Source organism: Callospermophilus lateralis, chromosome 15 (assembly GCF_048772815.1).
Source record: "Callospermophilus lateralis isolate mCalLat2 chromosome 15, mCalLat2.hap1, whole genome shotgun sequence".
Lineage (NCBI taxonomy): Eukaryota > Metazoa > Chordata > Mammalia > Rodentia > Sciuridae > Callospermophilus > Callospermophilus lateralis.
Window position 1 is genome coordinate 86,754,425 of NC_135319.1, and position 141,866 is coordinate 86,896,290.

A 141,866-nucleotide genomic window follows, 5' to 3' on the forward strand; every position below is an offset into this window, starting at 1 on the left:
TGAAGCTAAAAGAGAAATGTCACTCTCATCTGCTGCCCTGACCTACACCTTTGGTGTGGAGCCTCTTCCCACAGCCAAGATTCAAACTTTAAAGTGAAGTTCAAATTGAGTGCTTTAAGCCACAGGCAGCTGTGGCTACTCTGCAGGCCAGCACAGGTGGGGACATACCCATTATCTCAAGAAGTCCAGCTGGACAGCCCTGCTACAGGCTGGCTCAGGGAACAAGAGGTGCTGTCTGTCTCCCCGTACCTGTTCCAACCCCAGTACCTTCCTGGCAGGCAGGGGATTCTCTCTGAAGTGTAACTCAGCTCAGATCACACCTGTCTTCAACTCTCCCTTGGCCTGTTCTGGTGACCAGAAAAACTCAGCTTCCTTAGGACCCCATGATCAGCCAACATTCAGCCAATATCTGTTGAACACAAATCAGGACCCAGAAAATGTGAGCAGAAGTCACAACCAGGGAGCCTAGAGCCCAGATCTCTGCCTCTGAGGAGCTGTGTGTGGTTGGTGGCATGGAGACCCTGATAACTAAATGAATCTACAGAAGGCAGCAGAGGAGGGCAAGGGGATTGAGAATGCTCAGGGAGGGGAATGGGTGGCCTCACTGCCTGGTGACAGGCAAGACCTTCATGGAGGCCTTGGCTGGCAGCCTGGGTATTTGAGGAGTCATGGGGCCAGGAAGAAGGCCAAGGAGGGAGGGTAGGCCATGCAGGCTTTGAAGGGCCACCAGAAGGACTTGGACTTTCGTCTGAGCCGGTGAGGGTCATGGTGGGCTCCGGCAGAGTGTAACCCCATTCATGTTTGCAAGGCTCCCTTGGGCAGCTGGCAGGGCAGGGACTGCTACAGAGGCCCATGACCTGGTCATCAGAGAAGGGCAATGGCCCTGTGGATTTTCATCACAGCAGGGGAGGTAAGAGGGGGTCAGTGGATCCCAGAGGGATGGGGTGGAGTGGGAGGGGAACAGAGTCCAGGCTGGCTCTGTGCTGGGCCTCCCTGAGTGGGGAGAGGCAGCCCGAGGCAGGAGAGTGGTAGGCCTACAGTGGGTGCCAGATGCAATGCCCAGCACTCCCTAGATGGCCAGCTCAGGGCAAACAAGCAGACGCTAGAGCCCACGGTGCTGCCTGGCACCTGTCCTGGAGTGCTGGCCACATAGTGCCACATAGGTAGGCCTGCTGGTCCCCCCTCTCCCTTCCGCATCCTTCAATCTGGAGCTCACACCTTCTTTCCCCCAGAAACGCCCAAGCAGCCCCTGCCCCAGCTCCTGTCTTATGCCCAGTGCCCTCAGCACCCCAGAAAAGACCTTGGCCGCTTATATGCTGCTGTCCAGCATCTGCAAGACGGGCATCCCCAGTGCTGGACAGGGCCTGACCTTCAGGCAATCAGGATCTATCCTGGCCTCCTTTGGTCCCCTAGGCATTCCACACAGGTGACCATGTGGTGCCTGACAGGGAGGCCAGGGACCCACACGACCCTGGGGAAGAGGAGTCCCCTTCCTTCACCCACAGGACCCAGCCCACACAAGACTACCACCCACATCCACACATGACACACTGTCACAAACACAACTCCACACAGCAACACGACTTGCACACTTGCACACTCGCACAGGACACGCCACACTCCACACTCACGGGCTGGACCCTCTTCCTTCCCTCCGCCCTGCCCACTCCTGCAGGAGGCCTGGAGCCCGCCCGGTGCTCCCGACGTGCCCTGGCAGAGCGCAGTGTGGGAAGTACTGATGGCGAGTTTGGTTTATTTGGGAACGGCTTTGAAACTTCTCTCTTGAGTCAACCCCCTGCAGCTCTCAACTGCAGCAAAACTGAGAAATGCAGATGTGTGACAGCAAGAGCAGAAAGGGTCATGAACTTGTCACCCAGCCTGCCTCCCTGGAGCCCGAGGGAGGAGAAGGGGAGGCACCCTGCAGGAGGCTCTGTGCTCTGGGCCATGCCAGGACCCCTGTCTGCGCAGTGTCCCCCAAGCCTGCTGCCTCTGGGGCTGACTGCATGGGGTGGAGGCCTCCTCCTCTCCTCAGCTGGAGGGAATGGTCAGTTTATTTGTATGCTAATTTAAAAAAAAAAAAAAAAAAAAAAACACTAATAAGTGCCCTCTGATTCCCAGCCAGGAAGCAGTACCCTAGAGGTGGGGTCACTGTGCCCATCCCCCCCGCCCCCCACTGGACACACTGGAGCCACCCTGCTGAGGACCAGGCCTCAAAGAACCCAACTAGCCTCCACAAGTCCACACGCCCAAGCCAGCAGTTGTGCAGTTCTCCACCATCTGCAGCAACTGAGGAGGTGCCTGCTCACAGACACACCACTTCCTGCCGTTCTGTATTACTAGAAGGTTCCATAAAGTTCTCCTCCCTCTGAATACACTCAGAGCCAGATAGACTTAAGTCCGGGTGTGAGGAGGAGAGGTGGCGGGCAACAGGACAGGGAGCGCTCACTCTCTCCTGCAGGCCACCTAACCAGGGGCACCTGCCAGACCTCTGCAGTGGCCCGTGGTCCTAGCATCCAGAATCCACAGCTCAGGCAACTGGTCCTCAGCAGAGGCAGGACAGGAGGGGTGGCCACGGCTCCCATATGTGGCCTGCAACTGGGTGACCCTGACTGAGGCTCTGTGGTCCCCCTAAGGCCAGCCAACCCATCCTCCGGGGTGGAAGCAGTCAACTACTGTATTAGCCCTCAGACGGTGTGACTCCTCAGGGGAGGATCCCTTCACTCTTTCCTTCTCTGAAGATTCCAAGACCATTTATCTTGTTCACTCTTTGTGTGTCTGTATTTGGATTTGGCATGCTCTGCTGGGGCAGGAATTAGCTTTGGATCCTTATAAGCCCAGAGTTGCTTATAAATTCCTAATTTGGGAGCAGCACTGCTCCGATTCGGCAGCTGGCACCAGCCCACCCAGCTCCTGGAAAGGCGAGATTCTGCAGAGTCTGGGGACAAGGAGGCCTGGCGCCCTCCTCCTTCGCTCCTTCCAGTCTGTCTCATCTCTCATGGGTGCTTTTTGTTTCCTGTGTTCTTGGCCCTTTGCTGTGCTCCTGTGGAGTCACAGCCCCAGTCCTCTGAGCCCTGCCGTTCCCGGTCCTTCTTCCACCCCTCGCCAGAGGACAGTTCCTGACCTTGTGGGCTCACCTGAGTCGGGGAGGGACGTTGACTGTTGATGAAGGGAAAACTGCATCTCTTCCAGAATCCTTGCTTATTTCTGGACCGAGGCTCTTGAAGTTAAAAACTAGGAATTTCCCTCCTTTATTTGTGGCTCCCGCGGGGGGCAATGTGGTCTCCTAACTCACAACTCAAAGGGCTCTGCAGAGTTAGGAGCCCATCACCCATTTCCCCATCCAGTGCTGGGCTGGGTGCAGCCAGGCTGCCTGGGGCCCTGGCTGGCTCGCACGTCCTCTCTGCCCTGGGAATAGACTGGACACATCACGCCTGCTCCCCACCTCCCCACGCCCACACCCACCCATGAGACACTCTGCCCCATCCCTTGACCCCCACGTGACTCGCTGTGGGAGGGGATGGCGGCAGACACAGCAGAAGCTCGAGAAAGCACTTGCGTCTCCCCTGTCTCCGGCTCCGAGCCCTCCGCCACTGAGCTGCGTGTGTTAGCTTGTCACCGTGACCAAGTTACCCGACAAGAACAACTTAGAGGAGGGAAAGCTTATTTTGGTTCACGGTTTTGGAGGTTCAGTCAGTGGTGGGCTGACTTTTGCTGCTCTGGGCCCAAGATGAGGCAGAACATCATGGTGGAAGGGGATGGAGGAGGAGCCCTGCGCCACTCAGGGTGCCCGGAAGCAGCCAGGAAGCAGCAGAAGGGGCCACAGGGAAGATGAACCCTTTTAGGGCACACACCTAGTGACCTACCTCCTCCAGCCACGCTCCAGCTGCCTAGAGTTACCACCCAGCCCATTCAAATTAAGATGGGCTGATCAGGTGACAGCGTCATAGTCTGGTCATTTCACCTCCGGACATCCCTGCATTAACACGGGAGTTTTGGGGGGAAACCTCATATCCCACTGGAACACGGGGACAAGCCATGTGCTACCCATTAACTGGGGCAGTTAACCAGGCTATCTGTTAATTGTGAACAACTGAGTCTAATCTACATCATCCAGCCTATGGCTACCAGCAGACATGCGCACGATCCCAGACAAGACCAGGAGAACTTCCTGACAAAGCGGCTTGAGTCTGTGACCCACCTACTCGTGGTTCAGGGTCGTATTGCAATGCTGAGGTTTTGCAGCTATTTGATAGACAGCCTTACTGTGGCAACTGACGACAGATTCACTTGATCACCACCCAGCTGTCAGAGGGAACTTCAGGTTCTCTGTTGTCCCAGGACCCAGCCCAGTGCTGGGTGCAGCTGGAAGCAAAAGATGACAATGGAAAGAACCTGGTGCAGATGGACCCAAGTGGACCAGGTCTGCTGCCCATAGCAATGTGACCTTGGGCAAGCTGGCTAACTCCTCTTACCTCTGACATGAGCTTATAGGTGTTACTGTAAGTAATAAGTGTAATAGTTGCCATTTATTGAGCAAGTGTGTCTAAAACAATGTTAAGAAAGTATAAATCAATTATTAGATTGATACATACCACAGCCCTGCAAAACAGGCATCCATTTATAGAGAGAACTGAGGTATAGGGAGGTTCATACAACACAGGGAACATGCTAAATTATTTTATTTTGTGTGTGCTTTTCTTTGAATAGCATGTGGAACTGACCATATGACATGATCTCAATGAAGCCAAATGTGTAGAAATGAAACTGGAAGAAAACGATGATATATGAATAACACTTTCCTCTATTTACTGGATGTTGGAATTTTTTTCTTTATATTAACTTAAATTTTTATAAGTGTGTATTTTTGCAATAAGATGCAGCTCAGTGGTGGAGATCTTGCCTAAAGGTCCAGTGCCCTGGGTTCAATCTCCAGCATGGAAAAAAAAAAAAAAAAGCAACATTTTAAAAAATTCCTCTTGATCCAGTATCTGATGGAGCCCTTTATCTGTGGGTGATGACAACGTCCTGCCTCCACCTTTGTAACTGTGGTCTGTGAAAGGCCTCCACGGCCTGGAGGGCTGGTCACAGTGGACCGCTCCTAGAGGAACATTGAAGTGCTACGTGATAGTCAGTGAGGCCCTGCTAGGTTGAGGCCACAGACCTGAAACCAGTGTGGCTCAAACACAGAAAGGGACTGCGTTTCTCATGGCTTGCTGAGGATCAGTCGTTTGACCCAAAACAGCCCCAAGGCATGTGTTTGCCAGTATCAGAGAGCAGCTGAGGCCCCTGGCTGGGAAGACCAGGATTCCTAAGAGGGCTGAGGCAGGAGAGTGCTCCTTTCCCCGGGGAATCCTGGACAGGGGCCCTTGAGCTGCTTGAGGGAGGAGGGAAACCAGCCAAGGCCTCAGGGGGCTTCTAGGTCTGGAAACACCAGATTCTTGGGGGTGGGGAGCCAGAATCCAATCAGATGGGACCGAGAACTGAGCCCCAACTCTCAGCCAGTTTTCAAGATATTCAAAGATTTCTGGAGTTGCACAAAGGGGAAGGTAGGAAGGTTAACACGGACCCCGAGTGAGGTTCTCTAGAGTTGTGCTGAAGGCACAGGAACCAGAGGTCAGAACGCATCATGGGGCAAGGGCCCTTGTGAACACCCCAGCCTCTCCCCAGGGAACCCCAAATCTATGCTCCTGGAGCAGCGTGAGTGGGGAGCAGAGACACCAGGGTGAGGTCTCTCAGTCCTGACTGACCCCACAACATGTCCATCTACCAGAGCAAAGGATGAACACTGTCCAGCAGGCAATGGGCATCTGCACGCCTCCAGGAGACGGGACCAAACAGTTAAACACAGGGAAGTCAGACAGCAGAAAGGGGCCCAGGTGCTTCCCACAGCTGACCAGGGCCTGGGAGACACAGGGGCAAGATGATAAAGACCATAGAGGAGGGCTGGTCACTGTGGACCCTCCTAGAGGGGAGAAGAAACAGAGATTCATCTGAGACTGAAAAACTATGAAAGGAATCAAGTGGAAAATCTGAAAGCTAAAAAGTGAAAAAAACAGATCAAGAATTCAGTCGATAGATTGAACGCTAATATGTTCTTATCAATAATCTACTAACGATAGATTGAAACTAGCAACAAGGAGGATTAGTGAAGAGGAAGTAAATCAATACAAAAAAATGCAGACTGAAACACAGAGAAAAATAGGAAATCAGAAAGAGCATAAAGGTCATGGTGAGGAACAAGGTGCAAAGACCTGATCTATATGTGACTCAGGCCAGAGAAGGATTCTCAAAGAACGAAGAGCTGACAGTTTTCCAAAACCAAGGAAAGACATCAATCCACAGATTAAAATCACTACATGCTTCCAGCAAGATAAACACAGAGTGAGTCGTACCTCACTGTAGATGAACTGCTGAAACACCAAAGACAAAAAGAAAATCTTGAAAACAGCCAGAGAGAAAAGAAGCATTTCCTTCCACAGAGCGAACAGACTAAGTTTGTCTTTCTAATGGAAACGGCATGTGTTAAGTGCTGGAGGAAGGGATGCTACCCTGGAACTCTGCACCCAATGGAAACACTTCAAAGATGAAGCCGAAACGCTGGTATTTAAAGAAGGCAAAACAGACTTTGTCACTAGCAGACCCCGTCTAAAACAAGTCAGAGGAAAGGAACCCAGAGGAAAACCTGAACCACATGAAGCAATTAAGAGCTTCAGAAAGAGGGATTATGTAATTATAAATGAATATGATGATACCATACACCAAAAATTATATCTTGGGACTGTGATTGTGGCTCAGTGGTAGAGCGCCTGCTTAGTACGTGTGAGGCACAGGGTTTAATCCTCAGCACCACACAAAAATAAATAAATAAAGAGTTATTTTAAAATTATGTGTTGTGAGATTTAAAAATATGTGTAGAATTAAAATGCGTGACAAGCATAAAAAGAAAAGAGTAGGGGCAATAAAGTGTTTTAAAACTTTGTATGGAAAAAATAATAACAGTCCTAAGTTATATTAGACAGTAGTAATCATAATGCAGTAATATTCAAGGTAATTACAAAAATAAAAATAAAAGAATATATGAATGCCAACTTTGCACAGGGAAACGGAAGAATAAAGCTGTCAGGAGGCTAAGAGCCAAAGTCACGTAAAAGCAACATGGAACAGGCGCAGCCTGTGGTAAAATGTCAGCTGTGAATCCAAATAGTTTGATGATTATTCTCAGTAAAATTGGGCTGAATACTCCCAAGACCCAGATTGTCGGACAGACTTTGGTTTCTTTTGTTTCTTTGTTGTTGTTGTCAGGGCTCAAAACCAGGGCCTCATGCACGCGGCCAGGTGCTCTACCACTGGGCTGCACCCCAGCCCACACAGACTTTTTTAAAACCAAAATGATATGTAGGTTACAAGAGGCCTGCATTTAAAACAAGTTTAAAAAAAGATGGAAGTAAAAGTTGGGGAAAAGAATTATCCCAGATAAAAGAAAACTTGTGTCACTTACGACGCTAGTATCAAAGTAGACTTTGGGCAAAAAAGCGTTTTTAGAGATAAAGGAGATGCTTTATTGTGAGAGCAGTGTCTGTCCACCCAGGCTACAAAATAGAGTCAGTGACAGGTCCGCAGCAGCAGGAGCAGCACTCACGCTGTCTCTCAAGGACGAGGAAGCAGGAAGGACGCAGGTAGGCCAGGAAGTCAGCCTGACCTGCTGGGCACCCAATCCAGCCATAAGGGAACACACATTCTTCTCTTTTTTATTATTATTATCTAAATTTATTTTTCAGTGTTGGGGCTGGAACCCAGGGGCCTGGCGCCTGTCAGGCAGCGCCCTACGAGGGAACACACATTCCTAACCGCACACATAACAGGGAGTCAAAGGAGCCAGATGCTGACCATAAAGCAAGCCTTAAATTCCAAGGGATTTAAATCATTCAGAGGTAATCCTTGGGCCACCGTGAAATTAATCTAGGAATTAATAATGAGAAGTTAATTAGAAAATCTCCTTCCCACCCTGCCAGCCAGCTCTGCCCCAAACACCTGCCAATCCCTCCGTGATTTATGGGAGACTTTGAAGGAAGGAAAGGTACAGGAACTGCAGCCAGGGTGGGGAGTAGGAAGCAGAGCTACGGGGGTCACCAGCCAGCAACAGCCCGGGGAGAGGGAGCTGGACCTTAGTGCCCAGAGGAGAAAGAAAACGGCTTTGGCCACAGGGGGCAGAAGTGAGGGCTGGAGAAGGCTGGCCACCTAGAGGACCGCCAGAAAGAAGACCAGAGGAGCCCAGAGAAGTGCCCAGAACAAAGCCTGACCCAGAAAGTACAGGGAAAGTCTCCCATCAGAAACGGAGCCCCAAATTCACCCCACCCTAACAGGAGGTAAAGTTTTAATTTTACCCACAGCAAAAAGTAAGGAAACTCCAGACCCCCCTGCCCCCCCCAAAAAATTGGTTTTTTATAGTAAAATCTCATTTTGTCAGGGAAAATCCTTAGCTGCATGGCTACAGCAAAGACGAGTCCTCTTTGAGGGATGCCACTGTCCTGGCCCCGAGGGACTCCTATGGCAAAATTGGCAAAACCACCAAGAAACGTAAAAGAGTTTTACAGTCGTGTTTAAAGCCCCTCACCCCTAAGTGTGAGGAACTCAAGTGTAGAATCCTACGGAAGGCAATCTTACCTTAGTCCATCTCATCGCCCTTTGGGCCTCATTGTCATTGACACATGTCATCCACTTTGGGGGAGATATTAGAGCTCTAGCCTCCCCATCCTGCCTAGAATGGGCTGGCACCTCCCTTCCCGAATCCAGGGCTTCTCATGGGTTAAGCCAATTTTGAGAGAGGAACCCTTGGCTGGACCAGTGGCGGGAATCCTGCTTCAGGTTCTGAGCATTAACGGAGCCCGTGCTCTGTTCAGGGCAAAGCAGTCAGGCCCAGGAGAACAGGCCACAGCTGGGCAAGCATGTGACAGCAGCGACCCGCACCGACCTCCGTCTACCCCACAGCACCCTTCCCCTTAGGATCTTGTCCACTGGCCTCATGCTTCTCCCAGAGTGGAACCGTTTTCTGGAAAGATCCAGAGCCGGGGGAAAGCAGGGGTTTCCTGTGGATGCAGATTGTTTGAGACATGTTACTTGGAACTAAAGGACTCCTGTGAGAGACTCTGCCTTAGCCTCTTCAGGGGTCTTTAGAAAATAAGGTGTGTGGGGGCCAGGATCAGGGGTCAGGGAAAGAGACCTTAGGACTTGAGACCCACTGGCACCGGGAGGTGAAGAGGACCCAATGTGGACTGCCGTGATTTCTATGACACCCTACATTCTGTCCAGCAGGACCTCAAACAACTGAGAGTGACCTAGGAGCACCAGAGGTGTGTCCTGGTTCAGCTGTTGTAGACTCCTGGGACTGGGGGCCAGACAGGGCACCTCCTGCCCGCCATACCACAAACTGAGGTGCCTGAATGTCCCGTGGGCTGTTGGCTGTGGCCAGTAACCCGTGCTCACCTGGATTCACATCATCTCGTCCACTGGCCCCAAATGTCTGACCACATAAGAGGAAAAGGATGAAACAACCTTCGCCCCGCCACACACAGCACCACCCAGCAGCAGCTGGAAGATCCAGGTGTGGTCTTCCTTTGCTCAGGATAGAGCAGGACCTTTAGCTAAGCTGCTAAGCTTCATAATAATCCCTCCGCATTATTGAGTCCTTTTTATGTTTTATGCATTAGAGAGGATGTGCATTCTCTGTTTTCATCAACATATCAAGTGTCCCAAAGATCATTAGAGCTAAATATTCATTGGTTTTACGTGGTGAGAGATGAGTTTAGAAAATGCTGATGGTCTAAACGGTGATGTAAATGATAATTCTCCAAGAAAGGAGTCCACGTGGTAGAATTTTCCAACCTCACTTAGTCATAAAGCAACTTGAGGTAGCTGGATATTTTAAGGATGGCAAAATTGAAGCTTGAGCGGATGGCATAGGATTGCATCAAGAGAAATATGGTGTCCTGTGAGGAGTGGTCTAAGAGGCATTTGGAAATAGGTCGAGTTTAAGCCATCATGGGGGTACTCATGCCAGTGTCCTTGAAAGTAGACGCTCGTCATGTACTCAGGATGGCCACTGACTCCTTGGGGGAGCTTGGTTTATCCTTAGAAGAGAGGCATCTCCTTTACGACTCTCCAAAGAAGGCTTCGATGATTTCCCTGCATCTCACTCCAGGCACATGTGCAAGGTAAAAAGATGCTTTCCCCAAGGTTTAAGGCTTAGCTTTGTAACACAAGGGGGCAGGTTTTATGCAGAACGCATTTGCATGTGGTTCTCTGCCCCAACCACACACACATGAAACAATGTATATTTTTTTCTATCTGAGTAAAACAGTATTTCATGGATAGGATTAAAATAGGTCAAATGAGTGGAAATATTTAGACACAAATGTTTCAGTATATCATAATAAGGTACTAATATGCTGTCAGACAACAGAAATGTCCGGTTACAATTTATTATATGTGTCAGGCACTGCGCTAGGCACTTTAGGTCCAGAAAGGAAACCTAAAATCTAGTGGCTGCTGAAATGGGGACACTTGCTGCTTCTCTTCTCTGCTGAGGCCTCTGTGGTTCTCTTTTGATAAAAGGGCTCAGAGGCCAGTGTTCCAGAGGGGGAAGGCAGGCAGAGGGGGCTAGGGCTGCCCTGAGGGCAGGCGATGGGTCCTCAGCCTGGGGGGCCGGGACAAGGAGCTAAGAAACTGAGGGTCACACACAGCACTTTTCAAAAACGTCTTTCAGGAGTGACCAGTCTATTGGGGATTTTCTCTGACTGTGGGACAGTGTTTCTTTGAGACTGTTTTGGGTGCCTGGCACGGGGATTTATCTGGGGCAGCTCAGGGAGTCTGCAGACACTCCTGGGCCTCTCTGTAAGCAGCGTCTCCGGGTCCTCTGCCCCTCACGGCTAGAGGGGAGAGCAGGCGGATGGGAGGGAAAAGGAGAGACAGGTGAGCCAAGCGGCTCCAAGCTGCAGGGGACAGCAACATTGGATCTGCCCTGTTAGACTAGCACCAAGCAGGCTGACTCCCAGGTGCCCAGGTGGCAGTCCTGCAGCAGGCCTGAAATAGGCTGGACGGGCGCTCAGGTGACACAGGCAGAATGGCAAAGGGTAGGCGTGGAGTCCCGCAGCCCCGCTGCCTGCTGAGTTCCTCCCTCCCACCAGGAACAGCTGCATCTGGGCACTGAGGTAGACAGAGCCTGCCTGCACTGGACCAAGAGGCCGCACAAGCAAGTCAAGGATGTGCCTGGAGACCACGGCCATTCTGCAGGAGGGAAAAGGAGACGCCAGGGCAGAGAGGGTGCTGGGAGGGCGCCTAGAGGGCGGAGCTTGGATGGGAGGGAGAGGTGGGTGCCTTTCTGGGCCGCAGTGGAACCTGGCCCTGGCCCCAGGCCCTCCCGTTCCACCCCCACAGGGTGGGTGACAGTTCCCTCAGCAACCCTCCTCAGCCATCCACCGTCCTGGGAGGGTGCCTGAAGCCACAGCATGACTGACCCAAGACTCAGTGTTCTGGGGAGACAGCGGGAAGGGGAGGGCCCAAGGGAGGGAGGGGGAGGCTGGAGGTCTGACCACTGCCAAGGACACCAAAGGGTCTCGGCTCAGTCCATTTGTAGCTGTGCTTTGGGGCCTGAGATGGACGGTGCTGGACCTCAGAGTCTGGCCAGTCTCCTGAAGACCCTCTCCCAGCCTCCCTTTGCTATGGGCACTGTGGTTGGTTTGCCTGGCCCATAGGGCTGCTGGGCACTTCTGCTAAGAGGTCATGTGGAGCGGCTCAAGACCAAGATCCATGTGGGGCCACTGCTGTGGGGTGGCCACAATAGCCCCTTCCCCTTCTCACATCTGGGCAGCTCAGAACCACACCCCTCATGAATGGAGACCTTAGTCCTTGCACCCTCAGACACCTTCTCGCTGAGGTCATTCTTAGCCCAGGTCAGAGGTGACTCAGAAATCAGTGGTGGCTCCTGCGTGCAGTCAGATGCTGGACGAGCCTTGGTGCCCCATCCTGGCCCCAAACCAAACACCAAAGGCTTCCTGGGTGCAGTTTCTGAATCCGCCACAAGAGGACAGCACAGGGCTGCCTTTCCGTGCCTCCCAGTCACTGGGAGGTAGTTTGCAGAAGCCCAGATGGCAGGAGGGGGCTGCTCCTCTCCACACACTCTCTCTGAAAAACATGCTGGGAATTTAAGTGAACTGGGGAAATGGCTAGTTTCCAAAAGGCAGTAAAGAGGCAGATCTGAAGGGGCCTCTTGAACACCTCCATGTTTTCACTCCATCAGAAACGGGGGAAACTGAGGCTCAGAGAGGTTAAATCCCTCGCCTGAGGTCGTTCAGCCCTTTCCCTGGCCCCCAGCTTAGTTCTCGCTCTGAGCACCCGCTGTTCCCTCTTAGGAACAGTGTGCACTGCGGGGTGTCAGGGTGTGGATGGGGCAAACCCACACAGCCCACACAGAAGGCGGTGGCCTCGACCTTGGCCTTGGGGTGCAGCAGGAAGCTGACTCCCTTGAACAGGGTGGAGTGGGCGCTGCGGTGGAGTAACAGCTTGGGCAGAGGCAGAGAGGGTAAGGGTGGGCGTGCCGGATCCCTGCAGGCTGCCTGGTCTCTGCCTTCAGAACCATACTGGCTCACTTGCGAATTTTCCTGAATTCCACTTTATTGAAAGTGCAGAGTATGGCAGGAGTCTCTGGATTATCTCATGTGGAGGTGGAAGTAAGCAAGTGGTCACCATGGCCACCGTGCAGTCCAACTGCCCCTTTGCAGGCTGGAGGCCAACTCTGGGGAGGAAAGCAGCCTCACCCCATTCCTGTGGCAGCCAGAGCCGCTGACCTCAGGGGCTAGAGATGACCTCAGGACTGTCTGTCCTCTGGCCGCCTGGGATTCCTCCAAGATGGCCTCATCTGGAGGTATGGGAACCACAGAGCAGCCAGTCCCACACACTCAGGGGCTCCTACCCGGGTCAGCAGCACACAGCTCAGCCTCCTGATGTCTGGGTGGAAGTGGGACATGGGAAGGACTTGAAAGAGATGGTGGAGGACAGAGTGGACTTTCCCTGGCACACAGTGGGGCGAGGGATGAGCGAGGCCCGGCTGCTGCAGTCAGTTCTGAAGGTGCCGCCCAGCCTGACCTCAGTGTCCACTGCCTGCATGGGCCTCGCTCACTCTGGCCAGCCCAGTCTGGAAGCCTCCACCTGTCTCCCTGGGAACTTTCCATAGACTCAGATCTGAGAAGCCAAGGTCGGGACTCGAGCCCTGGAGAACAACAAACCTACGCTCAAGGCCCAGCTCAGCCTCTCCCTAGCTCGGGCCTGGGCCACCGAGTCTCAGTTCTCCCACCTTTTAACCTCATCCTGGGACCACAGAGAAGGTCAATGAAAGATGTGCAAGTGTCCTTTGACGGTCACTTGGTCGACGATAGCTGGCACCGTAGTGACCATCTTCCTCCTTTTTATGGTAGACAGCCCCAGATCTGGCCTCCCTGAGTGACAGACATTTTCACATCCCCTAAAAATTCTGGCTGATGCTTGGAGCATCCTCAGCTATCCTGGTTTGGGGCCATTCTGCAAAATGCCCTCCAGTCGATTTCGCATTTCCTGAAGTCAATTATGTCTGTCCCCAAGGCTTTCTTAATGCCCCTTGTTCTTAATATTACAAATGCACTATTTAATTAAACACCACACAAATCAGCAGTTTTCAAACCGTTTGGCCCCAAGGCTCCTTTACATCCTGAGCCATACTGAAGATGCCAAGGAGTTTTTGTATACCAGGTCACATCTGTGGATAGTCACCGTATCAGGGCTGAAGCAGAGAGAATGTCAAGCAGAGCTGGACACTGCCCAGTAGTCATCAGAGCAGACCGGGGCTTCTGAAACACTTCGCTTGTACATTCATGGGAAACGTAAGGGCAATGACATCTTAGAATGATCTTGAAAATAATCTGAACTTGCAGATTCTCCTCGAGGATCTCAAGGGTCCCCAGGACCTAGGAGAACCACTGGAGAACTATCAGCAGAAGATCGGGGAAGGCCCCGCACAGCTGGGGAGACAGCCACACAAACCAGGAAGGGCTCTGCCTCCAGATTGCTGAGCTGGTCTTCCGGTTCAGATGCTCCTTTAGAGAATTGGAAACCGGAAACCAGTGCTGATTCAATGTGATGTGGTTTCTGACAAAGTTCACCCAAAAATCCTGTCTGTAGACCCACGCTCAGAGAAAAGGCTTTGGCAATATACCAACAGACAGACAAAACAAATGTACTTTAAAGATCTTAAGTAAAGACAGAACAGGAAACGTGGCTGTGGTTAAGCAGGTTAGGCCCCCCCTGCCCAGTGCACTCAACTCAGGGCATCCCCAGATGCTGCAGGGTGACAGTCCATTCCACCCTCAGACTGGACACCAGCCTAATCCCTGTGTTTCATCATTTTAACTTTGACCTTGCCTTTGGCCTCCTTCGAGGCTTGCTATATTCTTCACTTACTCGCGAGCACGGAACTGGAAGTGGGACTTGCTGGGTTCCCACACTGGTTTTCTAGCTGTGTAATCTTGAAGAAGTCCCCTAACCTCTCTGAGCCCCAGCTTCTTTCCCTGTAAGATGGGAAATTACAGGTAGGCACTCATGCGTCCTGGCTCTAAGGCCAGCCACCTGTGCAGTTGTGGCCAGTGATGAGGGTCTTTGCATTCCATCCTAAATGAGCGGGAGTTTGGTCAGGGTTTCAGAGGAAAGAGTGACATGGTTGGGGGGATCCCAGGGGGAGAATGGCATTGGGGGCACGAGGGAGGCCCAGGGGAGCTCTGGCCCTGCGGCTGGGAGGGGTGTCGGGATATTCTGCGGGTGAGCGAGGCCAGCAGTGGGGGAGACTCGTGGCTCTGAGCAGCAGGTCTGTTACCCCCAATCCACCACAGCATGGGGCCTACTGCAGCACATGGGGCCACACGGGGCCACACAGAAGCTCAGGGAGGGCCAGAGGCAGAGGCGGCGGTGGCCCCCAACAGGCTCCTGGGTTGTCATTCTGGGAGAAGCAGCGGGCGAGCCGGGGAGTCACTGAGGGTGAAGACGGGCTGGTGCCCTATTTACCAGGCTCCAGGGTGCAGGACCCAGTGGTCTGGCACCAGGCCCTGAGGGGCGAGGGAGGGCCCCACGAGCTCCACAGAGACGGTGGGACCTGGCTTCACTCTGGCTGCCTTGTATGTGACCCATTCACTGGGGTCCCAGCCAGCTCTGGGAGGGACGTCCCTCAGGGGCCCACAGTTCCCCAAGACATCAAAGTTCATCAATATGAACAAGGACCAGGGTTAACTTGGGGCGATGGTCGGGATCAGGGGGCAGCAGAATGGGAGGCTCTCAGGTGGGAGGAGAGGAGCCTGGGAGAGTGGCAGGGTCAGCGTGGTCAGGCGGGTGGACACTGGAGCACGAGGCGGGAGGGAAGCGGGTGGGCTGCAGCTCAGAGTGGGGGAGCAGCTCAGGACTTGGACTGCACCTATTGCCTGTGGGGGCTGAGGTGGCCCACGGGTGGCCAGGGGACAGGGACAGACACTGGTTCTGTCACTCCAGCTGGAGAAGCTGCCCCTCACTGCAGGGGAGAACAGCGTGGAGTCCCCAGCCAGAGGCAGCAGAGGCTTGGGAGTGCAGGAGACCCTCCGTGGACAGGCGTTCCTGCAAGAAAGCCACGGGCACCTTGACCTTGCAGGTGTAGAAAGAAGAGGAGGCCACCGAGGAGGCTGGAGGACAAGTCACATCCTGAGAGGCTCAGATGTAGGGGGGGGGCATCCACTGGAGTCCCCAGGGACAAGAGGCTGTGCTAAGCATGGCATCTGCAGTGACACTGCCCTCTGACCAGGTGCACTACTGACCCCAAGTGGAAACCCCCTCGGGGGAATTCCCGTCTTCTTGGGAGCAGACCTATAACCAACCACTGTGCTCCATTATCATACTTTGAATTTTCTCAGTGACTCTGAGGACATTTCTTGTCCCTGCTGTTAAATTAGTACCTAAGAGCGTCTAGTCGGACCCACCGTCTGGCCCTTCAGGGGAAACCCTCGACCATCTCAAGCCAGGAGAGGGTGATGGAGGCTGAGGGTGGATGAGGGGCCATGAGGTCCAAGGACACAAAACAACAGCATGGTGACTTCCCTGAGGACCACAGCGTGGGGGACTCAGGGGGGCCTAAAGCTGGGGTCAGCCTTGCCCTGCCTGGGGATGGTTGGGCCACAAGCTGCAGCCCTGGCCCTCCTTGGGCTTGGTCCCTGAGGCAGACGGACAGGCAGACTCCAGTGCCTTGTGCACAGTAGGTGTTCAGGAAATGTTTGATGAGAAAATAAACATTAGTTGTTCGTATGACTCCCAGCTGGGCTGTGTGCCCCGGTGCCTTTGAGGCTGCTGGGCAGGGCTGAGCCCAGAGGGTGGGGCAGTCTGCTTCTGCTGCAACTCGGGTCTCAGGGGACTCAGAAGCAAGAAGCAGCCTGCTGCACAGGAGGCTGAGGCCCAGGGCAGGAACGGCACCTCTGCCACCTGGATCTCAGCAGGGAGCCTTGGAAGAGCAGAGTCATGTTCATTTCCGCCTCAGCTGCCTCTAGAAGCCCTGGTCACCCCTGGACCCCTGAACGGGCAGAAAGCTTTGGCCCAGTAGAACACTGGGCATTGAAATGGGGGCTGGGGGTGGGGAGGGAGTCTTGACATTCAAGATGCTGTCAGGCCACTGAGGATGGGGCCCCAGGGTGCAGAGGGTGCACGGTGTATGGAACACCAAGGTTTAAAGCATTGACTTTGAAATTATAAGTAAAAAGGTCTGAGTTGACATTCTGCTCTTTTATTCTGGACACTTGTGCTGTGGACCTCAGGGAGGTGTGCAACCTCTCTGACCCTCAGTGTTTACCTGTTACCTCTGACACCCCCTCATGAGCACTGTAGACCCATGGGTACAGAAAGGGCCAGTGGTGTGCCCTAGGTTATGGGAAGGCCATACCAGGCCCTGCACTGGGGAACCTGACTCAGCTCACCTGGTGCCAGACCCAGGTCTCCCCTTTCCCATGCCGTCCTTCTCAGGGCAGAGTTCGGTGGGTACAAATCGCCTGGCCTTTTAGATGGAAGGGGAAGTGGTGGACCCAGCCTGCTCTGAGCTGCTGGGGGGTCTCCTTCCTCTGGTTGCCATCTCATGATGGCGCTGCCTGGGGCAAGTCACGTGTCTGGGGAGGCCCAGGTTCAGCGTTGACACCCACTTCTAAAACTGACGGGGACCTGCGTCTCGGGACCTTCTGGAGCACACACAGCTTGGGGGTGCAGCCCAGAAGGTCCCCCAGAGCCCCAGAGCCTCTGCCCTCACCAAGGGCCCTGTGGGAGCCTGGGGTCCTGGGTGCTGCCCCAGCAAGAGGCTTTCTAACTGGGGAGAGCAGGCCCCTTTCACAGCCTTCTCTGTACCCCAGTCACAGCGCTGGGCACTCGGGGGCAGCTGGCACGGGCTACCAGCATGAAATGGAGTCCTCCTCTGCTTCACAGGCCCAGCAGCGAGGAGGAGCACATGGGGCAGCTCAGGGCAGGCCAGGCCAGTGGAGGATGTGGGGGCACCACTGCTCTGCCACACTCAACTCCCTGGGTGCACGGGTGCCTGCGGGTCTCCGCCTCTGCTCTCCTGCCCAGCCTACACCATGCAGGCTCCCCAAGGATGGTGACTCGCAGACCCAAGGGCCCAGACCGCACATAGCTCCCACCCTGGTCTCTGCCAGGGACCTGCCCAACAGCAAGTCTGCTCAGGGAAGGACAGGGAGGAGCAAGGTGCTGGCCAGGCCAGCCTGGGGCCATCAGCAGGACCGATGCCAGTGAGCTTGGAGGTCAGCCTCGCAAAGCATGAGACTGGGCCCAGGCGGTCGCAGGCCCCTGAAGTTCCCCTGGGGACAGGAAAACATTGTAACTATTCTTGGGACTTTCATAACTCAACAGCAGCTTGAGAAACTAGAGACCTCCTGGGAACTGTTGGAACTTCGCAGAAAGTGAGGAACAAGAGTGAGCTGCAAGCGCTGGAAATCCTCCTCCCAGAGCTGGGGAGAGTGGCTGGCAGCACGGGCATCTTGCTCACCGTGCAAACCAGGCAATCTTCTGGGGAGTGGCGAACACCGAAGGCTTATGATGTGAACTTGAGGCTCTCTGATGCCAGTCACGGGTCAGAAGGACACACACCCAGGAGCTCGGCCCTCCAACGTCAGCCACGGCCCACGCGGCCCCTGGGCACCCCTCCCCACTTGCCCTGAGGCTCACTGTGCTGCCTCCTGCCGTGGGCTGCATGGTGGCCTCCCCAGACGTCTAAGCTCAATTCCCCAGGGCCCCTAAACACCTCCCCTTGCTTGGCAAAAGGGAGTCTGCAGGTTGGATCCTGAGGACGGGGGATGAGCCCAGATATCCAGGGCCCAGTGTCATCAGGAGCGTCCTCTCAAGAAGCAGAGGGTGAGTCAGGGAGGAGGCAGGCAGAGACGGAGGGGACACAGCAGGAAGACAGGGAAGGGGCCAAGAGCCAGGCTGTGGCCTCTAGCAGCTTGGAGAGGCCAGGACACAGAGTCTCCTCAGAGAGGAAGCCCGACCGAGCCCAGGGAGGCTGAGCAGGGACTGTTGCCTCCAGAACCTCCCGTAAGAAACCTGCGTGGCTTTAAGCCACTGAGATGGGGGTGACTTGTTACCGCAGCCACGGGAAGCTCTCCAGCTCCCAGGCGCTGCTCTCCCGTCCGTCCATGCAGTACCCACACACTGGCCCTCTGGTGCCCAGCAGGGGAGCTGGCTGAGGAGTTCTGGGAACTCCTCAGAGCCACGTTTTCCTGCCTGTCCACAGAAACACCGGCCAAACAGCATCTCTCCCCACAGGAGGCCTGCAGCCTGTTGTGGGGGAGGTGCGCGGTCCTCCTGGGAGTCTTTCCTGAGCTGGTTGGCGGGGGTGACCTCTGAGCACAGAGAGTTTCAGAAGAGCTCCAGTCGAGGTATCACACACCAGCCCTCAGCCACACACCTGGCCTGCCCAGCTCCCGATTCCCACCACCCTCCGTCTCATGCAGGTATACAGCAAGCAAAGCCTTCCTGGCCCATGCGGGGGCAGATGGGGGTGCTTTTCCAGGCCCAAATGCCATTGGCACCCCACCTTTAATGTACCACCATGGGGATCAGTGCTGGAAAGAGGTGACAATCCTGTTGTCTTCCCAGAACTGGAGAATCATCCAGAGTCCTTGTCATGCCATGGATGGCCCAGGCTACTGGAGCCCCAAAGTGTGGGGCAGATTTGTGTCCCCTCCCCAGATTCATGTGTTGAAGTCCCAACTGATAGCACCTCAGAATATGGCTGTTTGGAGACAAAGCCTTTGAAAAGGTGACTTAGTTGAAAGGAGGACATTGAGGTGGCTTTTGATCCAATCTGTGTCCTGCCAAGAGGAGGAGGCCATGCACGGAGGGAGGACCACATCCCGAGCCAGCAGGAGAGTGGCCTCACAACTATGGAGAGAAGCCCCCGGAAAAGCCACCTGCTGGCGTCTCCATCTTGAACTTCCGCCCCAGAATGCTGTTCAAGCCACCCAGCTGGTGGTACCTGTCACGCCAGCCCCAGTACACCCTGCCCTCCCTCAGGCCTGCCCACATCTCAGCAGAACACCAAGTGTCTGGTGATAATGGCGTGCACCCAGAGACACCAGGGCTCTCAAATGCACAGCCCTCAGGGGCCAGGAGGGCTAAGGAGTGAGGCCTGTTGTCACCTAACACAGATTCCAAAGTAGGAAGACAATGGAGGCCCACCCTGGACAGGGCCCACCTCTACCCTGACTTACCGACAGCTGGACCCTGGCAGAAGGCCCTGGAAACACCCGAGTCCTGGTCTCTGCCCCTGAGCTTTCTTCTGATCCTGGGTGTGGCCATGGCCACCTCTCACTAGCCGCCCTCCATAAGCCCCTTCCCACAGTGAGCAGCACCTCCGGCCAGTGAGATGCCAACCTTGTCCACCACTTGCTCACCCACACAGGACACGGTGGAAAGAACAGACGGCGTGCTGGAGACGGGGAGGACACACACCCTGTAGGCACCAGTCACAAGGGTCCATCTTTAATTATGTTAAATATTAATAGAAGCACAACACCACCGTGATTCACGCGACACCTCACACAACTAGGGGCTGCGGTGGGCACACCCGTGTGCAGTGTCTTCAGTACCAGGTCGTGAGGAACCTTCCATTTCGCTTTGGTCTGGGGTGATGGGCTAGAAAGCCACCGCCCAAGGATGGGATCTGTGCTGTCAACAGGAGCCAGGCCTCGACGGAGAGAGAGCAAAGGCAACAGTGTGGCCCCTGGAGAAAGGCCTGGAGGGAAAAACCGTGTCTGGATGGCACTGGGCGGCACAGAGAGGGGGCCTGCATATACAAAAGAGATCGGTAATGAACCAAATAATATTGGAAATAATACCTTCGTAATACTTCTGTAAGAAGCAGAGTTACACGACATGTTATTCACATGCATAGGAGTGCATAAGAAAAACCCCTTGTTGAAATCATGGCTGACGTTGAATAGCAAAATATGTATTGGAAATGACAAGTTAATTGGCAGAGAAATTAATCTGTAAAGGCATTGTGTCCAGAGAGGAGGCCTCGTCAGCAACAGGACTGAAGGGAACCCACTCAGCAAATGCGCCCACACACACGCGCACACACTCTATATTCCAAATAAATACACACACACACTCCGGAGTGATATCTCCCTAAAGCATCCTGTGCTCAGGCCAGACTTCCCCTCTGGCGGCTGCTGTGAAGACCTTCTGCAAGAGAAAAGTGGGGATTGTCCCTGCAAGTAGTGATCAGGACACACAGCGCCTTCAGTGGCAGAAACAGCCCCAGCCACAGCAGTGCTCAGAGCAAGCCGCACCCCAGGCAATGGGCGCGCAGGACAATGAGCTCAGCATCCCTTTTGCAGCGGCAGGAAGACGATAGCAATAGGGTCAGATAGCTGAGCAAGTGCACATCCTGGTGCCACCAAAGCCCAGTTGTTTCACGCACGAGCGCCAGTTGGGTATGTAGTGTTTGCACTTTCTGACTCAGAAGATGGGACCTCAATCCGAGAACACAGGTTCACAGGAAGCTGACCTTGACCACAGGAGTGCAAAGCTTCCTTGTCCCACCTTGGGCTGAATGCCAAGCAGGCCCAAGCATTCTTTTCCCCGTGACTTCCAAGAAGTGACAAGACCTTCAGCCCATCCATTGTAAACCAAAGCTGCCTAGAGTACTGGAAAATTCCATTAAGAACATTGCTCCTAGCAATCTCATTCCAAATTCCAGCATACTACATTAAGCCCAAGTTTAGCCTGTGCATTGTTTCTGAATCAGGATACCAGAATCTTGCAGCTCCTTAATGAGAGAGGAGCTGGAGAACTCGGATAATGAACTCGTTCCAGAGACGTTCCGCGAGGGGCAGAGCCTGCAGCCAGCAAGGACCCAGCACTTCAGCCCCTTCAGTTCTCTGAGGCCCTGCATGCCTCAGGACTTCAGTCACTGAGACTCCACAGAGGGTTCAGCTCCTTGAGGATGCAGGATTCCGGCATTCAGCAAAAATTCCCCTTCTAAATATAAATGGAATTTCTTGAGAAAACATCTAAAGAGGCAGGAGGGAGAGCTAGGGCTAGTCCAGTGCAGGAAGTGGTTTGTTAACGCATCCATTTTCTAGTTAAACGTGAAGTCTACAAGGGCAGAACGCGAGGCTGGAGATGAACAGCTGCCAAAAACAATTCTTTTCTCTTGGAAACTGTGAACAGGGTTTATTTCTGATGTCACTGGAGAGCTGACTTGGGAGTAAGAAGAAAAGAAAAAGAGATTCCATTCTCAAAAGAGGTTCCGTACTCCACCCAGATGGGGTGAGCCATCCAATCAAGAGAATTGCAAAACCGCCCGGGAGCATGAGAAGTGTATGTTCCGGCCAGTCCAAGGCGAGAGCGCTGGTGCTTCACAGGATCCCAGGACTGTCAAACCCTGGACTCAGGCTGTCCTGGAGGTGGCTGAGCAGAGTTGGGCTGTGGCCTCCCCAGGCCTCCTCTCTGCACTGCAAGCCCGTCCCTCCCCAGGGCTCCGGGTGCTCACAGAGCAGAACTCAATTCCTGCCCACCTGCAGCTTCCAGTGGCCTCCCGAGGGGCTCTGTGGGGTCAAGGGCTGAGCTACTGAACTTCACGGGAAATTCTGGAATGGTTCTAACTAACAGGTGCCTGGGGAGGAAAAGAAGATGGAGTCTCCCGGTTTTCTCCACACTGTGCGTAAAACAGTTCCCCACCGAGGGAGACGGTTCAAGTCATGGCAATGACAGGGTCACTGAGCCCCGTGCCTACAGCCAGGACTAAGGTCTCACTGTGTCTTCCACGCAAACGCTTCATCGGCGAGGATCTGCACCAGCCGAGCATTGAAAGGCCCATAGAAGTCCTGCAAGATCTTCTGTGTGACCGGCCACATGGGCCCCAGGTTCCGGTCCTCTGGACGCCGTGCATTGGACGCAGGGCTCTTGGTCATCAAGGCCTCTTGCTTCTCACTTAGGGGCCCTGGAACGAAAGGCAAAGAATCCCCTGAGGCCAGAGGCAGGGCAAGCGGCAAAGGGGACTGAGCAAAAATCCCAGCTCTGCTCTGTGCCGAGAAAGGGATTTCCTTCAAGAGGAATGTGTTTGGGGCTTCAAATTCCTTGGCTGGATCCATTTGGAGGAGATGGGGGAGGGAGGTGGAAATACCATTAAGAAACAGCAAAGGAATTCTGGGCGGTGTGTGAGGCCACCCTCGGGGAGTCCCACTGGTGCTTCAGGACAGGCACACCTCGGGGACTTGTCTCCAGTTCTGCTTAAAGGGCTGCTGTCCCCGGCAGCAGCCTGTTCTGAGCACTGCGAACCCTGCCAGGCACAGTCCAGGGGCTTAGTGTCCTGCTGGCTAGCAGGACATTTCCACGTGGGCTCCTCATGCCAAGGGGCCCCTTTTCACCTGTGTGTCTGGCTGTGAGGTGGCCATGGTGGGGGTGCAGGCCACCTGTGCCCAGAGTCCCCGCTAGCTGCACCTCCACCCACAGCAAGTACATCAGTGAGGAGACACCTGTGACGAGCTGGCAGGGCTGCCAGCTGAGGCTGCCATGTGGGCCCAGGCATGGGGACACAGGATGGGGATACAGCCACCCGTCATTGGTCAGGCCTCTGGAGCCCGGGCTCTTGGGATCTGGACAAGGTCCCAGTGCCCTAAGGTTATGCAAGATAAAAAGTGGGCCTTACTGTCCCTCCTAAGGACAAGACACAAGCTCATTAAGGTGAGGGAGTCTTCAGGTGGCCAAATTTTTAAAAATGAATAACTGGTTCTAGGCCTTAGAGAGAAAAGTGACCACACTCCAACACATTCCCAGCTCTCCCAAAAGGAGAAAGAAAATCCAACGACCCAGTGAGGCAGATTTATTCTAAGAAATATTCAATTAACAAAATTCCCAGGCAACGTCCTTAGACAGGGCTGCAGGGCCTCGGGGAAGGAGTCGGCCCGTTCTGACCCTGCCTCAGCTTTGGCCCCTATCTTTGGATGACACCTCCCCATGGACAGCATACCCCACCTGGGTGTGTCCCTGCCAGCCATCGCCATGGGAAGCAGTGTGGCCTGGGGCCCAAAGTGCCCTGGGGACTTGGGCTGGTGACCTCGAGCTCAGGGTAGGCTCACCCTCCCAGAGCTGCGGCCAGTGGCCAACAGTCACCAACTCTGGCTCCAGGGATCCCCAGCGACTCTGAGACGGTGCAAGGGCCAGTTCCCTCCTCCACACCCCATGCCTTCTGCAGGGATATTCCAGCCACCAACATTGCCCTGTTGGCCCTTCAAAGCTCCGACCACACACCCTCTTTCTTCCCACGAAGCTTCTACAATCCTTCAGCAGCTGGGGTCCCCAGTCGTCAGCACACACCTCCGTGACAATAGTAACCTCCCCCCATGTCACGCCACCCGTTACTCAATGAGTACAGCAGTGGCCTCGTCCTCTCCTTCTGCTGGAAGGCCCCCTCCTCCACCCCAGAGACTCCCTCACCATGCCAGGCACAGTGCCCAAGTGGCTGGTGCTCAATAAACAGGCACTGACCTGGCCTCTTTGGAAATCCCTGGGCTTCCCAGCTAGCCGGTCCCTGCCCGGCTTGCTGTGACTGTGCTTGACCCAGAGAGTTCCCCAAGAGCCAGCCTCCATGGGGCTCCCACTGGGCCCCATCAGTCAGAGCCATGTCACATACCCAGGTTCAGGAACTGAAAGACCCTGTGCATGGTGTACTTGACATTGGATGCGTGGTCTTCCAGGCGCAGAATGAGAAACTGATCCTTATGAAAAACAGTGAGCCAGTCCAGAAGGTACACGGCATACAGCCCGACTTGGAGCCTCACCTAGGACAGAGCAGGAGGGCATTATTTCAGGAGGCATGTTCCTGGCTCCCTAAGGCACTTTTCCAAAAGCATTACGGCCTTCATAATAAAGCAACCCGGGAGAGTTAGCCAGGCCAACAGTCGCCTTCAACAGAGGTATCTGAACACAACGTGCCCTAGCATTTCCACAAAGAGTCTGTACTATGTGGACAGAGAATTTCTACACTCTGGCTGCACTGAATCCTCACCACAGCCCCCACAGGAGCGCCATGTCTCCACGTGGCTGGTGAGCACCGGGTGTGGGGAAGAGGTCAAGGCTGCAGCAACCAAGGAAGCATGTGCTCTCTGCATGACATCCCAGCCCTCTCCCTGCTCCCTGAGCAACCTCAATGACCAGCATACAAAAGGCTGTGGAAGTCCACGGCAGATGCTCTCAGACAACCCAGGCACCATAGGGTCAAGAGCTGAGCACATGTGGACGTGACTGGTGCAGAAAGAAGCCCACAGGCCCCAGGCCCTTCTCCAGTCCACCTACTCACTTCCTGGTCCTCATCCTTCTGTTCCTTTCCCTTGTGCCCAACTGCAGCTGTGCAGTCAAGAGTTAACCCAGAGAAAGGTCTGGCCTCTGCCCTTGGCTGCCAGGAGGTGATCTCAGGCCCTGGAATGCGCTGCCCACCAGGAGTATCTTGGTTTGCCGGAGTTTTGCCATGGACAGGCTAACAAAGTGACCAACGATGGGACGCTGGGCTACAGGTAGGTGTCACTCTTGACCTCTGGTGGGACTGGAGACCAACAGTCACAAGGCAGTGAGTAAGAGAGTCCCAGTAAGAACTCGGGGCACCAAGGCTTGGTGTGACAATAGTCCACAAGTGCCATCACGCATCCATCATGGCTGGGGGGCAGGAGCACTGCCCCCGGCTCCCAGAAGAGAGAAGAGGACAGGGCTCTGCACTGGAGCCCCTGGCCCTGCCCATGCCCTTCTTCCCTTGGTTGACTTCAATCTGCACCTTTTCCCTGAAATAAATCGTGACCACAGAGATGGCCACCTTCAGTGTGCCCTGTGAGCTTTTCTAGAACATTAGTGAACTTGGTGGTTTGGGGATCTTCTCCAGAACTTGCAGTGGCATCAAAGCGAGGGCAGTGAGGGCAGCCTCCTCCCCACCTCCCTGTCTACACCCCTCTCCCTTTGTCCATGCCCGTTGCTGCCCTCCTGATACACACACAGCTCCTGACCGGGCCTACACACCCACCCCTTGCCTGGCCACCAGCATGTGCTGGACGAGCAGTGAGCTGGCCACCACCAGCCCCGACCAGACCCCCAGAGCCCTCCACACAGAGGTTCTTGTCCAGTTTGACCTTCTGGCTCACCCTTCCACCTGGAGCACCTCCCAGCACTGGCTCCTCCTAGAGCTTAAGGCTCACTTAGGCTTCTTGCCCTTGACCCTGAACTGCTTGAGTGTGGGGTCAGTGGCTTAGGAGGCCATCAAGCCTTCCTCTGCAAGACCTGTGTCCGTGCCCAATATGGTCCTTGCAGAGCTGCTGAGCTCAGTTAACAATCAGATGAAGAAACATTTGAAAAATATGTGCAGATGCTATCCAGTTTCATATCTTGCTATTCTTTTTCCATTTCATTATTTTTCTAACGATGCAGGAAGATGGGGAGGAAGGAAAGCAATTAGAGGGAACAGAGTGTTGTCTCCAAAATTCATTAGCTGCCTCCGGCCCACAATTCCTCGCTCCCTATACACCAGCTCATAAAAAAGACCTCAAGCTGGGCCGGAGCTGCGAGGAACGAGCCTGCGCCAGCCTCAGAAACGAGACCGTGTGGCCTCCAAGGCGAAGGAGCAGGCCTCTCGGAGCTTTTCAAGCCTCTCTCCCTGGTATCTCGCAGGCCTCCCCCTGGGGGGAGAACAGACTAATGAGGTTTATCGCTTCCAGAGAGCCTGGCTTTGCAACTAGAGAACCTTCTGGAAGGAAAGTGGTCAAGTGTTTGTGCAGGATGCTGCCCCTTTAAGAATAGCCGTAGCCTGTCCCTGCACCTGGCCACAGTGACAGAATATTCTCTGAAGGTTTGTGCACATCTGGTCAGAGTCCCTCCAGTGTCCTCAGGGGGCCAGAGTCCTGGGGCCGAGTCCTGCAGTGGGGCCCTCCTGATGGACAGGGCTGTCCAGGCAGGGGAGCATGCAGGCTTCCTGGGCACTCAGCTGCTCCCCAAGGGACAAGCTCCCCATCTGCCCAGCCCAGCACCCCTCTTCTCCCACTCCAGCCCTGTCCACTTACGGCCAGGGAGGGTTCTAGGCACCCTGGGGACATTTCTGTTCCCATAGCATCACCACTATGACTGGGAAGCACAAGGACACCAGAGACAGCCCCACTCAGAGTTCCAGCTTTGCCCATGTAGGGTTCAAGTCTAAAGCACACAGAGAGGGCCCCGGGGCAAGGGCACAGTGCATTTAAAGTGGAAAACACCAGAGCTGAGAGAAGCCCTGAAGTTAGGGGGCTGACTGACCCCATGTCAGAAAGTCAGAGAACCAGAGGGAGAACAAGGTCAGTGGTCAGCACCCACCAGAGCCACGTCGAAGAGCAATACCTCATGCATGGGGCTTGTTCTACCACAGGGAGCCCCAGGAGCATAGCATGGCAGGAGGCTGGCCAGACCCACCCAGCTTCGGCCCAGATGCACTGAGTTCTGTGTCCCCCACTACAATTCAGATGGGATCTCGCACATCCTCCCCACGATTCTCCCAAACTCCCTGCACATTCATTCATTCATTTCTTCAGCTGGTGTATAGGTAGCAAGTTCACACCATGTGCCAGGGCCCTGCTGCAGGCATGGAGACTGGATGCTGCTTCACAGACAGCCGTGGCCTTGTGGGGCTCCAGTGTAGTGCGAGGAACACAGCTAACCTGACCAAGGACTAACATTCGAAATCGCCAATGGTACTACAGGCTATGGAGAAAAATTACCAGGTGGAGAAAGAACAGGAAGTCAGGTTGGCGAAACACCTGAAGGGCAAGAAGCCTCAGCAGGTAGGGGAAGTGCACCCCAGGGAGGAGCAGCCACCAGGGGTCCAGGGTCCAGGTGTAGGACACACCCGCGGGCAGGCCTGCTCCATGGATCAAGTCCCCTTGCAAAATTTCTGACTCAGGAGGTCTGAGGGGCGGAGTCTGCACATCTGGCAAGTTTACAGGGACCACACCTGTGAGCCCTGCTCCAAGGCAGAAGCCCTAGCCAATCTGCGGATCTAGAAGAAGAGAGTAGGCTGTGGCGGTGACAGAGAAGGAGGTGCCACAGGGAGGCGGTGAAGTCACTAAGAGGTAACAGGGTCCCCACAGGTCCTAAAGATCTACCCCTGTCCTGTGGAGATGTGCTGGGATTTGCAGCAGGAGGGGACTTCTCTTCCTATCCCAGAAGTGAGGCTTCCCCAAGATGAGCCAGACCCCCCTCCCAAGTTCTGGGCTCCTCCTCCTGTGTGCGGACTCTCCGGGGACAGAGAAGAAGGGAAGACGAACCCAGGACTTGCTACAGCCACATCCATCCTGTCCACTGTTCTGCACCTGCGAATGTCCCTTTGACCACTGGTGCCTGCTTAATTGTCACTCCAGCAAGACATAAAATGGAAGTTAAAAGCACAAGGCAGGGGGGACCACCCTGAATTCCTAAGGCCACCAGACCTGGGGCTGAGTACTAACGTGAGGCTAGCTCTGGGCAGGAGGGAAACCATCTGTGAGCCTCAGTACGCCTATCTGTAAAATGGAGAGGAAGTGGACCCACACACCACCTGGCTCCCAAGCCCACCTCTGCCCTCTGGGTCTGGGGTCATCTGAACCAAGTCACATCTTCTCGCCATATTACAGAGCCCCTGTGAAGGCAGCTGAGGTTCAGGCTGGCTATCTCTGTGCCCCACCTTTGGATAAGGCAGCCTGGGTGACAAGGCAGAGGGCATGAAGCCTCTCCGGTGAGTGCCACCGCCCTCCGCAGCAGTCTGTGCCCCACATGGCCGTGTCAGGCAGAGGCTGGCCCAGCCACACTCTGGGCAGACAGTGGACTGACCTCACCGGGGAAAGCCACCTGCTGAAAACTCCCTCCTGGGACCCAGCAAGGAGAGCCGTCCCCCAGCTGGAAGGTGCCCAGTTTACCACCAACAACTGTTAGTGCAGGAGGAAGTCTGGGACCTCCAGGATGGCGTAGGGAACAGACCAAGGACCAAGAGGAGACCCTGCAAAGGCGGTCAAAGTCACCGGCGGGGAATCCTGAAACCAGAGGGACAACATGTGCTGCAGAGAGGCCCTTCAAAACTCTGGGGCTGGCGCCTCCTCTCTGCTGAGTAATTGCTGCCTGTGCTTTCAGGGCCTCCCTAAATGGCAATCCTGTTCTCTCACACAGGGAGGGGACTGTAGGTGACGGGGGTGATGGGCAAGGAGGAAGCAGGGAGCCTGCTGCGAGAGCCCTCATTGTTCATCCAGCTTCTGCATCCAGGATATTGGCTCCGCAGCAGCCTCTGCTCAGAGATGGCCGAGTGCATTTGCACATTAAGATGCTTCTCTCTGGGTTTCTGTCCTAAAATCCCCTCCACAGTGTGCCCCGCATAACCACAGCCAAGTGGCCGCTCTGCACGGGGTGGGCCCGGGCGTACGCACAGGCATGGCGTTGTTGAGGGTGTTGTTATAGACGCAGGCGCGCAGCGAGTAATCCAGCATGCAATTTTCGAACAGCTGCAGAGCTTCTGTCACTTTCTCATGGAAGTCGTCCGCAGATTTATTCGAACTTGCAAAGTAGAGATAGTCAGAGTACAACCTGTGAATGCAATAAATGGATGATGTCACCATCCGCCCATGTGAAATCACGCCGTGCGGGTGACAAAGAAAATCAATGTGCAATTACATTATCTGGTTTTGTTCATTAAGAAACAACCATTTCTCTGCCTTCCCTTGCAGAGGAGCCCCTCCCTGGTTCCCTTCTCGCCCCACCCCTCATGTGCCACCCCTCCTCCCCAACCAGACAGGTCTGCGCTGGCCCCAAACCACCACCAGCAGGATTTGCAAGGCAGGCTTCCTGCCACCCCAAGCCCCCTCAGGCCAAGGCTCTGATTTTACAACACCCCATTACAGAAATGATCAGTAGCAGAGAGACACCATGAAAATGGTTACGCTCCTTCTCATCCTCTCTCCTCTTGGAGGAACACAGGGTGCTTGCAGTATCACAGGCCCCTCTGAAACTCCTGGCTCTTCTCAAAGGCATTCCAAACAGTTTTTAAAAAGTATTAAATGTGTGCTCCTAGGTTCACAGGAACCTGTTTTTAACCCAACTTCCAGGCGCTTGCACACAGCAGGGGAACACCTGCAGGCTGGGTATCCACCCAGGCTCTGCTCTTTTCCGGGACTCCACCCGCACCCCCACCCACACTGGCCACCGGAGCTAGCGGTCTTCCTTGACCAGATTCAACTTCTGGCCACCATCTCTGTCTGGTCACCCTATCTTAGTAAAACTCCTCTGTGAAGGAAAAGACAGGGGAGGCTAAGTTTTGGGCTAAGCTTCTGCCCTAGGCTCAACAAAGACCAAAACAGAATGCAGTCCTCCAGCCAGCTGCCTGGTGATCAAACTGGGCTAGAAAAGGCTGGTTTTCCAAAACAGAGTGGACTCCCAGCGACCAATCAAAAGCAAAAGGGGTTCAGTCAACCTGAGCCTGAGCAGAGTCCCCTCTGCTTTAACCATAGTACAGAAAGTGACCTTGGAGTAACCGACCCACTTCCCACTTCTGCTGGACACTCTTCTGCCTGTCGTACCCACCCCTGGGTTCAGCTTCTCGGGAGCCTGGCTATTACCAGAACAAATGCTGCTCCATCCATGAATTCCACTCACAGAGCTGATTGGATCCTTAAACCCAAGCTGCTGAGATTTGTTTTTCGGGCACTGCTGAGCTGTTTTAGCCAGAATCTCCCAACCCCCAAACTGAATCACCCTCTTCGTATGATCAGGGTCCTCGCTGCCCAGATGTCTGACCTCCTGGCCTGTCTTCAGCAAGATTCCAACCATCTACTTGGGGCAGAACCCCGTTCCCTTAAGTTTCCCTAGTGACTTTCCACCCTCCACTCTCTGGCTGTAAAATTACCTTTTCTGCCTGCATTCCAGGTTGAACCCCATTTCTCCCTTCCCCTACAGACTTCCAGCCTGGCAGAAGCCCTGGTAGAGCCTCTCTCTCTCTCCCTTGCTGCAGACAGCCGAGGAGCTGCCTCCAAAAGAACTGCAGGTTGTGAGCTTCCTGGTCTTTTGCTGTCTCTGCTGCAGAGAGGGCCAGGACGCCCCTCTCCGGCCTTCACGATTCCTTCTCTCTTCTGGCACACGTCTTCCAGTGCCCGGCAGCTCTTCCTAATGCCTTTGGCCCCCACTGTGGCTCCTACCTGGGACAAGTGGCTGACTGGCCTCAGAGTGGCACCAGGGCTGCGCACAGGGCTTCCCTCTCCTCAGCTCCCTGCTTTCTATGCCCCAGCCCCTGTCCTGGCTCTCCTCTTCCCAGGGCAGGCCACCCGCCAGTCTCGCTATGCACATGTATCTGGGGGTGAACTGCTGCACTGCCAGCCCCCTCTCCCCCACTCCCACCTGGACTCACACACCCCTGCAGAAGCAGAAGCCTCGCTGGCTGGCCACAGGGCTCCTTCTCACTGCCCTTACTTCTCCCCCACTGCCATGTCCTTCTTGGGGGCAGGAGCAGGTCTTTTTCACCTCTGAATCCCCTGAGAGCTCCTCCCGCTCCAGTGTCCACAGAGGAGGCCCCTTTGAGGCCTGGAGATGCTTGGCAGATGCCCACAGGTTGCCTAGAATCCAAGCACACCCTAGCGGCTTCTTGTTGAATCCCAGTCTGGTCAGTTCCGAACCCCAATAGGATCTGTCTCAAAATGAGTCATTAAACATACTCAGGAACTGGTGAAAAGACTGGCCCACCAGATCCCAGAGGCACTGTCCCATGATCAGTCCACTGCCACATCAGCTGTGCTACTGTCCTTCAAAATCATGACACGCAACACCCCTGAAATCCTGCCCAGGACCCTGCAGGTGGGGCCCAGGTAGAGCCTACAGGCTGACCGACAGAAGCCAAAATCAGATTTGCAAAGACCCCGATCAGTCCTCGGTCTGGGCACAGCCCAAGCCACGATGTCAGTGAAAGTTCACAGACGCCTCTCAAACCCTTAATGAAACGCCACGTACCAGCCTGAGCCTGGAGCTCTCACCAAGGATGCCACAGAGCTGCCCGAATGGTTTGGTGGAACTAGATTTCCATCACTTAAATCCCATCACAAAAATGCAATCACTGGCTCAAGGTTTCCATACTGAGAGGTTTTCCCCTTGTAGTAATAACATTTCTTGTGGACATTTGGCTCATAAATAAAACAAGAGTATGTAAACTGGCCTCAATTTTAGACACAAAATAAATTCATGAAAAAGCTTCTGATTGCATCCAATTCCCCGGAGGCATCCCAGGCAAGTGCACCCCCAGGTGGGACTGTAGGTTTTCATCTGCCTGGGGTGTGCTGAGGTGAACTCATAACCCTGACCAGGCAGGGCACTACCTCCTTGGCAGGGTGAGAAGCCCTCAGTCCCCTCCAGGTCTACCCACAGCTGGGCTGGGCTTCGAGAGTCCCTGGGCATCACTGCTAGGGCCCACGCCGGGGTCCTCTGCGTCCAGCCCCATCGGCAGACCCCGAGCAGACGCGAGTCCCCATAACAGATGGCCACTCCCTCTGGACCCAGATTCTGTAGCAGGTTCAATATAACTACAGACTCGTCCATGTCCTAATCCGGGTACCTGGGTTTGTGAGCTTATTTGGAAACAGGGTCCTTGCTTGTGTAATTAAGTTGAGGATCTTGAAATGAGATCATATGGGTTCAGGGTGAAACAGAGAGGGAACACCATGGGGGACCTAGGCAGACAGCACGCTGCAGCCAGGAGCCAGGACATGGAGACCACTGGAAGTCACCGGCAGCAAGGGGCCTGGAGGAGACGCTCCCCAGAGCCACCCCAGGGAACCAACCCTGCATGCATCTTAATTTCAGACCTCCAGTCTCCTGAACTGGGAGGGGACATATTTCTATTATTTTAAGCCATCGAGGTTGAGGTGATTTATTAAACAGCCCTAGGGAATGAATAGATTCCAAACCCAATCTCAAGGGAAACAAAGGATTGTTGATTGGACAGCACTCTCCCACCCAAGACTTGGGAATAGCAGCCTCAGGTGTGCAGAGGACTCTGGCCAAGTGGCCAGACTTCCCACCAGGAACTCAAAAGGAGGCAAGCATAGCAAAGGGCCCTTCCTTCAGGGAGCATTCTAGGTCCTCCTGGAGAATTAGGCTAAAGAGCCAGGCGCAGTGGTGCGCACCTGTAATCCCAGAGGCTGGGGAGGCTGAGGCAGGAGGAGGGTGAGTTCAAAGCCAGCCTCAACAGAAGTGAGGCGCTAAGCAACTCAGTGAGACCCTGTTTCTAAACAAAATACTAAATAGGTCTGGGATGTGGCTCAGTGGTCGAGTGCCCCCGAGTTCAGTCCCCAGTACATACCCTTCCCCACCAAAAAAAAAAAAAGAAAAAGAAAATGTTGGGAAGGATGGCAAAAATCTGGAGCAGGCACAGGCACAAACAATTAATACAAAGAGACAGATCCACACGTCCACAGTTTAGTCTTTAAAATCAACCGCACAAAGATAAACTAGGGGAAAGAGACCAATGTGGAAAATACTTTGGGGTACAGCCAACTCAAGCTCCTGATGAACCACCACGGCATGGCAGGAGCACCCGTGCACCCTTGGGATGCATTAATAGAGACACAGGTGAGGAGAACATGGGAGGGTGGAGCAAAGTGACAGGCACGAAGGGAGCCAAAAGTATAGGCAAGACCCTGTGGAGCTGGGGGCCAGATGGTGAAGGACAAAGAGTGGATTCCCCTGGGGAAGCAGAGACTCAGCAGGAAGGAGACCCCCTCTGTCCTCCTGAAGGACTGACCAGTGGGTAGAAGATTCAGGAACAAAGACCCGTTTCATAAAAGGGAAAATTTCTCCAGGCAGGGCAGTGGCCCTTGACGGTAGCAGCAGCAGCTGAGGTTGGAGGGGTGAGAGCTCTGGGGCAGGGTGGGGCCCAGTGGAGCTGACGTCCAGCCCAGAGTTTGGGGACTGCCCAGCCCCCTCCTGCCAAGCCACCCCTTTTCCTTCCCCAAGCCACCGGAACAGATGGTGTGACACTTGGCCAGGACTGTTTCCAACAGCGATTCCAAATATAAGCCCCAACCCATCCCCAGCCTTCTGCGCTGTGGTTATTTTAGAAGCTGTGGCAGGGGCCTGCGCTCAGGCCTGTGTGGCTTGGCCCATTCCTGTGTGGTGCAGGGGTCCTGGGGCCCAGAGGGTCTTGGGGAGGAGAAGCTCCCTTTAAAGGTAACTATGTCTCTCCCCATGGGGACAAAGGAGTGGCAGCAATGACCCCCGCCTCAAGGTCCCACTATGGAAAATCTAGGTGGGTGCCAAAGGCCACTGCTGAACTCACTCAGTGATGTTTAAGGACCACTGCTGTGAGCCGATAGGTCAGCTAGTGATGACCGTTAAAGCAAAGCCAGGGGCTCAGGGGGCAGCTCAGTGGTAAGCACTTTCCTGGATGCAGGATGCCCTGGGTCCTGTGTCCAGCAACTCCAGGGCTGAGAGCCGTCCAGCTGTGGGGTTGAGTGCCTGCAGCCCTGGGCTTCCAGCCAAGTGGACGCTAGTGGCCCAACATGATGCTCTAGGCCCGGCACTGGGCACCACGCATGTTCTCACAGCCACCCCAAGATCTGCCAGCCCATCTCCCACAGGAGACGGACACCTGGTGAGGTTCAGGAGCCCTCCGAGCTCACATGGCCCAGGAGCAGCCCAGGCCGCCTGACCCCAGTCCTGACCTGTAGGTCGTGACCTCGGCCCTCGTTGTTCAGGGGAGAAGGCAATTCCATGGCTGAAGAGCTCAGGGCCTGAGATTCTTGGGTTTCACTTGCTGCTTCTGTTGCTTCAGGTACACAATGACTTGGAGGCCAAAGTCAGTTTTCTCACAGAACTACTCAGAAAGTCCCAGGAGGCTGATAAACAATCACAATGGGTAACGGCGCAGCCAACAAGCATCCGGTGTGAACGGGAGGACCTCCGTTGCCACGGTCAGGAAAGGCAAGTGTGTCTGTGGAATGTCACACTGCGCACCTGGAAAACTGGCAGCAGCCAACAGTGGGTGTTCTGGGGCCTCCCAGGGGTCCCCCGCCGACCCTGCATCACTTGGGCAGGCCGGCGGGCACAGGTGACTGTGCAGCTCAGGGACTCCAGCTCTCGCCCCCATGGATGATGGGTCCTGATGGGCCTTCCCTCTACGTGGAGGCTTTGAGGGCCAGCTCAAGGTCACCGGAGCTGGTGAAACCTCTCTGCAGTCAGCCTCTGCCCTGCGGTGTCTCTGGGCACACCCTGCTGAGCTGGGACACACCACACGCCCCCTCCCCGGGCCAGCAGCTCATGACTCCCAGCGCATGACGGAGCTGGGCAACCCTCGCCGTCCAGTCCCCCCAGCCAAGTGGCAGTGGTCTTCCCAGGCCACCTCAGAAGGCCCGTAACAAAGTCACTAAGGTCCCGCTTCAACTCAGAAAAGCACAGACTCCCCGTGGCCTTGAGCCGGGACATGGCCTGCAGCTCCATCACGTGCTTCCTGAAGAACCACACTTGGAAGAGGACTCCGCAACTGCTGCTGCCCTCCCGGGCTGGCCACCCGCTGTTCCCAGAGCACCCCCCTTGTGGCTTCTCAGTGACACTCATGGGATGGCCACATTTCCTCACCCATGAGCTCTGACCCGCTCGTGTCCCCACCTCCCCTCCTCCCACTCCATTGTCTGGCGCAACACGAGGGTCAAAATAAATGTGATCCCAGGATCGGAAGCCAGACACCTGGCCACACTCTTCCCCTTCAGGCCACCGACTGAGAACTTCGCGACTCTGAGCCAGGGCCATCCATGATGACTATACATTCCTTTCTACAAGGAAGAAAGGCCCTTTCACATGGCTGGGAAGGGAGCCTTCTGTCCCCCTGAATCGCAAGCCGTGACTATCTCATCACAAGGCACAGTGAGGTAGGACTGGTCAGCCAGCTCGCTGGGAAGAAATGTCTATGGCCACCGAGGGCCAAACACGCAGGTGACACTGCTGAGGCTCACTTTCTGCCAGCTAAGAACATCCGTGTTTGGGCCTAAAACACATGTAGACTGGTGCAGTGCTCCCGGGCCACTGGGGCCACGGCAGCGTCTTCTCTCCCCACAAGCCAAGGCTCCTACACACAGCTGGGCTCCTCCCGCACCTTGCCTTCCATCACATCCAGTGGAGACGGAACCTCTCCGGCCGTACCAAGCATCCCTGTACCTCCAAGCAGCTTGTGGGTTGCAAAGCAGCCCTCACGCTTCACCTGTGATCCTGACGATGTCTCTACAGGTGAGAAAACTAGGGTGCGCGGAGGACTAGCATCTCCCCTGGACCCCAAGTCTGGCTGGGACCTCCCAGCCAAGCTGTGGTCACTGCACTGCAGGCACCCCAGGCCGCCCAACTCTCCCTGCTGCCCAGAGTCCCCTGCCCAGCCCTGGCCTGTGGGAACACCTCTCCCAGCTCCGTGTCTTCTCAGGTAGAGGAACAGCGCGGCTCTATCCCTGTGTGGCGGGCCTCACACCTTCCCGCAGGGAACCGCCCTTTCCAAACAGTTCCTGTGGGAAGACACGGGGTGGCCCAGGGCTTTGCAAACACATCCCCAAAGGAGCAGTGTTGGACACTGGGGGGCTTCCAGCGTGGTGGCTTCTCTCCCACCAATAACCAAGCAGGGCCCCTCGCCAGGTGCCACCCACCCAGAGTGGTCTTCAGAGAAGGGCCTCCTCACAAGGGCCCCAGCTGTCTCTGCGGCCTGGCTGCCGCCACCCATCACCCCTGCTCTGTGGACTGAGGCCACCCCCTGGCCCTTGGCAGCTGGACAGTTCAGCCCTATTAAAGTGACTTCAGGCCACTTCTAGGGCCCCTAGAGAGGAGTATTGGTGACACCCAAACAGGCAGTTCTGAGCAGCAAAACACCCGAGCTCACCAGGAACTCAATGGGCAGCAGCTAAGACAGTGCCACGCTCCTTCCAGACGGTGCCTGGCCGCGGCTGAGGCCCAGGGAGGGAGCACTGGAGGGAGGCAGGGAGGGAGGCCCAGAGTCCGTGGGCCTCCTGTCACCACCTTCCTCTCCCAGGCTGCCCTCCTAACCTCCTCTGGAGGGACCAGGAGTTAACCGGCAGCCCTGGGAAGAGCCTGCGTTTGAGTCCTCGGCAACTCTGCCACGGAGTGAGGGCAACAGGTGTCGGGGGGCCGGCTCCCTCTACCAGGACACATCTGCACACTCACTTGGCATTTCCAGGCCCAAAGAGGCCCAGCTGCTGGAGGAGGGCTTCGGCACAGGCTGCACAGCCAGAGGGTCTCGCCGCAAGTCAGAAGTGTGAGCAGCTCAGAGGCACCGTCCGCCCGGCTTCCTTCTGCCCATACTGGTTCTTGTCCTGGGGCTGGCTGGTGTCTTGCTCCCTGCCATGCAGAGCCCAGCAGATGAGGCTCGTCCTGGTCAGGCACCACAAAGACTGGGTCTTTGCTGCCCACCAAACTTTGCAAAACTGGAAGGTCATCCTGCTGATGGCTCCCAGCCCAGTCCCCCAGGAACTGCCCTCAGCTGAAAAGACGTGGGGAGCGTCCCAGGCAGCCCAGTCCAGTGGCTGATGGAGAGGAGAAGCCTCAAACGGGGGCATCTCGGAAGTCCATCCTAGCCCCACAGTGCCACGAGGGTTGACTGTGGTCTCCATTGTGACTGCATCAGAGCCCCACCCAGCTTCTTGTGTCCCCAATGCAGCTAATAGGGACTACCCCAAAAGTACCCCCAGAAGCCCCCGGCACAGGAACAGTGGAATCAGAGTGTGCATCCCGGCCACCAACACAGCCCAGGGTGAAATGCCTGGGTGATGGAATCCAGCCTCGCTGCACATTAACGGTGCGATTCTGGGGAGGTGACTTAACCCCACTGAGCCCAGGCACCTCACCTCTGGGCACATCGTGACCGCCCTCTCACCTGCTGGCACAGCCCAAATGAGGACATGTCCAAAAGGCAAAGCCAGGCCGCAGCCCAGCTAAATGGATGCTGGGTCATTAATTTCACAGAGGACTCTCCTGCCCCTGACTGTCGCAGACGTCATGAAGGTGGTGGGTACGGATGGGAGTGCCCAGGTACCTAAGGCCTCTGGCACATCAAGGGTGCTCAACAGAGACTCAGGGAGCATCCTGTGGTTATTATTGTTACTACTACTGATGCGTAACAGTAGCTAATAATTATATAATATTTCCCATTGGTCAGCACTGTTTAAACACATCACTATATATACTAAGTCATCTCATTCTCAATCCTAAAGGTAAAACTATGCCTCCCATTTTACTGAGGAGGAAGTGAAGCTCGGGAGGTCAAGTAACTTGCCCAGGCCACAAAGCCAGTGAGCAGGAGAGCCAGGGTTCCAGCGCAGCCAGCCGGGCAACACGCCCCTCTCATCTCCCGCCCCGCACACCTCCCACGCATGCAGGCTCTCTGTATCAGAAGCTGCTCCAGCACACACCTACGGCTCTCTGCAGACCCCGTGAAATCAATGAAACTGGGATTCCTGTCTAAATACTAGCCCGTCATTACTGTGTCCCCAAGAACAATGGCCTATAAACGGATGCACTTCATTAAACGCCACCTTCCCTTCCTAGAGTCTTCTCATACGTCGATTAGTCATTTAACCAGTCCAGGGAGCTGTCTAAACATCAGTGTTTGTAAGCAGACCAAGAAAAACAGCTACCCGGTTCCCAGGCTCGAGGGACTGGGTGGAAATCAAGTTCTACTTCCTAATGGAACTGAGCTCTCCTTCCTGGTGGACCCATCACCACGGAACGCGAAGACCAGTCATTCCTGTGGTGGCCCTTGCTGGGCACTGTGCTAAGACTACATGCAGAAGCAAAATGTAGACACCATAACCCCTCTAGCAGGTGGGGGTCTCTAGAATGCAAAGGTCTCTGGAATGGAGAGGAATGCACGGAGTTCAGGGGTGGGGTGCGGGGGCAGCATCTCCCAGCCATTTCTTCACATTGTATGGGCTGTACCCCTCCCCTCAGCTAAGCAAAATCTACCACCAGCTCACAAATGAAGAAGCAGGAGGCTAGGAGAGTGCATTTGAAAAGAGCTGTCTTTACCATTTAAGAGAAGAAAATCTGCTTGTAATTGGTGGCTTCTTTTTTAATTAAGTGAGCCAATTTAGCATAGGAATGCATTTTTTTAGTTCTAAATTGCAGCAATCTCTTATGGAGAGAAGCTTGGAACAAGAATTCTTGGCCGGCCTCTGCCACATGAACCATCCTACCCACTTCCTCCCATCATTCCTCTATTTTCCTGGGGCGGGGTGGGGGGGGTGGGGGAGGCCTTACCCTTTATATTCTTCTCCAGAAACTTAAATGTGATTCAGCCTGGCTCCCAAGTCCAACATTTTCAAACTCCCTTATCTTTGATCAATGATAGAAATAAAGGCTAAATGGAATTCTAAAACTAGACATAATCCCCTCCCCCACCAAACTGATTTGCAGAAGGAAAAGAACAATCTGGACAGATCCAACTGCCATCCAGCAGCCCAAGGAATCTCCTATTGCAGAAGGACAAGGTCACGGCATGACTGAAGTGGGTCAACGGCCCAGGAGCCAGTTAGACTAATGGGAACTCGGCTCTGAGCGTTTGTTTCTTCAAGAGTGACCTAAGCACTCATATTTATCATCCTTTCTGGCCGGGATGGGGACAGGGCCAGCCACTTCAGATAGCCCTTGGGTCACAGGCTCAAAGGAGAGATTCCTATTGTTGCACATTTTATAAATGTTTAAGAATCCAAGAGGCAGCTGCTGCTGTCGGTAACTCACAGGGAAAACATGCACATGAACGTCCAGTCCTGCTGTGGCTGGAAGTCACTCTTCCCTGGGCTGCAAAGCCCTGCACCAGTGTCCTAAGCATTGGGTGGGGAATGCCGAGAGCCAGGTGAGAGGTGACTGACCCCGAGGCATGGAAGTGTGACAGGACAGTGACTTGCATCTGGCCAATGAGATACAGCTACCAGGATGGGCTGTCACACCCGTGATCAGGTTGCAAATGACCACCACTTCTGACTGGCCACCTTGTTCCTTGCTTCTCTCATGAAGCCAATGGCCACATTGGAAAGCCTGGTGGCAAGGGCCTGGGAGCAGCCTCCAGTTAACAGCCAGCAAAGAGCAGGGGTTCCTCACACGGGGGCCAGCAAGGACCGCGGGGCATCACTGCTGCCCCACCGCCTGCCCTCCTGGCCTTGGCCCCGTCACAGTGGCCATGCCAGAGTCCATGCCACTCCTCTGCTCCCAGGGGGCAGGCACAGGACCACCATGCAATACTCAGCACCCAGCACAACAGCGCCCAGCATGAGGCAGGGTTCGATAAGTGCTTAAACTGACCGAGTATTTCTGTCAAGTTGAGGACTAAGGAGTGAGAAGCCTCTGCCTCCCGTTCCTAGAACAGGGTGTTTGTTGTTGTTGGTGGTGGTGGTGGTGGGTTTTTTTACGGCTTCTGGAAGGACAGCGTGGGCCCGAGCCTCCTCCAGAGGCCGACTTGGAGCCGGGGCTGGGAGCGAGTCGGTCAGGTCCTGCTCCTGCTGAGCCTGGACAGCATGGCTGCCCTCCCTGCCCAAGACTCACCGTGTGCCCACTTCCCCCCTGGCTTCCCCGTGGCCCACCTTCCTTCCTGTTCCCATAACAAGCCCTTGCCCAGCCTTGAAGCCCAGCCTGACCTTGGCTCTGCCAGCTCCATGGCCCTCGCCACTCAGGGTTGCTCCCTCTGTCCCCTCTAGCTCCTGTTGAGTCTGCAGGACCACGACAAGCCCTGGTCATGCCTATCTGCAGGGCCAGCCCAGCCCAGGAGCGCCAATCTCCCCAGGCCAGAGCAGGGATGGCACACACTCAGGCCAGGCCAGACCAACTATCCAGAGAGCTACCCACGCCTGCTGCTCTCACTCTGGGGCCACGAGGCTGGGCAGTCTGACGGTCCTCAGAAGGAACCAGGAGAAGTGGCAGGAAGACACGTGGTGAGCAGAGGCACAGGCCTGAGAACGTCCCACCCTGTGAACTTGAGCAGGGGGCTGGGCTGCATGGGGGCCAGAGAAGGAGCAGCTGTGAAAACACCTCGGGACCCGTCCTCTGAAGGCCCGTGGTCAGGCAGCCCGACTGCAGGACAGCACCACCGCTTGTCAACCGTTCTGGGCCGGGGAGGCCAGCCTGCCCCCTGAGGAGAGGAGCCAAGTTCCTGCCTCGGCAGTGTGGGAACTAGCAGGTGGGACATGGCCATCCCAGATCTGGGCAGATGTGCTCCCAAGGCTGGGAGGTGTGCAGAGAGTGAACCGCCCCGTGGCACGGCCCAGCAGGCTCCCTCCTGCCCAGTGCCAAGGGACGGACAGCCCAGCTCTCCCCTGACAGCCCACTCAGAAGTGTTCTGAGACTCCGCCGGAGGGATGTGGAGGTCTAGAGGATGTGGACGTCCACTCAGCAGGGTGGACTTTCGAGCAAGCCCTCCAGTGGCACCCACGTGGCCTGCACAGGAAAGAAGTCGGGGCGAGAACACACCAGGATTTAAATGGTAGTTATCTTGGTGGGGGACTAGAGGTGATTTAATGACCGTTTTTTCTTTAAAGTGCTTCAAGGTATTTTCTAGTATTTTCCACAACAAACATGACTCCTGTTAGAATCGGGGCCAGGATGTGAGAACTCAGGTGTGCGTTTCCAAGGGCCACTGAGCCAAATCGCCACACACAGGGGCACCTAACAACAGGAATCTCCTCCATCACTCTGGGAGCTGGAGTCTGGGGCCAGGTGTTGGCACAGCTGGCTCCTCCTGGGGGTTCCCAGGGAAAATCAGCCACGCCTGTCTCCCGCCTGTCTCCCTGCCTCTGCCTTGCCAACCATCCTTGGCATTCCCTGCCTTGAGGCTACAAAACTCCCACCTCTTACCTGGCATGCACCCTGTGCCTTAGGGAGGGACAGCATCCCACCAACACAGTTCAGTATGACCTCATCTTAAGTACATCTGCAAAGACCTTATTTCCAAATAAGGCCACAGCTGTAAACACTGGGGCTGGGGACTTCAGAATGCCTTTTGGGGAGTCCGACTCAACCCATAACAAAATGTAGTTGGCCCAAAGGAAAACAAGACATGAAGGGCTGTGACCCCATCTCCAAACATCTGGCAGGTTCTCCCCATTTGGAAATAATAGGCCTGGACGATGTGGCTGTAAGGAGAAGAAAAGGGATCAAAGTGTAGATGGCCCCAAGATGGACTCACTCTCAAAGCCAGAAACGCTGAAAAGCCTGATGTAGACTGGCATCCCAGGAGGGCACCCCGGAGGCCCACCTTGTGCCTGAGGTGGTGGCATTTAAAGGGAACGCTGGACTAAACACTAAGGTCCAGGCCTCCCAGCAGCAGCCAGACCATCCCTGGACAGTCTGTCCACTATGGAGTGGGCTCTGCCTCGTCCCAGTGGCCGACCCCTGACTGCACAGGCAAAGCTGGTCTGCTCATCATTTTTCTTCCTTTTGGTGTCAAGGACAGCTGGAGAGCTCACAGCCAGGGCTATCAAGGAAAAGGGCATCAGCGGAATCAGAAGAAGTAAGACCACACAGAGGACACCAGTATCCCTGGTCCCACGCTGTGCCCAAGCCCTGACAGCAGAAAGCACCCCATGTCCCAGGTCAAAGTGTCAGGGGCCAAGGCCCACAGACCAGGGTCAGAACTGCTAAGAAAACAATCTACGGTTTGTTTAAAGGCAGGAGGCTCGCCCTGGGAATAACATTTACATAAGAAATAGCAGTGGCATTGCAAGCCAAGCTTGTTTATTTTTTTTAAGAAGCACAGTCTTGTCTGTGCTGGGGAAACGCTGCTTTCCCAAGTGCCTTTTCACTTCACCCCAATGCTCACCTCTCCACGGGGTCCCTGAGCATGACAATCAGCTTGGCCTGTGGCTGAAAGGCGTGAATGAAGTCCTGGGTCAGGAATGGCGGCTCCCCGTCGGTGCTGTTGTCGTAGAAGAAGGTCCAGGCATTGTTATCCCACATGGTGGAGGCGCTGGCCTCCCCTGGAAACAGAAAGCCCCGCAACTGAGCAGCTGCCGGCTGGGGTGGGGTGCCGGCTCCCACTGCGAGTGAGCCAGAGGCCCAGCCAGGCTCGCCTGCCTCCCTCTTCAATAGCCATGACAGATGAGCCGGTCAGCCATGGCCAGCAGATGGACTCCAGGGAGAGGAGGGCCAGCGCTCCCCCCACCACATGGCTCCCGCCCCCACCCCAAGGACCTCTGTCTGGAGACTCAGGCCATCCACAGAACACTGAGCGTCCTCCGCCCCCAGCCCGTCTCCCAGGGTGAACAGAAATACAACCATCACTAGCACCCAGAGCCTGCATTTCACAGTGTTTAGCCGCTGGCAGCGCACAGCTCTGTGGCATTTGGAAAGTCTCTAAGACACATCAGGGAGCAAGGAATAGTCTGGGGACGCCAACCCTCTACAGGGAGTTGGGCACAGTTCGTCTGTCTTCCTGACTCCCCGGTGGCTGGTCGCAGGTACACTCTAGGACCCAGCAAGGGAAGACCACCAGAACCTCAGGGGCCTCAGCCTCGCATCTGTCTCTGAAAGACCATCTGTCCCTGCCCTCCCCTGTCTGCACACAGCTGGCACTCACTCAGTGCTGGCTGGTGAACAGGCCCCAGCCCGGTTATCACTGTCCACGTGACCAAAGGATGAAAGAGCTGAATGCACCCAGGAGGACAGAGGTAAGGCCAAGGCAGGCATTTGGACAAGGCTCCTGCCGACACTGAGCCAATCCCGTTTTCTGGTTTGCTTTTTCCTGTCTGTTAGGACTGTCTTCGGAGATTGAGAAAGAAAGGCAATCAATGCATTCTACGCTCGCTCGCTTTCCTGAAGGGTGCAGAGGCTTCTCTGACAACCTCCAAGTCACCTCCTCGGGGAAATCCGAGTCAAGGCACATGGTCTCCTTTCTGTTCTGGCCTTTCCCCTCCCTCTCTGGTTTTTAAGTCATAACACCCTCGGATACAGAAAAGACCAGTCCATCGGGAGGCCTCTGAGCATCTACTCACAATGAAAAAGAGAACGTAAAAGACAAGTGCAGCATCTGAGTCTAGACTGGCACCAATTATGTCAGCTCTCCAAGGGAACTGGTCCCGAGCCACAGAGGCATGTGTCCCTTGTGTCCCTCTGTCTGTATGCCATCTGTCCATCATCCATTCCTCACCCACCTGGGAACCATCATTTGATGTCTAATATGCACCCTGCTTCGTGTCAGGTGCTGGTACAGATGAGGGAAATGAGACAGGCATGGAACTCCCCTCCTGGTCGTAGGATAGGGGAGACAATTCAAGAAGCCATCAGTATCGCTTGAGGGTGCTAAGAAGAGTTAGGGCCAATGCCCCACAAACAGTCAGGGGCCTTCCAACATGCCAAAGCCCCCACCCCATGGAATCTAGCCACCTGGGTCCTGAGCCCTGTGTGCCTCTCACTACAGAGGAAAGACCCCCTCTGGCCCATGGCCATGGTGATGAGACCGTCCATCTCTGCTGAGGACTGAACAGGGGAGAAGGGCTGAGGCAGAACTGAATCCTGCATGAGAGTTGGGCAAAGCCTAGAACTGGCCTGGCCCCACAATCCCATCTTACAGATGTGTCTACTGAGCCCAGGACAGAGGCCTGACTCTTCATGTGGCACAGAGGGGGTGTCACGGGTGGTGACAGGCAGGACCAGAAGTCCACTCTTCCTCTGCCTCTGCACCTGCTTATCATGCCACAGGCTGCCACGGAACGCACCCAACTCTGCTTGAAGTAACTGTCAGTGTGGTATTTTTATTTCTTCTTCTTTCTTTCTTTCTTTCTTTTTTTTTTTTTTTTAAATCTAGCAATAACTAAAATTAGGAAACCAAACAAAGGCTTTCCTTTTTCATTCATTATCTAGGTCTTTGTCTCCTGGCCCTGTGTGAACGTTTGTAGCTCTTTCATAGAATCCGAGACTTCTCCCAGAAGCACATGTCATTGCATTACGGCAAAATATTACTTAGACTCACTGTTTGGGGTGTTCGCCCCTGGTTTTGCATTCATAAATAAGTAATGGCCAATTCACACCACTGCAGGTGGTGTGGGGGGAGGTGGGGGTGGGTAACAATCTCACTGGCTCCCAGTGACTTATTTCTGAGTTTGAAAAAAAAAAAATCGATCCTTCAGGTTTGGGGCACATATGCCTGCTCTCTGGACCTGGGCATGCAGGAGGAGTTCTCCTTGAGCGGCTGATCTGAATTCATCCTGCTCACTCAGAGGCTCATTTGACCTGGGGAATCAAAATATAATAGATCTAGGAAGACAAAAAATTAGACCACTGCCTCAAGTAACCAGCTTGAGCAATATGTAAGATTAAATGTCCATCTTTCAGAACACATCAGTCAGCCTCATCCAGTTAGATATGTTGGAAAAATAAGTCCAGAGACAGAATGCAGCCTGGTGACCAGAGTTAATGACTTGTATGGGATACTGGAAATTTGCCAAAAAAAAAAATTTAGGTGCTCTTACAATAAAAAATGTACAGACAACTATTCAAGGAGACAAACATGCTAATTTACTGGCTATGGTGATCATATCAAAATATCATGTATACACCTAAATATATGCAATAATTCTTAAAAGCATAAACATATTGGTTTTTAATAAGACACACTTGCATTAAAAAAAGAAAAGAAAGAATTAATCAAACAACCTCATTTTGAATGCAGAGGGCCCAACTGTAAAAGACCAAGCAGGGTCTTTTAATCAGCAATTAGTCCAAAGATGCTACACAGAGTTCTGTCCATGTCAGGGAATGCGTCCTCCAGCCTCATGCAGGCCCAGTGACCCAGTTATCAAAGCCCAGGTATTAAATCAATGACTAATTGGTTGCATTTTATTTTGAGGGGGGAGGGGATTCCAGGGATTGACCTCAGGAACACTCAACCACTGAGCCACATCCCCAGCCCTATTTTGTATTTTATTTAGAGACAGAGTCTCACCGAGTTGCTTAGCACCTCACCATTGCTGAGGCTGGCTTTGAACTTGTCATCATCCTGCCTCAGCCTCCCAAACTGCTGGGATTACAGGCATGCACGACTCTGCCTGGCTAAACGGTTGCATTTATGATCCCCCAAACTTAAATCAGTAGATTATACAAGAAGCCATGTCACATAAACCTACTTAATTTAAGTAAAAACAGACATGGAAACTTAAAAAAAAAAAAAAATGTCATTTCAGCCATCCTTGAGTCTGCTTGGCGTTACAAAGTGGACTAGGCTTTTCTGCTTTGTATTGATGTTTCAAAGGAGGCGAACATTTTACACTGGCATAAGAGTGATAGCCAGTGGGGAGCTGGAGGCTCAATGGTCCCTGCAGCCACTGGCAAGGGCTCTGCAGGTGAGGCAGAGCTGAGCCAGGACTCCAGAGAAGACCCCCCCAACCCCGCCCAGCCCTGGGGGCCACGCAGACACCGTACCAATAATGATTTTGTTCATCTCGCTCGGCTCCCTTGCTGAGCTGGCCTGCAGGCCCTGATGGATCTGGTGTGCGGCCAAATCAAAGAGGTCCAGGTAATCTTCCACAGGGTAGCGGTCTCGCAGCCCATCTCGAAGGCGGACAATTCCTACAGGAGCCAAGAAGCCAAAGTTACTCAGGACAAACTGTCACTGCTAGGATGGCGGCTTCCTGGAGAATGACCTTAGACGGGGTAAAGGTCCCCGGGGCCCAACTGCAGCAGCCAAAGGCTCAGCCCAGGTACGCATCAGAGGGGGACCTGGGTGGAGGGGGCCTCAGCCAACTGGCTGCCCGGTTCCAAGGCACGCATCCTTCATGGGGTGGAAGGCACCAAAGGATGGGGACCTACTGAAGAGCTACAATGTGTCTCTGTGGTGGGCCAGAGCTCAGGGCTGGCTGATGTGTGTACCGGCTGAGATCCTAACGTGTCCAGGCAGCTCCAACACCCAGGACACACACAGGGTAGCCAGTCAAGAGGTGACACCCTGTCCTCTTCCTCTTGGTCACCTACGTGTTCCAGTAGTGTGCCATCGGTCCAAATGTCAAGAGCCATTGATCTTCCCCTGGGTGGACACAGGTTCTGGGACCAGCCAACTTGGCCCTTGCTTTAAAAATGGGAAATTTCACTTGTGAACATTTAAAACACACCCCCAGACACCACAGCCGCCCAGGTTAGCACAAGTGGAAAGAGTCGGGTCAAAACAAGATGAGCTTCAAGGTGACCGAGCAGCACCAGTGTCCAAGGCACACCCTGTCCTTGCCTCTCCTGCCAGTGGCCAGCTGGTTTGCATTAAGGGGAACAGTGGCCCAGAGGGGAGTGTACCCACAGCGGGGCGTGGGCTCAGCATGGTGAAGCCCTGGCTGCCATGCAGCACTGGGAAACCACAAACGAAGCACACCTTCCCCCGCCCCAGGCTGACAGCCAAGGGGTGAGACCAAGCATGGGTCAGGAAGCACTCAGAAGCTGGTCTAAGGAGACTCTTGAGGTTCTCTCTAGGCAGCCTGATCCTCACGCAGTGCACGCCCTGGGGCCTCCCAGACTCTGGCAGACAACGGGCTGGATATGGCCCCTTAGCTCCAGTGACCAAACGTCTCCTGGCAGAAGGGAAAGGTCACTGAGGGGAAAGAGTGACCGGAGGGCCACAGGGTGCTTGGGGCTGGGTCCACAGTCAGCCCTGAGGCAAAGCGGGTAGAAAGCAGGGTCTCAGTTGTCTCAGTGGCACTTGATACTTGTGCGGCAGTCAGGGCAGGCCAGAGGAGCTGAGCCCAGGGCAGCTGCGTCTCCTGCACATGTAGGGGCTCCAGGAAGCAGCCCAGAGCGGGTGCTGGCTACCACTGCCCAGAGGTCTGCTCTCCCTGGCCCAGGCCCAGGCCCACTGCAGGGGTCACCTGCCAAGACTCTTCAGGTTGGGAAGAGCTACCCGATCTGCACTGTTCCCTTGCCCTACCCTCAGCTGGCACATGGCTGGGGACGGGTTCCGGCCCTTGGTGTGGTGATGTTGGGTGACGGGGCCCCTCAGAGGTGCACAGGTCAGGGAGGCCCTTCCTGGAAGGGATTAGCGTGGGTCTCTCATGAGAGAGTGTTCTATAGGAAGCCAGGTCATCCCATCGCTTGGCCTCTGTGGCACATGGCCAGTTCCCTTCTATTTCCAGGCTATGTCATCTGCAGCCAAGGGGCTCTCCCCTGAAGACCAGCGCCATGCTGTGTGGACCCTTCAACCCTTGGAATCCTGAGTCAAATAAATCTCTTTCCTTGTAAGCTACCCAGCCTCTGGTATTTTGTTTCAGTAACACTAAACTGACTGAGGCAACTGTCTAATAAATGGCCCACCTCCTCAACGGCCCAGCCCTGCCCACTTCAGGGAAGGAATGCACCAGAGGGCGGCTGGAACGAGCCACCAAACGCACCAAAGCGCTTCCGGGTCCACCAGTGCGGCTCCTTGATGGCCGAGAACTTCACCTCCGGGTGCAGCCGCAGGCGGTCATAGAGGTCAGTGGTCCCGCACTTGGGCTGCCCGATGATGTAGAAGTGCGGCAGGCAGCGCAGGCGGAAGTGCTTGCCGTGCGCATGCGACAGGTGGCCCCAGAAAGCCTTGCGCAGGGCATCAAAAGTGGAGCGGAAGCGCTTGGAGTAGAGCATGTAGGAGTTGGTCAGGTAGGGGTCAGTGGTGTTCCTCCCCGAGAACTCCTCGTACCAGCAGGGGCTCTTGCTGTTGGGCAGGAACTTAGAGGGGATGACTGAGAACATCTGCAGTGAGAAGGAGAAAAGGGAGAGCGGCCCCCAGGGAGGAAGAGTTAGCAGAAAGATTGCCGCCACCATGCCATCGCGCCCCAATCCCGATGTGTGCTCCAATCTGAACTGTGTTTGACAGCGATTAACAGCTAAACTTGGTAGGCAGCCAATGCCTATGTTTTCTTTTTCCAAAAATAAAAACCAAAAAAAAAAAAAAATGGAGAGAAAAGAAGATTAAATGAAGATAAATGTAGATAAAGACTTAGTTAAAATCCATCCTATCATGATGTATCTCTCCCACACACACAGCAATGTAAATTAAATAGTTGGGATCTTTCTTGTTAGTCGTACATTTAAATAGCATCAAAACATCGATGAGCATAGAATTATTGACAGTGAAATTGAGCCTAACTTTAAAATTTCAAATGATGGCCACCTACAAAACCAACTGTGGCCACCGCAGCTCCGTTTCAAGCAAGAAGTCCCAGAACACAATCCTGAGGGGGCCGGTCCTTAAATATTTCTAGCTGAGCTGTTCAGGACATCAAACCCCCTTCCTGATGTTCCGAGTGAGCAGACAGTGCGCCCTGATCGGCAGCCTGTCAGCTCATCCCCACTACCCTCAAGAGATGTTCAGACATTTTCCTTCTACGTTCTCCAAGATGGGGCTGGAAGAGGAAGCAACCCTCTTTTAAAGTCCACCAGTGGAGGTCAGCGAGAGGCTACTCACGTGCAGCTCCTGCCTCCTGAGGTCTTGCGGGTCGGGGAGCTGCCTGGTGGTGAACTCGATCCTGGCGGTGATGCTGCTGATGACGAGCTGGATGCTGGGATAGTCCTTGACGTAGGACACGTTATTCACAGGGGGCTGGTGGTGATGCTCCTTCAGGTCGCTTGGGCTTTCACCGTCCAGCAGGCTGGGGTTGCTGGGGAAGCCCCCGTAGTGGAAAGGAGACGAGATGAGAAGCTCCTGGTGAGCCCCAGAAAGGACGTAGGAAGCCGTCACCAAGGTCATTATGACCAGTCCAAACACCAGGCTGCATCGCTTCCCCTTCTTAAAGCGCAGAAACCCGCCCCAGGCCTCGTTCCCTTCGGTCCTCACTTCGAGAACAGCCAGCAAGTTCATCTGCTTACTGTCCACGCGAAGCAGGATCTTGTTTTCTCCTTTGCATGCAGGGCACGCCTGGTGACTCTGGTGGGAGCCCCCCCGGCAGCTGACCTGCTGTTTGTGTGCGTCGTGGGCTAAAAGCTGTAGGCAGCGGTTGATGCAGGGCCGCATGGTAGTGCCCTTGGACTGAGGCTTAGCCAGCCATGGGTGAGCCCCAGGGAGCGCCGGGAAGCCTTGCGGACGTCCTGCAATTACATCAGGTGGTGGGAAGGCAGCAGAGACAGACTGAGACACGGCAGGAACCAACACGGGGCGAGGAGGAAGCACATGCTTTGGCTTGACTCTGCAAGATGGCAAGGGGAAGTCACCCCGATTGTCATGTTCTACAGGAGCCACGGCATCGGGAAGGCGGGGAGCGCTTCTGCCGGTGCCTCAGGTTTTCCCCATCACACCACGAGCAGAACTGCTGGGGAGCGTGGGGTCACGCCGCACATCAGGAGCGCTCATGATCTTCTCCTGCAGCCCCGGACTGTCGCGCCATCCGCAGAGTTGCCCATGAGGGTTTCCACGGTCACATCCTGTGTTTCTTTGGGATGTTTCCTCTTCGTGGGGAGAAAGCTCTTAAAAATGTCCAATTACCTAAACATAAAGAAAGAAGACTGACTGGGTTACATGGTAAGAGCAAGAGCCCAGGGATGCTCCTCCAGCCAGGAATAGCTGTTCGTTTCTCTCTTCTTCTTCTCAATTCCAGCCAAGCCTGCTTGGTCACAACCAAGTCGCAAAAATCCTGCAGGAGAAAGGGAGAGGTTTCGAGTTCCCGCATTTGGCTTTGGAATTCAATCTCTGCCAACAACTGTGGCCCAGCCACCAACACCAGCAGCAGCAAGTGGGACGCCTGGTTCTGGGCTGTCCCCCACCCTCCAGTGTCTCCGCCTTCCTACTTCGACTAAGTTAAGGCGTCTCCGCCCCAGGGTTCTACAACGGTTCCCGGCCTCTGCCCAGCCAATGACTATGAACTGGAGGGAAAAATTCAGATATTAGTGCCTTCAAGTCAGTGGTAAAAGCTGAAGAATAATCAGGAGAACCGTTAGGATAGGAACACAGAGAATAGAGCTTTCCCTCCAACAGTATCCACGGTCTTTTGCTGGAGCTAACCTTTACTATCAGCTTTGGAAGCAAAAGTTAATGAAAATTTAAAACAATGAAATGATTCTCTCCTTCAGCGGAGTGTATCATATGAAAAACCATTTGGCTTTAAGTTATTAAGCAATTAAGTCCAACGTACAGTGTTCCCCTGAGCAGCGAAACACTTCAGGTCCTGAAATAATTTTCCACTTCCATCAACCTGGGGAAGACATGATTCTTAAAGATCCATTAACACAGTCCTGTGGTTGTAAAATGTTTTGTTGCCCAAAAGACATTTCTTTGTAGATGTCTTAAAAGGAGCACCAAGTGAGCAAAACAAAGAGGCCTACTTGGTTTCTCACCATGGTAGATCCCCTTACTGGCTGTGTGGCCTTGAGCGAGACCCCCAACCTCTCTGAGTCTTGGCCAACAAGTACTGAATTAGCTATTATATGTTTGCATAAAGCCCAACACATATTTAACATCCCATAAAAGGTATGTAACATTGATAACCATATCATCAATGATGATGAGAACTATTATGATTTAAAATTGTGATGAACGCCATGGATATTTGAAATGCAATCCCAGAAGGAAAACCCTCGGCCACATGATCTTTCCTTAGTGATTGACAACCCTCTCCTCACACACCCCCCAAACAATCCTGTCCCCAGAGGCGGCATCAATCCACCCTTCATTAGAGTCTCCTTGTCCTGGCTAGAGGTCGGACCAATCAGAACTTTCCAGAAAAAACCTTCCCTTGCAACGAAAAGCCCGTGTTCTGCGTGCTGTCAGTAAGTATCCACGCTCCCATTATTCAGAGAAAAGGTGAGATGGACAAAATGACATGGGATTCCTAAAGCGGGACTTTACTATGCTAATAATGTCTGTGTCACAAGGAAGGAAGAGAATACACGAAATTTGCAAAACAGAATCAACCAAGGAATTTTCATAAAGTCTCAAGGAACCAGCATGAGAAGAGCTGGTGAGCCCTGGCTGAGAGGCTAGGGCAGGCGCGTGGGCGGTGAGGTTGCACAGAGGGAAGCGGGGAGGAGCTGGTCCCAGAGCCAGGCCAGAAGGCCGGGGCTCTGGCCTCTTGTCCCCTAGGGCAGCTGGAGGGCATGTGGGGAGCCTCAAGCCCAGACGTCTGCTTCAGCTGGCTTGATCACCCCTGACCCATCACTTGGTACAAACAATTCTTCCAAACCAAAGAAACAAAAGGGCAAGATCCCCTACTCGGAAAGTCCATCACTAAAGCCAAGAAAACATTTTCTCACATGCCGAGGTCCAGGCCACGTGGAGTCAAAATGAGACTCAACCAGGAGCTCCGCGGGAGGGAGTCTGCACCCTGCAGCCTCTCTCTGCAGAAGGCCTAATTAGATTCCTTTTTAAAACAAACAAACAAACAAACATGGGCTTTGAAGCCTCAGGACAGGAATGTACATAATCTGGACCCAAAAGAATGGGCAAAACATTCTAACCAAGAGCAAAAGTATCTTATTCCAAGCAACATAAATAAACCTGGGAAGTCAGGGGAGCACAGGCAGGCCCTCTGAGGGACGAGGCCTGCTGTCCACTGGGCAGCTGCACCTTGCAGCCAGCGCAGCTCCTGCCAGGCTGGCCTCTGACCACAGAGAACAGCCCACAACTGGAGATGTGTGGAAGCCTTGGGAAAACACTCAGATACAGTGTGCTCTCTGCTCCTGTCATTCATTCATTCATCCATTCACTTCCTCCTGGAAAAGGTCCTTCTTCAGGCATGCTCAGGGGTGGGAGCCCGAAGCCACTGCAGGTTGTGGGTGTGTATACCTAGAAATACACACTTGGCCTCCTCCCAGCCACAGTTTCTGAATCCTCGGAGTGCTGAGCGTCCAGGAAGCTGGAAGCATGGTTTGTCATTCACAAGCCTCTTCCAAGAACACATGAACTTATGCTAATGAGGTGACCCTCAGTGAACATCTAGGTGTCTTCCGGAGAGGGACTGGTCACCAGAAAGACAAGCCTTAGTTAGAAGCTTGGAACTTTCAGCCCAAATCCCCAGGTTCCTGGTGGGAACCTGGGGACTGAGGTGATAACAGCAGCCAGTGAGGTGATCGTCAATTATAATGGGACCTCCACAGAAGCCCCTAAAGGACAGGGAGCCCAGGGTTGCTCGGGGACATGGGCATGCAGAGGGACAGCACGGAACCACCTCCTGTGTTGTGAGACAGTCCTCCTGGGCACGCCCTGGTATCTGTCCCTCTGTCAGCTCCTGAGCTGCCACCTCTGGGATACACTGTGGATGGCGGGAGGAGCCCTTTCCTGAGGACCCTCAGTCACTCAGGGGAGTCACGAAATCCACACAGGCTGCCGTGGGAATCCCCCACCTTCCTGGCCATTTGGACATAAGCATGTGCCCTGGGGACCCAGGACTCCTGACTGGTGCCCAAAGTGGGGCGCACCTGAGCCCATGAACTCCAGGAGGTACATAATTCGATGGTGTTGGAAACACCCCTGGGTGTCCTCTTTGAGAAAAAAAAAAAATGTTAGGTTTTACCAAGACACACAGCCACTGTGTAGCACGTGAAATATGCCTCCGTGCAGGTGGGTAAACTCCCATCTCACAGCCGGGCCCCTACATGGCTGGTGCCCGTGGGAGCGAGCGAGAGCCCTGAGTTCAGGCTTCCAGACAAGCCCTCCCGGGAGTGAGCTGGTGCAGAGGTGGCCGAGGGGAGCACTTTTCCCTGGCTGAGCTCTGTCCCACCTGGGACACGTCTAAAGAAGGCGTATGTGAGGTAGCCTCGGGTGCGACACAGGCTGTGAGGACTAGAGGTGGAACCCAGGCAGTCCACAGGCCGAGTTCTTACTGCACCCTGCCTGGGCCAGCCAATCCCATGCCAAGGGCGCTGTCCCCCGCACTGCAGGACACTGGGCAGCATCCCTGACCTCTCCTTAGAGATGCCAGGAGCACCCCTCCTCTTAGATGTGACAACCAGAAACGTCTTCCGCCGACATGGTCACATGTCCTTTGGAAGGCATAGTCAACCCAGGCAAGAACTGCCACCGGAGGGGAAGGAAGCCAAACACAGGGTGACCAGAGAACTAACATCGGGGGGACACCCGAGCTAAAGCCTGAATGACAAGAAGGAGCCAGTCCCAGGGAGACCAGAGGAGGCGGAGCCTGTGGAGAGAAGCAGGGGGTCCAGGCCCCTGGGTACTCCTGGAGGGCAGACCTTTAGGGGCGTGGGCTGGTGGGGCACAGGGACCAGATGGGTGAGGAGGCAGGGGCCAGAGCTCGGCTCCCCTGAGAGCCAGAATGTGGAGGGAGGCACACTGCATGTTCTTTCAAAGCGATCTGTACAATCCGTGTAGCTATTAAATAACTCCGTGAAGAAAAATTAAATCATCAAATTACCACGACTATGCAGGAAGGAAAGCAGATTGCAATCATGATCCGTAACTGGCCTCTTGCACATGCCATGGATCATCCCACGGGCCATTGTTCAGAAGCCTGGCACTCAAGGTGTTCTTCCTTCAAAAGTGCGCAGTGCGTACCCCTGCGCGCCACCCGTCTAGAATGTCCACATTGGTGCCAGCGGACCCACAGTACACAGGGCACTCGGCATTCCCATGCCCACATCAGCCCCCATCCTCAGGTGTGCATTTCAGCTCCATGGCTGCCCAGCTGGGCTCCATTCTGTGCCCTATGGGTGCAGGCCCCTGCTGCAGGAGCCCGGCGCCACTGTGAGATCAGATAGCTACTCCCCAAATAGAAAGCCTCCAATTACTCACCTCTGCTTGGGTGCCCCTATTAACCTGTGCACCCCAGGCATCATTAGCAAGCCATTTATAACAAACTTGTAATTGAGAGACCCAGAAATACCACTTCAGATGAAGTAATTGAATGCCCCCTCAGTGGAAGATCGATAAAGGGCGTCCAGTTTCACCCCAGGAAAAACTTATTAAATCATTGTAGCTATAAGCTGATAAAGCAGAAGAAAGGTATATGAAACTTCAAAGGAAATCTGGACAGATTTAAATAAATAGCTTCATTTAGGTAGAACATTTAAATCCGCCCTCGGGGGAAAAGGAAAAAAAATAGCTAATTATATTAGTTTATATTTTAAGGGGGAAAAATCCGATGGATCTTAATTAACCTTTACTAAAACACAAAACCTCCTTCAGATTGGGACGTCTGGATGCTGGCATCTCTCTTTAGGCTATATAGGTGGAAACACATTTTTCTTTCAAGGAATATTAATCAAAAAGTGGAGCAAGGAATATTTTTTTTTACATTTAGCTCGAAGATATCAGAAGGTTGTTGCTGAGACCCAGAAGAAAGCTAACAAAACCAGAGTTCTGCACAAAAAACCTCGGCAGTTTCAGTCATATACCTGGAGTTTGACAATCTTGAGCACATCATGGTCGTTAATCAGAACAAAGCCACACTCCCTGATTGACACTCACCAGCCTCCGCATGGTAGAAAGGACACAGCAATCACCCAGGTCTGAATTCCAAACTCCCATCTCCTAGGGACCTCAGACAAGTCACTTTTGCTATCTGGGCCTTTGTACTCCCAGACGGCATCAGGGGTCAGCAACAAATCCCCCACAGTGTCTGAATTGAGAGCCTGAAGTTTGGAGCCAAGGTGCCCGCGTTTGACCTTGAGCAGAACGTTCAACCGCTCTCTACATGTCTCCTCAGATGTGATAGGAAATGATCACCAGACTTGTATTGTCACATTAAATGAACTAATTCAGGTAAAGTGCTTTAAAAAGTGTCTAGCCCATAGTAAGTATTCAAAAATGTTAGCTGATATTACAGAAGCATCGTCCTGGCCACACGTTTTTGATAAACAGTAGTTTATAGCTATTTGCAATCCGGAGCCCCGTTTATTACTCCTTTTTGATTCAGGCCCTTTGCCACATGAATGGCTTTGTAGTTCCTTCAGCAAAAGGAGAGAACTATCCCTTCATCCTCTGGCTTGGCGTGGGCGACTTGCTTTGGCGAACAGAATGAGGTGTAGGAGGCCGCGTTGCCAGTTGAAGCCCTTAACATGGGCCCTGTGTGTCCACTTGCCCTCTGGCCTCTGTGCTTGGTTGGGCTGAGAGGAGAGTGAGAGGTGAGTGGTGCAGGGCCACCTGGTTGAGCCCGACCAACAGCTGCTGGTCCCCAGCCCACCCCAGCCCACCCTTATGGCCGTGGAGAAAAACTGAAGGACAGCTGTTCAGGGTCACTGAGCTCATGGGGTGGCTTGTGACGCCATCAAAGCTACAAGATCTGCTCTCCTCCAGGTTATGGAGACTCTACAAAGTTAACCTGCAATCATTGTAGGTTTATGAGTTCCAAAAAGTGTGTTTGTATGGGTGAAACACAGCAGGAGCAACCCAGGCCAAAGTGATTCACCCAGGGACCCCATTGAACCAGCGCTTGTTCCCTAAGGAAGCCCGCGTAACACCAGAAGCAGAGAAAGCCCAGGCGATGCTGGAAACCGCGTTGGGAGCCAGTCCCAAATCAGGATGCAGCTGCCCAGACCCTCACACCACATTATCTCCTGATAAGTATGTGTTTATGACAACGCAGCTGTTTTGTGTCAGTTATGGGGACAACTGACCCCACTCCCCACCTCTGCCTCTCTTCAGAGTTTCTGTCACTTCCTCCTTGCTCCCTCTCCCTGAGCAAGCCTCTCCCACAGTCCTCTCCAACCCTAGATCATTCTTCCTGGTGCCTGGGACACCTTCTCTGTGCTTTGTCGGCAGCAAGGATTCTCTAAGCATGGTTGGCGAGATCTTCCCCGCTGGCCCAAAATGAGTGCCAAAAAAACCCACAAGCAGATTTTTAGTTATTTTTAAAGCACACTTGACTCTGTAGTGAGTTCAGCATCAACCTTATTTTTGTTAATAACAGCTTTCCTGCATGCCCTACAGCACAGGAAGCATGCTCCAGGTGACCATCCCATCCATCACCATTGCTATAAGAAAGAGCCATTCATGGAGTCCAAGTCGCCAGGATCTGCATCCACCTCCTCCCTGGCTGCCTGCCTATGGAGCCCAGGGAGTCTCAACTGGGCAGAGAGGTGGGGTGCAGCAAAAATGCTTTCCCAGCAGTCAAAGGTCCCCCAGGCTTTGGACCTGCCCTTCAATCCAGCTCAACCTGCCAGCGTCATGACTTCAGGCAATAGACTTAATGATCTGTGACCTGATTTTTTTTTTTCATCTGTAAAATGGGAATTAAACTATCATGGCCTCCTGGCCTGAATATGAAGAATTAATACACACTCAAGCCGGGTGCTCAGCACGTGGCCAGCCTGCATGGGGCAACGTGTGCTTTGCACACTTACTGGTGAGTCTGTCAGGCCCTGCTCCAAGGCTATGAGCTCTCAATGCATAATCCTGGGCAGAACTGTCCCACTTTCCTGTCTGCAACTAATCTGAAGTAATGACAGGGAAGAGGCCAGGTGGCGGCTCAAGGCAGGCACACACACGCGCAGGAAGGGGTCCCGAGCTCGGCAGGGGAGAGGAGCCAGTGAGGATCAGAGGCGATCGAGATCATTTCGTAGCTCTGGAGAGCTCCCAACAGCCCTGGGGACAACTCTGGAGAAGTTCAGCCCGGCAGAGTGACTGTCCCATCCAGAATCTGTTTCATTGCCAAACAGGAACAATTTTCCAGAAATGAGCCCATCCCCAAAGATCTGGGGGAAAGCCAGCCACTTTTAAGATCGAGGAGAGAGGGAAACTCCTGAGGGACCCTGGGATTTAACTGCAAAGCCATTTGCAGTACGAAAGCTCTGGAACATCGTGAAGACGGTGCTGGGAGCAGTCAGAGCCTAGGTCCAACCTGGGCAAGCTCCAGAGTCATCCCCTGGCAGTATGACCAGCCGGCACCCACGCCAGCCCTGCCTCTTACAGGGAGGAATCCGAGGCCCTGCTGATTCTGCACGTCCCAGTGGCCAGCAGCTCATGGGGACAAGGCGGGGACAGAGGGGGCCTGGGTGCTGCGCAGCAACAGAAATGACCATCCTAACCTCTGCCTGACCTCAGGGTCTAGCAGCTCATGCAGGCCACAGCATTCCTCTCCCTCTGGGTCCAGGGTCTCCACAGGAATTCCTTTCTAAAAAAAAGACCAGCTGTGTGGTCTCACAGAGAAGGGGAGGGAAGGGAGGCCTGCAGAGGCAGAGGCTGGGCTGAAATGGGGCTGCCTCCTCTGGTCTCCTCAGGGGCCCCTGTGGCCTGGGCCATGGGTTCCTAACCTGTCTGGATCCCGACTCTGCATCACCCAAGCCTGACTCCTTCGGCTCCCCACGGGGGACGGGGGACAGGTCCAGCCAGGGTGGAGACCCCAGGACGGAGGCTGGCCTGCTGCCAGGCGTGAGGAAAGGGAGAAGGAGGGACAGAAAGGACAGAGGGACCAGGGGCTGAGGGCAGGGGAGGAGGAGGAAGGCTGGCCCCCTAGGGGCGGAGAGTGGCTGCTGAGACCAAGGAGAGGACTAGAGTGCCTGGTGCAGAGCCAGTCCCAGTGCAGCCCCTGCCCTGTTTAATTCCTGCACATCAAAGGGACAAGCCTGGGCGGGTCCTGGTGAGACTGAACGCACTCTGGGGAAGCGGCTGGGTGAGGCACCCTGAGGGGGTGTCCTTGACAGTGTGATAAGCTTGAGAGCCTCAAAGGGGCACCTTCCTGCCAAGTCAGGGACCCCTGGGTGTGGCCCTGAGCCCAGCTCCCCCATGCAGCGATCCAGACGGTATCAGTCCTGGCTGGTAACCCTGGGCCAGTCACCTCCTCCCTCCGGGCCTTTTCCCATATGTAAGCAACAGACTTAAAAGTAACCCTTCCAGCCCCAAGACATGCAGGTTTCTGATTTGAAGTTAATATCTCTTTAATACAAAACCCTCCGTTGTGTCTTCCAGGGCTGCTCAGCCACCTGTGGTTTTTAGTGAATGTTGAAAATCAGGTGCAGTACTTGCTTTATTAGCTTCCAAAGAAGCTGGTCAGTCCCTCCCTGAGGCAGAGCACATTTCCTCCTGATGAGTGGCCCATGCCCTGTGGCACACAGCTGTCAATCATGGGCGATCACTTGGTGCAGGGCCTGCCTTGGCGGGGCTGTGAACATGAGGGACACAGTCCAGGTCTCAAGAGCATCCCAGCTAACTGCAGAGCAAAGGCTCCAGGGTCTCCAGGAAGGGGGCCACCCTCAGAGTCATACCCCCATCTCAAGGGTAGCCTCCAGGCCCACCTGTCCCCGAGAATCTGCAGAAGAACTGTCCCTGCTGAGGGCCAGAGGCATCAGGAGAACAGCGGGGCTGCACTGCTGGGGCAGGAGGGGGCGTGGGTCTCTCCACGCCCAGCAGAACAGCCTGCCCCTGCTCCCCGTGCCAGCAGACAGGCCACACAGCTAGACCCGGTCTCTCTCAAGTGCACCTCATGACAAGGTTTCCTCTGCAAGGGGCAGGGTAGATAAGAGGCTTCACACATGTTCAGACTGCAGCCGTCACCTAGTGATTTCAATGTGCACAAAAGACTCTAAAGTTCCTTGTGACACAACCAATAATTTTCTTTTTCTGAAACCAATGGGGGAGAAAATGATTTCAGAGCACTCGTTTTATTATTTCCAATGGTCACTCAAAGTGGTGCAGGTACTGGATTTTCCACTCGAGCCTGTCTGTCCACCAGCTAAGGTTTTCTGCTAAGGAGGAACTTCCTCAAGACGAGTGTCACAGTGTGCTGGGAAGCCTGCCTAGAAGTGGCCCTGGGTCACAAAGCAACCAAAGCCACACAGCCAGAAAGCATTTCAAGGTTCGTGGACTCAGCTCAGGCTTTTCAAGGACTCCAAAGACAACAAGAGAGGGGGATGAATGCTAGCTCAGTGTCAGAGCCCAGCAGAGCTCCAGGGATCAGCCTTCATGACAGCAGCTCCCCGAGGTCAGCATGGGGATCCCCCAGTTATATATGGGAAACTAAGGCCCAGCGGGGTTAAACACATGCCCAGAGCCACATAGCTAGCCAGACGTGAGGCCAAAGGCAACCACAGGTTGTTGACCACAAAGTCTGTGATCTTTCTCCTGTTCCACACAAATGAAGCTGTCACCGACAGAAGCTGGCAGAGTAATGTGTGAGCCACCACCAAGCCCACTGACACCTGCCTCCCAGGTGAGGAGCGAGACTGGAGCAAGCTCAACAGGACGGTGACAGGCAGCCCAGAAGAGCACAGGGCCTCTCTCAGGGCACGCGCTCCAGAGATAGTGTCTAAATTAATGGGTGAAATAACATAACCAGAAAGCACAGAAGTTCCCAGAAACTATGCAGAGCAGGGCTCTGGGTAAGCCTTGCTGATCCTCATGGTTTTAAACACTGTTTTGTTTCTAAAGATAAGCAAAATAAGAGCCTGCTACTCGTAACAAGAATGACACCAGCTAACACTGACAAGGCTTCCTTGTATCCAGGCACCAGGCTGGATTTATAAGGACTATGCTATTTAAGTGTCACAGTAGCCCAAGGGAAAGTGCAATTGTTATCTCCAGTGTACAGATGAGGAAACTGTGGTCCAGAGAATTTGATGGCATGCACCTTCTTCCCAGATTCCTTACAAATCAAGACAGAGTGCAGGCCTGAGACTGGGCTGGGGAGTCACCACCCTGGATTAAGCACTGGCCACGCCATTTAACTAGCCACATGACTATAGGCACACCCTTTCCACTGAGACCCTCATTCTCTTTTTCTCAAAGTGATCTGGAAAGTTCAACATCACCCCAGGATCCAAGGATTTCAGGAACCCAGGACCTTTGAGAAACTTTTTTTGCATGCTCTGGTCCAACGTTTCTACAACCTCAAACCTTAACTACCAGGAAAAAGTGACACATTTTCAGACCAGGAATCATATGCGCTCTCATGCAGCTGGACCACAAAGATAAGGGGCATATTCTATCACCTTCCAACAGTTCTTCTCTAACACAACAGGGAAATGAATGAGAAGAAGAAGCACACGGAGACCACATAGGAAACCCAAAGAAGCAGGGCTGCTCTGTCCACCCTTGTGTCCCCAACCCCCTCCTGCCCACTGTGACCTGACTTCAGGGACAGTGAGAAGACCGCTGAGCAGCAGAAATGCCCAGATGTCCTTCAGATGGGTGGAGACAAGGGCTCACATGTTCAAAACCAACTGCGAATAATGATTTTGCAGATGCACGGTGGAGTCCTAGGATGAATATATTCGAGACAGCACAATTGAGGGGGGCAGCTGCGATCCCCACCAGATGGCCAGCTGATGATCTGAATAGTTGGAAACATTGTTTAATTTCTAAAGATGAGCAAAGAAGAGTCTATTAACCCTTGAAGGAGAAGAACTGCCTGGAAATATTCGGTTGGACTTTCTTTGTGATGGGCAGCCTGACTGGCTGTCCTCTGACCAAGGGCAGGCAGGAGTGAGCACCCGAGGCAGACCGGCCCATAGCAAGTATGGCCAGGACAAGCAGATCACCTGAGCACCAGTCCTGGTGGGGCTAGAGACCCCAAAAGTGTGCAGAGATGTCCCAGCCTCCCTCCACAGGGTTGTAATGTCCCAGCAGCTTCCCCCACCAGGTGTGCAGGGGGCTGCATGAACCACAAGACAAACCAGAGCTTCTTTGTTTCAATGATTTAAATATTAATAGTGTCATTTTTAAATTGATACCCAGATTAATTACTAAATGATAGAAAATCTGCAGAGGTCCGGCTCACTCTGCTGGCTGCAGGAACGTCAGAATATACATCTCTTGCACTCAGAGAAGGAGCGCTGGAGAGACCCGGAGACAGGGTAGGCGAGGCGCAAACACAATCTGAGAGCCTGTCCTGCCCTTACTCTGGGGCCTACTGCTTCTCATCCACGCCTGACGGTTGACACCAAGGTAGGTGCAATGACTCCATTGTGCAGACAGGAAAACTGAGGCTCTGGGCAGGCAGCAGCTTGCAAGCAGGAGGCAGAGCTGGGTTTAACACACGCTGAAGCCCCAGCTCCCCGCACTCCCTCCAGGATGGGAACTGATAGATTCATAAACCCGTCAGTTTCCCAGTGCTGACTGTGGGGTAGAGCTGGGGGCTGTGCCTTCCGCTTACACAAGTCCATGTGACTTCCAGGCTTACTCACCCAGAGCAGGCATCGCTTTGTAACTATAGATATAATGAAGAAGAAACAGTAAATACTGAGCAACAGATGTAGCATATACAAGTGGACTGGGCCCAGGGCCCCAAAACATGGACTCACACCTGTACATTTGTCTCTGGGCCTAGTTTGCCACCTGCTCCCCACCAGCCCAAGAGAACGGGAGACGGCAGGGAGGCTGCAGGGCTCACAGAACCGGGAAAGGCCTGTGAGAAAAGTGCAAATGGGAAGTTCAAGTGCAAATGGGAAGTTCCATCTAAGGCTCACTTTCCCCCCTTGTTTCTCAAGACATTCAAAAAAATTGAATTAATCACATCTTCCCACCCACCACACTCTAATGCACAGGGTCCTTGTCACCATCATCGTCATCATCATGATCATCATAACCCAATTCCATTTAACTCAAAATGATGTACCCAGGAGTAAGCCAAAAGGACACTGTCCCTTGCCTTCTCTGTCAGGATGATGGAGAGCCCAGAGCAGACCACAGAACTCCCCAGAGTGGGCATAAATGTGCACAGGCCGAAAAGTACCAAGTCCAAGGACAAAAGGGACAATGTGACTCTGGAGGACACAATTTTGTATTTGTTGATGTTCAAAGAGAACGTTTGAGAGAGACAGGAATCTGAGACCCAGAAGTATGCAAACACACACACACACACACACACACACACACACACACACATACACACGCATGCAAGCACCCACCCAGTGGCATCCACCTCTTCCTGGCTGTATCCTGGGGCCCATTACTTTTCACATTGGGCCGGTTTGCTCCCCTGACGCATGGAACCGTAGCACCCACTGCACAGAGCTGTGGGCATTGAACAGGACCAGCCATGCCAAATGCCTCTGTGGTACCCACCAACTCCCAGTGCTCATAACCCCAACCACAGCCATCATCTCCGCCCTGGTATCCCCACGTACCCAGTCTCTGCAAACAGGATCTCAGACAGCAGCACGGCCTTTGGCCTGGTGTCGAAGCCCCAGCCTAGCCTGCTTCTGCAGCAGAAGACTTCTGAAAGAGATGGTGCAGAAGTGCCCCCTCCCCGACTGACTGGCCAGGGCTCCAAGGACTGCCAGGACAGCCGGAGGCAGGAGCTGCCTGGGGTGGAAAGAGGGCCAGGAAGGAACTCTGCTTTTAGACTTCCTCTAGGGTTTGGAATATAGAACCAGTTTCCGAGAACCCCACTCAGATCTGGAATCTCGACTCCTGACCTCGGTAAACTAGGTCAAACACGCATTTATTTAAAGACATGTCACCCGGGACGTGAACTTAAATATGCCTGGTCTATGGAAAAGGGATTCTGTTTTTCTCTTCTCTTCTTCATTAGTAAAAACAACCTAAAAGTGTTTGGTGAGCTACAACTGTTTTAGAAAGATCTCTCAAAGTTTCAATATTTGAAGCAGGAGAGTTGAACATTCAATACATATTATAACTAAAGAACATTCTCCAGGAATGCCATCAATGTCCATCCCGAGCACAGCTGAGATACTGCTGGCACAGGGCTGTGTGTGCCCGCCTTGTCAGGGGCAGCGCTGGCTCTGCAGGGAAGCCCCCGCCTCCAGCCAGGGTTAGCAGGGCAAGGAAATCGTCGCAGAGTCAGACGCCGATCGCTGGGAGCCACTCGATGCTCGCAGTTCTATGTAAACAAGCTAATAAAAGAAAACTTGTTCAAAAATTAATAAATGGGTCTTGGCTCCAGCAAACCAACTCCCACGGAGCAGATGATCTATGATAGGGGACATTTGTAACCTCTTCAAATTAACTACAGAGGAGTGGAATCTCTTTTGCAAAGATATGGAAAGTTCAGGGATTCCTTACAAACTTGGGACTGATTCACAGAGAACAGATTCCCTCTTGGGCTAAAAGCAAGTCTCCAAATTTAAAAAAAAAAAAAAAAAAAAAAAGGCCTTGTAGCAGACTTCCTATCCAGAGTTGCTCTGATCTGTTTCAGAAAAATAAACATTTGGCCAACGCACACAGTTGTTCAGACCTCCAGTCGGCACAGGAGGAATTCCTGTTGACACCACCGGAGGGCCTATGGGACGCCACACCCATCCTTCCAAAGGCAGAGCAGAGGCCGCGGAGCAGACTGGACTTGGAGGCCAGGGCAGCTCGGAGCAAGCAGAGCAGGACCATTCCTGGTTGTGTGGCCCTAACGGCCACACAGGGTAGCACAGCAACCGCACCTACTGTGTGACTTCCAGCAGTTCGCTCAGCCCCTCCTCCGACCTGGGCTTGTAAATGGGGAGGGCCATCTCTCCTTGCAGTACTGCAGGCGCCTGCCTCTGCCCCTCTGGCTGTGTGTCCGTCCCTCTGTCCCCCAGCCTCCTGGCTGTCACCATTTCCCCAGCACCTCTGGGCCTGCTGGACCTGTCACTGCTGTCCACCCTCTGGACTCAGCCAATATGCCTCACCCCAAAGCCCAGACCCGGTCAGGCCACGCTGTCCTCAGACCCCACAGCACCTTTGCGGGCGCCTGTCTGACAGCATCCGCCTGAACCACTAGGTGATGAGCCCCGTGAAGCCAGCAGAGCTCCACTCATGGAAAAAAAAAAATGTACAGAAGGAAGATTAAAAAGGGAGGCAATGACACAAAAACACCGCACAGTCGTGAACAGAAAACTCCCAGTAAATGTGGGGGGAGGTTGTTGTGTATTTAAAATTCTGCAAGCGAAAGAATCCTGCCCCACTACAATCACTCTGCACTGAACACCCATTTCTTGCTGTCTCTGGGGCCAGAGTCCGTCTACCGTGGGACTGTTGGTGGGGGGGTGCCTTCCTTGGCCTGGGGAGCTGAGGCTCTTGGAGAGCCACCCCCTCAGCTGGTGCTGCTGGAGCCCTGACAAAGAGGTCGGAGGCCCAAGGTACAGGTCACTCACCCACCTCAGGCATGCCCCCCCTTTTCTAAATTAGCTTTCACACTCAAGAAAACACCAAAATGACATGTCTCCGTAAATTACATGACTGTGTCTGAGGGCAGAAGTTTTCTTGTCTCCGGTGAGTTTTGTTTTGCCCTTTGCAGTTCTTATAACCCTCTCAGGCCCATTTTCAAATGTACTGAGTCAATGCCAAACTTCACCACGTGTTAGAAAGTCCCAGCATTGAGCTCAGGACAAAAGAAGGGAAAAAACACTCCTCCCTCTGGACTGTGTTCATCTTTGCTGTAAAGGAAATTTGGAAGTGTTTCAAAATCGTCAAGCATTCGGAGTCGACCCAAAGCCCAGTCACCTTCCTGCTTTGTGTCCTGTTCTGTTTCTCTCAGCTACAGGCCCCTTCTAGACTTCAGAAAGGGTACAACACCACATCATTTAATGAGCTTCTCCAGGCAATGAATTGAGAGGTTTGCTGGGTATCTGGGTGGAAGGATTTGGGGTTCAATAATTGCTTACCTCTCACCAGCAGGAGAGAGGGAGGCCCCCTCCCTTTAAAAAAATTTTTTAATTTGTTTAAATTTATTCTCAGCCTCTTTAGCTAGCCTTGGGCCTCGAGCCCAAGGCTGTCCTGTCCCTCTCCACCATCAGCTGGATGTGCTCTGTCGCTGCCTCTGCTGCCGTTTCTGGGCCTACCCCTCTCCTCTTGTGAGGCTGGTGGAGAGAAACAAGTCCACGCTGTCACTGGACAATTTCTTTTTTCCCCGTGTTCATAAGCTAGGACTATCTGCACCTTCTGGTGATGATAAAATTGATGACATCACTGGATGCTATTTGTTGGAATCTTTTTCTGAGTTTCCACACCCAGACCTTGATCAAAAAAGAATGATCATGAACAAATCCCAAACATGCTTTCCCTTGGGAATGGCCAAAAGTGTTCATTTTATACCTTAAAAGAAATGAAGACATTTCATCTTGGGGAGGGGGCACCTCCACCTGGGCTGCCAAGCACCTCGCTGCTGGGGGAGGGGGTCCAGCCCAGAGGGCAGGTTGTTCTCTGGGATGCTGTCTCCCTGTCCCCATCAGCTGAGCCCTAACCCTGCCATAGCTTTCTGAGATGGTGCAGGGACACTTGATGACAGTAGGGCTGTGCTAACACCTATCCCAGGTTCAGCCTCCTCTTTTGTCCCACCCCCCCAATCCCATTTGCAATCTGACCTGTCCCAAAAGGGCTTTGCAGCTAGAACAGGGGAGCAGCTGCACATTCCAGAGTAGCTGGCTGGACTTTCAGAGCACCCCGGGCATGCAGCTCCCAGCCCAGGTGACGATCACACCCGTGCCTCCACTTCCTGCACGCATGTCACAGAATGTGATTATTAAAGCACGGCACCTCAAGCCCCCTTCTTAAAGTTTTCTTTGGGGATCATAAAGAGGAGATCAGGAACATTTTCCAGAGGCAACATGAAGCTTTTCCATATTTACCTCCTGGATTTCTTCTGGCTAGTAATTTATATTCACATCATTCATTGAAATAGCTTGCATCTTTTGTACTTATTCAAGAATATTTGTTCAGTAATCAGTGCTAGTCCTTGAGGAGAAAAGCAGAGAAGGGCATGCTTCTGCCCTGCTTCCTGAGATGCACGAGCCAGGTAGGCATGGAAGTTGCATAGAAGCCCAGATCAGAATGAGGCACCCGGGAGACAGTCTTATTGGAGCCCTCTTTTCCCAGTTAAGGACCAGAGTCAGGCAATCTGCCCAAAAGCAAAGCTGACTTTCTATTCCACCGAACAGGGCCGTTGGACACTTCTGTGGGTTGAGCAATTGAGCTTAAAACTCGAAGCCTAGCCATCCAGTATGTGGGGACAGAGTTAGAAACAGAAGGTGATATCATTTCCCCAAGTAGAGCTGGGTTTTCAAATTTCATTAAGAGCTGCGGCTAAGCATGCCAAGTGAAAGTGATGCACGGAGGCAATTATCCAGGTACTTAATGTCAAAACTCCCACAAACTTTGCCTCAATTAGTGAACTAACTGAAGCAAAAAATAAGCATCTGGCTGATTCTGGGAATAGCTGGCCCAAGCCCTCTCCTTCTCAGGGACAGAGGCAGAGGCTGGTGATGGCAGAGCTGGTCTCCACCCTGAAGCGGTTCATGCATTGAGCACTCGGGAGCAAAGTGAAGGTGACAAGGACATGGGTCCTCCAGACGCCTGGGGTTCTCATCCCTAAATGTGCCTCGGCGCCTCGCCCTGAAGCAGGAGAGCATGATAACACCTGCCCAACAAAACTGCAGGAGCGGCCGCCCCATCATTGCCAGAACAGTTGGCAGCTGTCTCCGTGACGATAATGTTCACTGTCACCCTCGTCCCCATTACCACCTGCTCAGGTCTGGGGCTAGTGAGGGGCAGGGTGAGTCTCTGGTGTGTTCTGCGTCATGCAGTTCGGTTTTACTCTGGCTGCTCTTCTAGAAGCCTGGCTTGCTGACAGGCACCAGAAATGAATTACTTTACTGTCTGTTGCAATAAGTGATTCCCCGGATTCTAATCCAGAAAGAGGAGATCAAAACACATGCATTTGAATGTCTTCAAAGGCAGTTGTGAGAAGCATCGCTGTGCTCTTAGAAAACAATTCTTTCATCACCTGTCTTAATGTCCCTGCTCTCAAATACAAAAGAAAAAAAAAAAATCAGAAAGACAGAGGAGACGGTTTCTTTTAGAGGGAGACCTTGTCTCGTGAATAACTGCAAAATGTTCAATTTTAGTAAGAGACACAAATTCAAATGATAAAGACAGGATCATTCTTATTAGAATGTTCAGTCTCACGGCATTTGTGGCTGTTCTTTCTTACACAAAGAAAGGGTAGCCAGGAGGTCATGCCAGCCATGAAGCGTGTGTCAGAGGGCGCCTGAGCATGTTCTGGGCTCACTGCGGAGGCAAGGGTGGGAGAGGACCAGGGAGGTGAGCCCTTGGCCTCTCGCCACCACTCAGGCACCTATGGACTGAGCTCCCTCCCAGCGCCCTCCCCAAGGAGGCAGTGAGCCCGAGCTTCAGGATTCACTAGGCCAAGTTATAAACACCCACAGACCAACATCTCATTGAGTTGCACGTTCTGGAGCATTCCAGAATACAGAGAGCTGTGGTTCAGCTGAATGCTACGGGTTCCGCTCTAGTACAAATCAATACCACGTGGCCAGGAAGCACGGGAACCTTCCAGAGCTCAGCTAGCCACTCTTTGGGGGGCTTCTCCCATCCCCCCATCAGCAGTGTGGCATGATGACAATGTGCAAAGGCACAGTGACAAAGTAACACTGCAGGGCTCATGAGGGCTGGTCCTCATGAGGAAGAGGAAGTCTGGGGTCTCTGGCAAGTCTCAGGGTGTCCCCATCCCAGGCTGTGCTGTCACACCAAGGTTACCAAGCATCACAGGTGGCCCAAAGTGGGCAGCATGAACGAGGAGAACACTGTGCCAGGTCTGGGCCAGAGGAAGGCCAAAGCAGGCTGCAGAGTCCAAGTTTAAGGTTGCAGAAATTTGAGTCATGAATTTAAACAGGGGAGGTGGAGCAGAGGGTTCATCAACAAGGCCCAGGGCATCTGTATGAGATCCTGGTGAGGGACACTGGGAACAGAGGTCCGTCTGAGACCTGGCCTCCCCAGACAGGCAGCTTGTCCTGGCCAGAGCAGGACAAGTCCTGCTGAGAAGGGACACAGACTCCTAGTCCTCCTGAGAAGGGACACAGACTCCTCTCTCACTGCCTGATTAACCAGGATTTGTATGTTAGGTTGCACTAAATGTGGAATGAAAGAAGGGTAAAGAAGTCACTCCGAGAAGGGCATGCTCCTGGATCTAAGGCTCAGCTCTGTCCCCCACTAGCTGTAGGACTCTGGACTCGTGGCCCCTTCTCCTGCCTGAGGCATGTGGAAACAGTGACATGGCCCAGAGTGTTTTAGTAGCAAGGGACACAGGACAGTCAGGGGAGTGGTTTGTAAAGAGAAAAGATTGCCACAGATTTGAAGGTTTCTCTCTGGGGTGGGTACTGGCCACAGTGTTGGCCAAGAAAGTCCCTGGATGAAAAAGAAAAACCTGCTCCAGGAGTTTCAGAATAAAGCACCCTGTAGACCCAAGATTCCAGGCCCATCCTCGGCCTCCGTCCTTTGGGACTCTCTCCTAAGAGAAATGTTCAGAGGGGGTGTGACGTCAGGGAGGTCAGTGGCCCCACTCCCAGGGCCACTTTTGACCCTTAGGTTAAGACAGCATGCTCCGAGTGAGCCCATCCCAGGCTGCATTCAGAAGCCAGTAAGGTGGGCCGAAAGTTCGCCGACAGAGCCTGACGACACGCTGGCGTGCTCACTGGCAAGTCCCTGCCCACCACAGCCTCTGCAGGACGCCCCTGCCCCTCCAGACACAGGAGGCAGAGGCAGTAGCAGATATAAAACCCAATTCATTTCCCGGGGCCTCATTTCTGTTGCTTAGTATTGGGGGCTGCTTTCTACCCTCCTGGGTGGAGAATTAAGTTACATTTGGATTTCAAGGCAGAGCTCTCCCCCTGACCCAGGCTGGTTATGGCCCACTCCAGCGTCCCACCCAGTGTCTGGGCACAGCCCGGGTGAGACACGCCCCTCTCTCTCTTTTCTCTTCCTGGCTGTAAGCATTGGGCAACTGGGGTGAGTGGCAGAAGGACAGAGCTTGGACTTGGAGGATTAGTCCTCTTTGACCAAGTACCCATGGGCCAGCCAGCGCCCAAGGGACCCAACATGGGCAGCCTGGAGGCCCTCTGCACAGCCAGGTGGGTAGTCGGCCCCCAGCTCTACTCCCAGGTGAGGGACTTGGTGGGAGGCAGAGGCTCTCCTGCACCTCCTCCAATTCCCTGGTGGAATTCCAGCAGAGAACACTCACAGCACAGCCAGAAACAATGTGAGCCACGCACCTGAGAGGAACGTCCAGGAGAAGTCAACTTTCATGTGTTTATGCAGCCCAGTCTAGCCATGATTCAACATGTATCAACACAAAAGTTATCAATGAAAGTTTTACCTCTTTTCACATGAAGTTCTCAAAATCCAATATCTTACACTTACAGGCATCTCAATCTGGATACTAAACTTTCATCAGAAGTACCTGATCTGTATTTAGGTTTCATAAAACTTTGTCAGGAAAGGAGTTACACAACTCCTTTGTGCCCAAATTGCTCCAAACAGTCTTAAATCTTCCAATAACTGAATTGAGAATGTGTGTGTGTATATTTGTGTATATTAGATAGATAGATAGATAGATAGATAGATAGATAGATAGATAGATGAAGTTAAAATGTGAGACTCCACTTCCTTTGCTGTGCTCATCACATCTGAAGAGCTCCCCGGCCACATGTGGCTGGCATCTCAGGGAGGACGGTGCATGTACATGGCTTTTCCAGCATCACACAAGTTCTGTTGCTCAGGGGTGTGGGGTGCGAGAGCTCCTGCCACCCTCCCAGCAGAAGGCACTGGAAAGTCAGCTTCCCCAAGCTGATGTCAGCATCCCCTGAAGCACCTGCCCAGGCCTGCTGCCCCTGCAAGCAGAGGAAGGGCAGGTGGCGACAGCCCCAGGTGGGACAGTGCAGAGTGCTTTCTCTCTCCGTTTCCTATCTGTAACCAGGTGCCCATGTGGCTGTGCTCATAGCTGCTGTGGACTGCCAGACACTGAGTAAATGCCAACTACCTCTTCCCGCTCTGGACTGCTGGGCACACTGGACAGCCTTGGAGGCAGGAAAAGCACTCTCCCTACCGAGAACAGGGGAAGGGCCTGCTGGCCAAGCTGCTCAGAAGGGACTGTGCAGAAGAGGTCACTTCTGACCCGGGATTGATCTGCAAATCAAAAGCTTTCTTGCCGGAGCCGGAGCCGTGAAGCATGGTGACAGCTTCCTGCAACATCCTCTCAAGAGAAAGCTCCACAGGCCGGCCAGCCACGGTCACCGCAAGGATTGGCCTGGAGAATTTTCTTCAATGCAAAAGAGCACAGGGACCAAAGTGCTGCTTCTGGGCTCTTCTCAGAGCCCCATCCAAGGGTGGGCCACAGACTGGTTTTCAGGAAAATGTGACTAGGGTACCATGGGGACCTTCTGCGTACACACTCCCCAGTTTATCCACTCAGCAGCCGACCCTCGGGCTCTTCGCTTTGGCGAAGGATGAAGGGGAGTCCATCTCACCATTCATTTTCCCATCTCTTATTTCATCTCTCGGGAGAGTTCTGGGCTACTGCTGAGGACAGTGGCATGACCCCCGGGAAAGCTGGCAGTACCCGCTGAAGCTGGGCACTCCCACCGCAGACCATCCACTACTCCTGGGCCTGTGCCCAGCAGAAACACGTCCTGTGCTTCTCAAAAGACACAAGCTGGACGTCCCTTCAGACTGATTATAGAGCCCCCAAACTGGAATCACACAATATCTACCAGGAATCTAGCCTAGTGTCCACCATGAACTGGAGTCACACAGCGTCAGCTCTGAGAGTGAACAGGCAGCATCAGGGAGGAGCCTCACAAACGGGGGTTGAGCAAAGAAGCCACTGTGAAGGGACAGCCCACGGGGTTCCATGTCCATAAAGGCCGAAAAACAGAGGAACCCGCTAGACCAGGGCAGCCAGGAAGGGGGGATCCTGGGGCAGGGTGGGAAGTGCTTAGTAACAGAGGGACCAGGGGCTGAGGGCAGGGGAGGAGGAGGAAGGCTGGCCCCCTAGGGGCGGAGAGTGGTTGCTGAGACCAAGGAGAGGACTAGAGTGCCTGGTGCAGAGCCAGTCCCAGTGCAGCCCCTGCCCTGTTTAATTCCTGCACATCAAAGGGACAAGCCTGGGCAGGTCCTGGTGTGACTGAACACACTCTGGGGAAGCGGGGCTCTTGGGTGCTGTTTACACGCCTGATCTAGGTGCTGGCCGCACAGGTGACTTTGCCGGTGAAAACCCATCAAGCTGTACACATAGGATGGATACTCTATGCATATTTTATTGAAATTTAAAAACAGTCCAAAAGCAAAGAAAGGTAGATAGTGGTATTGAGTTTCGGCCATATAAGAAACAGAGAGACGGAGGGCCCATGTCAAGTTCACCCCAGATGATGGGCCAACACAGACAATGCACTCAGCCCTGCACCTTGACCATTAGGTGAGTGTTCTTCCCTTGGACCACCGCCCATTTCCTTTCAGAGGTGCCAAACCAAAGCTTCCTCTGTCCACATACTGTAAATCAGTCAGCAGAGCTCATAACTACTTGGGGCTTATTTTACGACCTCCAGTTGCCAGGCTTGATGGGTTTCCAGGGTTTCAATGGCTCCTCCATGGATTCCATCAGGAGGCCCCGCGCCCGCTCCACACGGCAGCCACCTGCAGGCAGGGCACACAAGGGCGGGAGAGGTCCCAGGTGAGGCTTTAAAGGGCTGTATTCTTTCGCACCTCTGTCCATAGGAGGCTTCCTCGGGATAGACAGGGGTGCAGTCCACAGCCGGCCCAGGCAGGCCTGCTGCACCCCACAGAGGGCGTCTGCCATCTCACTCCAGGATTCTCTGTCACTCTGCAGAGTCAGGGACCCCGGGGCCAGGAAGACACTGTTGCCATGGAAAGTTTCCAATCTGCAAGTTGCTTCCAGATAATTTCTTAAATTTCTCAAATTCTCCCCAAAAGAGAAAGAGAATGAGTCAATTCCTGGCGTCTAAATGTGGCTGAGGAGGCCCAGCTCCCGCGCACAGCAGTGGGCAGGGGCACTAAAAGTGACACGCCCTCAACTGCTGGGGGCACAACTGTGAGGGCAGTGAGGGGCAGTGCAAGGGATCCGCCAGCTCTAGAAATCAATCCAACATCCAGGAACAAGGTTTCTGGCACATTCTGAACCTCAACAAGAGAACCACAGGTCTGGGCGACTCCCGGTCTGTGAAATCTCCCTGAGGTTCCCCCGATCCACCTCTTAGATCTCACAGTGTCTGTGGGCTCTGCTCCGGGAGGCCTTCCAGTACCCACCACCCACCCCGTCGCTCCCTGGGTTCAGAGCCGCCTAGGTGCCCTGCACTCCACCCACCACGGCACACCTTCCACATCAACAGGACAAGCTCGCTTGCAGACCTGGTCCACCCCATGCCGCTCCTTGGTGGCATTCCTCACAACTGAAATGAGGCCATCACTGAACTCAGTGCTGCCACAGGGGCTCCCCCAGGCTCTGAGCTCCATGAGGGCGCAGCCAGGCAAGACAGCTCATCCTGCCTTCCACAGCCACCGCTATCTGGATCCCTGTCTGCACCCCTCTGTGGGTTAGGGTTCAGAGTAGGGGGCGCCAAGGCATCCCAAACACCTAGCTGTCTGTCAATGTTATTCTCTCCCCTCCCCAGTACCTCCCATAACAGAGAAAGAACAGAGCACAGCATTGGTGCAAATCCTCCAGCCACACGTTGGTCTAGCCTCCGCTCACTGGGTGACCTGCTACCAAGCTCTCTGGGCCCCTATCTGCCTCTCTTTAAACAGGTATCATGCAGCCTACCACTCAGGTTTGGAGAGACTGGCTGAGTTATGTAAAGCTCAGGACACTGCGACTCTAATAGGACAGTGTGCTTTTCTTCTGTCTTTACAGTTTCCTCCCATGTGAGGCCACTGTCCCAGAACGCCAACTCACAGGCCCTACTAGGAATCAGCCTCATTCATTCATTCATTAACAGACCCACTGACTTTGCAAGTTGGTTTCCATGATCAAGAAACAAGCAGGGTGACCTACGGTGCTCCCTGAAATCCTCGGCCCTCTCCAAGGGCTCCCCTCTTGGCAAAGAAGGGCAGAGGACCACGCAGAAGGCATCAAAGAGATGCAGCCGTGCTGGACACAGACCAAGTGTGAACAGGACAGATGGGATCCCTTCCCCTGTGTATTGCTGAAGTTTGGACCCCCCCCCCCCATAATACTCCTTACCCAATAGCCTTAAACTAGACTTATTATTCAAGTTGTCTCAGACTCCTACATCAGTCGGTAAAAGTATTATGGGGTTTCCGCCTCTTATTTTCTTTTTTCAAATAAAAACAAGGATTATGAATGTCTCGATAGGGAACATAAAAGATAAATAAAACCAGTGTTCTCTTGAGAATCCAGGTGCTCTACTTGTTATATACAGAATAAGTGAAGGGCCGGCTGAGCACTTCATGATAATGAGGACTGTCCCCCACAACCAGGTACAGTACAGGTTTGCCTCTCCCTGCACCACGGGGCCAGGTGGCCCCAGAACCACTGCTTCCTGCCCGGCTCGGGGTCCTGCCCTGCTCTCTCTCCAAAGCCAGGAGGTTTAAAGGATGGTTCCTTTTTTTCTTCCACTGTCACAGCCCCATTCAGACCCATCAACTTGTGACAATGAGGGCAGAGCACAGAGTCCTGGCTGCCTCAGAGCTCACATGTCCACTGGCCTCTGTACAAACTGAGGACAAAAGGAAGAAACCCTGGCGGCAGCTCACCAGTCCCCACGTGGCTGCTGTGGAGCAGCTGACCCAGGCAGCTCAACCTATGCGTTCTGAGTGAGCGTCCACCCCAGGTCCCACCCCCACCGCCCCAGCATAAAGGTAACTTTAACCTTCATTCAAGATCCCCAGTTCCTATTTAAAACCTGAAAAGTCTGGCCGTCCTTGGCTGGAAACGTCCCTCTCTGGCAGCCAGCCCTGGATGCTACTCTCGCCTTCTCCTGGCTTCCAAGAAGAAAAGGGCACCCACTGGGCTTGGGCAAGTCCAGGCTCCCCACACTGGGTGAGAACAAAGACTCAACACAAAGGAGTCGGTTCCTTCCAAGCTCTGCAGCCACTTGCCCCGGGGGAGAGATGCCCTGAGCTGGTCTTGCTTCATCTCTGAGATGCACTGTGCCCCTCTCCCGGCCTCCCCGACTTTGCAAGTTGGTTTCCATGATCAAGAAACAAGCAGGGTGACCTACAGTGGTCCCTGAAATCCTCGGCCCTCTCCAAGGGCTTCCCTCTCGGCAAAGAAGGGCGGAGGACCACGCAGAAGACATCAAAGAGATCAAGAGCTGAGCGGAGCCGGGCTTCCCCCTCTTGGGACTGAGACACACGTCAGCTGTGCTCAGCTCTGGATTGTCACTGACAGTCTTTTCTATTTTGCAGGGGAAAATCGCACGGCCTTGAGAGTCAGTCTCTCTCTCTCTCTCTCTCTCTCTCTCACACACACACACACACACACACACACACACACACACACAGTCTGGAAGAGTTTTGTATTCAGGTTTTCTCTTCTCAAAGCAGAACTGTCGAGACAGCAACTTTCAATAGAGAATTCTGATCCTGTCCATTCTGAACAGCCAGGAGGTCACTCGCTCCAGATTCCTGAACCTGAGAGCCAGGAGAAGCCCCAGCAGAGACCAGCAGAAGCACTGTATGGGTGGATTCAGCTCCACAAATACCTCCTGAGGGTGCACTTAGCCAGGTGTCCTGCCAGACTCCCAGGGCACGGAACAGGCAGGAGCAGCTGCCGCAGGCCCTGCCTTCAGAGGCTTCCAGTCCCTTCCCCAGGTGCTGTGCACCAAGTCACTCCAGGTCAGCATCAGGCAAGGTCCAGAGCCCGCTGCATGGGCATGGACCCTGCAGTCCCAAAGTGACAGCAGTCACACAGGGGGCCTCACACTCAGACCCTCCCTTACTTGGCTTAGTGCCCTGCTGTCCCCATTCTCAAAGTCTTACTTATTTTAAATAAAGGACTCACATTATCATGTTGCATTGGGTCCTGATAAGGTCATGGCCCGTCTCGGAGAGCCCAAAGGAGTGAAATAACCAGGACTAAAGGGAGAGAGAGAACACACCCAGGGTGTATGTTACAGCTGCAGAACAAATATTCTGAAACCGGGATCAGGCCTCGGGTTTCTGTCCCCCGTGGTGAGCAGGGACCTCCCCAGGAGCATTTCAGAATGAGAAACAGGAATCTTCCACTCCCAGCAAGCCCAGAGGAGGTTAGCGAATGCTGCTTCCGGGAGCCTGTTTATCATAACTCTGATCTCGAACAGCGTCTCCTCTAATGCAGCTCAGCCTGATGATCTAAAAACTGCGGGGGCCTCCTTGGATTTATCACGCTAATGTGATTACACATTCATCCCCAGGGTCCAGGCCATCTCACAGCACTCAAGCAAGGCCGTCGGGGAAATTTACGAGCCGAGGCTCTTTCGCAGCTCAGCCCCTATAAATGGGAAAACCTTTACCTTCGCAGAGTCCGCAACCTGAAGAGAAAATTAAGCCCTCCAGCCAGCGCCCTGCTCTGTTAGTTTTTACAACTCGTCCCCAAGCCTGCACAGTTTAAACGCCGTTTACAAACAAGCTTCCTCTTAACCTTCCTTGGTGGAGAATGCAAAATCAATTAGGTGTACACAGATATAGCCCTCGGTCCAATTCTGGGGGCCCCTCACAATCAATGCTGCCCGTGAGGCTGGCAGGGAGGGGCATGCACAGGTCCTCTACGTGGGACCAGCACCCTGGGCTCTGGAGCTAAGCATGTGGGTGCAGGGTACAGCAAGGATTTTGCGTCTTGAAGAGATCAGTTTGTAGTTGGTTTAATTAAAATACACCAGAGCACTATTCATTTGGAATTGAGGCTCCCATCAAATCTAATTAGGCTGCAAAAACCTCCCCAACCTTAAAAACACCTACAAGGTGTGGGGTAGAAACTTGGCTTGCATCTTAGAGCATCTCCAGCTCCATGGGTAAAAGCGTTTCACCAGGAAATCTGCACTGACAGGGAAGGGTTGTGGCAGATGTTCTCAGACAAGCCCCTTGCATCATAGATGGGACGACAGAGAAGCAGAAAAGTCAGGCAAGAAGGCCCAGGACACACAGCAGTCATGAGAACTAGAGCCAGAAGAGTGCAGGCCTGACCCAAGGAGGGAGCCCCATAAGGAAAGCACTGGTGGTCTCTGACTTCAGGCTGCCTCGGCTCAAGCCCTGACTCCACCACCAAGCTGCAGGAACTTGGGCAGGGTGGACCCAGTTTTGCTTCTGTAAAACAGATGTTAAGCCAGGAACACCTGTAATCCCAGCTGAGACGGGAGGATCATAAGTTCAAGGTCAGTCTGGCAACTGAGCAAGATCCTGTCTCATGAAAAGAAAAAGGGCTGAAGATGTAGCTCAGGGATGGAGTGCTTGCCCAGGAAGCTCAGGGTCCAGAATTCAATCCCCAGTACAAAAAAAAAAAAAAAAAAAGGAATGTTAATTGTATCCACCTCAAATGTTGCTGAGATCATTGAACAAAACAAAGTAGGTAAAGCCTAACTCACACTAAGTACTGGATACCCAAATTGGTTACTGTGATCAGAACCAAGTTGCTCAGGTCCTGTCCTATGTTGTACTACACCAAACTGCTGTCCTCCATCCCTCACCTCCAAGAATCTCTCACATCTAGGCAAGAAGGTTCTCGTGTGTGCACCAAATACAACAAAGCACCATGCAGCCCCATGAAATGCACAGAGCCCTGCTCTCCCAGTATTTGCTGGTCTGATGGAAACTGCAGCCGACTGCCAACTGGAAAGGACCCAGACAGAATCTAAAAGATAAACAATGCAGAGATTTATGAAATTCTCAAATGCTTCCAAACACCCATGGATCCCCAGATTTAATAAATTAGGAGACAATAGAGTATAGTCTGCAGCTTGGTTGATGGTACTGTGCCAGCATCAATTCCCGGCTGGGATGTCCTAGGAAGATGGCATTCCAGTGGCTGTCACTGACGACAAGGGCACACGGGAGCTCTGCACTATTCTTGCAGAGCTGTGAGTCTGAAATTATTTCAAAATAAAAAGTCAAAACAAAATTATGAGGTGGTGTTTTGGAGTGCTAAAAGATTAAGGGGACTCCCAGAGAGGTTTCACGTGGCAAAACAGTTTGGGGCAGTGGTGCAGCCTCACGGACTTGGGAGGAGATGCTAGGTGAACATCTGGAATGATTCTAAATCCAACTATTAGGAAAAAATTATTTCCTTTTATCTCTTGATTTATCTTCTGATTCTAAAACACAGGAAGATTTATGTTTTGTCCACAGCTTAAAAATTTAATTATAAACAACATAAAACAGAGCTGTGTATTATTGCTATTGACTACAGATAAACATTCATCAGGAAAACTAAGCAATGCTCCTGTACCCCCTAGGATGTCCAGAGAGGACTAGAGGGAGCTGTAGTGTATGGAAATAAGATAGGAACAGTCTGTTAAGGAGGTGCAGAACGTCAGCTTCCAGGATGCTCAAGGAGGGGGCCAAACTTCCATGGTTTCCTATGTGTAGTCCCCATCCAAAGGGTCTCCTCTCCTGGTGCCTGGATGTGGCACCATGCTGGGAAGGCTAATGTGGCATTTATGCGGGCTCAGGACATTCTGTCTGCAGTGTCCAGGTATAGACAGGGTCCAGAGCATCCTCCAGAGGTCCAGGAGGCCAGAGTGCTATCTCACGGAGACCACAGCTCCCAGGTGATTGCAGGACCTGGGCAGGGAAGGAGCCTGGGAGTCTGCTTCCAAGAAGGCAGAGGCTGACTGCAACATGGACCACCACCCGCAGGAGCCTCAAGAGGTTGAGGTCCTTGATGAAGACACCCAGAGGCAGCAAGGAGAGGAACAAGAATTTCCACCCAAGAAGGATCCAGGGCAGGTAAGTGATGCTCAAGGACGGGACCGACCAGCCAGGAGTTTCCTAGGTCAAGTCTCTCTCCAAAGGGTCCCGCCTCTGGGAACTGTGCTGCTTGAAACTGTCACCAAACTCAAGCTGGCAGCCTGTGTTCACCTCTGGGACTTCAATGCCTTTTTCAGTCCTATTTTGGGGTGTGTGGTTTCAGCTGCCCACCCCAAAATTTCCCCTTCAGGCTTGTGCCTTTGTAAAAATAGCTCCTGCTCACAAGTCAAACCCCACGAGAGAGGACAAGGGCGCCGGGGTTTCCTTTGTTTCTGGCTGTCCCTGTCTTCTGAAAGTGCAGCAGCTGCGGCCAGCCAGGCTCAGACAAGAGCCTTCACCCAGGGGAACAGTGAGATGGCAGAACTGCGATGACAACTCGGAGGGCGTAGAACAGAAGAGAATTGACCCACGGGTGCCACAATATAGTCTCTCCCAAACCCCAGCCATCGACGGGGAACCCCCTGGGGATCTCGGCTCTGCTGCTCCTCTGGCAGAGACTCAGTTGGTGGCACCTTTTCATGATCCAAGCCCACTTAATCAGCTGAGATGTCACCTGTTTGACGAGGTTGTCCCCAGCCCCCCCAGTCACATGCTTCCTCTCGTGGCATGCAGGACTCTCCGTTCCCCAGTATCTGTGACTTGTGCACCTTCTCTTCCCATGAGCACACAGTGTGATCCACCTCTGGGGATCCGAGGATGTGCAATTTGTTCCAAAGGGCTCCCTGGGAGTTCCAACGCAGCCCCTGACTGACAGCCGCGCGCTTCCTTCTTATTACACTAGGTGCCAACCAGAACTGACACTGACCCCTGAGGATCTTCTTGGGAGACAGGCTTTGATCCACCTTCCTCTTCCTCTTCCACCTTTCCCCAGGTGACACTGGCTGGCCCCTTGACATTGTCAAACTTCCTTTGACCCAGAGTCAGCCACATCTTCCTGGTGCCTCCCCTCCGCTCCGCAGCCTCGGGAGTGCACGCTGCTCCTCACCGTCACTCACGTGACTCCACGTCTCACCCAGCTGCTTTGTCACATCTCCATAGAGATGCCCCGGTCTGTGGGTTGGTGTCAGGGAGAACTCTGAACAGAGCAGGAAGCATCCACAGGGTGGCCTTTCAGGGTCCTTCTTCCCTCCCTGAGCTGGTCCATTAAGCCTTCCTTCCTCAAATCAAGGAGCACTTTATTCACCTTTTCCATTTCATCAGAGTTAGGCTTTTCCTTCCCAGACACCATCTTCCACCTCTCAGAGCACTTCTTAGGAACTTCCGCAAGACTGGCAGGGACCGGGTCTCTCTGCTGTGCGCTTCTCTGCACATCTGCCCCTCTAAGGAGTGACAGGACATCCTGCCTTCCGATTTCCTGTGGCCACGTCAGACGTGCTGTCTTGTACTGCAGTCTTGGGCACAGGGCACCATGTGTGGGCCAGCTCTCACCCCTCTCCTGCCAGCCACTTCCGAGAGGGCTGCACCTGAGCGCGTCTCCTGAGCCCAGAGCATCCATCTACCAACAGGTCACCTGCTAGTGAGGGCCGAGAGAGACCTGAAAACAAAGCACTTGGAAGGCTGGTCTGGGGACACAGCCAAGCCCCCAGGACTGTCGCCCCAGCTCCAGGAGGCGTCCAGCGTGGTCCCCATAGAGTTCTTCCAGTGCTTTTAGCCCAGCACAATTTTTTGAAAAACAACTTCATAATGTACCCTAGAGTCACCATCATAGCCCCTGGTTTATGGGCTTGGCCAGATCAGATAAAATTTCATTCTCTGAATTGGTTCCTAATTTAATTACTCCCCGGATAAGCGGTTGGCCTCCCATCGCTGCAGGGGACGAAGAACTAGAAGATGCTGGCGCCACAAGTTACAGTGCTTGTTGGCAGCTGGGGGCGGATGAGACACTCTCTGGCCTTTGTCAGGTCAGGGAAGGCTGACCAGTGGGCTGGGGCAGAGGGCCACCATCGGTCCCACCCTTGACCTGTGCTCTAGGTCTGTCAAGAAGCAGCCTGGGGGTTTTACTAAGAACTTGAGCAGAACCTTCAGAGTCACTCACTTATGACTCTAAAAGCCTGGCTAAGTGTGGTCTCTCTGGGCCTCAGTTTCCCCATCCATAAAAGGCCTTGGAGCTATGTTCATCTGAGGTGCTCCTAATTCTAAAACTCCAACTACTCAGTGTCTCAGCCAAGATCTTGATCCCCAGGTGGGAATCAAGAGTTTTCTAGGATCAGGGAAAGAGAAAGAAATCAAAGAATCTTATTATGAGAAGAAAGGAAAAACTTCTCAAAAATCATAACCCTAGAAACGGGAGCATGTTCATACAAACAAAGCCTCTACACAGATACTCCCCGCAGCCCCATGGATAAGAGCCAAAATGTGGAGACAAACACAAACATCTACTGCTAATGGACAGACGGATAAAGGAAACTGTGGTCTAGCCATATTGTGGAATATTATTTATTCCTCTTACAGCCTCTGTCATAAAAAGGGAGTGGAGTACACCTGTGCCACATGGATAACCAGCTTATCCAAGTAAAGTAAAAGAAACTGAGTCACAAAAGACCACATTCTACACGATTCTGTTCCCATGAAGGTCCAGCATGGAGGAACTGGGATTGGCAGAGGCTGTAAGGAGATCTGTGGTTGCCTGGGACTAGGGAGCAGGGGTGGAGGAATGAGGATTTGGGAGAGTATGAGCTAAACGATACAGGGTTTCTTTTTGAGCAGATGAAATGCTCTAAAATTGGCTGTGGTGATATAATGCACATCTCCATGAACATACAAAACCCATTGAATTGCAAGCTTTAAATGAGTCTATTGTCCAGCCCGTGAATCATATCTCAATAAAGCTGCTTAAGGAAGAACAGGTTGAACGGGCTTAGAAAGTCTCTTGTGTGATTTTTAAAGCAAATCAGAGGACAGTCTTGCTTTTATACAGAAACTAGCCAGTTCCACAGCTTCCTGGTGGATCCAAAGGTGGTTTTCAGCGGGCGGGTCTTCCTCCTATGAACCAAAAAATCACTGACTCAAAACTGGGCAGACTGGCATTTTTCTATTGATTTGTTTCAGTTTGAACAGCTGAGAGCAAATTTATTTTCTACCCACTCAGATGGCAACTGGAGGTACGTCTGCTTCGAATACATCATTTTTTATTCTGAGCTAAATGGTGCCCGAGGCAAAGGACCCATGGATGCCCAGAGGCCAACACACGAGCAAATGATCTTCTTGGCCTGAAAGACGCTTCTGGTGGGGAGATCACATCCACTCGCTCCTGCCCTCCTCCTCTGCATGGCCTCCCCCATCTCATTTCTCACCCAAACTGCTGTCGAGTCGGTATAAATAGCTTCTTAGAGTTAGGATGACACAAAATGTCAGGCTGATGCCATTCTCATGAATGGGCACGACATTTGTCCCCTCCAGCTCTTTCCTCGGACTTTCAGTATAATGCACTTGGTTACTGGCCCAGTGTGGCACTGGATGGGCCTTTCTGGAACATATGATCTTTATCAAAATCCGTGACAGACAATAAGGAGGGCCACACCATCGTTCCTCAGGTTAAAGGTAACCACAGGGAAGAAAATGACGTGTCCCCACGGTGAGCAACACCCAGAACACTCGGGAAGATGGCCCCCTTCCTCAGGCCCCACTTCCAGGCCCGTGTAATATGTCCTTCAGAGAAGGTGTGTCCACTGGACCAAACAGGAGCCGTTCCATGCTCGACAGTGGGCGGCCCGAGGTGACCCTCGAATTCAGATCTCATCATTCCTCTCCCCTTGGACCCTTACCCTGCTGCCCTTCCTCTTCTGAGTGGAGCTCAGCATCCTGGGACCCCAGCGAGAGAAAGGTTTGCAAGAAAAATGCTGGACACTTCTCTACTCAGGACACCATGATGGTCACAAGGTAGTGATGGGGAAGGAAAGATGGGATCCCTGGTCTTAAGTCACCAGCTTTCAGTGGGATGGAGAAGGAACTGTCCCCAACCAGGCAAAGGGACATGGGCAACTGGGAGGCAAGAACATTGGTGGCCCTTGGTTCTAGCTTCTGCTGGGGGCCAGAGCTAGGTGCAGGGGTCCTGGGGATCCCTTGCCAGGATCCTGGCTCTCATTTGCCCTTCAGTCTATGATGAGACGGAGGCTGCAGGTAGAGGGCCAGATCACCCCTCCCCAGTCAAGCCAGCTGAACTCCAGTGCCCCAGCCTTCTCCTTTGAACCTCTGGGCCAGAGGGTTTGGCTTTTGTTTCTATTTTTGCCCAGGCTGGTCTCAAACTCCTAGGATCAAGTGATCCTCCTGCCTCAGCCTCCCAAGTGTCTGGGGCTAAAGGTGCACACCGCCATGCCCCCACAGGACAGAGGGTTTTGAGGAATTCAGCAAATAGCACCCAAATATTCCACTTTGTATGCTGATTCCTTTGAACTGAGGCCACTTGGGGAAGAAGATGCAGGCTGAGGCTTTCTCTAAGCCCTTTATCTGCCTAAAGAGTATCCTCCAACAGAAACTCAATGCCATGAGCCCCCTCCCTGGCTGTCACCAGCAGGGAAGATTAACTGGGATCAGGAAAGCGGAGGCCAGAGGTTACACAGCACCCTGACACTCTAACCTATTCTTCTGAGGGCCTCTGGGGGGACCACTTGGATGACCTGAGAGACTTCATCTGCATAACAAGACAACCATTGTTCACCCTCCCACGACCTGTGGCCACCCCCAGAAGCCCCCGGACCCCCCTGTCACCCCCACTCTTCTTCCACTCTCCTATTCTGTGAGACTCTGTGTGTGTGTGTGATTGAATATGTTCTTTCTCCTGTTCATCAGTCTTATGTCAATGTAATGTGTGTCCTAGTCAAGGAACCCAGAAGGATGGAGGGAAGCCATTTTTCACCCAGCTATGGTTTCCAGCCAGGGCCTCGCAGAGAGTCTCAGGAATCCCATCCCAGTACAGGGCAGAGGGCAGATCCTGGTCTCCCACCCAGAGAGCAGGCAGACGGGCGCTAGCCTTTGACAGATCTGAGAATCTGACGAAGGAAGAGGCACACAGAGGCCCCCGCAGATCAACACTGGCCCGGCAGGGAGAACACCTCCTGGCCACAGAAAGCGCCCTGACACCTTCTCCTCCGCTTCTTCCAAGAGCAGCAGCAGCAGCTCTGAGAAGGAGCACAGAGGTCAGCCAGCGCAGCCAAGCCTCTCCTAGATGTCTAAGAAACCGGGCAGAGGAGTCACCTGAGGACCCCCAATCCCCTGCACTGGCGTGACTTAACACAGAAGGATCAGCATGGAGGCTGAGAAACACCCCCGCTCGCCCAGATTCCCAGGCACCCTGGAGACCCCTCATGTGCACAAAGCAAACATGGTTTGGTGTGTGTACATTTGGAAGTCTCTTTATATAAACAGGTTCACAAATCAGGAGAAAATAATCCTCTGTAGACCAATAGTCTGATTTGGGGTTTAGAAATTATGGTCACTAAAAATACATACCAGGACATACTTTGTATTTGTAATGCAAATATTTACATTCCAAACAAAGAAGCCTGGAGCATAAAGACAAGCTATTTAGACCAGCTATAAGAAATGCGAAGAGCCCCACCTCTGGCCCCAGTAGATGGCTCCTGTTCCTATTCTTGAAACACGAACCAAATTTCCACAGTATTTTTCCCTTAGACTCTCAAGACACAAAAAAGCTGTGGTTACTGCCTTTTAATAGCCCCAAAACCTGACGCCAGGAAGTCCAAGGTCATTACACTAGGCTCTGGCCTCCTCTAGAAGTTTAATGGCAAGTGTTAACTCTCCGTGCAGCTCCCACACCCAGGGCTCCTGTTTTCTGGGTACACCAGAGACTCTCCAGGAGAACCAGCCTTTGGAAGGACCATTTTTGATGGATGAGTCCAGTCAGTAAATGACACACTTGCACCTAGAAGTGGCCAGCTGTGCAAATACGAGGCGAGCTCGGACACCATCCTTGGTGCAGCGAGGTCCACCAGGCCAGGCGAGCAGGCTGCACCCAGGAAACGGGAACACAGTACCCTGTGGGACAGGCTCAGGGATGAAAGCTACAGCAGAGTGGAACTGCAGACGCCCAGGGAGGAAGGTCACCCTCGGAGCAAGGCAGCGATGCTGGGGTTCACAATGAGGGGACGGGGGACCCAAATGCAGCCAGGTCCAGGCCCAGCTGATCAGAGAACTCACTGCCAACACGGCCCAATCTAGCAGAAATGCAGGCCAGGTGGGGGGGGGGGGGAGGCCAAAGGGGCAGAAAAGGTTCCTGGGTGGCAGTCAGCCATTAGCTCCCTCCAGGTAAACTGTAATCAAGTTCGAATGCAGCCTTGAGGGCCACATAATCGGGATCGTTATCTGATTTGACTAATCCGTCCAGACTGCCAAGGAGAAACAATCTTCTTTAATTTAAAGCCAGATAATTTCCCACAGCAGATGAGGACACGGAGTTGACACACTGTGTACGCCCTGGCTGCCCTACCCACGGCACACCTGAGAGACGCCATTGATCAACCCGCGCCAGGGACCAGGCACTGGGCTCGGCACTTCTCAGCTTCCCGGCAGCGGGAGGGGGCTGACGGTGCAAACTCTCTAGGTGTCTATGCCTGGTGGTGTCTTCACCTTCCCAGGCATGGTGAGGGAGTTCCCCACTACAAGCAAGCCCTTCCCCTGCCGGTCGCCCAGTGGACAAAGGGGCCTACCCTGGAGAGACTGTGGGATCCAGCTGCTCCCACGGCTTCCATCAGGAGCCAACATCACACTGGATCTATCTCTGCCTGTCTTCCTCCTCAGCTGGCTCTCTGCAGGTTCAGAACTGGGCCAACACAGTGGGAGGATTTGGAGAGCTCCCCTGAACCCTTAAGCATACCATATCTAGTACTTAACCACCCCACCAAGTAGAGTTCATCCCATTTTATAGATGAGGAAACCAAAGCACAAGATGAAGCCACTTGTCCAGGATTAGACTCAAGCCCAAATCATGACCTAGGTGGCCCCTCTGAGTGCACACAGGATCCAACCCTGGTTAGAAGGACATCTGCCCCAAACCTTGCTGAAGGGAAATGCAAAATGCTGGCTGAGGGAAAGCGTGGAGAGGCTTGCAGGCATGACCAGAGGGCAGACAGGCTGCCATTCCCCTTTCAATGAGGGCGAGATTCACAGTGCACCTCCACTTCTCCATCTTTCCTTCTCTGAAACGCAGGTTCAGATCTCAGGGCAAAGGTGCCAGGGGCCCAGACCCACAGGGCAGCTACCTACAAGGACAAAAAAAAAAACCAGGACAGAGCTCCGTGCTGGCCCGTCTTCCTTCCTGGCAGCCACTCCACTATCTTTTTGAGCACAGGGAGCAAAATGGCCCAGCAGGCATACATTCCATTTCAAGAGAAAATGTTGGACCCCCAGGTTCCAACACAGTGTAGGAAAAGCATAATTGGGTCCACCTGCACCTAATTATTTGCCCATGTTGGGGTACTTTCCAGGCACCAGGAACGGGGCTGCCTGTTTCAATATTTTCACCACAAACACAATTCTGGAAAGTGTCCAAGTTTCCATTATAATGACACCTCTGCTTTTGAGGATCTGCCAGCCTTACTTTCCTCACAAACCTAAAAGGCCCAGCCCAGGATGAGATCTAGAAATGAAACACAGGTGTCAGGAGTGCCTGCCCTGGCCAGGAGGCCCAACACCCCCGCTCAGGACCCTTTGAAGCTTAGAGAGGGACTCAAGATATGACACCCAAGTGAGCCACGCCAGCACATCACCACGAAAAGCTGACTGCTCTCCTCTGCATCAAACAGGAGCACGGTCAGCCTAACCCCAGCCTCGGACAGCTTCTCATCTTTGCAGAGCTCCAAGGGATGTGGAGGAAAGGGGTGGTGCTCCTCTGTGTTTGCAGCAGCCATCTGCAGGGTGTGCACGTTTCCCTAGGCGTAGCCCTAGGCCAGGAGCACAGGGCGAGAGTCCCAGGTGAGGAGACAGCCCAGAAAGGTAAAGCAACCAGCCTGAGAACCCCAGCTGAATCCAAGGCAGCCCAAAAAAGGCAACAAGCAAAATTCTATGCTAGCCCAAACCAACGTCTGGCCTCATGCTTCTTGAGATAGAATATCTCTTTACCTCTCCTCCTGGATGTTGAGACGGGTCAGCTCTCCATCCCCTACGAGAGTTAGATACATAGACAGATAATTTGGCATGTAATTGGAAACTCGAAGACATTCTTCCATCCCTGGTTATGAGCTCCAGAGCTACAGAATACCACAAGAATCAATGTTTACTGAGCACTTATTGTATACCAGGTACTGTGTCAAGTACCTGGCAGGACTTCACTCTTTTATGGCACACCGGCATGAGAGCCAGAGGGTAGTGAAGCCGTCCCAGAGGACTCCAATCTCCAGGTTGCCAACTAGCTCCCACTTTCCCAAGGCCCCTCCAAGGCGCCTATAAGCAGCATTATATAATTCTGACTTGCACAAGTTCAGCCTCGCCCACTGAGCTGAGTGCTGTGCTACTGCGTGCTAAGTGCTGCCTCTCGGCCCCTGTGCACCTGCCCAGGGCTGCACTGAGGGGGAACACATAACCCTGCAGGTCGCTGCTGCAAACAGCAGCCACCCTGGGCTCCCTTTCCTCCATATTCCTTGGAATCCTGCAAAGATGAGAAACAGCTTTCCACTCCCACCTCTCCCCACCTCCCTGCTTGCTGATTCACGCCTGCCTTTTCCTTCTGGAGCCACGATCATTATTCTCCTCCCACCCATCCCCATTCCCACCTGCCTCTGCTGTCAGCCCTTGCTCCTTCCTCCTGCACCTCTGGAGGGCCACAGCAGCCTCACAGCCCTCTAAGCTTAGGAGGCAAGGGGATACACCCATGAGACCTGCCCAGCACAAGGCCAGCTGTGAACTTGAAGGGACACAGTTAGTGACTGCTATTATTATCAACCACCTTCCTTCTCCACTTTCATATTAAAGAAAAAAAATTCTATGCTGGTCCGAACCCACACAAGCCCTTTACCTCTCCTCCTGGATGTTGAGACTGGACATGCCATGTAGGGAGCCACCACGTTTCTGCCTCGTCGCGTCTGTGGGGACACAGGTCTACACATCCATACACATACTTTGTCCCTGGCACTTTGTTTTTAAAGGGAAGCCATCTCAGTAGTGAAATCAGACCCTAATACTTGAGAACAATAAAGAAGTACATCATGCAAGTCCAAACCCTGTCTGGTACTTAGCCAGCTGCAGGAACATGATCTCTTTATTCACTGCATGGGAACAAAGTTACCCTTTGAAGTAACAATATCCTACCTGAGCTCCCCAATTACAGAGCAGAGGGGAGAGGGGTTGCAAAGTTCTCACCACTGACTGAAAGAGTCACTTCTAAATCACAGTGCTAAAGACATGTCCCCTGGCTGATTGCTCAAAGGAATGACACTCTCAAGCCAACTATGACTTTTAAAAGTAGTTTCTTTTAGAAATTTAAGACAACTCTCTTCCATAAATGGCCTTCAGGAGGCACCTCTGCCATCCTGTGCCTGCTGAGGCCCTGAGGAAGGGAGGGGTCAGGAAGTATGGAGAAGAAGATGGTCAGCTCCCAACTACAGGGAGCATCAGTTCATCTGGGAGCAGTGCTGAGGGGGCAGGTCTAAGAGGGGGACCTGGACCTGGGGCTGGCCTTCTGTTATCAGCTGTGTGAACCTGGGCAAGTCGCTCTGCTGTTCTGAGCCTTCGCTCCTACGTGTGGCAAGGGAGACCCCTCCACTCAACCCACCTTCTCCCGAACCTTTCTGTGCTTTGTCCTTATCCTTCTTCTCAGCTTTGTCCCTCCAGGTCTAACTGCAACTCAGGGGCCACTCATCTGTCTGATGCTAAGTCCCCCATGGTGCTAAACAGGAAAGGTGCATACCCCAGGTGATGGTTATCCCATGCTGAATGCTCCCATGAATGCTGGGTCCCTTTTTATCTTATCCTCACAGTATCCTCCCCAGAAGTTCAACCATGAGATCCATGTGATGGAATGAAATTATATGAGAGGCTTTGTGCAGAGTCTTGCGGTCCACCCAATGGGGTTCGTGGATTAACTACTGAAGACCCGACATGCAGGCTTGCCCATGAACCCAATGGAGACCTCCCATCCCACCAGCCACCAGCATGACAGGCAGCCTTCAATTCTCAGTCACCTGGCCGGCGGGGGTGGGGGGGTGATTCCTCTGTCAAGTAGTGCGTCCTGCCTCTATACCATATGACACCCTCCTGATACATACACAGGGCCCAATGTCAAGCTCTAGACTCTGGGAAGGGCTCTCGCCCCTGCCCTTCTCCCATACTTCTTGAATTTGAGACCATATCTCAGTATGGAGGCCTGGGAATGGTACTGAAAATTGACAAGACCTGTAAACTCTGCTTTCTCCCAACTGGCTGGAGCTGAGTGGAGGGTGTCCCCTGTGAGCGGACATGCACTGGCCTGTTCAAGAAACCTCCCTGCCAGCCTTCTCCAGCCCCCTGAACCGTAGCTGCCTCAGCCCAATGATCTATAGATCCCCCTCATGCAGCCCCACTGTCCGGCTCTGGGGCTCAGTTGGGGTTATTTTCCTGCTTCTTCTCAAGTCACCAATAAGCAGAGTCTGCTTCCACCTGCCCGACCTTCCCTGAAACATCCCTTCTTCCCCAGGCAGGGCCTTCTCTCTCTCTCTCTCTCTCTCTCTCAGACATGGGGAACGCCAAGAGGCTCTTCTGACACCTCACCTTTAGGGGAGAAAGGTGTGGGTGGAAACAGCAGCCATGGTAACCATGCTAGATCTGGCCAGGACAGAGGTCCAGGGGTCACGTGCTTTAACCATCAAAGAAGAACAAGGCAGACCAGCCTCCCTACCATGATACCTTGAATGCCACTCGCTGGCCCCATCAGTCACTGCCCACAGGGAGAAGGACACCATTCAGTCTGCCTTAAGAGACCCCTGAAACTTCTGCCCCAGGAAGAGGGACGTTGGTGGGAGGGAAGACTGGCCCTGCAGCTCCTCCTCATGCTCACCTGTGGCCTGATAGAGAAAACAGGCTCCGTTTTCTCATCCAGGAGGTAAGGAAAAAAATTCCTCCCAGTTCTTCATCTGTTTGAGAGGAGAAAAACTTGTTTGGTAAAAAAAAAAAAAAAAAAACTACCTAATTAAAAGGCATTTTTATTTCATGCTATTTTGAACAAAATCCGATCTGTGTGCCTTCATGTATCAATCAAGAGATCCTGGTTGTGCTGCACTTGTGAACATCAGAAAGTGACCTGTTCTGAGAGGAAAGGTGCCTTATTTTCCACTGCTGTGGTGGTAGAAGGGGGGTTGAGAAAGCTCTGGGTGGAGAATGGTAAGGGAGGGTCCAAGAGAAACTTTGAGCGAATCTCTAGGCCTGTTTCCTCCTGGGCAACCTCAGGGTGGGCCTTTTCAGGTGGCTACCCTAAGCCAGAGCAGAGACCACACCATACAGGAATCATACTGATAAAGGGGCTGGGGGCAGCCAGCCCCCCCACCCACCCCCACCCCAAATGCTGTCCACAGGCTTTATCGAGATCTCCTGGAGCCACAACTTCATTCTGGAAAGCCCCATACCATTAACTTACCCACGGAGAACATGGCGACGAAGCCCAGCTGTTACGGGGAACTCGCACCCGTCGGGAGACCGGGAAGCCCCCCTCCCGCAGGCGCCGGTCCCAGCCCCCAGCCTCGCTACCTTCTTGGGCAACCGAGCCTTGGGCATCTACACCCGCTGTTCCAGCAACGCCAGCCTCTCCCCGGTAAGCAACGTGGGCACCCAGACAGCGACCCGGCAGTCAAACTGCGGTGCCTGGACCCAGGCGGCTCCGAATCCCAAACACCACACTCGCGCGCGCGTCGGCCAGTAGGTTCTCCCAGAGCGGGAGTCGGAAGGCGCTTCCCCAGCTCTCCATTCATTCCCGGGAAGGCCGGGCTCCCTCCACCTCGGCGCCTCCTCCGCGATCCCAGGAGCTCCGCCGGGTCCACTGCGCCACGACCCGCCACCAGGCACCCTCAGTCACCGCGTCCTCTCGCCCTGGCAGGCACAGCCCAACGGACTAGCTCTCCATCACAATTGTCAGCGTCGCCCCCGCGCCGGGGCCGCTGCCTTCCCGACTCGCCGCCTGCAGCCCCGGCTCCGAGCTGCCGCCCCACAGCGCGGCTCCGACCTCCTCGCTCGGTTCGCCGCGCCCAGACTGGCCGAGGAGGCGGAGAAGCGCCGGCTACTCCCGAGTCACGCCGCCTCCGGAGACGCTGCGGGGCGCGGGAAGAGAACCGGGGACGAAGGGCGGGGGCGGGGGGGAAAGGCGGGAGCAAAAGTTCAGGCCGCGCGGGGCTCAGATGCGCCCTCATCGTCTCCCAGGCCGGTCCTCGCGGTCCCCTCTCCCAGGAGTGTCGGCGCCAAACACCCTCCGCCTTCCCGCCCGGAGTGGCTGCAAGACGAGCAGAGATTCTGAAGGCGGCTCCGAGCCGGAGCTCCGAGAGAGAGTAGCCCACGCCTACCTACCTGCCCTGGGCCGCGCCGGGAAACTTCCCCGAAGTGTACTGGGAGCGGGATTGGGGGTGAGGAGCGCACGGCCGGGGGAATTCAGTCCCCGACACTATCCAGGGCGCGCTTGCACCGTGAAATCACTCTTCTGTCCGTCCGTCGGTCCTCTGCAAGTCCCAGACGGTGGCAGCGCAGGAGCGCCCCGATTCCTGCTCCTGGGGAGGGTGGTTCAGCCGGACAGCCGGCCAGTGCGTGCCCCGCAGCTTGCGCCCTCCACCAGCCTCCAGCTATACACAGCGCCACCACGCCACCGCCAGGTCCCCAGTCCCCTAGCTCCGGCCACATCCTCTCGGGGGTAGGGAGGGGGCGTGTGAGCCCCGGCGCAGCCAACAGGCAGCCCTTCCCGCAGGGTCCCCAAGCGCACTGGGCTCCCGGAGCGCGGCCAACACCAGTGGCGGGGAGACGCCTCCCGCTGGGGATCGCAGAAGCTTCGGGGAGGCCAGGCCAAGCGGCGCGGGGCCCAAATCTGCCTCGGCTCCGCGCGCTCGCAAGTTCATTGTCTGCCTGGGCCGCCGCCGCCTCCGCGCCGGGAGCGCCGAGGGGAGTGAGACTGCGCGCAGCCTCCGCCGCCCGGACTCCGAACGCCCAGTCCAGGCCGCCGCCGGCGCTGCCCAGCCCGAACCCGCAGAGGGGTGCCGGAGCCTTGAGCCCGAAGCCATACCTTCGCCCGCCGCTCCTGGCCGCCCCCACCCCGGCACCTAGCACCCAACTTGTACCTGAAAAGCCCGAGATCCTCCCGGAAGCCTCCTCTGCAGCTCCAGCTCCGCGGGAGCGCGCCCAGCACCGCGCTTGGAGCCCCGCATCCAGGGAGCGTCAACCTGACTCCCAGAGCGCAGGGAGGAAAAGTTTGGGAGTGACGTGCAGATGGCGAATGAAACATCCGAATAGAACCCTCCCCCCCGCCCCATGTCGCGCTGACACACATCAGCTCGAGTCTGGAATGTGAGATCAAGGCGTGTGCGCCAAGCGGTGGGTTTGGTCTCCGCCCCCTCCCCTTCCAAGTAAACACTGTTTGTGTGATGTGGTGGTTGCAAATAGCAAACCGAAAGTCTGGCAGGGACCCCCCGCCAGAGACATTTTTAAGGAACTTGGCGGTCTGGAGCCAGCCCATACATTGATATTCAAGGCCATGGCGCTGGTGGGTTCGGCGCCCTCTGTTGTATTTTTGCATCGTGTGAAGGCTGGTCTGGCTCCTTGGCCCAGTGTATTGCTTCTGGGTGGAGGTAAGGCTCTGCGGGACCTGGAGCGGCACTGCCTGCTGCAGTGACCCCAAGGCGGCTGCTCTAGGGAGCCACCTGGACGACCCCGCGGCAAAGGATGGCTCCAATGGAGGATTTCCCCCAACTCTGGGCTGCAGACAGCGTGGTAAATGGAAAGACCCGAAACTGGAAAACTGGCTCGGGCTCTTAGAACACCAAGCCTAGCCTCCCAGGGAACTGAGGTCCGAAGGACAGAAATGAATCTGCAGTCTTCCGCCTGCCCATGTTCCCATGGCCAGAGGCCAGCACCCTGTTCCTTAAAGCAATCAGAAAAGTGCTTCCTAAACTGTAGAGTGCTGGCCCAGGTGTGAAGGGTGGCTCCTGAGGGTGTTTTCCCCCACTTTTCTGTTTACTGCTGAAGGTTTCATCCTTCCCCTCAGAAGCTATTACCACCCTGAGGTGGTAACTTCTGCTCAGCATCCAAGGCAACTAATTCAGAGGTCACAATCAGAGGATTATAACTGCAGATGGGGACCCTGGAGGAGACCGGGGTTCTTTAAAACCCTGTCTTGTTCTCCTGCAAATAATGCCTCTTACATAAAATCTGTGAAGAAGGATTAATGCAGCAATGAGACCTGCCCTAGAATCTCAGACGAGATTGCTTTTTCCATATAGACTCCACTTGGTGATTTTTGTTCTTTATTATTATTTTTTTTAACAAAAAGCTTTTTCTGAAAATACAATGAGCTGTTTTTGCAGGGTTCACAATTCCCAATAGATGATGATGCCATTTTTCTAGGTCTTACACATGTTGTGGCTTTGGGGCTTATTTATTAGCTCCCAAGAAAAGCCTGCCTTTCAGTGAGGTTTATGTACTCGAGTAATTGCATGGGGGGACCCAGTGCAGGTTGCTGTTAAAGAGGGTGAGTTGTGCAAGCGTCTGCCAGGAAGGCTCTGGGCCACACATCTGTCAGACCAGAGCGTGCAGCAGGTTTAAGCAAACACAGGGAAGGTTCTATGGAAACAGCAAGGAGGAAATCCCCTCCCGTAAGGGCGTGTGGAACCTTGTTCTGTGGCCACACATGCAGCCGTCTTTCCTCTGTTCTCTCCAAGCAAACACATGCCCTGTTATGGAGATGGCGTTGGGCCCACCCAGAGGACTTTCAAATTCAGGTGTCAGAAATCATGGCTGACATGGAGCAAATTGTTTTTAAGTAAAATCTCGGTGCCGCTTTGATATGAGTTCCACCAGGGACTTCCCAAAGGTATTTATACATGTGGCTAAGATTAACTGGAGGGTGATTTTTTTCCCCCTCAACATTAATTTCAAAAGCTTATCCAAGAATTGCACTTGGACCTGTTATTCTGCAGAGCTAAGAGAAAAACCCAAATGCCAGGCATGTGTGAATGGGTTGAATAGATGGACAGATGGATATGTATATGAGAGGGACTGGTGCTGACAGAGCACTGGCAACTTGTGGGGAAAAAAAAAAAAAAAACAGACAATTTAAGAAAATAAACATCCTTTTCCTGGGGTATGACTCGTAGGCCTCCATTATTATGGAGTTACATTGCCTTGGTTTAGTCCTATTTCTGTCACTTACTGAGTAACCTTGGGCAGGTCACTCTTTTCTGTGCTTCAGTTTAGGACTGACAGTAGTACCAACCAGTGGCACATTGAATTATTGATCCTAGCTATTCATTCTCCCATGGTGGTTGCATTAGTCCATTTTGTTACTGTAACAAAATACCTGAAGCTGAGAGCTTCATATAGAAAAGAAGTTTATTTAGCTCACAATTCTAAAGACTCAAGAGTCTGATCTGGTGATGGCCTTCTTGCTGGCTCAGGGTATCCAAAAGAGAGAGGGGGAGAGAGAGAGGGGTACTGTTTTGGTTTCTCTCCCTTTTTTTATAAAGTCACAAGTATTCAATCAGAGGGGCTCCACCCTAATGACCTTATCTAATTCTAACCACCTCCCAAAGGCCCTGCCTCTAAACATTATAGTAAGAATTAAATTTCTACCCTCTTAATACCTCACATGGGGATTAGATGTCACCACATGAACCTCTGAGGGACACCAGCAAACCGTACCCACACACGGCAGAGACACTATGCATTCACATCCTGTCACATCCCCATGGCATGGACTGTGAGTCTCTGTCCCTTGACTTTTGTCTTGTTTACATAATAAGATATTAAGGAAATATGTTTGAAATATGCTTGCAAGGCTGGGCTTGCTGTCTCACATCCTGGTAGTGCATCATGAGAAAAATGCATCCTGAATAACAGCCGTCCCTTCCAGCAAGGCTCTAGAATCAGCACCCATGGAGCAGATCTGAACTCAACTGGTAGCTTGGAACCAAGTCACCCCACCTGAAGAAGGACTCAGAATCACTTCAGCTGGCCTGCAGGCACATAAACAAGGGTGGAAAAAAAATGCTTCTTGTTGTTAAGTCGTTGAATGCCAGCATTTTGTTACACAGCATTATTGTGGCAGTAGCTGACTGATGCATTACCTCAGTGGGCTGATGTGGAGAATAATGGTAGATATTTGAAAAATACCAAGAGTGTAATTTTTGAGCCCTCATCAGAGCTTAAAATATTTGTTATTATTAGTAAAATGTTAGTATTATGAGTAATCATTATTACTAAAAGTAGTTTTGCCTATAATAGTCACATATTAAATGTTTGTTAATCAGTTGAGTCAGGGAACAAGTATAATGTGAATGGAGATTTTATAAGGTAGTGCAGGGACAGCAGAAAATCAGAGGATCCTCAAACCTCATGCTGACTGATTCATTCCTTCAGCAGACTGTCCCTGAACACCTGCTATGTGCCACATGTTGGAGCCACTGGGATGGCGAAGCCTCGGTACCCCCGCAAGGAAAGAGTCCCAGGGAGCCCGCGTGTGCCGAGCAAGCTGTGAAGCTCTTTCCCAGGGTCACCACCTTCACAACAGCCTTCTCAAGTCAGTCTTGCTGGACCCTATTTTTCAGGCCCTGAGACTGAGACTCAGAAACCAAACACTTAGGGAAAGACCAAAGGCCACTCCCGTGCCATCCAAGTGCTCTGATGCCAATGAGTTCAAGCGAATGGTGGGTCAACTGAACCGCCAGGGACGCGCGGTGGGGCAGAGGGAAGCGTGGACCAGCAGGTCACCCTGCCTCCCAGGCACAGGGGCTCGGTAAACGCGGAGGCTCGTGAGACCTGGGCTTGCTTCTGCCACCGCATGACCTTGAGGTCATTGCCTAGGCTCTCAAATTCATTCTGACAGCCCTGGCTTCGGATTTCTGCCACCTCTGCCACCAGCAATGACCTGCCTCCCAGCCCTGTGACTTTGACAAATTTAGACTGCTCGGTAACCTGAAGTGCATTTCAATTTCATAAATTTAGAAATACTCTGGTTAGGCGGATCCCTCCTGCAGTAATGCATCCATTAAGTGCACTTTAAGCCAATTTTGGTATGCTAATCCATCACAAATCGACGTGAAATTTGGGTTCTCGTGAAAATTTCCTACGCCCGATCCAAAACCTCTACTGGATCTAGGATAATAAGTAGTAGTCCCTTAAAGTGGCAGACTTGGTCTACTCTGGGTCACGCATTCAGAGAGGACAGGATAGGCAGGTTTTAAAAACGTCCACACTCATATTTACAAGAGCTGTCTTCTCCAGTGGGGGGCCTGGGAAGGGCGGTTTGCTTATTTCAACGATGCTGCCACAGCTTTAAGATTTCAAAACTCTTGGGGGATGAGGGTCATGTTTGTCTCTGCATTCCCAGCCCCTAACTCAGAGCCTGGCGCTGTAGACACGCTCCGGGGTGTCTAGCAAATGTCCCAGTTGGAATCAGCTAGCTGGATTAGCAACTTGTCCACCCGAGTTAGGTTCCTAGGATTTCCCTAGGTCCTAAAATTGAGTATTCTCCCCACCAGTGAAGACTGGGCATCCTAAAGCAGATGGGGACCTCCAGTGACAGCACCGTGTCTGGTGGGGCCCCTGTCCATCCTAGAGTCTCCGAGTGATGCGCGGCACTAATTGGCAACACAAAGAACCCACAGGTGATGAAAGAGACATAATGTCATTGTTATCACCACCCAGGACTCTGTTGTTACCAGTTGTTGAAGGGCAGCACCTATTAACTGATGTTTTTAGCTGGGTAATAGACATTTTCCCAATAAGATCAAGTTTACAGCCGGCAGCGTTTCACTTGCCTGATTGTGTCGTAAGATCTACAACTCACCCAGCAACAAAAATGAGCTGTTGGCTTGATTAATTTAGAGCAGCACCGCCTGTGCTGGGTGTGAAACACATGCCCCTTCTAAATAAATGTCACTTACCTGGTGAGGCTTTATGCAGTCAGATGCTACGAATTGGTGCTTAGGAGGACAATGGGAGTGAACACCACAGGCAGATGCTCCGAGTGGCCGGCTGAGATTTGCACTCCTCTCCCTGCCCAGCTCTGCCGCTGGCCTGATGCAGACCTGCTTCACCCTGCCGTCCCCCGCCCTGTAATGCCTGCTGCCTGTGGAGCATCAATCTTAGCTCCTGGTGCCCCTTTATCTCCACTCCAGCTTTACAATATCCTCTCCCCAAACCTGGTTTGTTGTCGTCTCCTCCTCCTCCTCCTCCTCCTCCTCCTCCTCCTCCTCCTCCTCCTCCTCCTTTCTTGGCACCAGGCATTGAACCCAGGAACCCTCAAGCACAGAGCCACACCTCTAGCCCTTTTTAATTTTTTCATTTGAGTCAGGGTCTCAAAAAATGCTTAGGGTCTTGCTAAGTTGCAAAGGCTGGCTTTGAACTTGCAATCCTCCTGCCTCAGCCTCCCTAGCTCCTGGGATTACAGGTGTGCCTCCCTGCTCCCAGAAGCCTGGCTCTTCTTGGAAGCACCCGGGAGTTTTAGATGCAGGTTCCTGGGCCCCGGTACCAGAGATTCCACTTCTGACCTCTGGGCTGGGACCAGGAATTTGAACGGGCCTCTCTGGGATGGCACCGGGAGTGTGTCTATTTCAGAAGCTGCTCTGGAACCCACAGCTGGGGACAGCTGGTCTGGACCCATGTCCTCTGCCCCTTGGGACTGACCTGCACTCCCCTGCCTCCTTCCTGTTAGGGTCTGTAAACAAGTCAGGAGGGCGCCTGGCATTTTACCAGAGGGAGCGGTTTGTGAAGTAACGCCAGCAAGCCATTAAGTGTGGAGATTCCTTATTGGTTGACTGCTGTATCTAGTTTATGTTAATTAAGATAAGCTGTGTGGAATGTATAAATACCCCTCCTGTCCTACAATAAACGGCTCCCACTCCTGCCGTATCCATCTACACAAGTTGCTCGTCACCCTCCGGTTATTTTGCTGCAGCCGGACTGCGGCACTTCCCTGGACCTTCACACTGGCTTCTTTCTGCAAACATAGCCAAGGTCTTCCCCCAACACCCATGCAGCCCCCAGCACCCCCACAGCAACACCAAGAGGAGTCGGGTTGGGGCATCTGGCAGGACCACAGCCCCATGGTGCCCTGCTTCTCCTCTGGGCCCATCTGCCCCTGGATCTCATGCTCCCATTGGCCCCATCTTCTTGGCTTTCCAAGGTGCCTAGGGACAGCCACACCATAACTCTGGGAGGAGGAGCCTGTGGTGGCGTCACCAACTCCAGAGGTCATTTCCAGGGACTGTTGGCTCTTGGAAGGGCATTGACTAGAGAAAGTTTGGCTTCCTTAAATTTGCTTTGAAGAAAGTCAAACCCAGCATGAGTGTGACTGACCGTGGGGGGCTGCTGCCTCCACCCCCACCCCCCCCACCATGACCTCAATAGGGACCTTGGGAACGTGGGATTTGTCCCAAGGCCCCAGGTTCAGAGCTCAGCTCCCCCTTGTTTGCTGTGACCCCTCTCTGGGACTCACGTCCCTCCTTGTGACCTAGAAGGTAGAATTCGAGCACCTCTTGGGACTGTCCCCTCTCCAAACTTTGACACCCATCAGGACAAGTGGACACAGGAGGATTTTCTACTCTCCTGTATCAACCTGCTCTTGCTGAATAATAAACAGCCCCAGATGGTTCCCAGTCATGACCCTGGGGGCAAAGTTCAAATAACACCCTTCACCGGGTCACAGCCTGTAGCTCAGAAGTCTGGTGGGTTCTCTGCTCTGGGCCTCACAAAGAATAAAGCCAAGGTGTGGGTCAGGCTGAGCGCTACTCTGCAGGTCCTGGGGAAGAACCCAAGTTCAGGTTGTGGGTGGAATTCTTTCTTTAAGGTCATGAGGCCTCTTTCTTTGCTGGGGTTCACACTCTGTGCTTAGAGGCCACCTCCATTTCTTCTCAAGGGGCGCCCTCAACCTGCAAAGCAGCAGTGGCATTCCAAGTCCCTGTCCTTCTTCTGCCTGCTGGAAAGGCTCCTGGGACTCGGCCACGATGCTCCGGGCAGAGGAGCCTCCCTTTCTGAAGGACAACTGATGACTGATCTTAGTGACATATAACCCAGTATATTCACAGGCATGGCCTTGGGGGCAAAGAAGATCCAGGTGACAGTGGCAAAGGTCAGAATCCTCCAGAGAAAGGGAAGCGATAGGAGGTCAGAATGTATTATATGCACAGAACCCGCTCCAAGAAATCAGACCCAGGAAGGTGGACGGTGCAAGTCTCAGCCAGGGTCCAGCTCAGAAGGCGGAGGACTGATGTCCCAGGTGGAAGACAGGCAGGGAGACCACTTTCCTCCTGAGCCTTCCTTTCTAGCAAGGCCCAGTGGACTGTGGGGGGCCTGCCCACATCGGGAGGGCCATCTGCTTTCCTCCATTTTCACCTCTTCCTGAAACACCCTCATAGACACCCCCAGAACAGCGTCTCACTAAGCACCCAGGAATCTTGTGGTCCAGCCAACTCAGCAGGTAAACTACACCTTTGCAAGGGTCAGGGGTTGTCGGAAACCAGGTCTCCTTGCCCCCTGCGTTAGCAATCCGGTCAGCTAGCACATGTCTTCAGCGAGTATTTCCTGGGCAGCCTCCGGGAACACCACTCAGGAGGTTCCAGGACCTGCCCTGCCCTCAGGAGGCCCAGAGTCAGCCTGTGCCAGGGCAGGGCAGTTGGATGCCACCCTCAGGTGCCAGCTTCTTGTGCATTCAGTAAGAAACTGGCCTGAAGGAAGGTCCCCAGCCCCAAGCCCTTGGCTCCTCTCAGGAGCTTGCTGCACCCATGGCTCTGCTCACACGCTTCACACCAGCACAGCCGTGAGCTGTGTGGCAACCAGAGCTGCTGCAGTGACAGGGTTTGGGGACAGTCGGGGTGCCGAGAGAGACTAGACCAGCCACGGGCTACCGGGGTGAAACTGGGGACCACATGTCCCCCGTCATCTCTATTTCACCTGTTTGGAAATGTCCATGATGATCAGGGCTTTAAAAATATACTTAAAAGCAATTTATGTTTTCATCGCAAATAGAAAAGCCACATTTTCTGTAAAACATTGATCACAGAGTACACAGAATTAAAAGAAATCGCAGTGATTGTGTCCTGGCCGGGTGGGGCAAGGGCCTCCTCCCTACCGCCAGGGAGCTGAGTGGTGTCAAAGCCTCAGGTCAGGCGCTGGGTTTTCTTTCTTTTTTTCTTTCCTTTTTTTTTTTTTTTAAACTAAGAAGACTTGGTTTTCATTAAATCCTGCTGATTTTAAGAAACCTGGTGCGGATGTCTTTCCTGGGCCTGGTTCCTTTGTCGTCCACAACAGGCAAGAGCGTCCCCCGAAGCCCCAGGTCTGAAGGCTCTGACGCCCCATCCAGCCCTCGGATGCCTCCCCCGGTGACTAGGCCCTGGGCCTGCAGGACAGAGGACCTAAAGGCCACAGAGGGCGGGGGTGGAGGGCTACGGCTGGAGCAGCCAGGAGACTGCCCCTGGGCAAGGACAGCCGGGCCGCCTCGTCCTGGTCACCGGCCCTCCCTCTGCGTCCCACTTTCAACCTGTACTCTGAGACAGTATTCACACTCCCCACCCTCCACCCGAGCCTGCCCTGGGAACGGGCCTAAGGGGCCTCCACACCTTGGCGGACCATTCAGCAAAAAGTGCTTCCCCAGATCCTCCCCTCTCACCTTCCCTAGGTCTAAGATGGCACCAGAGGAGGCTGAGGTGGGTGTGTTCAGGGGCCTACCACAGGACCCCCAGGACCCAGGAGGGGCCAGCTTCACAGTGGTCTTCTGGGTGGTGGTGAGGTCAGGCCTCCAGACCTCCCAGAGGTCTGGCCTCCCACCCACTCCCAGCCTCCAGGGAAGCGGACTAGGTGAGATAGCGACCAGCTGGCTGTGCCAAGACCATGGGAGGGGAGAAGAGGGGACAAGGGGCAGGCTCACTGCAGAGAAGGAGAAAGATGCCCACCCCACACCTGCCTGGGCCGGGCACTGTGCTGGGGCCCTGCCCCTTACCTCCTGCCAAGATTCTGCCACTGCCCATCGCTCCTCTGGGACCGCCCTCAGAAAGTGCGAACCACATTCCCAAAGTCCAGAGCACTTCAGGCCAGGGGCGTGAAATGAATGGAAAGGACCAGAGGCAGCCAAGGAGGGAGGGCCACGTCCTTTGGGTGCCACAGAGCACCTTTCCAGGCAGCAGCTGGTGCAGCTCCCTCTGAATGGAGCAAGGGGGCAGATCAGAGTTTTATCGTGAAATAGTCTGACTCTTAAAAAAAAAAAAAAAAAATCTTGGATTGACAACTAAATCAGTGCTCTGTGCAGAGGACCACCCAACCCAGCATGGAGCAGCTGAGGGTCCCACCCGGTGGGTTAGAGCCAAACTAACCCAGGCACTCAGGGGTCTCCTGCAGGAGCCCAAGGACCCCAGACATCTCACTCCAGATTTGTGTCACCTGCTCAGTCCCCTATGCCAACAAGGAATGCGAACATTTCCAGATGACAATGTTCTGGTTACAATCCATGGGAAGTTTGTTATTTCTAGTTTCTCCTTTCATCCTCTGACCAGGCCATGGTAGAGGCTAGAACAGAACAGGGGTGGTAAGGGGCCAGTGGGGGAGAGACTTGCAGCAGGACTGCCAGCCTGGCATCAGGATGACTTCCAGCCCTGTTACACTTTTTGAAGAAGCTCCAGGGTCGGCATTGGATTTTTTCCTCCGTTGGTCTTGTGGCCTCTCCTGGGCCCCTATCTATAACCCTCTCCATGCCCGACGGTGCTGCAGGGGAGGTGGACATGGGTTTACCGTGTGCCTCTCCCTGGAAACTTCTTTACCCTGAGAGACACCGTGTGACTCTGGTCCTCCCTGTGTCCACTTCATTCCCAGGAAGACAGTCCTTTCCAGGAGGCCTGACAGGAAGTAGGTCATGTCCAGTGGGCAGGCCAGTGGGACAGGGGGCAGGCGAAGCAACCAGCCCTGTGAAGTGACAGGAGGAGCTTCTGTAACGTCCAGATCCCAGAGGGAATATGGCAGCCACTCACAGAGCCAAAGGGAGGAGAGAAGCCACTGGGCCACAGGAGCTTGGACAGCACGGGGGCAGGAGGAGGGCAAGGTGGGCCTGGGGGCCTGAGGCCTTCTGGGCTCCAGAGCATCCCCCAAGCAGGCATCCCCTCCACCCCGGGGAGTTCCAGCTGGTGGGTTCAGAGCAACCCAGGGCAAGTACCACAGGGCCATGTGGTGACTGACGGGTACCCCCGGGCCCATCGGCAGAGAGGTGTGGGTGTGAGGGCCAGTGGGTGAGTCTGGGAGGTGTGTCCCCCCATCCCATGGGGAAGGGTAACCAGGAGGCCTCTGCGTGGACGGATCTCTGCATGAGGAACTGGAAGCTGCGTCAGGAGGCGTGAGAAGTCAAACCTGTCTGCAAAACAGGTGCCAAGCATCGGGACGTGACAAGAACTCACTAAGGTGGGGATCCTGGCCACTGTTCCCCTCTCTCTTCAGCACAGACCTGGCCCTGACCTGGGGGTGCAGATTTCTGGAGGTGGGAGTCCGGACTGTGATGTTGAGAAGAGATGTCCTGGGCCCCAAAGGTCCCTGCACTCTGCAGCCCACTGGGGCTGGGCTCTCTTCCTAGAGCCAGGAGGACCCCCCGTCTTTGTACCAAGATGAGGGCAATGCCTGGTCACCCCTGAGGTGGCTCCCGTCTGCCTTCCATAAGTGTTCCCAGGGTAAGGAGGGCACCAGAAATGACGCCCAGAGCTCTGGCTCCCCCATCTGCCCATCACTTCCCCCGGCCTCTGGCTGTCCTGGGTGCCAAGCACCCACCCCTTCCCACCAGGCAGTGCGCCGGGAACCATCCTCTGAGCAGGACCCCTCCTGCCTCCCAGGGCTCACAACTCTCAGGTGGGTCCCCCACCCTCGCCTGCAAAGGACCTGGTAGTGCTTCCCACCCTTCGGGACCCACCGGGACCATGTGTGCCTCCTTGTCCTTGCATCAGCCAAGCTGAGTCATGGCTTCTCAGCCTGGGACGAGGGGTCACAGCTGGCTCCCAGCAGGGGCGGTTGTGAAAACAATTTCTTCTTTGAATGTGGTCAGAGAATTCAGCAGACTGCTGAGCAGCAGAGGAATCAAATTTTCATAGAGTTGCACCCTTTGGGGGAAACATTATTTATGGGAAGGGACCCACCCATCCAGTTCTTTGCTATTAAATCCCAACGAAGGAGCTGCCCCAGTCTTGTCTAAGGGCCTAAAAGAAATAAACAAGGTCTCCAGCTGCTCGGAACCTGCCCTGGGCATAGTGCCGCAGTAACAGAAGCACCAAAAATAATAGCGCCTTGAGTTTGTTTAGGGATTTACGGTTTCCAAACACTGCATATTCGTCTGGCCCTTTGGGCTGGGTACTTACTTCTAAAGATTCATGTAGGATAAAAATGAAGCCATGGGATGAAGCAGTGGACACCTCTTGCCCAGGGACTTGCAGTGAGTCCTAACAGCAGAAGGAAGGATTCCAATCTAGCATGCACGCGGTCTGGGTTCCACCCGCAGCACCGAACGCCAACAAACAAACAAATCCAAGTCTCGTATGCTCCCTACGAAGCCCCCTGTACTTGGAAAACCTCAAGCTGTGGCAGCCTGAGGAGTGCACATTATCCAACCCATTTCACAAACGAGGAAAGGAGCTAATAGAGTTTCACTTCAACCCCTTCCCAAGTCCCCTAGAATGTCTGCCCACAGCCCCTTCACCTCCGTGGGCTGTCAGTGCCCAAAGACACGGGACCATGAGGGTGGCAGGTCTGTGCGTGTCCATCAGTTCTCGGGCTCTTCAGCGCTGTGTTTAAAAAATATCAACACACTGGAATCACGGAATGCAAGGTTTTCTGCACCTTGGCTGATTTCCTGCTGACTCAGCCAGGCTGGGAAGCAGCCAAGAGTGCTTACTTCCTGGCCCTGCGCGAGGAGTACCCGTTGCTGAGCTGTCTTCTGTTTAATAAAAGGTACTTGGGCCTCATCTGGGAGAGACCCACCAAAGGCTGCATCCCCAGCCTGCCACCTTCCAGTGGGCTTGTGCAGTGTGGCTTCCTCCTGCACAGGACCTGCAGGGCTTGTGCAACCAGGATTCACCTCCGCAGAAACGGGGTATGTGGTATGTGGCTCCTCTTTTCACCCTAACGTGGCTTTGCTTGGTGAAACAGGCCCATGACCTAGCCCTGCACCTCCATGTACTCCTCTGTGAAATGGCTAGAGCAATATGTGGGTAAGGACTGATTCATAAAGAATGCTCCTCTGATTCATCATCTCCAAATAACCCTAATCTTCCCAGAGGAAGGTCAAGGGCTCCAGCTCAGGGCTGAGGGCCCTCTCCCCCAAGGCTGAGCAAGTACAGCTGAGGCGAAGTGCCAGAGTTCAGCAGAGGAAGGGAGAAGGTCTTTGGGACACACGAAATCTTCCTCTGCATTCAGTGATGCCCCAGGCATTGAGGACTGGGTTCTAAGTCCAGGCTTATCCTGCACGGCTCACTCCACACACGCAAAGCATGATATTTATGTGACGTGCCAGGCCCTCCGGGTTGAACATACTGCCTCTTGCTGCAGTGAGTGCCTAGGTGTCTACACCCAGCCCAGCCACTGCCCTGGCTGTGTGTCCACACCGGGAATCATGGGCTTCAGAACTGCAGCTGCGGGATAACACACGGGGCTTTCTGATTCATCTGCCTTGCCTTTGTTCCGTGGGGACTGGCTGATTTCCAGGCTCTTCTAAGAGGTGCCCAGCAGGGATCTGAGGGGAAAGTGGAGGACCGCAGTGTGCACAGGAGGCCGGTGTTCAGAGGCTGCGACCCTGTAGCCCAGGTCTCTGTCCCAAGTCCTGGAAGGCTGTGCCTGCTGCCTGCTGCTCCACGGCTGAGCCCCTCCCCTTCCCCCAAGTGCCCCAGCCTCTTTAATCTCCAGCTCAGGAACGACTGTCACCAGGTGTAGAGTCTGGGAATTGCCCCTGTCGCTGCTGACTTGATCACACGGTTGACAGATCAAAGGCCTGTCTCACTGCTTTGGCCCCCATTGTCCAGATCCCGAGAACAGCCTCCTGAGGGGGTCCTTGCCCAGGCTTGCCCCTCCAGTCCATGGCCTTCCCTGCAGTCCCTGTGCACTGGCCCACCGTCCAGCCCTGTGCTTCCTGGCTGTCTGCTCGGCAGGTCCCTCAGCTGCTCCCAGCTTCCCAAACACCCTCCATAAGACCCCCTGCCCTACCCTGTGTGGCCATGTCCACTGCTCAGAGTGCCCGCTGCTGTGTTCTCCCGCCTTTCCTGGCCACCCTCGCAGTGAGGCGGGCCGCGGGTCGAGTCCCAGGCAAGGGATGGCGGTAGGATGGCGGGTGTTTCTGGCTGAAGCATGGAAGGGCAGAGGGAGCTGCTGCCCGGCAGTGCTGTCTCCCCTCTCATCATGGATGAGCTGACGGACCCCAGGACCCAAGGAGCCTCCATTACTAAGGCCCTGCAAGAAGGATGCCCAGATGTTGGGTCAACATGCACGACCTCTGCAGAGACAAGGAGTTTGTGTGTGATGCTGCTGAGAGGCGAGGGTGTTAGTGTCTGCAGCAGAGGCCCTGTCCACCCACATGGCACCCCGAGCACCCCACCAGTAGCTCCCAGTTAACTCTGGCGCCAACCTGCACTTCTGTAGCACCCTGTGATCCCCATAACGGGGGAATGCCGGGTTTCTGTTCTCACGACTAAAAGGCTCAGGGGTCACTCCAGTTAAACTGGGCTAACTGGGCTGCACGAAATAATCACTCAAGAGACCACAAATATCTTTTTCTTTGGGGTCGCTGTGACAGCTCCTCTGACCTTAAGTGTCCGCAGAAAGAGAGCGCGAGAGCATGCGCTGACCCCTTTTATTGAGGAGAAGCTATTCAAATGAGGCAAGGGGTCAGGTTTCAGGGGCCTGGGTCTATCTTCATGATGTCCACTGTCAGCAGGTTGATGGACACCTGGGTGGGCCACACCCAAGGACACAGTAAAAGAAGGGGACACACACAAGGCACTTCAATGGAAGATTCTATCCTAAACAGGGCAAGGGGTTATATTACAAAGGAACAGGTGAGCATAGCTTCACCCATGGGGCTGTAGCAAGACACACCCATGCACGAGACACTGACCCTCAAACCCAAGAAGGGTGGGGAAAGTTCTGCCACATTTCTGCGACTGAGCGCCTCAGCACCCAGCCGGGGAGTGTGACCCAGTCACGTGTAAGGTTGGCCTCCCACAGGGGAACGTTTTCATCGTCGTCATGTGGTCTGTCATTTCCTAACTACTGCTTAAACGCTTCACACAGACTTTATCTCTTCGGATCCTCATGATCTGGGCTAGGTACTATTTATCGCTCCTGTCTCACAGACCAGAAACTGAGGCTCAGAGGGAACACACAGCTTGATGTGTCACTTGGTTGCTGAGGGGCAGCCTGTCCGAGCCCATGACTAATGTGCCTTCCCACCGCTAGACCCTCCCTCACCCAGTTCCCCATACCCAGCACCTAGCACAGTTTGCAGCACACAGTAGGTGCTCAGCGAAGTTTGTTGAGTGAACGCCTAACTGATGCTCTGCCCTCTGTCATTTTCCGAAGCGGAGTTTGTAGGACGAGTGGGGCTGTGGGTCTGAGCAGGGCTTGCTCAAAATGGAGCAGTCCCCGGCTGCCCAGCAGGGCCCTGGCTGCTCCCTCGGCTTCACTTGTGGAAAACGTCTATGATGGAGCCTGTTTTCTACTTTTGAAATACGACTGAGGCAGGAGGGGTGGACATAAGCTGCTGCAATAGCCTCAGCTGGAGCTCGGGTCCTCTGGGCTCAGGTCCCGGTCAGCAGGGACAGAGGAGGTATGCCAGGTGGGGCCTGAGTCCCCCCAGTCCCAGGCCCCGGAAGTGAGGGTGGAGAGGGGAGCTCCCGGCAGCTCCGGCAGCCCCAGCTTTGGTGTCACGTGTGACAAGGGAGCCCTTATGCTGGCTGTCTTCCTTCCCAGGGAGAAGGAAACGTGAACCCGGGGTAGCCAGGGAGAACACCCCTGGGGGACCCGAGGAGGACAGCCTGGGAGGGGCGATGGGAGGAGGGCTGAGAGGCCAGCACAGGGCTGAGGCCAAGCTCTGGGAGAAGGGCTACTCAGTGCTGTCCTTGTGGTGGGGGCCTGTTGGGCGGAGTGTGTCCCACTGGCTGGTCACTGGGCTCCAGGAACATGCTGAACGCGGTTGTTTATCTTTTGCCACTGGCTGGGCCCAACCTGACAGCCGGGTGGGTCTGCGGTCGCATTTCATGATCAGCTCCTAGGACTAGAAAATGCACATCCAAAGCCCTTGTGCCACCCCACTGTCACAGGAAGGAGGCAGAGGGAGAGAAGCTCCCTCCTCTTTGGGACAGTGTGTGTCTGTCTCCAGCTTGAGGACGAAGCCCACGAGCAGGATCAGACAGAACGATGGGATCGGGGACAGTGAGGCAGGAGCTCTGCCACCCTGGCTGGAGGTCCCTGCTCCACGCTTCTGGACGGTGAGATGACAAACATCTTCATGGCCTAAACGCGGGTGATTTGAGGCCTCCTACTGCTGATAGCAGATCATCCTAAATGATCGTTCCAGAAGTCTGGACCTTACTCTGGAGGGAATGGAGAGTAGATAGCGAATGCTGGTGGGCAGGTGGATGGATGGACAGATGGAGGGATGGACTGACGGATGGATGAACAGCCACTGCCCAGTCAGAAGCATGAGGCTTCTGTGGAGAAGATGGGCTCATCAGAAGATGACTTTGAGAGCCAGAGGCAAGAAGGACTAGAAGCAGGTAGGAGCTGGGGACATCAGTTCACGCCACCCTGACCCTGGCCAAGAACCTTCCCCAGGTACAGGGGGGCCACCCATAGAGCATCCCACCCACCTAGCCATAGAGACTGTGCTGTGACCTAGAAGGACACTGACGTCTGTGTACGTAACATGGCTCCCACCATGTTGTCGCGCTACACAGGCAATAACTCCCCCAGAGGCACAGCACGCATTGTGTCTCCGCCCTCGGGGACCAGCGCGTGTGAACCTGGGTTGACACACAGTCCTTGGGACGCATGGCTAAGGAGGTCCGTCACCACCTCCTTGTTCCCCTCCCCAGTAAACAAACCAGGAGATGTCAGACCTGGAGCCCAAGAAATGTCCATGCAGGGACATGGGAAAACAACAGGTGACAGAATTGGGGCATTTGGCCTCCTGCGTGCTGCCTGAGGTGGCCACCTAAGGTGTCTTGAGTGCCCACTCAGACGTGTGGTAAAGGGCCCACCGGATGCTCACTTGAAGAACTTCCAAAGTCTCTTGGGAAGCCCATTTGGGAGGGACATGGAGCCACTCAGACCTTGGGCTGTCTCTTGGGTGTCATCTCCCGGCTGGAGAAGGTTCAGGCCGTCCATTCACCTCTCTGCACCTCAGTGTCCCCAACCACAACAAGACAACAACATAGACGAGCTGTTACACCTTGGGTTCTCCTTACAGAGGTCATTCCTCCTTCATCCGCAGACGACGCTCGATTGGAAAAGTCCAAGGAAACACTCAGCTTGGCCCAGGCTCAGTGGCACCCTCTGGATCTGTTTGTATTTTAGCCCAAAATGTTAGTGCTGGATGGCATCCTAGGCTTCCTCCTATTATCACCTGCTTCTCCTGGTCAGCTGGCCAACAGTATGCCCTGACCATCCACATCCTTCCTGAACTTCTGAGGCTCACAACTCCTCCCCCTTCACATGAGGGTTGGGTGAGGCTGGGAGGTGCTCCCTCAGAGAGTGCTCCCCCAGGGAAATGTCCCCTCAGAGGCAGCACTTTCCCGCCAGCTCTCAGGTCTCCCAGGACATTCCCAACACCGCACTGATGTGGCCCACCGTATCGGGGGAACACTCGCTGTGGCGTTTCCACAGGGGGATGGTAAAGCCTGAAAGTACAGACAGGATGTTGGCTCCAGGGGGTCCTCACATCCAAGAAGTCTGCAAATGGCACCTTTGTTCTGAACCTTCTCCGCATCTCCCACAACCCGACTGAAGGTGGCGAGGAAGGAGAGGAGAGGGGATCCAACAGAAACCCCTGGTCCTCAGGCACCCCCCTAACTCCCACCCGGGAGGTGGCTGGCAGGAGCTGGCAGGACATCCGGGACCTTGCCAGGCAGGGAGGAAGTGGTGGGATACTGAGACAAAGGCCAACCCTGAGGCTGGACCTGCAGAGCAGAGGGGAGGGAAGAGGCCACCAACGGTTCCGAGTGTCCATGGGAGGCTGCCAGGTGCGTTGGCTCTGGGGACTTCAGGATGTAAACCTGGTGGCAAGATGAAGGGTCCCCTATTCTTAGGGTATCTCCACAGGCTCAGGGAGGCTCAGGGAAGGCAGGGATCAACATCCCTAAAATGTGACCACCACTCACCTGCATCCCTCTGGGTCCATCCCCCTGGGCAGAGTTTTCTCTGAGTGCGTCTGGGACCTGCAGCATGTCATGAAGATGGACAGTCTGAGAAAGTCACATGGATTGCTGTGTCTTCTGAAGGATTGTCTGTAAAGGATGCGGGCAGGGGCTTCTGATGAAGATGGAAATGGATGTTCTTCTCTGGTTTTGAAAGTTCCAGAAATGAATAGCCTGCTGGAGAGAGAGAGGAATGCTCTGCTGGGTGATATTGATTATCTTTGGGGCCAGAGATTGTGTTGGAGTTGTTGCTGATTGAAAGGTTTTCTATTAATTCCTACTGGCAGTCAGGAAGAGAAATATTGAATATCTAATTGCCTTTGAATTAATTACACCCCAAAATGTAATATCTTAACCAACCCATCATGCATGCAATCAGTGCTTTGCCCAGTGATGGTGGCTCAGGCAACGGAAGGTCAGCCCTGGGTGGAACGCTAAAGCACCAGGGTGACGGGTTAATGCAGGTCACCGCCCACTTGAATCTTTTATTGTGCTGTGGATACGAAGTGTCCCCCAAATAAGCTCCAGTGATAGACAACGCGGGGATGTTGAGGTGAAATGATTGGGTATGAAATCTGTGACCTCCTCAGTGGACTAACCCACTTGACGGATTCATAATTTGAATGGATTACTGGGTGCTACACCAGGTGGGGTGTGGCTGGAGAAAGGTCCCTCCGAGCCCTTGGGGAATATACATCTTGTCCGTGGCTCATCTCTCCCTCTGCCTCATCCTTCCTCCATGGTGCTCTGCGTCACCTCAGGCTCAGGGCCACGGAGTAGTCAACCAGGGATTGAACCTCAAACTGTGACTTCAAATACTTTTCCTCCTCTTACGTTGTTCTTGTAAGGTGCTTTGGCCACAGTGAAGACAAGCTGACTGACACACCTGGGTTCTGTTCTCAGCCATTCTTGGTCCACAAACAAAGTTGGTGGCACAGAGTTCTTCCCGGCAGGGACCTAAAAAGATAGATAGAAAGGGGGCCCTTTGATGAGGCAGCTGTTGAGGGAAGGACAGGCGTCAGAGACCGAGTCAGAGATGGGATCCTCACTGTTCTGACTCAGTGATCCTGGGGACATTAATCATCTTCCTGTGCCTCCATCCTGTTGCCTGCAAAATAAGATCATCCAAGACTCACTTCCATTGTGAAAGTCCAGTGAAATAATTTGCTGATGCACATGAGGGCATTTTGTAATCTATGAATGTTTGTTCATTTGTTTAAAAGGTATTTATTTATTTATCCCCTAGCTACATCAGCACTGGTCTAAGTACTAAGGTTAGGGCTGTGAATATACCAGATGGAATCCCAGCCCTCAAAGAAATTAGCTTCTAGAAGGGAGGCAGGTGAGGGTAAGATAAAGAAGTTCAGTCAGCCCTCCCTATCCACAGTACTTCATCCCAGGACTCAACCAACCACAAACCAAAAATATTTGGAAAAAATAATTGCATCTGTGCTGCCATGTGCAGACTTTTTTTCTTGTCACTGTTCCCAAACATCGCTGTAGATCAACTGGTTACAGAGTTCACGCTGTATTTGTTACCATAAGTAATCTAGAGATGACTAAGAGCCTGTGAGAGGATATGGGTAGGTTTATGGAGATACCATACAGCTTTATGTAAGGGACTTGAGTGTCTGTGGCTTTGGTGTATAAGGGGTTCAGTGTCCTGTGGATACTGAGAACAATTGTAAAACGTGTCGCATACTAGTAACAAGTGTTGGGAAGAAAAATAAATCAGGGAAGGACGAAATAACAGTAGGAGGATAAAATGGAAGACGGCGAGTGTAATAATGTCCTCAAGGAGTTCGGCTGTGATGAGAAGGAGTCCAGCAGGGTGTGGAGGGGAGGGACGCGGAGCCGGCAGGGGGTTTTGTTTGACAAGTAGAAAGCCCTGCGTGTTTGGATATTGATGGGTGTGAACCTGTAGAGAAAGAATACCTTAATTCAGGAAAAGAGAGTGGAAAACGTTAGAATGGGGTGAGAGAAGATGGGGTCTGGTGCCTGAGGAATGATCTCAGCTGGATCAGAGAAGGCCAGGAGGGTCGTGATCTGCCAAGAAAGCCTGAAAGATAGAGGGCGCTGGGTATGGGGAGAGGCCGCGTCAGTACAGGGAGTCCCCTCCCCGGGGAGGAAGGAGGCGGGCACGGTGAGAGGGTGCAGGACCCAAGCACAGAAACTTCTCATGGTCTAGGGGTGGTCCAACTAACCAAGGGTGGCAGCCATTCAGATGCCAGCTTCACGCAGTCCCTCTGAGTCTTTTTATAAAAAGCACTTTCATTTTGAGATTTTGCCATAGGTGCCGTAAGTACCCCCCGACAACTCAGAAAGCGTGGTCGGGCGGTCCCTAGGCTCCAGGTTCCGCAGGTCCTTGGGAAAAGACACCTGGGCACTTTCCAAATCCACTTGCCTGTCAGGAGAGCATGGCAAGGAGGGCTGTTTACCCTTGCTGGCACTGTTTTAGGGGCACAGTGGGAACCCCTGTGCATGGTTACCTTCCTTAATTCCAATACTCAGAGAAAGAGAAAGCCATCGCCCCTTTCCAGGGATTCTGCAGTAGTGCATGTGGCTTGGGCAGGGAGGTTAGGATTTGCTCTCGGCCACAAAAGGTAGTCTCAGCTGAACTTGTGCCCAGGCCACCTGACGCCAGTGAGGGCTCTTAACTGCTACCCAGAACCCCTTCCTCAGGGGGATCTCCACCCCGCTCTGGCAAACCTCTCGTGTGGCCACCCAACAGACCCCCATCTTACAGGTAGGAAAGATGAGGCCCAGCAGAGGAAGGTTTCCCAGTAGAACATGGTGAAGGGAAGCCCAGCGATGGAAAGTCACAAGTCTAGGTTCACGTCCGAGTCTCCCCTTCCCAGCAGCCCGCTTGAGTCACTCCAGCTAACAGTCGCAATCTGCAACTTGACAGAGAAGTGGGCAGTCTGGTGCTCAGCCCATGCACCAGGCGGTATGGGGCTTCTCCTAAGGACAGAGCTAGCTCGCTTCTCTGAGGGATGTTACGACTTCCTCCCCACCTACTGCCAGGGATGGGCCAATAGCATCTCCGTACTGTTTCCTTGGAGCATCTCCGGCGCTCTCAGGTTGAGGGCACCTTCCTGCCTCTGTGATGCTTTGGTCCCACCTGGCAGTCAGAGCACCCCCAGCAAAGCGTCTTTGGGAATCCCACTGGAATTTATGATTCCATCCCCACCAGCACATTACTTTCAGAGCAAGAACTGAGGGGGATTTTTTGGGAGGGAAGCCAGTAGTGGGAATTGAACACAGGGATGCTCCACCACTAAACTAAGTCCCCAGCCCTTTTTATTTACTTTTACATTTTTGAGACAGGGTCCTCCTAAGTTGCCACTGCTGGTCAAGAACTTTCAGTCCTCCTGTCCCAGTCTCCTGGGTTGCTGGAGTCATAGGTGTGTGCCACCACACCACTGCTGAGATGGAATTTTAAAGAGACTGCTGTAATGCAGGGGACTGGATCCACTCCCTGAATACTGAAGGAAAAAAACATCCTAATAGTTATAGAATTTGAAAAAAGAAAATGAAATTGGGCTGGGGATGTGGCTCAAGCGGTAGCGTGCTCGCCTGGCATGCGTGCGGCCCAGGTTCGATCCTTAGCACCACGTACAAAGATGTTGTGTCCACCAAAAAAAAAAAAAAAACCTAAAAAATAAGTATTAAAAATTCTCTATCGCTCTATCTCTCTCGCTCTCTCATAAAAAAAAAAAAAAAGAAAGAAAATGAAATCATACTTTTTTCTTCTTTTTATAAAAAGCACCTTCATTTTGAGATTTTGTTTTGGCCTGAAGACAAGGAGGGCTGGGCCAGGCCTGTAGCCAGAGGAGGCTGCCCAGGGAAGGTGTTTCCCAGGTGACCTGGGCTTCTGAGCAGCCCAGCCAGACCTCTCTGCAGATAACAGACTTGGCTCTGATCCACCTTGATAAAACCAGCCCTTTTGTAAAGATGCTTCAGAGCGCTCTGTGGCTGAGCACCGGGAACTGCGCAGGGAGATCCATCTTCCTCTACGTCCCCCGGGGTACCTTCAGAGAGAGCCCCCAAGACTTCAGCCTTGGGCGGGGCTGACTCAGAGGCCACGGCTCCTTCCCCTCCCGGGACCCCCAGCTCAACAGTGGCAGAGACTGAGTGAGGGGAAAGAGCCCTTCTGAGGACTGGCATGGTACTGCTGTCCCCTGCTGAATGAGGACCCTGGACATTGTGGTGAGAGTCCTTTGGGACACAGCTAGAACAGAGGCTTTAGAAGGACAGAAATGAAGGCATGCTCTGGCCCAGGGTCTGAGCAAGCAGGACCATGACCCCACCAGCCCTCAGTCCTGAGGCCACCGAGGATCCCTAAGCCCCCCATGCACTCATGGTCCTGGTTTGCCCCTAGGCAGCAGCTGTTACACGGGGCCACCCTCCCTCTCTGCCTGGTCTGCCTCCTGCTGCTCCAGCCATTGCCTCTCCTCCTGCCCCGCCCCCCCTGCTCTGTCCAGAGCCTCTCCCAGCCTCTTCTCCCTTCTCCACATCCAGGCCCCGCAAGACCCCACCCAGCTTCCAGCTCCTCAGAGTCAACACATATTTAAGCACCTGCCACACGCTGGTGCTGACAGAGGTGGCCAGACATTGAGTTTATGCTGGAGTTGGGGTGCAGACGGGGAGAAAGATAATGCACAGGTCTCTAATCCAAACTCTTTCCCCAGCCCCTCCAAAGCAAGGATTCCAACAGGAATGCTAGGATTCTAAGCCACTCAGCTCTGAGGCCACAGAAGCCACTTAGCCTCTTTGGGCCTCTTTCCCCATCTGTAAAATGACCTATAGTCCAGGTCAGCACCATCCAGTGCTGAAGGGGTGTCCTGTCCCTGCGCTGCAGTCAGTGGCCCTAGCCGCATGTCGGTATGGAACCCTTGAGGAACTGGTTTTTTCCTTTGTTTACACTCGACTTTGAACAGTCACGCCTGACTAGTGATCAGGTCCTGGGCAGCACCACTCTAGCTGCCATAGCCCTCCAGGTCAGGTGCCCCAGAATTCCACAAAAGCACCAGGTGACAGTTCAGTGAACTCAGCTGCAAATTCTGAGTTGATCTACAAACTAAAGCAGCAGAGGAATAGCAGCAATGCTGCCTTTCAAACAGTTGGCTTCCCCTCCCCAAACCAAGGCCTGGCCCCTCATCTGAGCTCTGGGAGAGAATGGGAGCAGCAGCCCAGCCCTGGGGCTCTCCACCTGGCCACAGTCAGAGAGGCAAGGACATTCATAAGGCTGGGTCCCACCCCAAACAAAAGAAGTCAGAAGTCAGGCTAGAGTCGGGCCAGGCCATGTATTCCAAGCTCCCCGGGGACTCAAATGCACAGCTGCTGTCTCAACCACTGCTCTCTGAACCCATGGGAAGCTGAGGCCGAGAGAATTTCATCCTCAGGTCTCCAGGGAAGTTTGTCTCAGGGCCTGTCCTGGGCCCCAGCTCCCAAAGTGCCTGGGCCAGCTGTTATGCAGAACTGATTGGACCAGACAGGGAACTCTGAGGTGTCCTGCAGAGGACACCTCCAGACTCCTCTAAATCCAACAGTAGCCCCTGCCAGGGACCCATCTGCGTGTGTCCTTGAGCAGCCCAGCTTCTCCTTGGACTGCACTAAGACCAGCTTGACGGAGCTGACCCAGACGGCTCCCCTGGCCAGGTTGTGAATGAGTGGTCTTCCAAGGACATGGACTGGCACGTAAGCTCTTCCGGTCACTGCTGGACGGACCTGCCGCCTGCTGTCAGGGCCTCCTATTGTCCTTTGTTTTCTCCCAGGGCACAGTGGGTGTTCTGCCATATCAGCTGAAGGGCCCAGAAGAGAGGACCTCAGATCGCCTCCTTCTATTTCCTACCCGGGAACAAGGATGTGAAGCCACCTTTCAGTCCCTGATAAACCTGGCAAGCCCAGGCCACCCTGCAGCCTTCCCCCTTAGACACATAGGCTGCAAACACATCCCCTCGAACAATAGGAGGAAATGAGGGGAGCTGGGAACGCAGCCTGAAATTGCTGAATTATTCCGAAGCCTGCGCTTGGGATGCTGGTGGCATCGAGAGGCGGAGATGGGGTGGGTGGCTCTGCGGTGAAGGACAACAGGAAATGGTGCGGGGTGCTGGGGGGGTGGGGCATGGGTATGTGGAGGTATGGGTGTGGTGTGCCTGCACGAGTGGTGGGTGCAGAGTGTGTGGTGTGTGCAGAGTGTGTGGTGTGTGCGTGTGAATGGCGTGTGTTCGGTGGTGTGGTGTGATGTGTTATACGGTATGGCTGTGTATGGTATATGTGCAGATGTGTTAGTGTGAGTATTGTGAGGCACGGGGAGAATGTGGCATCATATTTGTGTGTGTGTTGTGCGGGGGGTATATGGTGTTTGTGGAATGAGGTCCATCCGTCCATGGGGACAGACCCAGGCCATTGTGGCCAGGTGTTTCCCGGTACCCAGAAGTCTTGCAGTGGAGCACGCAGCATCCAGGTGGGAAGCGGTGTCACCCTGTGAGACACGGATGTTTGGGTCACCATAGAAGGCAGCATCCAGGTGGGAGGCAGTGTCACCCTGTGAGACACGGATGTTTGGGTCACCACAGAAGGCCCAGAAGCCCAGGATGGAGAACGCTTGCAGGAAAGCAGGTTTCCATGTCCAGCACGGGGGAGCCCAGGAGTTTGGATATGGCCCCTGACAGAGTAAACGAGGTGAAGGTTGACAACCACTGATTGGCAGAGCGAGCCCTGCGGCCAGGCTCTGGAGGCCTGGGCCCTGATCCTTGCCACACCACTGCCTTGGTCAGGCGAGCTCAGAAACAGGGGTTATGCTAAGTAAGGGTCCGCAGAACTCAGGTGGAGGTGGGACGTCACTCGGACTCAATCTGTCTCTTTATCTCTGGGTGCCTCTCTTTCTCTCTGTCCCTGTCTTGTCTCTGTCTGTGTACCTCTGTCCCCATTCCTATATATCTCCCTCTCTGTCTCTGTATCAGTCTCACTCTATCTCTCTTTGTCCCTGTCTCTGTCTCTGTGCATCTCTCCCCGTCTCTGTGTCTCCAGAGCACACATCCCTCTCTGGTTCTCTGATCTGCTGCAGCACATCTGACCCTGCAGTGCCGATGTCCCCCGCACTGCCTCTTCTCCCTGTCACCCTGGCCAGTCCTCCGTTGGTTGAGCATCTATCAGGTACGGCTGTAAGAGCACATCAGGCACAGGGGGAGGAAGCAGCTTGACCCTCATGTGCTGACTTAGTTCCCAGTTCTCAAGGGAAAGAGAATGATTGGCCACTGGCCAGAGGGCTCTGTCAGCCCTGGTCCAACAGCTGCAGCAAGAGCCGTGTGACACCCAGTGACTCCGTTTGAACTTCAGAGGACTTGTGAGCAGATCAGACTGGACCTGCCACCCGCCTTTGTAGATGACGGAGAGGAGCAAGGCCATGGCCGCTCGTCACATGTCGTCTGTGTTTGCTGCCACATGAGACTGGCAGGGCTGTGTGGCATGACAGAGACTAAATGGCCTGCAAAGCCGAAACTATTTACTAAGGCCACTGAACCCCCAGGTGGGACAACAGATGTGAAAGTTCCACAAAGTACTGTAGAAGTGTAAAGAATCACAGTGACCATTATGTTGTCCCTCCTCCTGCTGGGACTCCAGGAGGTTCTGCTGGACCCTTAGATAAAGCATCTAACAGTCTAGATACGGGTCTCCATGGTGCCAGAATCCAGGCCACTTGCAGAGACAATATGATTGGCTCTGTCCTGGTCCCGCTGGCTGTGAACACGACCCCTGCCGGGCTTTGTCAAGATGGTGAAGCCCGTGTGAAGATGGAGGGAGAGCCGACGGCCGGCCCAGATGCTGCACTCCGCACGTCACGGCCGTGGTCTCATTACTCCTTGCAGCAGCCTAACAAGGTGGGTTCTTGTTGCCCAGGCTTCCTGACACCAGGCCAGGGAGGGCCTCACAGTGTGAGCCGGACCAGGATGGGACCTGCGGCTGCAGACGTCAGGCCTCTGTCCTTCTCCCCCAGGAGTTTTATAAAGTCACGTGTTTAAGCCGTTTTCTCAGGCGACATGAGTCCACAATCTGTGCAAATTCGTGGGCTGGGTGCTTTGGGAACAGGAAGTGTGTGAGTAGGACCAGCCCTTGCTCGGAGGCCCCATCTGGGTTGGAGCAGTGCTCGAAGGTGAGGTAGAAGAGCCAGCTCCACACAGTTGCTCCCACTGAGGGCTGTGGCGCCAAATGGGATGAACATTCAGGGTCTTTGCTGCTGGAGGGACTTAGAAGACATTGCATCCGAGCTGCAGCGGACTGCCATCTGTCACCTGGCCTACCTCTGGTCGGCCTCCTGTGCACTGCCTTTCCCAGGACACCTTTCAGCCTCTCCCAGCCTGTTCTTGTCAGAGGACGTGAGTGGGAGAGAAGTGTGCTGCTCCCGCCCGGCCCATCAAAACCTTCCACTAGCATCTTCCCTGCCCTAGCTCCTCAGAACCCCAATGAGGCCACAGAGATGGGTGACGATGGCCTCAAAGAGGACAGAAGAGAATAGGAGCCAGGGTGACCCGGTCATTGCCTGGAGATGGCTACTGGGGGGACATTTGCATTGGTGGTTAAAAGCGTGAGAACAAACTTTGATCCCATTGAACCGCTGGATTTTGGGGCATCATTTGTTAAAGGAGCTCGAATATCTAACATGACTTCTTCCCAGCTTTGGCTCATGGCTGAAACCACACAGGGCACTTATTGGGCTGCCAGATGCCCTGAGCTCATCCAGGATGATAAGACAGAGGGCCCTGGTCAGTTCCACAGCCACATTCCTGGAAACATTCATAAACCTCCGAGGGCACTGTTGGGACGTCTGTGAAAGCATCTTTTGTTGATGGCGCTTAAATGCATTCAAGTTGCACAGAAATATTTGGAGGAAAATTGTTATCTGACTTTGGGCTCAGAACAGAATGTCCGCTTGCTTATGTCTTTCCACTTCCAACTCCACCTTTCCAGCTCAGTCCCATCCTCTGGCCCGGAGCTGAGGCTCCCCTGAGCTGGGCGGTCCTGGCCCCAGGCTGCAGGCCTGGCTGTGGGTCTCTCCCTGGCTCTTCTGGCTGCAGTCTGAAGGTTCAGCCTGAGATGACGGCACAGCTGTTGAGGAAGGACCAGGGCTGCTCTTCCCAAGCAGGTGCTGGGCTTCCCAGAGCCTTCCCTCATAGTCCCCAGGCCCAGATCTCCAGCCTGCTCCAGGTCCAGGCTTGCCAAAGTCTGGTTTCTGGATTGGTGAAGCACTGGAGTGGGCCTGTGTTGCAGGCTGGCTTGTCCTGGTGTTACGCTGCCCTCCCTGGTGCAGACTTGCCATGTGCACAGACTCATGCTCAGCACCCAGCGGCCTCCAGCGCACAGTAGGTATTTTGTAGTGCCTGTGAGCTGCGCTCTCAGTTCCAGCCTGGGGCAAGCACTGTCAGGGCTTATGTGAGCTTTTTCTGAAAGAATCATTCAAGCTGCTAGTTGGGGAGCAGCCCAACAAGCACAGTAGTCACCGCTGGGAGCAAAGTCCTCCGTGCGCGAGCGGAGATTCATTAGATTTCTGCATTTACCACAGAAGAAAATTTACCTAGGGGGCTCTGAAGAAAATTCCATTCCATATTTTAAAGTCACAGCTGAGATTTTTAATGTCCTAATGGATTTATAACAGGAGAAAAATTACCCCTCAGCATGATATTCTTGCCAGACACCAAATCTATTCTCATTATGAATTGAGCTGTGTGACCTCCAAGCTACAGGGCTCTCGTATTCTTTTGGCCACGGAAATGAGCATGTCCGTGGGACCAGAGCTTGGAGTTGTGTTGCTGAAGAAACGGCCAGCAGCAGCTCCTACCCCAGGGTGAGCCGTCCTTCTTGACAGGAACCCTGTGATGCCCACGGGCCAGACCTTCTAGCCAAGGTTCCCCAGGACACTCTCCAAGCACCCGTGTCTACACCAGCCCACATCTTCTGGGAGGGGACAGATACCTCTCAGGAGGGTTAGAGCCTGTGAAAGGAGCCTATAAGATAATCTTGCTGAACCATCTGGTGCAGGACAAGGAACTGGGGGCCCAAGGCAGACTTTGAGGATAGCCAAGCCAAGACTGGATTTGGAAGCTCTCCCACCACCACCTTTCCATCCGTCCAGCATTCACTGAGTACCTCCCTGGGTGTAGCAAACTGGTGGCCGTGAGCTCACAGGCTAGCCCTCTGCCTCCTGGTCACAGACCTCTTGTGGTGGTGGAGGAAGAAGGAGCAATGGACTGAGAAGAACTCTGCTAGTATTTGCTGTGTTTGCCAGGGAACTTCGCTATGGCAACATTGTGCCATAGAGAATCAGCTGTGTCCCCAGCCATGTACCTGGAAAAGGCACTTCCCAAAGAAAGGGGCACAGTGCTCTGTTCTAAACACAGGTGCCCGGTATTTTCCTTTCTAAAATAGGTCATCTAAGATTCTGAGATCAACAAAGGCCAGACATCTGGTATTTTTCTCGGCTTGGGCTGCAATAACTAAACATCAAAACTGAGTGGCTTAAACAGCAGACATTTATTTGTCACAGTTCTGGGGGCTGGAAATCCGACATCAGGGTGGCAGCGTGGTGGATTCTGGTAAGAACTAATCCTGACTTGCAAATGTCACCTTCCTGATGAGTCTTCATGTGCAGAGGAAAGACAGTAAACTCTCTGGTATCTCTGGTTACGAGGGCACTAATCCCACCACGGGGCCCCACCCTTACAACTTCATCTGAACCTAGTCACCTCCCAGTGTCCCCATCTCCAAACATCACCACAAAGAGAGTCAGGGCTTCAGGATATGAATCTGGGGGACACACAAGCATTCAGTCCATACCCGTTGGCGGCGGGCAGACCTAGGACCAACTTCCCCTTCCTACAGCTCAGTGGTCCTGCTAGGAAGGTCCAAGGCCACGCAGCCTGCCCGAGGATGCCTTCTCTCACCCTCTGCAACTACCTCTGGAGGTCTGTTTCCAGAGATTTCCTTTTTCCTTCCATTCTGAAGGACCTGGTCATCTGGCCCTTGAGCTCTTGGACCTTCTATCCCACTGTGGAAGAACCACAGGCACCCAGCAGCGCCCGGGAGGCTGCGTGCTTTCTCTCCCTATACCTGCCAGGTGGCGTACGTGTTGTGAGCAACCAGGGAGACAGCATTAAAACAGCTCACACGCGGACGGACGGAGGCCCCGGCAGCTGGCATAGGGGCAGGCGCAGCTCCCGCTGCCGTCCCTGCCTGGTGGTAAAGGGGTTAAGGAGGCTTTCTTTCTTCTTCTTCTTCTTCTTTTTTTTTTATTTAATGTTCATATTTGGCCTTTCAAGTTTGGGTCGCTTTATGGGGACCTCCTCCCCTCCTCTGAGCTCTGCCAACAGAAGTCACCTCTGGATCCACGTAGGCTGAGGGGGCTCCTCTCCTGAGCCCTGGGCCCTGGGGCCTGGTCTTTCACAGAGAGCCCTCCCTCCTGGCCTGGGGGCTGTGGCCTCTGGAACATGGAACCAAATCTGAAGGAAATTTACAGCCTGGACTTCCAAACACAGGGCCCATTTTTCTTACTGGTCACTCCTCCTGAGAAGCTCCTCTTGCTGGCTGAAGGTAGATGGGCCTCCTGCTGCATCTCCGGCCCTCGATGAGAAGCCTAAGGCACCGTGGCCCTGGGGAACACAAGTGTCCTTGAATAAGCCCAGGCCACAAGGGCGCTCTCTGAAATAAGTGCAGCCCTGTGGTGGGCGGTGGGGCTGTGGCCTGCCTCGCTCCAGCCTGCTTGCCACCAGGAGGCACACTCAGCAGCCGGGCTGGCGCTGGAGGAGGTGGCGTGGTGCCTGCAGACCAGACGTAAATGTCAAGCTTTGAATTATTTATCCAATCCGCAGTCTGTACCCCCAGCCTCAGAGGGCACTTCATTGGGGCACACACCACCCCACCATCCCACCCCTGTCAGCCCACCACTGTGACACCAGCTGCTCTAGCCCTGGAATGGCGTCTGTCCTGTGTCTCAGCACTGTGCCCAGTGAAGATTCTACCGACAGCTCTCAGCCCCCTCTCCTCTGAGAACTTACAGTCCCGGCCCCTCTGTGTCCCCGTCTTGGCCTGGGTATGGAAGAAAACTTGGATGCCAGGGCTGCAGCCACTGCTCCTGGCCCCCACCTGGCAGGGCTCTGTTGCCTGGAGCCCTGGCTTCTACCTGGGCCAGCTGGGGGTTGGGGGCATCCATGGCCTCCCTGACCCTCAGGATGCCAGCTAGACTGACCTCCTGGAGGGCTGGGAGGAAGGGGCCTGCAGAGCACCACGGGCGAGGGAGGGGCTGGGAGCCTGTGGGCTCCTCCTCTGAGTTGGGTCCTCCTTTATCGAGCTCTGTCCCCAACCCCAGAAAGCTAGAGTGTCAGGTGGGGCTACAGAGGGATCGTGCAGGGCACGTCCAGCACAACTTGAGAGGTACTGGAAGGCGACAGATGGACAGGCACTGAAGGCCAGGCGGCGAGGGGTGAGGGCAGAGACGGGGCTCAGGCCAGGCAGCTCTGCAGGCAGCCCCAGGCCACGCTGAGGAAAGCTCCGGTAGGTTTCAGGCAGGAAAGTGGCTTGTTCAAATGACCAGGTGACACATTCCTTCAGGAAGGTTGAGTCCTTTGGCCAGAATAGCCCCGGTGCCCCCTTCCTCCCCACCATCTTCCTCTCCAAGGCAGCAAGAAGCCCGCTCAGGCCTTCCAAAGCCCTCACATACACAGGCCTCGAGGACCCCATGGCCATGCCGGGGGACAGCTGGCCCCTCACCCCTTGCATTCGGTGGGGCTGCAGAGTCTCTGGCCCCACAGTACCAGGTGGCTGGCAGGACTGAAGATCACTGTGGTGACAGAAGACCGAGGACAGCAAGAGTGTCCGGCCTCGGCCAAAGGCCCCCAGCTCAGCCTGGGGTTCCCAGGGAAAGACTTGGGATGGAGGACTGGCTTTGAGCCCCAGCCCTGCCACCCAGCTCCCTCTGACCGGCTGGTCACCGAAGTCCCCAGGCCTGGCTTTCCTCTTCTTAGGGGAAGAAGATGAGGAAGTGGGCCTCCTGAGTGGCTGTGAGATCCGGGTGCTATGGGCAGGCCTGGCCTGGAGCCTGCACAGGTCACCATCCTCCACGCCCCTCACTTCCCTGCAAGAGAACCTCAGCCTCCTCGCCACCCTGCGAGTGACCCTGAGTAGGTCACCTTCCCTTTCTGCACATCCTCCTTGTAAGTCCAGGGTGTGAACTAGATGCTCTGCAAGGCTCTTCCACGTGAGCCCTGTAAACAAGCCCCCTCCAGGGTCCAGCAGGGGTTCCAGAAACCCACAGAAACAGCTCTTCCCATGCCACATGCACCCCGCTAACCCATCTCCCCGCTCTAGTACCCTTTCCCTTTTAACCTTCACACTCAGGTGACTTTCTGTCACTTCCAAGTAACGCCTGGGGAAGGCATAGCCAGCAGGGAGGCGACTGCCAAGTGGGGTGGCCTGAGGGGTGAGCCTCAGTCCCTCCCTCCCCCAGGGGCCCAGGGTCGGAGCGGCCTGTCAGTGCGGGAGCCTCTCAGGGCGCTGACTCTGCCGCCTGCACGGCCATGTATAATTGACGAGCCTCGTTCTTCTCCAAGCAGAGCTGAGCCGGTCGGGCCATAATGCAGGATGTTAAAAGCTTCCTGGGAAGCCCCTCGCTGGCCTCTGACAGGGTGATTAATGAAACAAAGGGTTTCCCCATTATGATTCTTGCTGCAACTTAGATTCCCCCACAAATCCTCCTGAGAGGTTTCCAGAAGCACCCAGGCCTCTAGGATCTGTTTCCCCTACACTCACATCTGTTCCATTTATCAGTCAGAAACAGACCCTCATGGAGGGGTCCAGGCCTATTCAGCAGGGGCAAGAAGTAAAGGAGACAGACTTGCCCCCAACAAGTCTCCTGAGACATGGGCCGCGTTTCTCAGTCCCCATTCTTTTTATAACAAATTATTCCTAGTCTCCAAAGGGGAACCTAAGAGTTTCCAGATGGCCGGGTTCTGAGGTTGGAGGAGCAGGGGTGCAGCTCTGCTGTTGGGGGGCACAGCAGGGATACAGAAGGTTCAGGGGACCCAGCTGCTCCCACCCATGGCTTCCCACCCTCACAGCAGCCTGGAGTGATCGGCAGCATGATGCAGGTGTGCACCTGACCCCCAGGAGGCTAGAATCTCACCCACAGGCAGGAACAGCAGGGCCAGAGCTCAGAGCCAAGCGCTCCAATGCCATTCTCTTCTCAGAACCCCAAGAACCACAGAATCACTGTGAGAAACCCATCTGTCACTGCTGAGAGCCTGCCTCCCCTCTGAGGCCCTTCCGGAGAACAGAAGAGTGGCAGCTGTCCTCCCTGGCTGAGGAGGACAGTGCTGCTCGCCCAGAGTAGGACAGATAGCAGGGCGGGGGTGGAGGGACCAACAGCCCCGTGTGCACACGCCCACACCCCCCACACACAACAGGCTCCCAGGTGACATGCGCAGAAAACCCTGGACCCCAGACCAGCTTGCTGCAATCCAAGGGACTTTGGGAATTGACTGTGTTATGAGTGCTCCCAGCTTGGGCAGGAGGTACCTGGGCAGGAGAGAGGCCTGCGGGGCCGAGTTTCAGCCCGGGAGATGGCAGCTCAGGATGGGTCTCAGGGCCCAATTGGGGCTGGTCTACTGAGCAAGGAAGCAGCCAAAGCAGCTCCCCAGGAGCGCAGAGCACCCCACGCTGTGGGATGGTGTGACCGTCTGTGTGACGGCGCAGTCACCAGGACCCACGGCCAGCACAGAGAGACCAGGCCGGGAATGTGCTTCCAGTGCTGCTCCAACAATGGGTTGGGCTGAGGCAGCAGGAGACACGGAAGTGACCTGGGCAGGGCATGGGGTGGGCTGGCAGAGGACACCTCCTCCTGTCCCTCCCCTCACTTGCTCCCTATTCCTCCTTCACTCTCCTTCCAGGCTTCTTTTCTGTCCTCCAGGTTTCAGGTCACAGCCAGGAATGTGGCCAATGCAGCTGAATCCCAAGGAGACTGAACTGAATCCAGGAAATAGGAAAATAATGAGGCTGAGAGGAGCCTGGGGTCCTGAGCCACAGGGTGGGAGGAGAAGGAAGGGGCAAAATATCCCTGGAAATGAGCTGAGGAGAAAAGCCAGCGGGATGGGGGGGCGGCTGCCAGTGGGGCATCCTGAGGCCACGTCATGGGTGGCATTTACTCGTTGTCTCGGGATTTCCCTACAGACCCCCGGGCGGAAGCCATTCCTATGCTGTTCCTCCTGCCATGTTGCCAAAGCTCCCCAGAGTCACTAACCTTCCTAGTTAGCCTCGGGCTGAAACTCAGAGGTTCCTAGATATTAAAATTTAACATGGTCTTCTGTACTTTTCATAAAGGAAGAACAAGCTAAAATAGAGAATGTAAAAAGTCAGTGCGGTGTGATCATTGTTCCTGACCCACAGTTAAGAATTGGACGTTTTTGTTCACTCAGGACACAGCTGTTTGTCGAGCTCCTACCAGGAGCCTCCTTGTTTGGAAGGTGTCGGTTCCATTTAAACCTTCCCGGTACTTCTACAGAATCCTACCATTTGTGCATTTCCCAAATCACGGGTTCATTGAACCCCACAATTTATTATTTCAAGAGAAAACGCAAAAGCCTTGTCCCAGTAAGAAAAACCCAGACACAGGCAGCCTGGGCAGAAGGAGAGGATTACCTGCAGTTAGCAACGCTGGACCCCTCGCCACACGATACCGTGGGAGGAGGGTTTCCTGACCCCACAGCCAGCAGTATGCAGCAGATGGCGGGTCCTTTTTCATTCTGTTTTGTTTTGTTTTAGTAGAGAAGAATTTTATTTTGAATATGATCATGAACTTCATAATGGTAATCGGGTCGCCGATAGGCCACGTAGACAACAGTGGCCTTGTAAGGTCAGACGGCCTGGTGATGTCACAGCCATCTTGGTCTGTGTGAGCACGCTCTGTAACACCCCCTGTGTGATGACACAATCACCCGATGATGCAGTTGTCAGGACGCATCCCTGCTGTGAAGGGGCAGGGGACTGAAAACACAGTCCTTGATGGGCGTGTTATCTAGAAGAGATTAGCAGGTTCTGAGGTCTGAAAACGCCTACTGACAAGTGCACACAAATATCTAAACAAGACGTCATTACCGTTTAATGTAATTTAAAAGTTTGTTTTCCAGCCCACACGGGGCCGGCCTCCCTCATGAAGCATTAGTCCCACGTGCAAACGCCCCAGCACGGAAACGCACTGTGACGTCAGAGGAAGGCTACGTGAGCAAAGTGGCCCGAGAACGTCACTGGGACACAGCTAGGAAATGAGGAAACCCGGTCCTGCCCAGCCAACTTCAAATGCCGTCACTGTTTTGATGACTCATCTCGGAGGACACCCGCCCCTCTCGGGGTGTAGACCAGCCAGTTAGTGCTGTCGAAGGCTGTGAGCAGGAAGCAAGTGCTCATGCAATCTAAAAGGCTTCAGGTGGAGGCCACCCCAGATCTAGAGGAGCTGGAGAGGGTTAGGATGCCCCCAACCTCTGTACGGCTCGGAGCATCATTGGCTCCTGTCCTGCCCTCAACCCAGCACCCAGGAGCTGACCCTCCAGGGATATCGGTCCCTGTTTGAATTCCTCTCCAAAGCCCTGGGCCAGGGAGGATCCACACCCGCTCTCACACCACCCACCTTTCCAACCCAAGGGCACGGCACTCCGGGTTGGCGCCCTCCTGCACACCACCTCGGTGTGCCAGCGCTGCCTGGGGCCTGGACTCTGACTCCCCTCTGGACTGTAACACCTCAAGGGTAGGGTCGACCCAGCAAAGCCAATGCCAGGCACCCTTCATATTTGCCGAATAGACCACCTCTAATTGCTTATAAACGGATTCTTCCAGATAATGAATGGCAATTTTCAAGAGTTTTTCAACTTTTACTGTTGGTTTTTTCTACCTACTGGTGAAACACACATTTGGTGAACATCTGTGATGTGCCAGGCATGGTGCCCTGCTGGGGACACAGGTGTATTCAAGGGATCTTTCTTCAGAGAGCTCAGAGCTTCCTGGAAAAGCCAGGAGGTGAACACCTCACTTCAAAATGGCGCCCTGATCCAATGGCTTCCTCCTGGATTCCAGCTCCAGCTTCAGGGCCACCCTTTCCAGGGTCTTCCCCAAACAGCCTATTTAAACCCCGCTTTCCTGCTATCTCTGTCAAAGCACCTACTGATTTCCTTTATCTGTGGCTATCCTATTTGTTTATTTGATCATATACTTATGTGTCCCTTGTCTCCCCAGTAGAATACAAACTCTATAAAGGAAAAAAAAAATTGTCTATTTAGTTCTTCCTTGTAATCCTAGTATCTAGCCTGGTAAGTATCAATAAATATTTCTTAAATTAAGGGATGTAGACAGTGACCTCTTTGAATATTGTATTAAGATTTGCAGCCCTGGAAATCTTACATAAATTTTTCTGGAGAATAGAAAAGACAAGACCGTTTTGTAAAGCTACTGCAAGCTTGATAATAAAACCAGGGAAAGACAGTACAGAAAAGCGAAACCGAGGGCCAGTGTCTCCTACAGGAATGCATGCAAAAATACTAACAGGACATCAACAATACATGTCTCTCAATGCCTATAAATAATAATACCTCATTATCAATTGGGTTATCCTAGAAATATGATGGTGGTTGGTTAGTAATAAATTATTGAGAATTTCACTATTTTAAGAGCTTAGAGAAAAATATAAGCATCTCAATAATGGCAAAAAAAAAAAAGACATTTTCATTCATGATAAAAAATGCATAGCTCTCTAGAACTAGATAGTAATTCACTTAATCTGATAGAAAAAATAAATTTAAAAATCTATGTAAACATCAATTTGATGTTAAGAAGCATTTTTGAAAGCATTCTTTTTAAAATCATGAGTGAAGTAAAGATGCCTAAGGTCATGTTTCACTCAGCAGAGAAAGTTGAGTAACTCTAAGGAAAGGATTGATTACTAACGTGCTGGGAAATTTGGCTTCTGTATGGAACATAAGTTGGATCCCTTCCTCAGATTATTGCAGCAAGTGGGGATGAAAAATTAGCCATAAAAGAAAAACTAGAACCCTTAAAGTATAATTTAAAAAAAATCTGTCAATCAAAGATTCCATGACCAGACCAAGGCAAAGCTGGACGGGGAGATTGGAGTGGGAAGGAGCAGAGGCTCCTGGGAGCTGGGGAGGGGTCAAGACCAGAAGCCAGGGGTGCTGAGCCCAAGGGTGGCAAGGGGTGTGAGGAGCTGCCTAAATATCAAGCGTCCCCAGGGAGACGACCACCGAGCATGTGGCTGCCTTAAGGTCCAAAATGAAACGTTTGCAGAGGCCACTAAGAACAGCAGGTCCCAGTGAACTTGGCTGAGACCTAGCTGCCTTGGCCTTGGTGACGAGTGTGTGGGTATTTGAAGGGACGTGCAGGCCCCGGTTGTCAGGTCACTGCGGACCACGGGTGATGGTGCCTCTGTTCTCTTTCTTCCTAACCAGCACAGGCCCTTGAGCACTTAGTACATGGCAATGGCTTTCCAGCACAGATGGCCTTCCAGGAGCAGGGACACTTGGAGGAGTTGGTGATTTCTGACCTTTACTAGCTGAACTGGCAACTCTGAGCAAGGAGATTAGAAATTTTGAGTTATTTCCAATTGGCTGAATCATAATAGTAATTGCAAAGCGGAGTCCCAGAATCCCAGACGTTTAGCTCTCGGTGTTTGACAAGCCCCATTCTTTTTGACCATGAAAATGTGAGATCTTGGGACACAAACTAACTGATTTCCTAAGGCCACACATTAGATCAGTGGCATCCAATGGCAGTTCCCAAACATTCACAGGGCACCAACTCTGCCAAGCACTCAGTTGGGTGCTGGGGACACAGTGGTGAATGAGACAACACACTTGCCCTCAGGAGTCAGCTTTCATATTGTGAGAAAAAGGTGACAAGTGTGTAAGCAGTTATGTGAACTCCATCATCCCAGGCGGATTCTCGGCCAGATTTCCCCCTTCCTTGTATGTTTGCCTCCTGTGTCCCCACAGCCAGGTGCAGAGCTGCCCTTGGAGAGCTGGGCACTGGATGGAAGGGCGGCTGCAGGGCAGGCAGCCCACACTGCAGTGGCTGAGCCAATTCAGGGCTCATGATCTCACCTCCTCCACTGATGCAGCCAGGTACTGCATGAGAGTTAGGTGACCGCCACCTCGTTTGCTTCTGATGTTACCCTAGGAGAGAAGGTTTGTTCTCCCACTTGTCAGATTAGGAAAGTGAGGCTCAGATTAATTAAATACCAGGTCAAAGGCACATAGTAAGTGGCAGGACTAGAATTCCTTCCACTCCTTCAATCTGTGAATATTTAATAAGTCCTTTTTCAGGACTGGGCTATAGGGATAAAACGGAGGGAAAAAACCAAGCACAGAATATGGCCTTACATGGAAGACAGCTGTTAAACAATGGTTATGTTTGTGATGCATCTACTAAAAATCATTTATGTCAATAAAAACTTTAATAAAGTCCAGAGTGCTGTTCGTAGATTTCTCAAGTCTACAGCGATTTTGTTTCCTATTTTATCACTCTCAACTCGTATTTATCATTGGGTGGGGGTACTTTCCTAGATGCCTGACTTCAAGCCTTAGCTCATAGCTGAGGCTACGCATTGTCCTCTGAGTGCTGCTTCTGCTGTGTCGCATAAGTTGCACTAGACTCTTCTTTTATTCTTGTCTCATTCTAGACACTTTGTAATTCCCGAAGTGATTTCCTTTCTTTAACCCAATAAGTTATTTAGCGATACTTAAAAGCTTCTATTTTAGTCGGTCTTGACTGCTATCACAAATATCATCTGGGTGATTTATAAATGAGAAATTTATCTTTCACAATCCTGGAGGCTGGGATGTTCAAAAGCATGGTGCAGGGCGCTTCAGTGTCTGGGGAGGGCAGCTTTCTGAGTCCCGGATGGCTTCTTCTTGCTGTGTGCTCACATTGGTAGAAGGGACAAGGCCACATGAGGACTTCTCTCTCAGGCCTGGTCCCATTCCTGAGGACTTTACCTCCATGAGCCAATCACCTCTCAAAGGTCCTGCCCCTTAAAACCGTCACCCTGGGAGCTAAGGTGTCAACATCCTGAATCTGGGGAGACACCAACCACAGCAAACCTCCAAACATACTTTTATCTTTTTACTGTTGATTTTTTTTTTATTACAGATGCACATAAATACATTTACTCACTTAAAACATTTTGAAATAATTATTCAGAAAATGAAAGCAAAAAATACTTTAGTGATAATTATCTGGATTTTTTTCAGAAAAATAAAACCAAATTATTTCAGTGAAATGTCCTACCTATGATAATGAACCCCCTACAGGTATAAAATATCTTAGATCTACATGGTACATCTTACTTTTCAAAGAAAATTCACAAATGTACGAGACTAAAACTTCACAGGGTTTTTTAGTTTTTTTTCATTTTGTTTTACTTTTTCTGGTTGTTGTTGTTTTGGCTCCTTTTCTTTTTCTTTCTTTCTTTTTCTTTTTTTTTTTTTTTGATTTCTGAATGCATTTTGTGGTAGACACTATCTGTTAGCTCTCAGAACTATCCCAGTCCTTCTAAGAATTCACATGACCAGGAGCCAGAAATAAATAAAAGATTGTATTTTCCAGATTCCCCTTTCAGAAGTCTGTTTGGAGTCCACCAATAAGAGACATTCTCATGAGATATGGAAGGTTGAAGAGTTTACTGTTGATTTTTAATGTAATTGTTTGTGCTCAGAGACAGAGTTAGTATGATCTTAATGCTCTGGTATTTGTTGAGATTTACTTGAATAAAATGAATTTGTTCCCTTAATAAATTATTTACACTATAGATTTTTAATGAACATCCATACACCCTTAAACTTTTGTAAATACATCTTGGATACAGTTTGCATATTCCTGTATAAATCAAACTTACTCAATACCTGTGCTGCTTTTGCTTGCTGCCTGATTAATAGAGATGTGTTCAACTATGAATGTGGAATTTCTAAAGTTTTGCTTATATTTCTGGGTTTGTCTTAGATATTTTGAGATCATTTTAAATTGGCTCTACAGTTCAAGACGCATATTGTACAAAGCCCCTTGTTTAATGATTATGAAGACCTTCAAGACAACTGAACATTAAATCAAACCAGAGGCTCTTGGGCCTTCTGTCCACCCAAGAAGCTGGCCCTGCTTGGGCCACTCGGGTCGGTGTGGCTGAAGGAAAGGACCTCCACCCACTTTGTGACCCTTGGAGAAACGTTCCAAGTTCATGCCTGATTGGCAGGTGTCTAACCAGCATCAGATCAGTCAAGGGTTGGGAGGTGGGAGCCTGTCAGTAACATGGTCATATCATAAATCTCCAGGCTCTTCGCATTTTAAAACATTCGTTTCTGGAAGTGTTTATGTTTCCATTTACTTTTGGCCGTTGGTAGATCCCCCCTCCCTTGGAACAGCAGGCTCTGGGGATATCTATTTAGACGACAGTCCACGTTTGCAGCAGACAGTGGGGGTGGCCAGCATGGAGGTTTACCCAGGAGGGTGGAGAGAAAGATCCCAGTTCTGGTGCAGCCGTCCTTGCTCAGCTCGTACCATCCTTGGAAATAAACCGCTGGGGACTGTGAAGTAAGTGGTTTTTGCCTCTGGGGTTTTGTTCTGAAACCCGAAAGGAATAAATAGCCTCACTGAAAAACCATTCCTGCCTAACCATTCGATCTTAGGCTGGCAGCTACGGCAGGGCGGGTCCGCCCACCCACCCTGGGTGGGCACAGTCAGTCCAGGGTTACTTGGTAACCATCCAGGTAGCCCTCAGGGCTGGGATGGCCGTGAAATCAGAAAGCACAACTCCAGCAGAGGCCCAGAGAGGCAAAGTGACCTGCCTCGGAGTGCTGGGCTCAGCACCCAGAGCAAACTAGCAGCAGAGCAAGGGCCTGCTGTCCGCCGTCTCTCCTGACCCCTCTAGCCCTTGGCCCCCGACCTGCAGCCATCACCTGCTGAAACACAGTGGGATTTTGGTCAAGGAAAGGGCTCCCTGGGCTGCTGGGCCACTCACTCTTCATTCCCGGTCACTGGTACTAGAGGTGTGTTCAGAGGAGACCCCTGAGAAAGGGGGAGGAGGGGTGGGAGACGAAGAGACGGTCCAGTGCAGCACAGTGGCCCGAGTCGTGCTGCTGGGTCTTGCTTGGCATCTCCTCCCAGCCTCTACCTGGTTCTTGGAGCCCCTTGCCCATGTGCCCGTGCCCTGGCTGCTCGGCCCCACCTGGCACACTGGTGACCAGCAGCTCATTCCCACGTGGGTTCAGATGGCCACCTGGACTCTGCCCCACAGCCTGCCACCTCTCTGAGCCCCTGATTCACTGGTCTGGCCTCCCCTGAAGACCAGGCCTCAGCTCCGTCCTCCTCACGCCTCACCCTGGCCCCGCTCCAAATGAACTTGACTAACAAATTATTAATAGTCCTTTATGAGCCCAAATCTGCCCCTCTAAGATGGCCCTGTGTCCAGGCCTCCTTGCAGTTGCTCTGGGCCCCACAGAAAGCTCACCGAGGCCCTGAGCGGTCTCTTCTCCTGAGGGTCACCCTCATCCTGTGGTTTTCCAGGATCCTCGGGCTCTCCGTCTGGGCTTGTCCTCCCTGCGGCAAGGCCCGGAGCCAGCCCAGCACTGCAGCTCAAGCACAGGCTCACAACAGTGGGCTCCGATGCTGTGTGTGTCTGTGTGCTTGTGTGTCTGTGTGCTTGTGTGTGTGAGTGTGAAGGGAGCGTGAGCCCACATGAGTTTTTAAATCATGTATATACGTGTGGGTGTGTATCGTGTCTCGGTGTCACTGTATGTAGAGTGTGTGTGTGAGTTAGTGTGTGAGCCTGCGCACGTGTGTCCGTGTGAATGTGTGAGAATGAACCCACGTGACTGTTAGTGGTGTGTGTGTGTGCATCTGTGTGTGTGCATGTCTCTGTGTCTCTATGTGAGTGTTTCTGAGTGTGAGTGTGGTTGTGTGTCCATGTGAGTGTGTGGTGTGTTTGTGTGAGTGTGGTGAGTGTGCACATGGCTGTGTGGACCTGAGTCCCCCGGGGGAGCCCTCAGGGGAGAGTGGTGTGGCAGCCGCAGGACAGCCGGGTAGTGTGGCGCTTGTGCACTGCAGCGCTGAGTGTGGGGCTTGGCACCCGGGAGGGAAAGCTCCGCGGCCCTGGCCTAGCCATCACCAGGCCAGTTTCCGATTTGGGCTTATTTAGTCACAAAGTCCCCTGTCGCATTTCCATTTCCTGTAGGAAGGGCAAGGGCAAAGCGGGGCCTGGAGGGTCCCTTCCTGTGCTCTACAGCCAGCGGGGATTCCTGCTAGGGGCATGACCAGAGTTCTGGGCAGAGAACCCACAAGCCCCGGACGCGGTGGCCACATTCCATTCAGCGCTGTGGAAAAACAAGGCTGTTTTATAGATCGGGAGAGGAAATGGAGCCCTGCACCGAGTGAGGGCGAAATGGAGATTTGTTGTGCACACAGTTCATACCTCGGGGCTCCGAGGGGAGTCCTGGCCCTGGGTGGGACCATCTTGCCTGCCAAGGTGGTGTCTTCTTGCAGGGCAAGGTGGAAAGCCCATTTTTCAGGCACAGGAAGCTCTGAAGGGCTGAACGACAACTCAGGGTCACACAGGCCCAGTCAACGCGGATCCCAGACTCACACCCAGGTCTGTGCAACTCCAAAACCAGCATTCTGGACCCCAGAGGCCTCGAAGCGGGACTTCCTGCACTCGCCACCCTGCAGAATGAAAATTTCCCAGCTGTCCTCACGCGTGAGGCAGTTCTCATTCTGCTGCCAAGCGTTGCCACCAAATCACTCTAAATTGGGCAATTAGCAGCGTGGTTTGCGAAATGAGGAACAGGATATGCTCTGACCCCTTGAACTTCCTCCCCACTGAACTCTCCAGTTTCAGCCAAGCTTCAATTTTAAAAAGTGGGAGTGGGGGGGAGACAGTGCCTCAGACCAAAGTTTCAGCCACGTGCGTCTTCCTGGGAGCGTCGTGCTAGATGCCACTAGTGTAAATGCAGAACCACAGAAGCCGGCTGAGCACAAACAGCTGATGTGCTTAGCACAGGAGAAGCAGCTTTGAGTCGGACAACCAGGGACATGTGGGCAAAGATCATATGCGGGCGATCCCCACAGGGAGAGACGAATGATCGTCAAGCCCAGGAAACCTACTCAGCCTCACCCTTGTCAACTGGGATCTAAGAGCTGCCGTTGTTAGAGGCTGAGCTCCCGCACTGAGCCGCCAGGACCAGGCCAAAATGGAGTCGCTCCTGCTGCAGCCCCACATCACCAAATGGAAACTAAGTGAGGTCTCTAACCTTCTGAGAAACCAGGAGAGAGATGATGGCCAGATCCTGAACAGGCCATCCCAGCGGCATGATGAGCAAGTCCCCTCTGCTAACCTTCTAAAGTAACTTTGAAATGACCGACCCACTGGTTGTTCCCTGATTCTGCTTATTTGGTCCTTTGTCTGCCTAGTAAGCACACCTTCTCTGCTCGGGTCCTTGGACACCTTTTCTAAATTTTTAGATGAGATGATTTCCCTTCATGGATCACTAACGAAGGCCAATAGATCTTTAGACTGAATTTGTTGAAACTTTTAATACCATTACACAAATAAAGGAAAATTAGAATATTGGGATGTTACTTTTCTCCAAGTAGATTAGCAAAGATGATGCCCTATCCAGAAAGCAAAGGGGCAGACCCCCCGCACAAGCCTGCGGTTCAAATTGGCGCTGTCTTCACAATAAGCAATCTGGCAGCCATGGAGAAAGCCTTTAAGAGATGGGTGAACTTGGCTCAGTAATTATTTTAAGGCTTTATCTCAAAGGAATTAGTCAAGATGTAGGCAGAACTGAAGATAATCATTGCCCTTGTTATTTGTATTATTGGAAAATGTGGAATAAATAGCCTAAAAGACAAACAGGAAGTTGCTGATCCTGCAAATGAGAGTAACTCCAGACAGGGAAGACGTATGGTCCACTGGAAATTCCACAGCAGCACAGTGTCCGTCTCCAACCCAGGGTCCTCCCAGGAGCCCAGGATGCCTCTCCAGTCTGCCTGGGAGGCGCCTCCATGGCTATGAAGAACTGGGAATATAGCTGCTGATGACACCCACAAAACGTCTCAGGGCAGTTCGGGGTCCAGGACTGGGAAGAAGAGCAGGACATACGGGCCCTGGCATCCAATTCGAAGCCACGTGTTTTCTAATATGGGGCTAATTAAATAATTCCACCAAGTCCTTGCATATTTCAACCTCATTTATTCCACCATCAGCTGCACCCTGCCACTTTGAGGAGCGCTTGGGGCCCATATGGGGAATGATACAGAGAGAAGGCCAGGAGTGCTGATCTTCTGACACCCATCAACGGTGTGGCCTTGGACCTCTCAGAACACCAGGCTCCTCCTCTGAGAGCCCCTGGCTTGGGCCTTGGCCTACTCAGATGCTCAACCCTTGACTGACATCGCTGGTGTGATCTTCCCCTGCAGCCACAGGACTCCTGGGGACTCCCATGATTCTCAGCAGCAACAGCATACCAGAAAACAGAAGGAGAGAAAGTTCAAAAGCCCAAATCATGCTTAAGAGAAGGGGAAAGAACCCTTGCCTGTTACACGTACCTCTCAACCATTCTTAGCAAGCTCTGAATGAAACAGACTCAAGGGCATGGTGGCCAAGTTGACCTGCCACTTCACTGCCCACTTCCAAACAGGGGGAAAAGCCCTGCCAACCAGGCAGGTTGCTGAAGCCCAGGCTGCTCTTCCCCCAGCCTGCAGGGTCCTGCCCTGTGGGGTTCTGCAGCTCCTGCGCAGCATCCGTGTGGTAGTGGGGGACATTGCTGTCTCGGCCAGCTCCCCTCTCTCTGCAGGCGCAGCCCACCCCAGGAGCTACAAGGCTTGGCTGGTGGCTGCTCTCAGCCTCACCTGTCTCCAGAGGGTTGAAACAGACTTTGTCCCAAGCCCATTGAGTTCCCCTAAAAATGATCTAGTGTTCCCATCTTGCCCTCCCCTACACACGTAGGTTTCTGAGTTGTGTTAGGTCAGGGGCAGCGATTTCCCCTGTGCCCGTGATAAGTTTGCAAACGGTTTCCCTGGTTTCCGGTGTCTGTCAGTGTATCCCAGCAAACCTTCAGAGGGCAGAGCGGAAATTACCTTCACCCCTCGAGACCTCCCTGCTAAACACCTTCCCACGTGGTGGGGGAGTCACAGTGAGGAAACGGGAGAGGCACCCGCAGGAATGAGCCGGAGCCTCGGAGCCGCCCTGAGCCTCCTTGGAGCTGACCAGGGGGTTGGAGTGTCCTCTGTCTTGATCCGTCCTGCTCTTGACCTTGGGGGGCCGTGGCAGCCACACCCAAGCCTCAAGCACTCACCTGTCGATCTGTGTTTCAGCAGAGAGAAGCCTCCACGGGTTTTCAGTGATGAGGAAGCTTGAACTCCAGTCCCAGGGGCAGAGAACTCCTTAGTTTATTCAATCCGGCCTCCCTCACCTCTTGCTGGATTCTGAAAATTGTCCAGTGTTTTCCCACCTCCTCGTCCAAGTCTGTTCTTTTCAAAAACAGTCGGATTTTCCTCAACCTACCTTGGAAATTAAGTCCCAGGAAAAGCCAGCGTCTAATTCATTTTGCATGCTAAATTATTACAATCGAAAGGCAAAGTCTCTACTGCGCAGCTTTAAAAACATCTGTGTTTTTCTTTTGACTTTTGGGGATAATTATCCCAGCTCATATTGTGATTGCTAATTACTAAGCTAAACTAACCTGCTGAAGGCTGGCGGAGGGGGGCCTCTTCTCAAAGCATTTTCCCCAGAGCATGAAATTGTCTGAAAATGGAAACAGAAAATGTGCCTGCCCGGGTCTCTCCCCCACCTGCTCCTGGGCTGGGCTGCTGCAGGCCCCGTGGGAACCTGGGCTGTAGATCCCAGATCCAGAGTCCAGGCACAGGAAAGCAGGGACTTAATTTTGCCAAACTGCTGGATGTCGATGTGTGTGTGTGTGTGTGTGTGTGTGTGTGTGTGTGTGAACAAATAATTGATCTGACTGAGAAGTTTGAGTTTTTTACAGAGAAATCGACACACCAGATGCTATGTTGAGGGAAGAACCCAGTAAGCAAGGTGCTTATTATTTTCAAAATTTTCTTCAAAGCCAGAGGTGACATCATTGAGAAGAGGAATACGTAATGCATCCTCTTGAACCAGAACTGAAACTTCTTTGCTAAAACACGGAACAAAACAAGAACACCCACTTCCTCGTTCGCTTGAGCCCTTTGTGGGTCCCACCATGCTGCCGGTACTGGGACAGGCACAGTCCTGCCCTCCTAGAGCTCAGAGATGGGAGGGTACTCCCGAGAGGACACGGTGACCCTGAGCCAGGCCAGCAGGGTGCTGGCGGGAGGGAGGGGTTCCATGAGACCAGTAGTGGCCTCCTGCTCTGGAGTAGAGAGGAGGAGGCTGGGGGTGACCAAACCTGCAGTGAGAGGTGAATTGGGGCCATCCCAGGGAGACATGGTAAGAGTACTGAAGACGGCAAATACAGCATACCCAAATGTGACCGTTCAGGGACAGCTGAGAGGCAAGCAGAGTCCAGAACACCAAGGTGCTGAATGCTGTCCTATAGAGCAGTGCTGGGGAGCCAGTGAAGGTTCTAGGCAGAAGCATCACTAGCTGTGTCCTCACTTGACATCAACATGTCCTCTGTAAAGACCTTGAATAGAGACCTGTAACGACGACGTATGGTGAGCCCCGACTTCGTGCTGGGCTGTTTGAGCACAAGGAAAACCCCGTCCTGGAATGAATCTGTGGGTCAGGTGCACAAACAAACTGTAGAACCTGGGAATCTTCATCAGCCAAGGGCACCTGGGACCTGAAAGCCAATGTTTTCTGTGACAATGATGGTGAGGGCCCGACAGCCTCCAGGGGCCACACACCAGGTAGGGACGCCATCTGTGTGACAGCAGAGAAAGAAAACCAAGCCTGCCTCCAGGCGCCCCTTCCCCCGCAGCGAGAAAAAAGGATCTCTGTGGCTCAGAAATCCGAGGAAATGCGGAGGCCCCCAGCTCACTGGGCCGGTAGCTGGGCTGGGAAGCTAGGAGAGAGGAGGCAGCCCGGCAGGGACCAGCAGAGTGAGGAGGCCAGGCCAGAGTGAGGGGCTTTCTCCTGGACAGAATGCCAAACGGGAACTGGGGGGCTGTGTCCCTGGATGAGCTTCCTCTTGGGTTTCCAAGGACCCCAGCGCACACCCTGGGCTCCTCCGGGTCCAGCTGGTGTCCTGGGTTTCCCGAGGCCAGTGTGCAGACGTGGGGCTCAGCCTGGGGAGTTACAGGGGCAGTCCTCACGGTAAGTCTGTAAAATAAGGGTCATCCAACCTCACAGCTGGGACAGGCTCAGGTTGGAAAACGGCTGCCACACCCGCTGGTGCCAGAGGGGGCTGACCTCCCACCCACGGGAGGCCATTGGCAGCAGGAGGCTGACTGGATACTGGGGCTGAGGCAGGCCGGGCTTACTGGCCAGATAGAGAAATGCGGACATCAGGAACACGCCCTGAGTGTCTGTAGAGGAGGACACCACGGGGACCCGCTCCCAGGGGGACGAGGTTGGGCGGGGGGCGGGGGTGAGACTCCCCGTCCTGCCCTGTAGGGCCTTGGGGGCCTCGGAGCTGTGGAAGAGCCTCTCAGGAAACCAGCCCTGCAGAGCTGCCACCTCGCCCTGTCGCCTGGGGGGCCTCCACCTCAGGTCAGCAGCCTGGGGACACATGGAGCGGCAGCCGCCTTGGTGGAGCAGGTTGGAACCTACCTTCCACCTGCTAGTCGGTCTCAACCTGAGGACACCAGAGGCCACCAGAAGGCCACCTCGGGCCTTGTGTTCCCGGAAGGTGAGGGTCCTGGAGGGCTATGACTTGCCTGACCAGCAGCCACCCCGCTTCTTCCTACAGACTGACTTGGGGAACTTGGTCTCCACATTAGACCTTGCCTTGCCTTGGTTAAGGGTGGCCCCTGGCCAGGTGGCCAGGCTAGGCCTCTTGGAAGCTCTCCTAGACCTGGAGAGCAGAGCCCGGCCAGCCCATCCCTGAGCTTCTCCACAGGACTGTGAAGGCCCGAATCCCCGCCGCATGCTCCCGTGGGCTGGTCTGCAGGTGTCAGAGAAGCTCTGCTGCTTGGGTCAGGGAAGTCTGGCTGGCCGCTGGAGGCACCCAGAAGCCTTGACAGTGACCACATGCCTGCCTGCCGTTCTCCTGCTCATCACGGGGGGCGCAGGGCATCAGCCCCTCACAGGCCCCTGCCCCGTCCAGAGGAAGCAGGAGTGGGGCAGATGTGAGGGACGGCAGGAGTCCTGTTCAGTCTGGGCTTAGCACAGGTGTGGCCTCGACCTTGGGGTTGGCATGGCTGTCCCCTGAGAGGGGCACCCACATCCCCATCTGGTCCCTGGTAGACCCACCCTTCAGCCCAATTCATCCCTGGGCTGCCCATCCCCCAAGTCCCCGGCACCCACAAGGCTCTCAGGGCAGTTCAGCTCTGCACACCCCACCAGCCCCACACAGGGCCAGGCCCTGGGCAGGTGCCAGGGCACAGAGAGGAGCACCAGCCCTTGTGGTCAGAAAGAGCAGTGAGCCAGCAGCCACCGCCCTCCCCTAGTGCTGTGGGAATGCTCCCAACTGACCCTCCCACAAAGCTCAGGGCTTCAGAGGACTCTGCCCCAGTCCCCCAGCAGGTGCGAGCCCAGGGAAGGACGGAGGGGCTGGACGGCAGGCACTCCCCGGCAGAGAGGGCCCGCTGTGCCCGCGATGCTCACACTCCCGCTCACACATGCATGCATGCACACACGGTCACACACACGTCCTGCTGCTCACAGACCCGCGGGCACCACCCCCCACACCCAAACCTACCAGCACACGCGGATCCTCACGTCTGTCTACAGCCACTGCCACACACAGACACCCCCACACGGACGGGCAGGGGCCGGCTCCTGGGGACACAGAGGAAGCCCCTTGTCAGACACCCAGGCCCGTCCAGGAGGCCAGGCCAGCCCCTTCCCCGGAAGGCCAGCCCAGCCCCGTGGGGCCTGAGGACTGCAGTGTGCCCGGATCCATGCGGCTGCTCAGCGGTGACCAGCGTGGGGCTCCTTCCCTCTCTCCTCATGTTCTCACTGTTCAGGGAGCCAGTTCCTCTGCCTGCTTCCAGGGTTGGGCAAAGAGCAGGACAGCTCTGGGAGACAAGGGCGGTGTCCCTGTCCCTATGGTGCACAGTCCCCAAAGCTCTTTGGTGCCTCCCCTGGGCAGTCAGTGAGGGCCACCCTGGAAACCAGCAGCCCAGAGCCAGGCTCCTCAACCCAGCCCTGTCACCTTGGCCCCAAGCTCCTCCTTTCTCAAACGCGGGCCTCTAGAGGCAGAGCCTCTCACCCCAGTCGCCCCTTGGCTCGGGCCTCATTTGTTCCTGTGGGACTTTTGATACGGATTAAAATCCAGATGTCCAACTGAGCACCTAGAACTATGGCGACTGGAGTAACAGTCGGGCAAAATCATATTTCTGTAAAAAAGCCAGAGTTGGTTTTTTCTCACTGGTCTCTGGGTGGCTCTCTGTGGGACTGATTGACAGATGCCCAGCAGAGGGGCTGGGGTGAGACTCAAGCTCCATTTACTTCAAAGTGCAGCCCCTGTGTAGGCTGCCCACCTTTGCTCAGGCAAGAGGGACCCACTTTACAGATAAGGAAACTGAGGCAGCTGGGATGAAGGGGCCTGAACCATGCAGGCTGGAGAAGCCCTGCTGGGTTCAAAGCCTGCCATGTGCCTGCCCTCACTCGGCCCTGGTCCCTGGGCAGAAGCACTGGCCATTTAGCCTGAGGCTCCCTGCTGCAGACAGCCCTGTCCTCTGTCCTTGATGGCCCAAAGTGCACATTCCTGCCAGCCCTGTGTGGTCAGCCACGTTCTGCCTTGGGCCAGCTGCAGATGGGAGCCCTGGCGTGACCCACAAGAGAGACAGTGACAATCAGGACAGGATGGTGACTTGCTCAAATCTCTCCCCCATTGCTACGAGCTGGCATTGACTGAGCAGCCCTCTGACAAGACCGTTCCACCACAACCTGGTGCTCCTGGCCCTGAAGTGCTGATGGTAGCCACCTCGTGGTGACCCTGGCTCAGCCTAGGCACAGAACACCCAGGCTAATCCTCTGGGGCCAAAGTGTCCAATTCTCTGCTGTCCAGGCAACCTGGGCAGCAGGAGGGAAGGCTGGACCAACATGCTGCCTCAGACTCTGCATCTGAGACACATTCCCCTCTCACCGGTGAAGCCACATTCTCCCCTCAGCCCAAGATAAATTACAGACCTTTCACGACACTGCACAGCTGGGAACGCTGTTTCTAAAAATAGAAGTGGGCTCCCGTTTATAGCTCACATATTATCCCTCTAGGCCGCGCCCTTGCTGTTCTCCATGTGAGTCGCGAGGGAGGGCCTGCCCTGGCCTAGCCCTGCCCAGAGAGAAGGGCGAGTCCCCATGAAGGCCACCCTGCAGCGCCGAGGCCCGCCTGCATCTTGAGAGGTCCTGGCTACACCGGCTGGGGCTGCTGGGCTTCTGATGACACCGGCAGGCCAGTTCCACTCTGTGGGCAGGTGGACAGGGTTGGAAATCCCTGGATGAAGTCCTTCCTGATGACATTCTACGGCGTCTTTAACCGGACCCTGCGGAGTCAGCATGGATGACAGGGAGGAGGAGGCTTGCTTGGGTCCGATGCAGACAGGGGCAGCTTCCTACAGGCACCCTTGGGTTATGCAGTTCAGCTCTCACAGCTGCCAGGCTTGCCCTGGTCCCTGCACTGCAAGGGAGACCCTGAGGCCGAGTGAGAAGAGTGGCGTGGAGCATGCAGCAGGCTGGCCAGCTGAGTGGCTCCTGAGTCCACCTGTCTCTACCACAATAGGGACACTTGGCACGTGATGCCATGCTTCTCCCCACCAATCCCAGCACATGCCAATACCAGTGAGTCTCGTCTGTGGACACCTGGCCCTGCTCTGCACTATTGTGTCCCATGCCCCTCATGTTAGAGCCGTCATTTGCTGGCATCAAACATTCTCAGAGTCCTGGAGAGCCGTTTTTCTAGATCCTGTTCTGACTGCTGGCATTGACTGAGGAGGACCGTGTAAGGCCAGGTGCTAGACGGGCTGTGCTTCTTGTTGTTCCAGAAGAGACTGCCCTCCAGTTCTCATTCTCCTGGGCCAAGTTTTGCTGCCCCTTCTGGCTTTCTAAGAGGACTTGATGACTTCCTTATGGTCACACTTTACACCGCTGTTGTTCCTGAGGCGCTGCTGGGATCACCTGCAGTCCCTCTCTCCACGAGGCTTGTCGTCTCCGTGGGAGAGAGGAGCCACCTTTGTTTTCCTGGACCTCATCTTCCAATTGGAGAATACCCTTGAAACTCTTGAACCTTCTAAAGGCCACCGCTGGACACTTGGCGAAAGACGTTTTCCCCAATCCTGATGACATAAAAGCCGGCACTTTCTTGGCCAGCCCATTCAGAAGCAGAGGGCTGGCAGTGCCTGAATTGCAACCTCTCAGACAAGGAAACCCTATTGGGGACACATTATGCAAATGAAGCCACCTGAACACAAGGCTGGAGGTAACTCAGTAGCCATGATGTGCTCCTTCTTCCAGGAGAAAATACAATTAGGCAGATTTTGATCACATGTGAAATTCTAAAATGACTCTGCGGCCTTTCCTCCTATTCTCTCTCTCTCTCTCTCTCTCTCTCTCTCTCTCTCTCTCTCTCTCTCTCTCTCTCTCTCTCTTTAATATATAAGCAAATGAGGGCTCCATGCACCTGGCCGAAGAGCAGGGACCATCCCCAGAATGTCAACGTGGTCCAGCCCCTCCAAGGCCACCGTCGAGTAGGGCAGGAGAACTGGGATGCTGATGGTGCTCAAAGTCAGTTACCAGATTTCAATGGGGAAACAGCTGACCTTAAGTTGCTTCAAGGAATGAGGAAGCACCAAAGCCCAGAGAAGGTGCCCATCTTTGAACGGGTTTGATTTCCCTTTAAAAGGCTGCTCTTGGCATCCAAGCGAGAGAACAGAAGTGGCAATTTACACATGAAGACATCTAAGCCTGCCCCATTTCCTTCGCCCAGTGTCCACTTGTGCAAGGGCTCCCACCTGCCAGGGCCCCAGCAGGACGGCTCAGGCCCCACCCGGGGTGTGAGTTTCCTCAGTGTGCA

The 141,866-nt window shown here is 53.7% G+C and overlaps 1 protein-coding gene across 3 annotated transcripts; it reads right to left on the minus strand.

Moving 5' to 3' along the window:
• Positions 1-20,057: 20,057 nt before the first annotated feature.
• Positions 20,058-91,461, minus strand: Chst15 (carbohydrate sulfotransferase 15). 3 transcript variants are annotated; one of them, XM_077105432.1, is made up of 8 exons: positions 91,354-91,461; positions 49,004-50,017; positions 47,949-48,288; positions 46,003-46,149; positions 42,407-42,563; positions 29,001-29,157; positions 24,233-24,380; positions 20,058-22,540 (listed from the first exon to the last, which is right to left on the minus strand). In XM_077105432.1, exons 2-8 carry the CDS (start codon positions 49,547-49,549, stop codon positions 22,350-22,352), a joined length of 1,686 nt encoding a protein of 561 aa, XP_076961547.1. In that variant the 5' UTR covers positions 49,550-50,017; positions 91,354-91,461; the 3' UTR covers positions 20,058-22,349. The 3 variants fall into 3 exon arrangements, with proteins under 3 accessions (XP_076961547.1, XP_076961546.1, XP_076961548.1); XM_077105431.1 differs by lacking the exon at positions 91,354-91,461 and adding an exon at positions 90,596-90,869; XM_077105433.1 differs by lacking the exon at positions 91,354-91,461 and adding an exon at positions 89,676-89,789.
• Positions 91,462-141,866: the final 50,405 nt, after the last annotated feature.

What these genes read in the sequence shown, in the direction of transcription:
- Chst15 (XM_077105432.1), bottom strand. Translation starts at nt 49,549, where the DNA reads ATGCGGCCCTGCATCAACCGCTGCCTACAGCTTTTAGCCCACGACGCA. An exon ending in CTCAGGGACCCCGTGGAGAG is followed by an intron (nt 29,158 to 42,406) that starts GTGAGCATTGGG and finishes TTGCATTCACAG; the next exon opens with GTTGTACTCTGACTATCTCT. An exon ending in CTTTCAGTTCCTGAACCTGG is followed by an intron (nt 22,541 to 24,232) that starts GTATGTGACATG and finishes CTTTCGTTCCAG; the next exon opens with GGCCCCTAAGTGAGAAGCAA.